The sequence below is a fragment of the Eschrichtius robustus genome, chromosome 7, assembly GCF_028021215.1.
Source record: "Eschrichtius robustus isolate mEscRob2 chromosome 7, mEscRob2.pri, whole genome shotgun sequence".
NCBI classification, from domain to species: Eukaryota; Metazoa; Chordata; class Mammalia; order Artiodactyla; family Eschrichtiidae; genus Eschrichtius; species Eschrichtius robustus.
The window spans coordinates 93,610,994-93,725,263 of NC_090830.1; the positions used below are offsets into that span (position 1 = coordinate 93,610,994).

Sequence of the window (114,270 nt, forward strand, 5' to 3'; positions counted from 1 at the left end):
GGCCCAGGAGGCTGACGGAGGCACGGCGGTGGCCTCACCCGGATACGGTACTGGCTGGCCTGTGATGACGCGAAGGACTAGTACGTAACAGACAATTTTACCACAGTGTAGCTGTGCCGCCCACGCTTCTCTGAGGTCAGGTTGCTGGGTGCTACGCGCCCAGCAGAGTCCCTCAGTTCAAGCAGGAGCTGGAGCTCAGAGTCCAAAATTACTGCCGAGGAGGGGGGGGTGGGGCATGGTTGCAAACCTTAAAATGCAGATTCCCAGGCCTTACAGCAGAGCCAGATTCAGTATGTCTGTGTGGGTCCCAGGTTCCTCAAGGTTTAACAAGTTCTAATGCCAGTGGTAATGGGACCACATTAAAGCAATACCGATCCGGACCATCACCCCATCCACTGTGACTACCACTGACACAGTCTTCAAGCTTGACATCCAACCCCTGCTTAATTTGTGGGGAGGAGACTTTGGCTAGTTAGTTGCCCAGAGACTGGAGTTCTAGCCTCAGCATTAACGTCTTGATCCGGGAATGTCGCATCCCCTCTCTAAGATTTAATTCCCCCACTGCAGCTGAGGACGCTGGACTAGGTCAGCGTTTTCCCAACCAAAGCCCTGAGAACGTGTGACAAGTATGCCTTGAGATTTTTTTCTTTTTTTAATAAATTTATTTATTTACTTTTGGCTGTGTTGGGTCTTCGTTGCTGCACGTGGGCTTTCTCTAGTGGTGAGCGGGGGTTACTCTTCGTTGCGGTGCGCGTGCTGCTCATTGCGGTGGCTTTTCTTGTTGCGAAGCACAGGCCCTAGAGCGCGTGGGCTTCAGTACTTGTGGCACGCCGGCTCAGTGGTTGTGGCTCACGGCTTCTGGAGAGCAGGCTCAGTGGTTGTGACGCACGGGCTTAGTTGCTCTGCGGCATGTGGGATCTTCCCGGACCAGGGCTCGAACCCTTGTCCCCTGCATTGGCAGGCAGATTCTTAACCACTGTGCCACCAGGGAAGTCCTGTCTTGAGATATTGATAGATGTGCTATACAACCATTTTCCATGTGGACAATGGCATGAAGAAGTTGGAAAGACCTAAACTAAAGCTATGGAAGGGTCCTTCTAGCTCTCACATTCCATTTATTTCAAAGATAGCCACCTCCTGAAACAGCCTTTCCTCTGTTGGATAGCTTTGTTAGAAAATTCTTACCAGTGTAATATTGAGCTGAGAGTCTGTAGCTTTGAAACATTGGTCCTTCGGTGCCATAAAAGATTAAGCCCACTTCTTCTTTTAAGTGGTAAGCAACTATCACCACTTCCTTTTCACAGGCTCTCAGGATTGAAAGGGACCTTCCAGGTCATCTGTTCAAACCTCTCACCCTGTCATGGAAGAAACAGGACTGGGTTTTATTGTTTGTTTTTTTCTGAGTACATACTATGTACAAGGCCCCAAACAAAGATAGACACAGCATTCTCCCCACCTGCAGTGAAAACTAGTGGCAGAGGCAAAGAAAAGAAGAGTTGCAGTACAGTGTCAAGACAGAGGTAAGTATAGGCTAGAATTCCTTATAATTACATTTTAGCTAATTTCTGAAATAATTTTTCTTTATATTTTTCTAGAGTGTTTTTATTCTTTCAGATGTTTGATATAAAGTTAAACTTCTTTTGGATATTTAAAAAGCTTTTTGTTGTTTTAAAGTGTCATTTTCATAAATCTTGCTATAAAAAGTTCTTATAAATCTGATCTATAACATTTCTGTTTTCATCAGATTCCAATATTCTATAAAACTCATATACATTGCAGTGATAATTTTATTCCAAACTCAGCATTTACACAGAAAATATAATTCTACCTACTTACTCACACTGTCTTTGAACAAAAAGGCATATGGCTTCATGTATATTTACTTTATAAAACTTGAAGACTTTTCCAGACTTTTCCAGGGTTCTATCCCTTTATTTTGTTTTAAAATTTCCTCTGCTCCCAGTGTTTCAGTCCCAACTGACTTCAACTATCAGTTACATCCTCATGGTTCCCTATTTCATATTGAATCCAGACCTCTCCTTTTACGCTCACATCTATTGGGTTGGCTAAAAAGTTCGTTCGAGTTTTTCCGTAGCTGTAAAATCTTACGGCAAACCCGGACGAACTTTTTGGCCAACCCCAATATATAGCCACTGGCATCTTTACCATCATGTTTCACAGATACCTCAGTTTTCCCTGAACAGAATTCACTATCTTTCCCCTATCTTGAACTCCTTCTCTTGGTAAGAGGCACCAGTATCCCGTTGGAATCATGGAAGCCAATAACTTGATAAACTATTATATAATCTCCCTCATTCACACTCCTCACCCATCAACCAACTAATGATAAGTATTGCTGATTCTATTTCATTAGCCCCTCTAGTAAGTATTTCCTCCTCTTCCATCACATTGCTATAGCTTTTGATCAGGCCAGTAGTGTGTTGGTAAATCAGCTCTCCGAAAAGAGAGGCCTAATTTGTAGTGTTTGCTGAGATCTATGGTGTAAATAAATACTCGCATGGCTGATTTCAAACCACCAACTGAATGTCACTGAACCTGAAGTTGGGAAGAGATATACATAATTGGCTTTTCAAGCCAGTACCAGTCAGCTCCTGTATGCCACTGGTTCACAACGGCTCTGCTATCTTTTCCCAAAATCTTACAGTAGTTTTCCTACTTTCTTTCTTTTTTTTTTTTTTGGCTGCGTTATGCAGCATGTGGGATCTTAGTTCCCGGACCAGGGATTGAACCCATGGCCCCTGCAGTGGAAGCGCAGACTCTTAACCACTGGACTGCCAGGGAAGTCCCCAGTTTGCCTACTTTCAGTCTTACTTCCCTCCAAACTGTATTTCACACTGTCACCAGGTCAGTCCTTCTAAAAGGCAAATCCCATTCATTCATTTGTTCATGAAGTATGAATGGAGCAGCAACTCTGTGCCATGCAGGCAGTGATCACATTTCTGTACTTGAAACCTTCAATGGTTCATGATTACCCACAGAATCAAGTTTAAATTCTCATATATGGCATACAAGTCCTCCATGAACTGGCCTTTCTCCTCCCTCTAAAGCTTCATTCCTCACTTCACCTTTGCTTGAAATAGTTTATTATTTAAATATCCATTTCTTGTCCGTTAATAAATACATCAAAGGACTTCAATTTGGCTCTGAGTTTACCGTTGCATTTTGTGTGATATGCCAAAGTTATGGAAATTACTGGATAAGCATACAGACTTAGAAGTTAGACAGATCTAAGTTCAAATCCCGTGCTTGTTACTACCTGTGTGACCTTGCTAAATGACAATCTCTCTGTCCCAGAGTTTTCCCCTCTGTGAAATGGGAACAGTGATAGTTGATTCTTAGGATTGTTATGAAGATTAGAGAGTGTATAAAAAGTTCTTACTACAGTCCCTGGCACAGAGTAAAAGCTCAATAAATAATAGCTATCTTTTTTTTTTTGGCCGTGCCATGTGGCGTGTGGGATCTAGTTCCCTGACCAGGCATGGAACCTGTGCCTCCTGCGTTGGGAGCACAGAGTCTTAACCACTAGACTGCCAGGGAAGTCCCAACAGTGGTTATCATTATCCTTACATTATTCATAACAATTATTATTAGCTTCTAAATAATTATAGGTGTAGTATGGATTGTATCCAAACAAAAAAGTCATATTTGCATCACAGCCCTGTCTTTTATTTTGTCATTTCCTCTCCTGATTAAATAACATACGAAGTATATACCAGCATTGCTCCTCTCTTCCTATTGAACTTTTAACACTTCTTAATTATTAGTGATGTTTTGAGCATAAACACTATGGTAGGTGATGAAAAATTAAAACAACACACACTTAGGTTGGAATTGTTCTTTAATGTTTTCAGAACATCTTTATATAACTGTATTTGATTATATGATTCACGAATTGAAGAAGTAGACAGAGCAAGTATTATCATGATCATGGTTCCCAATTTACAAATGAGAGAAATTAAGTTCAGAAAGCCCACGTCACAATGTTACAACAGTTAATAAGATGTGGAAATGAACACCTGGTTCTTCCAATTAATTGTCTTGCACTTTTCCCATTATATCAGACTATCCCTCAGACTCAGTCAACACATCACATCATTCCAGCCCCAAATATCTTCCTTGGATCTTCTAGACTATGTGAACTCATATTATTTACTTGTGACATATCATATAGCACTCTGGTTGTTAATCTTTTTTTATGTGTACATATGTTTTTCCTCAATAGATGGTAAGCTATACTTGAGGACAAGACTAAGTCTTATGCTTCTTTCTGTCCCCTGTAATACTAGCATAGTACACTGAGCATGACGGATGGATGGAGGGAGGGAGGGAGAGAAAGAGAGAGAGGGAGATTAAAAAATGTAAAAAGATTAGTTTTGCACAAATTATTTGTATACAAATTTGGCACCACAGAAAACAGCAACTACTTGTTAGAAGTGTCATTTGCCAATAGAAAGGACAGTTATGTGTGTAGATGGGAACAATGTAAAATTTGGGAACATATATATGAAAGCAATGATCATGGTTTATTGATATTGCACACTAGTAAAGCTGAAAGTAGCACCAATAAATAGCAGCAGCAGCAGTCAGAGACCACAATAATTCCCTGGTGAATAAGAGTTAGATCCATAGTTATCACTTGAAGAAAACAATATTCCTAAGAGAAAGCAGTCTTGCTTTTGTAATTATAATGGACAAATAATCCAGCTACAATAGGAACAATCACCCAGTAGGTTTAGCATGAGGAATAGACTTAATTCTGAACTCATAAGTAAAATATATTTCTAGAAATAAGATTATACTGTAAACACCACATCTAAAGACAATGTACTCATCAGCAATTAAATAGCACTGTGATAGGCATTGGAAGTGGTACAAAAAGGATAAGACATCGTTCCTGTTTCAACAAGTTTACACTTTGGGGAAATAAAGTATAAACACACACAAATTATAAAAGTATAACAATTCTTTGCAGCAATATAAGAAAAAATATATAATCTGAATATCTCCTAGCTTATCTTTCCTGTAAATCAAGATTTTAATAAAGTATGTGAAGAAAACTACATGCATAATTTTTTCCTTCAAACCATTTTCATTCACTTAGGGTCTATTATCACCTCACAGCAGTTTGCCTTTTAAAACAGTACACATGCCGCGCAGTGCAGCCAAAACATAAAAAACAAAACAAAAACAAAAACAAAACAAAACAAAAAAACCCCAACAGTTTACAAAAGGATGGAAAGGAGAGAAAAATTCTAAAGAAAGATCTATTGCATGTTAATAGTTCACAGATATCTAAATTAGTTTATGAATTACTTCTCAATTAGAATAAGGTATGCAACCTTAATTACTAAGACGGTATCAGAGTTATTTTTAGCCATTGCTATAGCAGTATTATGCAAAATAAATATAGGTTTTCTATTTTAAAGCTGATTCTATGAGTCAGCAGGAGGAAGGACAAGTAAAAAGGATAACTATAATTTTATGCAAATTATAAAACCCAAATTCATATTGCTGGATATTCCTGAAAGCCAACTTAAAGAGTGGAAGAAATTCAGAATGAAATTCAATTATATTGAGGGAATAATGCTATTAATAAACAAGATAACCTACATTGTCTGCCCTCACACTGTAAAACACCGGATCAATACAAATGGTAATAATTATAATTTATCACTCAACTACATGGCAAGCATGTTAATATATTTTGCTTCTAATCCTTTCATAAATCCTACAAAGTAGAATTATTTGTATTGTACAGGTATGAAAACTAGTATTCAGAGAGAGATATATAGGAAGGATTATCTTCCTTGTTGCATCTTGTTAAAAATCTCCACCTATGAATCCACAGTTTGCAGCTTTGAAATTATATTTGACTCTATGTAAGCGTAATATAGGCAATTCAGTCATGAGGTTGCAATAGTTTTTGTTTGTTTTTTTTTTTCTGGCTGCACTGTTCGGCTTGCAGGATCTTAGTTCCCTGACCAGGGATCGAACCTGTGCAGCCCTGCAGTGTAAGCGTGGAGTCCTAACCACTGGACTGCCAGGGAATTCCCAGTTTGTTTTTTTTAATATTCCCTTACCTTTTATTGTTTCTTTTCTATCCTTGTAAAGACACCTTCTTGGGACTTCCCCCATGGTCCAGTGGTTAAGAAAGACTCCACGCTACCAATGCAGGGGGCCTGGGTTCGATCCCTGGTCGGGGAACTACATCCCACATGCCGCAACTTAAGAGTTCAAATGCCACAACTGAAAGATCCCACATGCCGCAATGAAGATCCCACATGCTGCAGCAAAGACCCGGCGCAGCCAAATAAATAAATAAATATTTTTTAAAAAACAGTTAAAAAAAAAAGACTTTCTTGACTTATTTAACTAATTTGTGGGTTGCTAAAAATAACATCTGACGTTCCTTTATTTCCTCATTCATTCAGTCATTCAGGGTTGAATTTTTTAAAACTATACACACACATATGCCTGTGTGTGCATGCATAAAAAGTGTGCAAAATTATACACACAAAATTGGGTTTAATGGTGATTATACCTTAGTATTGCAGGAATGAGTAGATGGTACTCAATTTTTACTTTATATAGATCTGTATTGTTTTACATTTTTTCCAAAATACAACGGTAATATTTATCATTTTAAATATATATATAAAAAAAAACTCCATTCCTAGTAGAAGCCAGTACTATGCTAGAAAATGCAATAAGTTCTAAAAATACAAAGGTGACTAAGGCATGATCCATCTGTTTAAATCTGCTGGGAGACTAGGGAATGGCTTCACAGAGTAGGTGACATTTGAACTGTTTTTTTCAAGTGAGGAAGGGTGGAGGTGCTTTCCAGAAAAGGGAAACAGTATGTGCAAGTCGCAGATATGCATGAGGGCATAGTGTCCTTAAGAAGACAAAATATATATGAAAAGGCGTAGTATGAGACAAGTCTAAAGAGGTTGGTGGCATTAGGTTGTGAAGGGCTGTGTGTAATATGCTGAGGAGCTTGTTAGCAAAAGATGGACAAATAACTTTTTAGGCAGCTTAAACTCATTTTTAGAAAAACCTCTTTGGTAGGAGCACTGAGAGTGATGGAAGTGAGGAGACTGTAATGAAGGAGGTAAATTAGGTTATTGCTATGATCCAAGAAAGAGGTTGAGATTCTGAACTAAGATTCTGCCATGGCTCATATGCCAAAGGCATTTCTAAGTACAATCAGCAGGATTTCATTCACAGGTGGAAGCCAAGAATGATTCCGAGGATTCTAGTATGACAAATTATTCCAATTCCAATTCTACACTCTGCTAAATAAATAGCCCCAAACGCATGCTTTTATTACATCATTTTGTTGATTAAAAACTTACACTGATCTGGAACCTAGAAAAATGGTACAGATGAACCGGTTTGCAGGACAGAAATGGAGACACAGATGTAGAGAACAAACGTATGGACACCAAGGGGGGAAAGTGGCAGGGGGGTGGGGTGGTGGTGTGATGAATTGGGAGATTGGGATTGACATACATATACTAATATTTATAAAATAGGTAACTAACAAGAACCTGCTGTATAAAAAAAAATAGAATTCAAAAAAAAAAAAAAAACTTACACTGATTTCTTACAGGCCATCAAATCAAGGTTTCACATCTAATTAATCTGCCTTCTCCACCTAATCTTTTCTCTCATTAACTGCACACAGACCAAGGCCATTTTCACTTATTTTTACTTTATTATCTTTGGTTTCTCTTACTTGAATGAATGCCTTCCCCACTTAAATATGCCATTTAAAATCCTAAGTATCATCTGAGGCCCAGTTCATTCATTTATTTATTCAATAAATATTTGAGCTCTTGTGGGCCAGATACTGTGCTAGGTCCCAGGGAGTCAAAAATGATAAACACTAAGGATCTCATGGTTAGTGATACTGATAATACAGCATGGTAAGGGCACTTATAAAGATACACACTGGGGGTAGAGTGATGTCAGCACTATGGCTGAATAAGTTGACCCTTGCTTGTGCCCTGCCCCCAAGAAAAATTTGGCATCTATCCATGGACAGAAGTGCCTTTGTGAGAGCTGTGAGCATCTCTGCCAAGGGATCTGGGAGGAATCTTGCCCACCTGTGTGTTGGGTAATAGACATACAGAACGTGGTCCTGGTTCTGGCTGTGGCCCCTGCAGTGGCCCATGAACTGGCTCCAGCCCCTCACAGCCACAGCCCAGGAACTCCTGCAAAACACTGTCTTAGACAATCACTTATGGATGAAAGAGCCATTGTGGAAGTCCAGGTTTCCAGCAGAGAACTTCCAGGACAATGTTGAAGCAAAAAAACAAAAAACAAATACAAGTTTGGACACATTGGAGAAGGTAAAAGAAATAGTTTGACTTTACTGCATCAGCCCTCCCCCAAGACAGCACAGCTTAGGGCCAAGAGAGATCATCTGAGCCTGTGATATCTCTAACAAGGGAAAGTGAGAGTGTGTGCGTGACCACCTGGCCTCCCCAACTGTGGGGAACACAGAAAGGAGCTCATTTCTCTCTCAGCACATCCAGAATACTGAATCATGAACTTCAGGACTGGGGAGTGGGAAGAGGCTGGGGTAGAATTCTTGGAGGGCATTAATGGGACACGGCTCACAGTATGTTGTGGACTCCGTCAAGAAACCATAGCTGCTGGGGACACATCACCCATGGTCCCCCCAACTGGTCCACGAGCACCCCCAGTTCCTGGCACAACTCGTGCACACGCACATGCCCCCCTCGCACCCCCTCCTCTGTGTCCAGCACCCTGCGTGCATTTCTGACAACAGTAGTGATGAAACCAAGTGGGGCCCTGTGGGGCTCCCGGGCCCTGAGGCCTCTTTTTGTCCCTCATTTCTTGTAGGCAAGACTCCAGCCTCCGTGACCTTCCCTGAGTTCCAAAGGGCAGATTTGAACAGTTGCTAATCAAGGGAGGAGCAGCCAAGAGACCACCTGAGGCCAGATTAAAGGGACCAGAGAAGCTCCTCAAGATGAGGAGACCACCTGAGACCCTGCACACGCCCTAATCTTGTCAGCAAACCCACTCTTGGGAAGTACTGTTATAAAACTCTTCATCAAATCCTCCTGGGTTGGGACACATAGTTTTTCAAGGCAGGAGTCTGCTATGTCCCCCTTTGCCTGGCAAAGTAATAAAGCTACTCTTTTCTACTCCTCCAGAGTTCTCTCTCTGCGTTTCTAATAAGAACCTATTCGGCACCGGTGAACAGAGGCTGAGTTTTTGGCAACAATGAGAGCCGGTTTTGGCATATGGCTAGTGAGCACACACAGAAAGCCAGCCAGAATCTGCAGGCCAGAGAAAAATGCCAAACTTGAGCTTTAGCACCACCTTTGGGAAAACAAAAGGGAAGATATCAGCACTGGGAGAGATAGTTAAAGGATTGAAGAGGGCATTTTAGGCACCATGAACAGTTTGACCAAAGTCTGAGATTGAGAAGCACCACTCTCTACTGGAAGTGGAAGAAGTTGGGAGCCAATGGGAACTGCAGGAATTTTGGTGGGAGGCAGAGAGTGGAAAATGAGTCTGGAGACGCAAGCCATATCTGATCACGAGAGTCTTAAGGACTTAGTACTTTATTCTTCTGGTTGATGATTTAAACCAAGGAAATGAACCTGTGAACCATAGGACACATATATAAATCCGATAAAAATGAGCATCACTGATTGAAGTAGAAATATATGATTCACTTCTACTTCATTTTCTTTCCCAGCATCTCCATTTTCTTTCCCAGACTCCTCTGCAAAACCACTATTGAGGCTGTGGGGAAATATTAAACCTTTTTTTTTGGCCATGCCATGCGGGATCTTATTTCCCCCACAGGGATCAAACCCGCGCCCCCTGCGGTGGAAGCGCGGAGTCTTAACCACTGGACCTCCAGGGAAGTTCCTAAACATTCTAAATATTTTTGAATGATAACCCACAAGATCAAATTTCAGTTAGATGGAATACTTTGACATTTCTGAGGATGATTAATTTGAGGGCAGTCTGAGGGTAGGGAAAAAGATAGGAGGTTGTAGTAGCACTGCATTCAAAGAATGAAGAGGTTAGGGATATCTGTTTCCAGATAGGTGGTCCTACTGAAAATCAGAACTGGATGAAATATATCAAAGATCAGCTCCCACTATTTGCAGTCATTCTTCTCCTGGAGTACAGGCTAGAGCTGAGAATTTGGGCTTAGCACAGGCAGCAGGCCACTGCTGGGTCAGACAAACTAACAGAGCTTTCTGTGGTTGCACAGTGCTAGAGTGACAAAACTGGAAACTTAAAGGACCTCAACATGCAACTTGTTTTCTCAAGATATGTACCAGAATCTTAAGCTATATTGGTAAAGAAGCTACAGAACTAAACTTTTGAAAACATGGTATAATTTTCTGCAGTCTTGTAGCATTGTTAAGACAAAGGCCTGCCAGAGGACAGGGTCCCCAAAGAACACAGTAAGACTGAAGTGGAGAACTGACACTAATGATCTACAGTCCCCCTTTTACCTGGGGCACTTGATTTGGATGGGGTGTAAGGCTGAGAATTCAGGCTTGATCTCTGACAGAGAGCGGCTATTCATGACAGAAAAAATAGTAGTACTTGTGGTGGTTGCACAGATCAGAAGTGACAAAATGGTGGATTTGAAAGACTTCAAACATATGGTTATTGCCCCCTCAGGATGTTTGCCAAATTCTGCAGCTCTAAGAAGAAAGAAGCTAAAACTGTGAATCAAAAATACCATTTAAAAGCAGAGTGGAATTTCCTGCAGTCTCTCTGGTCTGAGAAAACAAAGACAACCCTAGAGGGCTGTGTGCTATGAACAAGGGTAAACCAGACATAGATTGAAATCTGATGAAACTCCAACCAGCCTCAACTAAGCACAGACCCTGATTGCCTTAAGGTGATCATCTCTGCACACTATTTGTCTAGCAGAGGAGAGGGTGAGCCCTCTCTTGTGGAAGAGAACATCATCTAGAGACTACAGTTTTTTGTTTTTTTTCTTTTTTTTTTTTGGCTGCATTGGGTCTTTGTTGCTGCACGCGGGCTTTCTCTAGTTGTGGTGAGCGGGAGCTACTCATTGTGGCGGTGCATAGGCTTCTCATTGCGGGGGCTTCTCATCGCGGTGGCTTCTCTTGTTGCAGAGCACGGGCTCTAGGCGCACGGGCTTCAGTAGTTGCAGCACATGGGCTCAGTAGTTGTGGCTCACGGGCTGTAGAGCGCAGGCTCAGTAGTTGTGGCACATGGGCTTATTTGCTCCGTGGCATGTGGGATCTTCCTGGACCAGGGCTTGAACCCGTGTCCCCTGCATTGGCAGGCGGATTCTTAACCACTGCGCCACCGGGGAAGTCCAAGAGACTCTACACTTTTTATACACAATGTCCAGCTTTCAATAAAAGTGTAAAAGCACACACACAGGTGATTCAGTTCCTTGAAGTTAACAAAGGCTTTAAAATAACCGTGATGAAGTACTTCAAAAAATAGAAAAAAAACAGAGAAAATAAACAATTTTGGAACATAATAGAAAACTAAAATATGTAAAAAAACATCAAATGATAGTTCTAGAACTGAGAAAGACAATCTGAAATTAACTACAGTATCTGAAATTGAGGGGATGGGTTTAAGAGCAGATTGAACATGCAGAAGACAGGATTAGTGAACTGGAAAAAGATGAATACAAAATTTCCAAACAGAAGCACAGAGGAGAAAAGAAAAAGAAAAACACAGAAAATAGGTTAGGAAACAGGTCTAATACATTTTATACTGGAGTCCTAAAGGGGAAAAATAGAATGGGGCAGAGGCAATATTTGATGAAACAAGGGCTGAGATTTTCCAAAACTCATGAAAATGTATCAGCCTACAGATCAAGAAGCTCTGTGAACCTCAAGCAGGATATAGACAAAGAAAATTATACCTTGTAACATCATAGTAAAAGTATTAAAATTTAAAAATAAAAGTATATAATCTTAAAAGTAGAGAAAATAGACACTTTTTAAAGATGCAACAATAAAAAACAGGTGATTTCTCAACAGAATTGTGGAATCCAAAGACAATGGAATGATATCTTTAAAGTGCTGAAAGAAAATAAGCTAACTTCTATTCCCAGAGAAAATATCCTATACAGATGATAGCAAGATAAAAACATTTCAAGAAAAAAAAAAGTATTTGTCACCAGAAGACTTGCACTAAAAGAAATACTAAATGAAGTTCTTTAGTCAGAAGGCAAATGATCTCAGATAGAAACATGAAAATTCAAGAAGCAATGAAGACCACTGGAAAAGTATATATGGAGGTCAGTATACTAGCAATAACATACAAAATAAGAATATTAATGTCTTGTGGAATTCAACATACATGTAGAATCAAACTTCATAATGATAATGCAAAAAGTGGGAAAGGAGTAACAAGGCCCAAATAGTTTAAGGTTCTTACATTACTGGGAAAATGGTATAAGTAATAATTCATATTAAACTTAATAAGACAGATGGATCTTTTAATTCAGGGTAATCACACACCTAAAAAAATAAAAGGATGTGGAACTAACAAGTTATTTTTTAAAATAAATTTATTTGTTTATTTTTGGCTGCGTTGGATCTTTGTTGCTGTGCACGGGCTTTCTCCAGTTGTGGTGAGTGGGGGGCTACTCTTCGTTGCGGTGCGCGGGCTTCTCATTACGGTGCCTTCTCCTTGTTTCCGAGCACGGGCTCTAGGCTCACGAGCTTAGTTGCTCTCTCCCACGTGGGATCTTCCCGGACCAGGGCTCGAACCCATGTCCCCTGCATTGGCAGGCGGATTCTTAACCACTGCGCCACCAAGGAAGTTCCCTAACAAGTTATTAGAGGGAAAAAATGGGACTATTATAAAAATTGATTAATCCAAAAGAGGGCAAGAAAGGAGGAAAAAATAAAACATGGTTTAAAAAAAATCAGCACAGGAACTCCCTGGCAATCCAGTGGTTAGGACACGGCGCTTTCACTGTTGTGGCCCGGGTTCAATCCCTGGTCAGGGAACTAAGATATCTCAAGCCATGCAGCGTGGCCAAGTAAATAAATAAATAAATCAGGAACGTAGTAGGTAGAAACCCAACCAACATCAGTAATTCCATTAAATGCAAAGGACTAAATACTCCAATTAAAATACTAAAATTGTCATATTGGATAAAAACCAAATCAAATAAAACCAAATAATGGTTTTATTAAACTCACTATAATGAGTACAGGAGACATTTTTAAAAAGACACAGAAAGGTCCAAAGTTAAAGAACAGAGAGAGATATACACTGCAAATACTAGCCAAAAAGAAAGCTATATTAATATTAAAGTAGACTTTAAGCCAAAAGCATTATTAGAGATAAATAAAGACATTTCTTAATGAGAAAGGGATCATTCTGCCAGTAAAACATCACGATTTCATGAGTGTATTGTGCGTGTGTGTGTGTATTCAATAATATGACTTCAAAATCTTTACAGCAAATATAAACTAATAAATAGACAATTTCACAATCCTAAACGGGAAACTTGCACACATCACCCATTATGGCTGTGAGAAAAAGCAAATATTGTGAGCACAATTAACAAACTTGATCGAATTGGCACATATATAAACTCTGTACCTAGTAACAGGTTCGTATTATATTCAAACACAAATGGACCATTTATCAAAATTTACCACATTCTGGGTCTGAAAGCAAGGTTTAAAAAATAAGGTACCAAGGGATAACTCCAATGAAAAATGTACAAGACCTCTGCACAACCAACTACAAAACAGTCAGAAATTAAAGACAGCCTAAGTACACTGAGTGATCTATATATTCATGGAAGATTCAGTAAGATGTGATGGTGACCCCAAATTCCTTCTCATGCAGAAGTGGGAGTCTATGTTCCCTTCCCTTGAATTTGAGAGGGTTTGTTACTGCTTCACACAAGAAGTGACACTATGTGACTTCAAAAGCTAGATCATAAAAGGTCATAGGACTTTCTCCTCCTTCTCTTGATAGACCTGCTCTCCAGATGCTGCCTCTTGGCACTGAGCTGCTATGTTGTGAGAAGTTCAAGCCACACAGAAAGGCTTTTATTTATTTATTTATTTATTTATTTATTTATTTATTTATTATATATTTTTGGCTGCATTGGGTCTTCGTTGCTGTGCACGGGCTTTCTCTAGTTGCAGAGAGCGGGGGCTACTCTTCATTGCGGTGCACAGGCTTCTCGTTGCAGTGGCTTCTCTTGTTGCAGAGGACGGGCTCTAGGCACGCGGGCTTCAGTAGTCGTGGCACGCGGGCTCAGCAGTTGTGGCTTGTGGGCTCTAGAACGCAAGCTCAGTAGTTGTGGCGCAGGGGCTTAGTTGCTCCGTGGCATGCGGGATCTTCCCGGACCAGGGATCGAACCCGTGTCCCCTGCATTGGCAGGCAGACTCTTAACCACTGCGCCACCAGGGAAGTCCTAGGAAGGCTTTTAATAAGTGCTCTAGTAGACAGTGCTCATCCAGGTGCCAACATCTCAGAAGCCTCCCAATGATTTCCACCTCCAGCCATTTGAATCACCTGAGCTGAGGCCCTAAGTACATGGAATAGACAAGCCCTCCCTACTGTGCCCCATTCCAATTCCTGACCCAACAGAATTTATGAGCAAGAACTGTTCTTTTATACCACTTATTTGAGGGTGGTTTGTCATTCAGCAATAGATAACCAGGACAAAAATGCCAACTTTACCAAAACTGCCCTAGAGATCCAATAAAATCCCAATGAAAATCTCAGCAGAAGAAATGGAGAAGCTGATCCTAAAATGCATTTTGAATCACAAGGGATGTGAATAGTCAGAACAATATTGTAAAAGAACAAAGTTGGAAAATCCACACTTCTTGATTTCAAAAGTTACTATGCAGCTACAGTCATCAATGTAGTGTGGTGTTAGCATAAGACATATAGGTCATTAGAACAGAATTCAGAGTCCATAAAAAACCTCTAGGGTCAGTTGATTTTCGACAAGGGTACAGAGACCTTTTCAAGGGGAAAGAACAGGCTTTTCAATGAATAGTGCAGGTCTGATTTTTAGAAGGGCTTACCAGGTTGGCCTTCAGCTGGCATCAAGGAATATGGCTTTTAAAGCTTTCCCTATGTGATATAAGGTTCTATCTGCTATGCTAGCCTGACTAGACTTTTTAAATAAACAATGTGATTTCAGTGAACACCTGCTTACCTTCTGGGAGCCTGGAGTTTTGGTGGGCAAAGGGTGCCTACATGGTTTAGCCCCTATTAAAACCCCTGAACTTTGCATTTCAAACAGGCTTCCCTGGGCAGAAACACTGTGCCTGTGTTCCTGCATTTCACTGTTGGAGGGAGAGTGAGCTCTGTGTGGCCCCTTCAGAGAGAGCTTCATGATTTCCTTCATGATCTGTCTTTTCCCCCTACTGAGGGAGCTGTATATCTTTGCTGTGTCGCTATAATAAATCTTAGCTGTGAGTATGAACATATGCTTAGTCTGGTGAATTCTTCTATTGACACACTGAATGTGTGGGTGGTCACTGGACCACCTAAACCAGTGTATCAGGAGTGCTTACACAAGTGGTGTCACAACTGTTCCCCATAATATGTATATTAAGTTTACAATAAAATCTTACATGCAACTCATAGTGATCTTTTGCACTAAAAAGATTTTAAAAGCAAGCAAATGATATGAGGAAGCATAGCTCAGAACTTGTACATGTGCCATCATAATAAAAGCAACTTCCTCCTGGGGTAAGAAAGGCACATCCCTCCCTCTACAACAGTAGAACCTAAGAGAGCGCTAAGTTTTTTAAAAAATGTATCTTATTATACAAAAATGCCTCCAAATGCTAGAACTTTTAGGTGAATATTCCCTCTTCCTATTAGTTCAGTTCATTTACAATTTAAAACCACATTCTTACATATATAACAGGATAATGAGAGCAGAAATTTAAATGTAACATGATACAAATAAGTGGTAAAACACTATTAGGTTATCACCAATACACTATTGTGTTACAAATTATTTCTATTTCCCAAAACGTCAGCTGTCCACAAATTTTCAGTTATCACTACTACTGAAAAAACTCCTAGGAGTTTGCAGATGTAAGTACAAAAAAATTTTTTTTAGAAATGACTAGTTATCTATACAGATGAATTTTTACAAGTGAAATTAGATGAATCTCTACCTGCTGCCCTGTTTGTACAACACAACTGTCGGAATAGTCAAAGAGAAGCACTGTAAAAAATCAGAACTTTCACAAATAATCTGAATTACATTTTAGGGCTATTAAACTGCAATTAAACTTCTGCTTTAAAGAAAATTTTCGGCAGTCATAGTTTACATTGATAGAGTGCTAGAAGTATACTTTTAAAATTCATGTTTGTTATTTTATTAATAATCACAAAAGATTTAAACTAAAAAGATAAGTGCTGTATCTTAACAGACCAAAGTCAACTAAAAAGATAAGTGCTGTATCTTAACAGACCAAAGTCAACAATTTGAATACACTGAAGCTATATGGCCGTGGCTAGAGTATTAATCACATTTTCCATGGCTAGTCCTAATAAAAATGAGTAACAGGACCAATGATTCTACTGCAGAACTCAAATTTTAAAACATTGGACTGGACTGGACTCTGAATCCAGTTCAAATTGACTACCAACAAATAGACAGGATATAAATAGCTTCACCAAGAATCTCTCTTAATCCGAGAGGAAAATTCATTTCCCCAATCTTTCCACCTTAAAAATACATAACTCTTAGAGAGCAGGATTCTGTGAAACATCAATGACCGGAATCATGTACAAAGAAGATAAACATATCATTGTGATAAAATAATGAGAAATGAAAAACTACATGTGGTATTGTTTTTATCATTAAGTTTAAAAAAAGGTTACTCTTATTTATTTTGTGCTGCATTTGGTCTTCGTTGCTGCGCACGGACTTTCTCTAGTTGCGGCGAGCAGGGGCTACTCTTCATTGCGGTGCACGGGCTTCTCATTGTGGTGGCTTCTCTTGTTGCGGAGCACGGGCTCTAGGCGCACAGGCTTCAGTAGTTGTAGCACGTGGGCTCAGTAGTTGTGGCTCGTGGGCTCTAGAGCGCAGGCTCAGTACTTGTGGTGCACGGGCTTAGCTGCTCCGCGGCATGTGGGATCTTCCCGGACCAGGGCTTGAACCCGTGTCCCCAGCAATGGCAGGCGGATTCTTAACCACTGCACCACCAGGGAAGCCCCAAAAGTTACTCTTATGAATATTAACTCTTAGGGTTGCCCTGGTGCTCTGTGTTTGTGTTTCTCACCTAATACCCTTTGATCCTTTGAAATTGCTTAATTGACAAAGTAAATTTAAAATTTTCCCTAACAGAGTTTCATGGAGGGGTGGGGGTATAACGTAAAGCAAAAATGAATAATTGTATATGATTTACATATGCATGTGTAAAGCTTGTTCAGGAATTAGAGATAGTTGGGGGGATGAGGGTGAGGTTACCCCTTACAGCCTGTATCATGGATTTATTGTATGTGGCAGTTACGAGTGTTCAGAATCCAAGACTTCAAGAGGTAGGACCGTAAAACTCCAAAAGACTATCCATTTTCCTCACTCCCAGGAGGTCCTTAAATTAATGGTTGATCTACGGAGGAAGGTCCTTGGCTTTGGATTTACAGTTAGGTAACTGATGTAACCTTTGTTAGAATTAAACAAAACAACAAACCCAAAATACTGATCTGGCTGATCATTATGCCATTGCTGAACTTCTAAGATTTTTTAATTAATTATGAGAACTTGTGCTCACTCAAGAGAGTGGTTGTACAATTCAGATGTAAGCAAAGGCAAACAGAGTTAGAGTGTTAGGTAAGTTTCAAAACTTTAATATAGAAAAAAAAAAGACATTTCCAAAAATAAATGCCACACAAAAGTTTTTAAAAAAGTGAAAGATATTCAAGAAACAAAACCCTTTATTATCAAAATATACTAAATATTTAAATCTAATGATGTTGAGTGTTCAAATTCTGGGCCAATGTAGCTTATAATAACATAGTAGTATTCTTCATGATATGGCTGTTTCAAGACATCACTTAATATAGTTACTTTTTAAACCTATATTTTCTTAAACATCCATCTCACAATTCATTTAATTATTTTACATTCATTTATAAAAACACATTTTTTAACAATGGGTTATTTTGTGCTTTAATAATAATGAACCATGGTAAAATACTTAAGTGATTTACATTCTTTGCTAATGACTACACCCATAACAGATTTTTGCACACTTAAACAGCTACTGAAATAATCAGAAGAGCTACAACTCTTCTTTAAAATGACACTCAAGTTTGGTAAGCATGCTAATAATTAGAGACATTTTTTTTCCAAGTTAAAACATTAGAACTTTCTAGCTTTCTTTAAAATCTGCAAAGATAACCTGCTCATTTAAATCATTTTAACTGACAATTTATAAAACAGAGGGAAAGTGTCATTTTAGAATTTTCTGTATAACTTCTACGGTAAAAAATGGATGTCCTCTTTCAAACTGTGATGGCACTAAAATTCTGTTTTAGAAATTCTAGATTTTAAAATGTTAAGAAATACAACGTCAGTTATATCTAGAGGGGCATTTTAATGAATTAACCTAATTATTCTTCAGGTCTATAAAGACTTTTCTTCAATGTAGGTGACACTGTCTTACATTCATCTCAGTACCTCAGAAAATAATTCATTTTAGATGTGATCCAAGACAAATGCCAACATATCCTAAATTCTCTTCAATAACAAGGGACCAGTGTATATCATCCTCTAGATTGACAATTTAGTAAACAGATATCAATAGAAACCTAAAGCAATAAAATTTATATAATTAATGGTGATTAGTGCCAAATACAACAGACTTCATCCTTACAATTTGGAATTAATTTCCATGTAAAATTTTATATAGAGTATTGATCCTTACTTATAAAGTAATTTTTTATCTTTTTAAGTAATCAAGACAAATATTAGAAAAAGCATTTTATTTAAATGGAAAAAGCTACATTAAGATCTGTAAAAGGTGTCAATATAATATTGCCTATACAGAAAAAAATTCAGATGTGAATAGCAACAAATAAAAGTTACACGTCTTCCTATTTAGCAGTGCAATTAATTCACATTGTAATAAAGTTAAGTCAAGTATAACAAAATCAAAACAAGTGTTTCTCCATAATCAGTATACTGAGAATTACAGTGTAAAGATCATTTCAGGTTTAAGAAATCTGCAATCAATCTACAGAATACCCTAAGACAAGGGAGACGGACAGTTAATTCATTTCATTATCAGCTGTTGGGTTTTTTCAATACTGTTCACAGGAAAAAAGTAACGAGTTGACATACATGTAAATAGAATATATTTAGTCTATACAGTAAAAAAATACAAATTATAAAGTGAGCTAACAAAGAATGAAATCTGAATACAGATTTATATAACTGACGACATCTTAGACAACACATACAGTATTTTTCATGTAAAAACATCTAGTTTCAGCAAAAAATAATTTGGTTGCTTTTCAGATGCATTGTAGATCTTGTAAGCTGAAGATGCAGATGTCCAAGTATCTTAAAAACCATAATAAATGTCTTTCTCAATGCATACAAAATGATAAATGCTCTCATCACAGTCTCAAGAATATTTTTGGAAGTTTGTTTTGTCTTGCTTCAGAAATACATTTAAAATGGGTAAAAATCAAAGGATTTCATGGTACAATGAAACAGTAAACAGTGCTCGATTTACTGCTAATGTTGAAAAAAACCTAGATTTTACAGTACTCTGGTATATATGAAATTTTTTTTGATTTTACATTGCATATTTCTGAGTCCATTCTCTTGCGTGTCTGTTGTATCTGTAGACATACAAAAGGGATATAGTAAAACATACAAATTAAATCTTTTAGAAGATCTGTCTATGTAAAACTGTATACCTTTTTTATGCTTAACTGCAATAATCATACATATACCAATTATCGGGTCAATGTGACTTAGGTTCATGCATAAATAAAACAGAAAACATGAGCGATTTTTTAAACTAATGGATCTCTTTACAACCTATATGAAAACATACCTAAGTTATACACAACGAAATAAAGAAATCAATTTCTAATACAAATCTGTAAATGCCAACCCTGAATGGTCATTATCTGTAAAATGCAAATGAATCAATGGTGCCAGCAAGATGTAGCACCTTGAAAATCAGGTCAGTTTAGGGGTAGTTAAGGATAACTTTTCCTGGGAGAAGGTAAGGAATATGATATTCAGTAATTTCCAATTATCAACTTTTTAAATTTTAAATTTACTACTTAGAATTACAGATAGTTTGATAGTTACTATCAAAAAACATGCATACTATGTAAATGCAGAACAAGTACTATTAAATAGTAAAGGATGAAACAACAAGTGGGAAGGGATGAGATTTTTTGTAAAAGGAGTAACAGAATTTAAAAAGAAAGGTTTACTCCACTGGAAAGATAAACAAACTTAACATAAACACAATAAGCATAACTAAATGTACTTCAATACATTGATAATACTTATGTTTTGGCAGACTACATAGAAATGCACCCAAATAGAAACTAATATAAGCAAACACTTACTTTTCTTTGTCTGATTTATAGATTTGTGCAATATCTGGTACTAAGGGGTCATCTGGATTAGGGTCACAAAGCAGAGAACATATGGACAATAAAACTAGATTTAAAAGAGAACATCATATTAAGTAATGAGCTTTCTACTCTATATGAATTACACATGTGAAAATAATTTTACTGAATAGACAATAAACTTATAAAGAAAAAACAAAATGAACACATTAAATTACATTTGAGATTAATTTTGGTTGGCAGCAAATATCTTTAATTTTTTAAATTACAAAATTACCATACAGTGTATATAATACAAAATTATTATCACTTTTGCAATTTTAAATTCTATTTGAATTTCTATTTATTTTAAAAATGTGAATCTCCAAAGTAGCTATTAACTTTTAAACTCAAGAGTTCTCTACAAAAATATTTTTTAGGTAACACACATATACCCCAGATGGTACATAGTTGGAAAAATATTAGAATAGCATCCTAACTTTAGATGTTTCTTAGAGATACTTTTTTACTTTAATAAGAAAACTGTCCACTTTTTTTTTTTTTTTTTGTCCACTTTTTATTCTACTTTAATGCAGAAAATCTGTGTCCTAAACAGTTCAAGGTAAAGCAATCAAATTACAGTTAACAGTTCAAACTGCTTTGGGAGATGGAGCTCATGGACTGTTTTACTTGGGCTTAGAGCTAAAGAAGGAAGATTTGTAAGATTATTTTCAATGAATTTTTTTTATTCCATGTACATTATTTGTAGCAAATGCATTTAAAAATAATAGGCACAGCTATCATTACATAACTTGTATATTTTTAAATATAAACGAAAATTGATAAATTATAGTAGTTGTTTCTTGCATGTTGTATCAAAATACTAATGCAAATAGCTACACTTAAAAAAACAAACAACTAAGTATCTGAAAAAGAAGGGAACAAGGACACTGGTTCCTCATTTGTCTGCTTCCATGCCACCACTTCTGAGGGGATACGTGGAATCTTTGGAACAACATTCCATCTTCACCTTCCTCTACTATGTTCCTTTATCTTTTCCTACTCTTACAAATCCAAAGGTGAATTTATAAGGAAGGCAGAGTTGATTCTTAAATGACTTGGAAAGGGGGTGCTACGGGCTAACAAAAACTAATATTTAATTCATCTTTTTAATCTTTCATCTGCCCAATGGAATTTCAAGCCTGTATATTAAACCAACTGGGGAAGTTATCTGGGCTCACACCTCCAGAAAGTTTCCAAACTAAACTCATGATAAAAAGCAAAATAAGACATTTAAAATATTAAAAAGTGAAAAATGTACAAATAAAGAAAATATAAGCTACTTTATAAAATAGGCAAGAGGGAAGTTCCTCATCTCCCCACTCCTGCTGCCAAGAGCCCTGTGTCCTGATTTCACTATTATGCACACAAATCAAATGTTTTCAGATAAGGAAAAAGATAACAATATATAACATTCATTTGAATGCTTACTATGTGCTAGTTGCATAGTAACCATATGTGGTAATACTATTATAATCCCCATTTGACATATGAGGAAACTGAGGCTGTTTGAAACTGTTCTTAAAGGACAGTTTCTAGAAGCTAACAAAACTATTTTTTATAAAAAGCTACCAATGGCAGAAGGTAAGTGTTCAACATCTGGCAGTCTGCGCTCTCTAAGTATTTAGCTGCATGTGCTAAATGAATTTCATTTTGTGATCCTATTCCAGGAAAGAGAATATTAATTTGAAAAACCCTATGACACAGTATCTTTCCTATATCTAGTGTGTAACAGTTATATTATGTGAAAGATTTTTAAAAGGACACTAGAATCTACGTGAACATTTTATAGGGATATGTTAGATCAGAAAATTTGCCATTCATGAATAACTAACTGATCTGAAGGGCTGTTACTTATCTAATACTTGAAATAATCATGGCTATGGACACTGCTTCCTCTAAACCTTATCAATTTTTAAAACAAGTTATATATTCAGGTAGCATTTATTTAAAAAAAATTTTTTTAATAATCATGGATTCCTCCCCCAAATCCTTCAAGAGAAACAGTTTTCTTAAATTTTATAAAAAGGGGAAACTACCAAGTTACTTTCAGGGGTAGATGGCTCTAACTCAAAACAATAACTCAGGCTCTCTTCTGTTAGAGAAACAAGACAAAATTAAGAGGCTGGCAAAGCAAATAACATTAGCTAGTGAAACAAACGGCTTCAGATGCCCTATATACACATCTCATAATTTAGCAAAGAATAATGCTATGCAACTGTGAAAGTTGAGAATCTGCATGGATTATGTATCAGTCCTTACAATGATGCTACTGATTATCTGAAGTTTAGACTAACATGCTATATATATACTACATTATTCTAAAGTGTGAAATATGTCTTTCATTTTTTTTGGCCACACCATGCAGCTTGTGGGATCTTAGTTCCCCGACAAGGGATTGAAGCTGGGCCCTCGGCAGTGAAAGCATGGAGTCCTAACTACTGGACTGCCAGGGAATTCCTGTCTTTCATTTTAAATCATTTACTTTATCTGCCAATCTGACATTTCCTCTGAGATGAAGTAAAGGAGATGTAAAGCTTTACTCATCATGTCAATAAATAATTCCATTTAATGAATGGGACATCTGGTCCTAAAATCTTATTTTTACTTCTGTGTGTCTCTCTCTCTGTCCCTGTCTCTTTTTAAAGATAAAGCCCAAACTAAAGGGGTGAAATGTCAACAGTCTTATCCCCAAATTCCTAGTTCTAACATTTTAAATTTCTCTCATTTCATCATTTAGATCTGCCCATCAACCCCCCAAGCAAGAGTAATATAAAAGCTATGAAAGGAAAGCAAAAGCAAAGCAGAAGAAAACACAGTAGATTGGTTTTTTTAAACTTTGGTCCCTAAGATATTTCTGCTGTATTTTTCCTGTCTCACTGTTATCAACTGTTACAAATCTGATAAATGAAATTACCTTTTGATACAGTCAGAGCTGGTGACCATTGTGACCTCAGGATATCAAGACAAATACTTCCATTACTGTTTATGTTTGGATGGTAAATTTTTGTTGTGAAAGCAATCTAAACATAAAACAAAACAAAACAAAACAAAACTGTGACAATCCATGAACTATGAAAGCAAACAGAACCAATTTGCTCTAGGGTAAAATGTCCTCAATTTTATGTGATCTTAGAGGAGAAATGTATTCAACACAAACTGGATGAGCATCTACTTTATGTGCACGTAGCTTTAGCTACTGATAATGTGAAAGCAAAGTCAGTTTCCTGCTCTCCCCAACCCCAAGGAATTGAGGAGTATTTTGGAAAGTGTGATAAGTCTGTAATAGGTGGTATGACTGGTTGAGTAGCACCTGAAGTAATTAACCATGGCTTTCATCAACCCTCAAAGCAATCCTTTTCTTAATTTGATTATCAACTGACACCTGGATCTAGAAATAGGCTGCTGACCTTATTCCAGAGGAAAGCTGAGGGGCCCCAGCTTATTACCTGCCCTAACAAATCCACCAAGAATTCTAATCTTCCATGAGAGTTGTTACATCGTTTCATATGTAATGTTAATTAGGTGTTTTTAAAAATCTAAAGTAATTATTTCCTCAGTGACAGAATTTGTTAATGATTTTCTCCCTCATTGACACCCCCATCATTTGTTGGCTTCCTCTTTAGATCTAAGCTAAATTTAATAAGAATGTGTTTTAATCTTTCCTACACTAAATAAAAGGACTATGTCATATTTACTTTTGTATTCCCCAATGCAACAGAACATGGTAGGTGCTCAATAAATGTTTGTTGAACACTTAAAAACTGAGAAAGAAGGGTCAACCTAGGAAAGATAATCCCCTGAATGGAAGAGTCTAACTCTTGATCATAAAAACTTCCCAAACTACACATATCTAATGCAGAGGGAAAGACAGGTAGGAAAGCTAATTTCTAGCCTAACAGATACTGCCTTCTGTTTACAGACATAATATTTGAGTAAGAAAGCATATTTTAGATTCATTGGTTTTACAGAACAGTTTGAACATGCCAACCTACCCACGGTCTTTTCATGAAAATATCTCTGGATAGAGAGTAAAACCCCTGACACAGGAGTCACGTCAATCATAAAAATAAAAATACCTTTGGTGGTTTAAAAGGATAGTCTGTCGGAAAATGTACAGTGAGAAAGAAGACTCCACCTTGATATGCGCTATCAGGCTGAAATTACAAAATAATCTCATCAGTGTTTGATTACTATATTTATTATTAGTAACCCAAGATGATTCCCTCCAAATATACCAGTTTGAAAAAAATGCCATCATTTTGTCATAAGTTCAAATCATTTACCTTAAAAACAGGTTTCTCTTTGCAGGCATGAAGGCGGACTTTCCAACAATCATGCCAACATCATAGTTTAAAACAAACAAAAATAGGACATACACAGTGGAGTGGTGTGACTTGCCCAAACAAATCTGTTTATGAGTATAGACTGTTAAAGATCAGTAAACACACAAGACTGCTGTGAGAAAAGAATAATTTTCTGTAGCAGTAATCAGTATAAAAGAAAAGGGTTGGGGCTAGTGTTTTTCTTCTTAATTATAAAACTTAAGTTCTCATGGTCCTTTAAGGGGCAAGAATAGAGATGAACTGAAAGGACCAACTTATGAAAAGAAAAGGCTAAGTGACACTGTTACATAATTTAGAGCTCAAATCTTCACTTAGTAACAGTTTACAAAACAACGTGGGAAATGCAAAAAAGCCCCAAACAAAACTAGATAAATTCAGTTTCATAGAATTATCGAATTAGGAATCAAATTTACAAGAGGAATTTAAGCTTGGCCATATCTCTTTATAGCAATTAGGAAATACTTATAATGTTACAAGCAAGAAAAAAAAAGGATGATTAAAAAAAGGGAAAAGGGGGAAAAAGTAGCAAAAATATCTTAAATTCTATTTTCATTCATTTATATTTAATTAAAAGTATCATGTATATTAACATTTTGGTAATAATAGCAAGACTATCATTACTTCCTCCTTAAGTTTCTACATATACATTAGAGGACTGTACCGTATAATTATTCTTACTATACACGTAGTTTAATTCTAGTTCATCAAAAATTATAAGGAATGTAGAAAATGTAAGTTAATTACAATCAACAGATATGGTCTTCTTAGATGTTCAAATTATATTATTGAGCGGCATATTTACATTACTACAATAAAGAGGGTATGAGTAACATAACTGTAACCATTTGCTACATGTGATTCACCTGAGAAATATTTGTGATGGGCTATAATTCAAATGGTAAGGGTGAGACTTGATATTATTTTGAAGGTTCTTGGTAAGCAATGAAAATCAAATAACTAGATTCTCATTAAAAGTTGTTAAATAAATATGTTGCACTTCACCCTTTAAAAAACTAACTTAATAAAACAATTTAGTAATTTAAGACACTTGCTCAGGACTCCTGCTCTGAAAATTCAATAACTGTTGTATTTTTTAAAAGTTAAGCATGAGGCAACATGATTAAAAACTTTATGGCTTACTAGATAAAGATCTTTCAAGTGAGGGAGGAGAGAATGATGTTAACGGAAACATGTTACTAATGCAGTCTTTACCCAGAAAGTAGATTTGAGCTGTCAGTGCCCATTCTTATGCAATCAGATTTTTGCCCACAGAAAGAAAAGTCATAACTGCTTCTCACGTGTAGAAAGAAATATCTTAACAAAGGTAATAAGTATTAAGAGAAGCCAGTCATAGAATAGCAGGTAATTCTGAGTTCAGGACAATGCAACAAAAGAGGCAAATTCATGATGTGGCAACAATAGAGCCATTGCAATATTTTATCCGTTCCTCTCACACACAGGAACAGTGATGAAACTTATTGCAAATTGGTACTTGTTACTTGTAGGAATTCCATTACTGGGTTAATTAGACTTATTTCTAACCTACTAAAATGTTGATGTGAGAGTAATTACGCTTAGTTCTGAACAACTGACTTCCTGTGTTTAAAAAAAGATAAACATGCAGCCTGGTTGCAAATTGTGGGTGATTCATTATTATGCATAATGATCAAGGATTTGGCCAAGTATTGTAAATGTGTTCCCAGCAAGTATTTGCCATCAGGGCTCTAGAAAATCATCATAAATCCTTTACTCATATTTTGCTTTCTGAGTGATTCAGAGTACAAGAAAATTCAACCCTAGCCACAAACATCTGATCAAAGGTGAAATGCCAAGAATGAAGGATGGCTGAGGGGATTAATTTCACACAAATGAATCATACTTACGGGCCCCATAATAGTTGCTTGCCAGTGGAACACTGAAACAAACAAAGGAGTTTTGGAGTCATTAACAAGTGTTCAAACCTGTATTATTAATGGTAGCAAAATCCTAGCAAGAGAGCAAAGCTTACAGTCATCTCCCACAGGTCCAGCCGAACAGTGAGCAGGTGGGTCGCGCTGTAGATCACTCAATTCCTGAAGCAAGGCAAAAATACTTAAGGTTAATTATTTTCCAGTGAAACAAGCATAATAATCCATGAAGACACAAACTACTCATTTAAAAATCATTTTAGGCAGTTCTATTCACAATATGGACACATAAACTATACTCTGTCACTGATGGGTAGAAGAATATGGAATGAGGTATTAAATTCCTTCATGAGACAGCTCCAAACCCTGAAAAAATTAAATGGATTAAAAATTTTTTTTTCTTTAGCATCCCTAAGACAAACTATTTTTGAGTATCTATTATATGCAGGGTAACTTATGTAAATGCTAGGTGTATAATATATAAAAAACAGATCCTACTTCAACCAGTTTATAATCTAATTTGGGAGAGTGAAGGCTCACAGAGAGATGGATATTTAAGGAACAATATGAAGGTTAAATGGAAAGAAAGGAGAGCAGTTGGGCCATATTTTAAAGGCTAGCACATTGATTCATATGCTCTTTTCTGCTCTCAAGGAAGCAAAGGAAGGATCATGGAAATGGCACAGCTTTAGTTGGCCAGTCCTAGGCTGGCATTCCAATCCTACCATAACTAGCTCTATGACTTTGGGGAAATAATTTACCTTCAGTTGGGAAGGAAAAGATCACCACCAACTATGAAAGGTGTAAATTCAATATAAAAGACTATATATTAGAACTGAAGAACCTAATTTAGTTACAAAGATAAGGGAATGTCTTTGAGAAAGTGACATTTCAGCTGAAATCAAAAGGATGCGTGGGAGTCAGTTTTGGGAGAAATGAGTAACGTGAGGCAGAGTGGCATAAGATGAGGATGAAAGAGTAGGCAGAGTCCAGGCAGAAAACTGAGAACAATATACACCATATTAAGGATTGGGGGTTTTATACCAAGTGCATTGGGAGGGGTTTTAAGAAGTAGCATAATCTGATTTAAAAGATGGCTCTGACTGGTCTATGTATTGAATGGATCACAGATGGGAAAGAGGAGAAGCTACCAGATTAGTTATTACAGGCTATAACAGGGGCTTGGACTGGAGAAGCGGCAGATAAAAAAGAGGATGGATCTGGGATATTGTGAAAGGCCTACTTATAACAGGACTGACGATGAATTACATGTACAGAGGAAGGAGAAAGGTCACAAATATATATGTCGAAGACTAGCAGCAGCTAATATTTACTCGATGTTTTACCATCTTAATAATCCTGAGAGGTAGGTGTTATTATGCTTCCCATTTTACAAGTGAAGAATAAAGGTGACACGCTTCACTGTGTGCTCACAGAACTAGTATAGGGTGGAGCTGGTATTCAAACCCTGGCAGTGGGACTTCTAGCTTTTCAGCTTCTACAGGTGTAGATACCATTTACTGAGATGTGGGAATATACTAGAAGACATGTTGATTTGGAAAGCAGATACACTGAATCTGTGATCCTTGTGAAATCAAAGGAAAATTTATTCAACATACAGCCCTAGAGCTTAAAAGAGAATTAGACTAGAAATCAGAAAAATCACTGTATATACCTGTTATTTAAAAACTGTGGGAATGCTGTAAACATTTTCATGGAACACATGTAAACAAATACTGCACTCATCAAATCTAAGATGCCATCAATGGTAAATCACATCCTTATTTTATGTACTAATAATTAAGGAGAAACACTGTCAATTAATTTTAAGACACCAACAATTATAAGATATGTCCAGATTTTAGAAATGCTAAAATGAAAAAGATGTACACCTTAGAATCACTGCAATCAGTTCAGTGTCCTAATAGAGACAAACAAGGAATAGGGAAAGGCTTTCCTAAGAAAGTGATATATGAGCTAAGTAACCAAGCCAAGTGCAAACTCAAGTCTCCTTCCAAGTCTTCGGGTCTTTTCCAGTATACCTCAGTACTTTTTGTTTTTGTTGTTTTTTTCCCCACAGTTCCTGCTGTCCTTCTCTTCCTGACAAGAATTAACTAAACAGAGTTAGCAGCTTCTTTGGTCCTGGTATAGTTAAACAATAAAGAGGAAGATTTCAGTGATAGTGCTTAAAAAGCAAGGCTTTGAAGCTCAAGTCCAGGTGCCATCACTCATCTGCCTCATGATCTTGGGCAAAACTTTTTTTTTCCTCCTCTATAAGCCTCAGTTTTCTTTAATGCAAAGTGATATTATGACTTGCATCCACAGTTTCTATGACAAACAAGTAAAATGATACATATGAAGCATACAGCAGTCTCTGGCACATAGTAGGCATTCAAATAAATGTAAAGTTAATACAGGATTCCTAACAACCATCCAATTCTCCAGTAGTTGAATACAATTATTGAACCAGTTTAAATGATTGGGGGAGGAGCAGTTCCCAAGTCATAGCCCCATTTTATTTATTTATTTATTTTTGGCCTCACCAGGTGGCTTGTGGGGTCTTAGTTCCCCCACCAAGAATCGAACCTGGGCCCCCTGCAGTGGAAGCACAGAGTCCTAACCACTGGACCACCAGGGAATTCCCCATAGCCCCATTTTAGAATGACTGTGCTTTACTTAACTGTTTTCTAATTCGGTCTTTTAGGAAATTGCTTTTGAAAAGATTCATCATGTTGAGTTTTCTAAACATTAGTGTAAATGGGTAAATGGAACTTCTTGGGCCTTATTTTATTTTTATTTTTCTAAGAGATAATTTTTAAAAATTTTTATTTATTTATTTTGGCTGTGCTGGGTCTTCGTTGTGGCATATGGGCTTGTCTAGTTGTGGCGTGTGGACTTCTCTAGTTGCAGCATGCAGGCTTAGTCGTTGTATGTGGGATCTTAGTTCCCCGACCAGGAATCGAACCCGGGTCCCCTGCATTGGGAGCACGGAGTCTTAAGCACTGGACCACCAGGGAAGTCCCTCTTAGCCCTTACTTTAACTAGAAAGCTAGTTAATAAGAAAATGATAGTCTCCTATGAAACAGAAACAGAATCACAGACATAGAGAACAGATTGGTGGTTGCCAAGGGGGAGGGAGTTGGGGGAGGGGTGGAGTGAGAGGTTGGGGTTAGCAGATGTAAGCTTTTTTTTTAAAATTTATTTAATTAATTAATTTATTTTTGGCTGCATTGGGTCTTCGTTGCTGTGCGCAGGCTTTCTCTAGTTGCAGAGAGCGGGGGCTACTCTTCACTGCGGTGCGCGGGATTCTCATTGCAGTGGCTTCTCTTGTTGCGGAGCATGGGCTCTAGGCGCGCAGGCTTCGGTAGTTGTAGCGTGTGGGCTCAGTAGCTGTGGCTCACGGGCTCTAGAGCGCAGGCTCCGTAGTTGTGGCGCATGGGCTTAGTTGCTCCGCGGCACGTGGGATCTTCCCGGACCAGGGCTCAAACCCATGTCCCCTGCATTGGCAGGTGGATTCTTAACCACTGTGCCACCAGGGAAGCCCCAGATATAAGCTTTTATATATAGAATGGATAAACAACAAGGTCCTACTGTATAGCACAGAGAACTATATTCAGGATCCTATGATAAACCATAATGGAAAAGAATATATATATATAAGAATGTGTGTGTAGAGACTTCCCTGGTGGCACAGTGGTTGGGAATCCACCTGCCAGTGCAGGGCACATGGGTTCGATCCTTTGTCGGGGAGGATCCCACATGCCACGGAGAAACTAAGCCCGTGCACCACAACTACTGAGCCTGCGCTCTAGAGCCCATGAGCTACAACTACTGAGCCCACGTGCCGCAGCTACTGAAGCCCACGCGCCTAGAGCCCGTGCTCCGCCACAGGAGAGGCCACCGCAGTGAGAAGCCCACGCACAGCAATGAAGAGTAGCCCCCACTCGCCACAACTAGAGAAAGCCCGCGCGCAGCAATGAAGACCCAACACAGCCATAAATAAATAAATAAATAAATAAATTTATTTTTAAAAAATGTGTGTATATATCTATACGTATATATATGTATAACTGAATCACTTTGTTGTATAGCAGTAATTAACACAACATTGTAAATCAACTACACTTCAATTAAATATAATTTAAGAAAAAGAAAATAATCTCTAATTGTGGTTAAAAAACTGTAATGATTTGCATGTATATATTTTACGGAGTAACGTATATGTGAGTAAATCATACATAAATACATACAAATTTATTTTGTTTACTAATAAAAAAACCCAAAACCATGTTTTCCATGAAATAGCCCTGAATTGTGTTCAAATTTCAAATGTCAGACTGTTCTTTCAAATCCCTTCAAAATACTATAGAAAAATACTCATTATCATGTTCTTATATTTCTGTGCCCTGATTTTACCTCTTGATAGAAGTTAGACCTAAGGATGAGAAAGATAAAATCTAACAACTGAACTCCTGCAAAGGCTAGGTTCTTTTTTAAAAAATAATTAATTAATTTTATTATTATTATTTTTTTGGCTGTGTAGGTCTTAGCTGCGGTATGCAGGATCTTCGTTGCGGTATGCGAGATCTTTCGTTGTGGCATGCGGGGCTTCTCTCTAGTTTTCGCGTGTGGGTTTTCTCTCTCTAGCTGTGGTGCATGGGCTCCAGAGCATGTGGGCTCTGTAGTTTTGTGGCACACAGGCTCTCAAGTTGAGGCACACGGGCTCAGTAGTTGTGGCGCATGGGCTTAGTTGCCCCACTGCATGTGGGATCTTAGTTCCCCGACCAGGGATCGAACCCATGTTCCCTGCATTGGAAGGGGGATTCATTTTTTTTTTAAATTAATTAATTAATTAATTAATTTTTAAATTTTTGGCTGCACTGGGTCTTCGTTGCTGCGCAAGGGCTTTCTCTAGTTGCGGCAAGAGGGGGCTATTCTTTGTTGCGGTGTGCAGGCTTCTCATTGTCGTGGCTTCTCTTGTTGCAGAGCACGGGCTCTAGGAGCAGGGGCTTCAGTAGTTGTGGCATGCGGGCTCAGTAGTTGTGGCTCGTGGGCTCTAGAGCGCAGGCTCAGTAGTTGTGGCGCACAGGCTTAGCTGCTCCGCGGCATACGGGATCTCCCCGGACCTGGGCTCGAACCCATGTCCCCTGTATTGGCAGGCGGATTCTCAACCACTGTGCCACCAGGGAAGCCCGGAAGGTGGATTCTTTACCACTGGACCACCAGGGAAGTCCCAAGGCCAGGTTCTTTTTTTTTTTTTTCCTGAGGATTACAGTTGCCTTTACTTTGTCATTTATCACTTTCAATACTTTATTACTTGTTTTAGAGTGAACATACATTATATCATATATTATACATTATACATATACATCATAATCAGAATTTAAAAGCTTTGTGTTCATTTTTAAAAGGAAGGCAGGTGGGTAGAAAAAGTGAAGAGCTGGGAGCACAGAGCTGGACCTGCTAGGCTCCGTGCCTGGGCTCTGGGCAGTGAACTCACACAGCCTTTCTCCTTTTCTCAGGACCATGTTCTCTCTGTGAAGCCAAGGCCAGGTTCTTAAGTTGTCTATTTAAAGCTCACTTATAGGAAAGAGGCAGCTGATGGTACATCAAACATTCTTAATAGTCACATCAATCATTAAATTACTACTAATACTGACACAAGTGCTTTGGTGAGGAAACTTATGCATCCTAGACTTTTTTAGGAGGGTCTAAATTTCTAATGTTCTTTTTATCAAAATATGTGTCTGCTGCTATATTTAAGATGGATAACCAACAAGGACCTACTGTACAGCACAGGGAACTCTGCTCAATGTTATGTGGCAGCCTGCATGGCAGTTTGGTGGAGAAATGGATACATGTGTATGTATAGCTGAGTCACTTTGCTGTGTACCTGAAACTATCACAACACTGATAATCGCCAAACCTCAATATAAAATAAAAAGTAAAAAAAAATATGTCTGGAAATATGCCCTATTACACTGTTTGGAAATATGCAACTGAAACTATGGCGTGTATGCACAGACAGAATGACCAACAGAAAACAAAAGACACGATACACACCCTCCCCTGCCTACAAAAATAGAGACCTTAAGTTTGAAAAATGAAAAATTCTGAGTTGTGCTAAGGAGGTGAAAATATAAAACAAACAAAAACTATAACCAAACAAATCAAAACCCCACCTTTTTGCTCTTAGTCTATTCAGAAGCTAGTATACTTTTAGACAAACACAAGAAATCAAGGACCACTTATACTTCTCCCTTCTGATTTAGTTTACTCAAAGTTTTTCAGAAATCACCCAATTACCTGATTTATGCTTTCTCTACCATAACTGGCATTCTTATTTATCTACTTCTAGCATCACAGCCACAAATGGAGTACTAAAAATAATTTAATGATTCTTATGTTATTTCAAAAGGAAATGCTAGGATCAGTAATCTCTCCTTTGCTCTTCTCTCCACTCTTTAAGAATTAACACTCAATTATACAAGTTGCTCAAGTCCATAGGATCCTCATAAGATCCAATTTATCCCATGCTGATTAACAGTTAAAGGTCTCAAAGACAAAGCATTTAAAACCATTCATTTTTTTTTCACATCTTTATTGGAGTATAATTGCTTTACAATGTTGTGTTAGTTTCTGTTGTACAACAAAGTGAATCAGCTATATGGATACATATATCCCCATATCCCCTTCCTCTTGAGCCTCCCTCCCACCCTCCCTATCCCACCCCTCTAAGTCATCACAAGGCATCAAACTGATCTCCCTGTGCTCTGCAGCAGCTTCCCGCTAGCATTCCATTCTACATTTGGTAGTGTATGTATGTCAATGCTACTCTCTCTCTTCGTCCCAGGCTTCCCCTTCCCCTTCTGTGTCCTCAAGTCCATTCTCTTTGTCTGCGTCTTTATTCCTGCGCTGCCACTAGGTTCATCAGTACCGATTTTTTAGATTCCATATATATGCGTTAGTATACGGTATTTGTTTTTCTCTTTCTAAAACCATTCATTTTTAATTAAGTATTGTGTGTGTGTGTTACAAAAGCAAAACAAAGCAAAACAGTGCTTTGTAGGGAAAAACAAGAGAGAGCAATGTATAAATAGTCAAACACCCATAAGGCCATTACCCAAACCAAACCACTCTCACCGTATTAGAATACCTCCATCCATGGCTTTGGCGGGAAATAAGCATGTCACTTGCTGTTGGAGGGAGTGTTAGTTGAGATAGAACCTTTTGGAAGGAAATTTGGCAATAATTGTGAAAGTGGAAAATGCATATGATCTCTGATGCAGGAATTTCACCTCCTAGTAATAATAATCCAAACAGACAAAGATATATATATAAGGATGTTTAGTGAGGCATTTTGTATAATTATGAAAGACTGAGGATAACCTAAAGGCCCATCAATAAGGGAATGGTTCTATGACATAACCATACTATGAGATACTACAGCCACTGAAAAGAATGAGATATGTATATACTGACATCAAAGAACGTTGTATAAAAATAATATGGTTTTTTTTTAAATTAATTTATTTATTTTTGGCTGTGTTGGGTCTTCGTTTCTGTGCAAGGGCTTTCTCTAGTTGTGGCAAGCCGGGGCCACTCTTCATCGCGATGCGCGGGCCTCTCACTATCGCAGCCTCTCTTGTTGCGGAGCACAGGCTCCAGACACGCAGGCTCAGTAGTTGTGGCTCACGGGCCTAGTTGCTCCGCGGCATGTGGGATCTTCCCAGACCAGGGCTCGAACCCGTGTCCCCTGCATTAGCAGGCAGATTCTCAACCACTGCGCCACGAGGGAAGCCCAATAATACAGTTTTTGAGTGAAAAATGTATGTGGCAGAAGTATGCTCAATAGATCCCGTAATACTATACATGCATAGAAAATAAAAGAATACTCACCAAACTATTAACAGTAGTTATATCTGGCAATGGGCTGTCACTTTTTATTTATGTCTTTTACATTGTTTCAATTTTTTACAATAATTTTTTTCGACTTTTTAAATTAAAAATAATGGTTTTACTCAGGTTCTTATGCATTTTAAGAGAGATGAAATGACACTGTTTTTTCCCCACTACATATATTATAAGCATCTTCTCTCTTTTTTATTAAAAATTTTTGCAAGACAAGGGAAGACTGAGGAACTGTCACAGATTAGAGGACACATATATATACTAAGGAGACACAACAACTAAATCCAATGTGGGATCCCAGATTGGATCCTTGGACAGCAAAACAACAGTGGAAAAACTAGTAAAATCTAAATTAGGTCTGTAGTTTAGCTTATAGTACTGTATCACTGTTACTTTCCTCATTTTGATAACTGTACAATGGTTATATACATTGTAAAAATTAGGGGAAATTAGGTGAAAGATATATGAGACCTTTCTGTATTATTTTTGCAAATTTTCTGTAAGACTAAAATTATTTCAGAATAAAAAATAATGTAAAACTTTTTTTTACATATTCCAAAACTTAATTCACTATTTTCCTTCCCAAGCTTGCTTCTTTTTCTGTGTTCCCTATATTTATTAATGGGATTATTAGTCTCCTAGTCACCAGGCTTATTTTGACTCCCCTTTCTCTAGTTCATCTTGTCAGAGGAAGAGTATAATATATTCTACCTTAATACCTATTACATTACCTCAAAAATCTATTACAGTTCAACTATAATTGCTTCCCAATACTCTATGAATTACTTGCATAACAATCTTCTAAAAGCACAGCTCGGTTTATTTCATTTTTCTGCTTAGAAAATGTCAGTGGCTCCCCATTGCTTCTTTAAGACCAAACTCAGCCAACTCTTTTCATTATCTAGTCCTAACCCTACACTTTCAATTGGGTTCCCCCTTCACAAACATGCCCAGTAATTCTCCAAAGAATGCCCCTGGGTTTTCTAAAACACTTTCAGGAGGTCTGTGAGGTCAAAATTAATTTCATAATAAAACTAAGATATTTGCCTTTTTCACTCTCAATTATCTCATGGGTATACAGTGGAGTTTTCCAGTTTAAGAATATTTGATACTGTAACAGACTGAATGCATGAGCAGAATATTTGATACTGTAACAGACTGAATGCATGAGCAGATACTGTAACAGACTGAATGCATGAGCAGACTGAATGCATGAGAATTCAACTGTCATTTATAAGCCTGACTATAATGAGATCTGAACACGTATAAAACAATAACACTCTACTTTTTTTTGTTTTGGAATATACAGTTATCTTTAATAAAAATGTTATGTTAATATGCAATGGGTTTATTGTTATTTTTAAATTACTAAATATTTTTAAATTTCTGTTTTAATTTCTCATATAGTAAATATTAATACATATAGCCTATACAAACAAAAGCTCTTTGAGGCACTCAATACTTTTAATATAAGGGGGTCCCGAGACCAAAAAGTTTGAGAACCATCTAGTCAGGTCTAGCCTGCTTACTTGGATGTTCCCTATACATGGCTAAAGTTTTCTGACCTTCATCATTTTCCTTCTCTGAAAATAACCTTCCTTCTAACTCCCTGTGCCCAAATTTTATCCATTCTCCTCAACAGTGGCTGTCTTCTCAATGACCACTTTAAAAATATGAGTTTTGGAGTCAGACCTGGCCTTGCTACTGACCCTTACTAGCTATGTGACCTTGGGCAACTCACTTAACCTCTTGCTCAAGTGCCTCATATGGGAACATCACTGGAAGAACTATACTGAGAATTAAATGAAAACACATAAGTGAAGTAACTAGCTTAATACCTGGCATGTATAATAGATGCTCAAAAAATACTAATTTCTTCCTTCCCTTTCCTCTTCTACCAGAATATTATTTTAAAACTAAGATTTTTTGCATTTTATTCATGAATTCCTCCACAATACTTAGAACAATGCCTTTCATATAAGGTGCTTGATATTGTTTGAGTTAAACAATACAATTTAAGGAATAGCTTGATACAACCCCTATGGAGAACAGTACGGAGATTCCTTAAAAAACTAAAAATAGAACTACCATATGATCCAGCAATCCCATTCCTGGGCATATATCCAGAGAAAACCATAATTCAAAAAGAGTCATGTACCACAATGTTCACTGCAGCTCTATTTACAATAGCCAGGACATGGAAGCAACCTAAATGTCCATCAACAGACAAATGGATAAAGAAGATGTGGTATATACATACAATGGAATATTACTCAGCCATAAAAAGGGATGAAATTGTGCCATTTGCAGAGATGTGGATGGACCTAGAGACTGTCATACAGAGTGAAGTAAGTCAGAAAGAGAAAAACAAATATCGTATATTAATGCACATATGTGGAATCTAGAAAAATGGTACAGGTGAACTTACTTGCAAAACAGAAATAGAGACACAGGTGTAGAGAACAAACATATGAATACCAAGGGGAGAAGGCAGGGTGGGATGGATTGGGAGATTGGGATTGACATATATACACTACTATGTATGAAATAAATAACTAATGAGAACCGACTATATAGCACAGGGAACTCTACTCAGTGCTCTATGGTGACATAAATGGGAAGGAAATCCAACAAAGAGGGGATATATGTATACATATAGCTGATTCACTTTGCTGTACAGCAGAAACTAACACAGCATTGTAAAGCAACTGTACTCCAATTAAAAAAAAAAAAAAAAGGAATAGCGTGATCAGCGAGCATAGATATCTCAAATTTCTATTTTTTAGAAATGCAGGGGCTTCCGTGGTAGCGCAGTGGTTGAGAATCTGCCTGCCAATGCGGGGGACACGGGTTCAAACCCTGGTCCGGGAAAATCCCACATGCCGCGGAGCAACTAAGCCCGTGCGCCACAACTACTGAGTCTGTGCTCTAGAGCTTGCGAGCCATAACTACTGAGCCCGTGTGCCACAACTACTGAGCCTGTGCGCCATACCTAATGAAGCCCATGCACCACAACAAACAGTAGCCCTTGCTCACCGCAACTAAAGAAAGCTCACGCGCAGCAACGAAGACCAATGCAGCCAAAAATAAATATATAAAATAAATTTATTTTAAAAAATGCAAATGATTAGATTTGGAATAGAATCAGAATTAATTACTCCCCTATGTAGATATGCGGACTGCATATAATAAAAAAAAATCTTAATAACAGGTGTTAAGAGAGAATAGTGCAGGTCACTTAAAAAAGACTGGGGTGGCCTTTTAAATAACATATAATAACATCTAGAAATGAACCTCAAAAGAATATTAATCATCAAGGTATCAAAAACACATGCCAGGGCTTCCTTGGTGGCGCAGTGGTTAAGAATCCGCCTGCCAATGCAGGGGACACGTGTTCGAGCCCTGGTACGGGAAGATCCCACATGCCACGGAGCAACTAAGCCCGTGCGCCACAACTACTGAGCCTGCGCTCTAGAGCCCGTGGGCCACAACTACTGAAGCCCGCGTGCCTAGAGCCCGTGCTCCGCAACAAGAGAAGCCACCGCAATGAGAAGCCCGTGCACCGCAAAGGAGAGTAGCCCCCGCTCGCCGCAACTAGAGAAAGCCCGCGCCCAGCAACGAAGACCCAACACAGCCAAAAATAAATAAATAAAATAAATAAATTTATAAAAAAAACAAAAAACACATGCCACCGCCACAACTATTTTCAATTTACAGAATGTATGATATTCTAGCAAAGTGTCCAAAGCCACACAAAATTCTTGGGAGTCTTTTTTGTTGTGGTTCTTCTGATTTAGAAGACCTCAAAACTCTAAATATGCCATCCTTATTGTTTATTTAAGATGCTGCTGACCTACTTTCAGGACATAGCTTTGGGCTGCTTTTCCAAGAGGAGTTAGGGGTTTGTGCTGAGCTGACCTAGTCTCAAAGTTAAGCTGTCTTCCAAACACTGGCAATCCTTGGTGACAGAGCTACGCATACTCAGAGCTGCAGTCTGTGGCATGGACTGAGTTTTTTTTTTCTTACTTGTTCCAAGCTCAATTTAACCAGCTGAACTAATTATAGCAGGAGTTTATTAAGCACTTCCACATCCTTTCTAATAGGGATCATGACTGATTTTATACTCTCGTCCCAACTCCAATGTTTTAAACATTTATTTTAATGGTATAAGATTATGATAGTAATAAAAATCCTCACAAGTCACTGGTCAGGCACATTTGTTGATGACTTGAACTGGGCATGAAGTCAAGGAGAACTTGTTTGTGGAAAAAAGTAACTTTATAAGATATATTGGGTTGGCCAAAAAGTTCATTTGGTTAGTGAATACCTTGTTCAATAAAGTTCTTCATGAAAACGAAAAACGTGCCTTTTATTTTTACTTAAAACTGAATGAACTTTTTGGCCAAACCAATAGTTTAAAAGATATAGGAAAGAGGTCCTCTGGATCCTTAGAAACTTACAAGTTGTTGTGCCTCCAAGAAAATACATATAAGAGTAGCTACGAGCCTCAAGGGTCACCTTCTGAATGTGTTCATTAAAGTTTAGATCACTCAAGGGAGTCCTAGAAAGAAAGTTTCTCCTAGGACAGAAGTGTGATCTAGGAAGGAACTGGTATAAAATATCTTGACTGACACAAACTACTTTCTTTCTTTTTTGTTAAATTAATAAACTACTTTCTAAATAAAAAATAAACTCAAATATGAAACATTAAAAGGTTGTAAGAGCTGGGAAATTCTGAAAAGCCACATGGATTGCCTCAGAGTTTCTTTCTTACTCCACCCCTTTAAAATTGTGGCACACCACAGTATTCAAACACAAATAACCCTCGTTTGTTAAAACGTGGATTGCTGGAGCATAGAAAAAGATCATGCTTTATTTATTTATTTATTTTAATTAATTTATTTATTCATTTATTTTTGGCTGCACTGGGTCTTCATTGCTGGGCGCACGCGGGCTTTCTCGAGTTGCGGAGAACGGGGGCTACTCTTCGTTGGCGTGCACGGGCTTCTCATTGCAGTGGCTTCTCTTGTTGCGGAGCACGGGCTCTAGGCACACGGGCTTCAGTAGTTGTGGCACACAGGCTTATTAGTTGTGGCTCGCGGGCTCTAGAGCCCAGGCTCAGTAGTTGTGGCGCACGGACTTAGCTGCTCCATGGCATGTGGGATCCTCCCGGACCAGGGCTCGAACCCATGTCCCCTGCATTGGCAGGCGGATTCTTAACCACTGTGCCACCAGGCAAGTCCCAAGATCATGTTTTTGTTTTTGCTTTTTTATAATTTGCCAGTTATTACAAGCAGCACTCAGGGCTGCTGCATTTGCCCCACAGGCCATGTGCGCCAACTCCAAGGTGCGCGATTCACATAGATTTCAATGTGAGTGGTGATCCCTGGGGCTCTACAAAGCTCCATTACAGAAAGCTGCACATTTAAAAAATGGACAGCATATCCTTTAAACCCAATTTAGGATATTATCACTGTTTTGAATAAACAAATAGCACTTTTGATGTAGAAGCAAAAGTGATGGTGTTTGACATCTGAGTGGTACCATGAGCACTTATTTTAACTTCATCAATGTGCTGAAAATGGAAAGAAAATGGCAAACTTGGAATTCAAAATTTAAAAGTGAACACAGTGAGGGCTTCCCTGGTGGCGCAGTGGTTGAGAATCTGCCTGCCAATGCAGGGGAAACGGGTTCAAGCCCTGGTCTGGGAAGATCCCACATGCCACGGAGCAACTGGGCCCGTGAGCCACAATTACTGAGCCTGCGCGTCTGGAGCCTGTGCTCCGCAACAAGAGAGGCCGCGATGGTGAGAGGCCCGCGCACCGCGATGAAGAGTGGCCCCCGCTTGCCGCAACTAGAGAAAGCCCTCGCACAGAAACGAAGACTCAACGCAGTCATAAATAAATAAATAAATAAAAGAACGTGAATTTCTAAAAAAAAAAAAAAAGTGAACACAGTGACATTCTAGTGGAGGGAAAAGGAAAACTTTTTTCAATAGGTGGTGCTAGGTCAACTGGGTATCCATATTGAAAAAGAAAAAAAAGGGACTTCCCTGGCGGTGCAGTGGTTAAGAATTCGCCTGCCAATGTAGGGAACATGGGTCGAGCCCTGGTCTGGGAAGATCCCACATGCTGCGGAGCAGCTAAGCCCGTGCGCCATAACTACTGAGCCTGTGCTCTAGAGCCCACGAGCCACAACTACTGAGCCCATGTGCCACAACTACTGAAGCCCACATGCCTAGAGCCTGTGCTCCATAAGAGAAGCCACTGCAATGAGAAGCCCGTGCACGCCAACGAAGAGTATCCCCCACTCGCCGCAACTAGACAAAGACCCAACGCAGCCAAAAATAAATAAATAAATTTATTAAAAAAAAGAAAAAAGAAAAGAACCTTGACATCCCCCACCTCAAACTATACAAAAAAATGAACTCTTTTTTTTTTTTTTGGCTCACATCCAGAATATGTTAAAAAAAAATTCCTATAGATCAGTTTTTCAAAGATAGACTTGAATAAGCACTTTACAAAAGAAGGTATCCAAATGGCCAACAAGCATATGGGAAGGGGCTCAGCTTCATTAGTCATCAAGGAAATGCAAGTTAAAACCAAAATACTATGTCATTACAACCCCCAAAGGATGGTGAAAATAAAAAAAGGAGAAAAGTACAAATGTTGACAAAGATGTGAAGCTACTGTAACTCTCATATGTCACTGGTGGAAGAGGAAAACTCTGACAGTAATCATTAAAGGTGAACATGACCCAGCAATTCTACTGCCAGTTACATAGAGGGAAATCATATAATGTAAAAGATGGCTATCAAATAATGAGACTAGCTATAACTCCATATATGAAAAGAACTCATTATAGTAAACACGCTGTGTGTATACATGTATTTTGTGTATCTTTCAATTTCATTTCCGGTGGCTTTTTAAATTGAAAATTGAAATACATAGTTTTAACTTCTGTCTTCTCCTTTTAGACAAAATAAGCTTAAAACAAACCAATCTTATACTTAAACATAGACCATGCAATAAATATCATCAATATGGTGAAAGTATGCCCCCAGATAGTCTGTATCAATGAAGCAGTTTTCTATTCCAATCTGACACTCATAAAAAAACTAATTAAATTTCAAAATAAAAATACAAGATACAATAATGAAAAGCAGATTACAAGATATTGTCCCTATCTAGATAGTGTCCCTAGACTGGCACTATGAGTCCACAAAAACATGTACTTAAGGAATTTATATAGCCTTACATGGCTAAGCACCTCTAGTCTAGTTCAGATTTCTATATCGAACTAGACACAAAGAAAAGTACTGAGAGGCCTGAAACTGAATTTTAAATTGGCACAGATGGCATGTTTATAACATCCCCACAATATGCTGAGTGTTCTCCATAAAACCAACCTAGACACAGTCCCTGCCTCTAGGGGACTTAAAGTCTAAAAGTAGATGAGGCAGCCTAATTCAAAGAAAGTAAACAAGTAAAAGGAAACAAAGAAGGGAATGTAAGAGAAGAGAGGCCTGCATTAATCTCTCAGCTCCCCGAAGGGTAACAGGCCAATCTGAACAGTGGAGAAGAAAAGCTAACAAGTCAGAGTTTCCTTATTTACCATCATACTTAATATGACACTATGCAGTAAATAGTCTCTAAAAAATTGTGCTGACCAGACTGAAAATGCTTTGTTGTTCTCTAGTTTCAACATTCAGAAAGTCTAAATCTCCATAATAGATGTAATATATACCCCACTGGGTGTGTGTAAAGGACATTAAACAACCCATGCATAGTGACTGATTTACAGTCCAAAATCTAAATTACTGAATCCAAAGCACATGAAAGCATTATTTCAAAAAGCCTGGCTCAACAGGCAATTAATTAACGTGACACAACCATCTTTATATCAAAACTTCTAAAACAAGACAGTGATTCTTACTGGATTGCATTTTTGATGTTGTCTCTAAAGGGATATATGAGCTATAATTGGTTTGTCTGTAAATAAACACTTCATGGGCTTATAATTCAGACTCTGATCTCCTTATCCAATTGACTAGAGCTATTTCAATAGGGAGATGTCAAACAATTCTCAGAAATGTCTCTGAATACAGAACCTCTCTAAACCCTTGAATTAAAAAATCTTTATTTTAAACTGTGAAGATTCTTTCCGGAAGACTTCAAAATGCTGATGACATCCAATTAATTAAGTTATAGGAACCAAATTCACTTCAATAAACTGGTCCTGGCTGCTTCGCTGTCTCTTTGGATCAGGTATCTCTGGCAAAGGCTGTTTATTAAAAATAATGATGATAATGCAGCCAAATTCCACACAAAAGGAAGATGATGAAGAAAGCAATGACACTATTGACTTTGCCACATCAAAGTAAAATTTATTGAATCTGAACTATAAAGAGCACAATTTAGAATAAATGTTTGAGGTCAGGTTAGGGACATTATCTACCCAATGTCTCAGATCTGAAACCACTTTCCCCCAATGCTCTCTAGAGCAGCCATAATATGACTTTCAATTTCCCAAAATGCTATCTTGCCTGTAATTTAAAACATGGCTTCCTTTTAAAGGGAAGACTCAATAACCTCCCTTTATATGTAATGTTTCCATCATAGGAATTACATAAATAAAAATATATTTTAGACAAATCCAAGGTATCCCAGTAAAAAATTGTATTTGAATCTACTTTATGAAGTATTATGGTAAAAATGCACTTATTCCAGGAACCCAAACTCTAAACCTTGAGATCACCATGATTCCTTCTTCCCTTCATGCCCCATCGTCTATACGAATCAGTACCAAGTTGTTTAGATTCTCCTTTAGTCCAGATCCTCCCACTGAAAGGGTCCCAGAAGGAGGCCCAGCCTATAGAAAAACTGAGGTCCAAAGGGCAGAAGAGTTGGAGAAAAGCCAGAGGAGAGACATTTCAGGATAAGAAGCCAAAGGTTTGAACCGGGAAGACACTATTAAAGAACTGGTCAGTAGATGGAGGAGTCTGGTCAGTAGACGGAGGAGTCTGAAGAGACTGCCCAGATTACTGAGCCTTAGAGATTTGACTTGAAAGGCCAAGCAGGTGGAGGTACGGTGGGTCAGACCAATTCAAAAAGGCCAGGTGGTACAAACACCCACAATTTTCCTCACATACCCGCTTTTCCAAATGCCCTCTCCCACCAGGCTGGCTCAGACCCTCCTGGACCTCACTTGAACAAGTGTAATGCTGTCTTAACTGACCTGTTGTCCTCCTACTTCTCTACCAACACACTGTGGTCAAAATCATCTTCTTGAAGTACCATGTCAAACCCTTTCAATGTTTTGTCATTAGCCTTAATAGAAGATTTATAAATCCTTAAAATGGTTTCCAGGATCTGACTGCTCTCTAGCCCCACACTTTCCCCCAACATTCTCTGCACCAGTCATAGTGACTTTCAATTCCCCAAAATGCTGTCTTGCCTCTAGTTTCAAACAAGATTTCTTTTAGATAGAAGACTCCTAATCACCCCCCAACTTTCACTTTCATGTCTCATCTTAAACATCATTTCCCTAGGGCGGCTTTCCTTGAACCCTCCAAAGGGTCCCTGCTATATTCCCATGGCACTCTTGTACTTCCCTTTTCGTGATGTACTACAAATCTATAATTACAAACAGTAGAGAATCTTGTGTTCTATGAGGGCAAGAATGTATACCTAGCAATAGGATTAAGAATGTTTCTTCCTTACCCAAAAATCTTCAATGGCATCCCCCAACTCCTGCATTAAGTACACATTTGTCAGCATGGGTCTTCAACGCCCTCCACAGTATGAACTTTTATGGTCTACTATTTTCTGAATGCTTCCCAAAAGCACGATTATCTGTTCCTTTCCAAATAAGCCATGTACTTTCCAGTGCCTTCATTTCTGTAGCTTCCTCTATGAACCTAGCTTCCCTGTCTTAAAAAATGCTACCCATTCTTCCAAACCTATATCCAATTCCACCTTTTCCGTAGAATTTTTCCTAATTTCCCCCAAATAAATTTGGCCTCTCCCACCTTTGACTCTCCTCCTGCTCAAATGTTGTATTTTCCTTATGGTACTTTCCTAAGTCTACCTAGTTGTTATGGTACATCTCATATCCTTACTAGTTTAAAATTTCTTAGATAATGTTGGTTATACCTTACTTTTCCATATATCTCCTTATCACATTTTGTATATGCCTTATATACATAAGGTGCTCCATAAGTGCATTAACTTGAATCTAAAAAATCTACTACATGTAAAGCAGTTGTGTAAGGCAGTTGTCTAAATATGTGGATAAAATAGTCTTTTAAGGACAAAAGATACCTTTGAAACAGATGGATGCTAAATGGAATTAGAAAAGCACATTATGTTACCCATACAGAAACAGAAATACATCTTATTTGCATCTCAAATAAATGCTCTTTAATCAAAAAGTAATATACCTTTAGAGACTCATTCATCTTATATTACACATTAAGATGCCCACATTTATTTCAATTCTGACAATTTAAAATAAATATAATTTTAACTCAAGTTTCATGCAGCAGTACAGCACAGTGTCACTGCTCAGTATTTATTTCTGTGACCATTTTTGCTGTTTGCTGGACAAAAGGAAAACGGCAAATAACATTATTTAGGTGTGCTTAAAATTGTAAGTCAGAAAAGACCACAGAAGTTATCCAGTTCAACTCATTGTATTTCTAGATAAAGAAAATAAAGACTATGAGTTTCTTGGCCAAGGTCACAAAGCCAAAGCCAGGGCACAGGCTCAGACCATCTGACTTCCACTCCAGCACTCCTCCCACTCCAAAACAATACTCACCTCAAGGCTGTAATAACTAGAGCACATTATTTTCAATCGACATTGGAGCCAACAATACTCCAGTACTGAATGAAGGCCATTTGCACATTTTCAGTCATGCTCAAGAGAAACAAAAGTGTGACAAATGAAGAAATGAAAAGGAATTCTTATTATCTTTTCCCAGGAGCCTTCTTTCTTATAAATGGTTAGAAATGAACACTACTTCATAAGCTTTGAGAGGGTCTGTGTTCAAAGACACTCTGAAAGGCGAGAAAAACATGATAGGAAATTACATACATAATAGAATTTTGACACACGATGGAACATGCAACACAGAACATTTTAAATGCTACATTACCAAAAGTTACTATTTATTTCATAGTAACCAAGAAAGACGGTGCTTTAGGGAAAAAGAAAAAAGGTAGCAGCCTATTTCTCAAAACCCACTTAAAACACAAACCTATCTACCAATATGTACCAAATATTTACCTTCTTACATTTCTATCCCTAATAACTGGCACATAGTAGGTACTTAAAAAGTATTTTCATAATAAAGTAATTAATCTCTCTTCGTATCACCCAGCACTATTCTTGAATACTGCAGTTGTACATCAGTGACTATAAAATGCTGCTACTTGTAGTAGAAAACAATGAGCATTGACAGTTTGTATCAAACAGAAACGTTCCAAGACCAGAACATTTTACAATGTGTGTGAATCTATATCTGTGTATGTGTGCTTGTATGTATGTATATAGGTTCATTTGTTTTCTCTCTATATACATATGTACACATATATGTATATGACATGTATTTTTGACAATAGTGATTTTACCTAAAGATCTTATGCTATGGGACAGCGATTTTCAAACTTTCCTTACAGCAAGTCATAATAAGAAAAACATTATATACCACAACCTAGTACACATAACACATACATGCACAGGAATACATATACATAACTAAAACAAAGATTTCATGAAACAACACCATTACTATACCCAAAGCACTAATGTTTTCTATTCCATTTTTTAAAATGCAGTTTGTGTCCCCCCAAACTGATTTTGTCACCCCTGCTCTGAAAGCTCATAAAAGTGTGAGAAGACACTAAGACATTGGCAAGGTGTAAATGTCTTAGTTTGGCATTCATTCCTTAAACATAGCCTAGGCTCTACAGACACCAAACAGACACTGGCAAAATGAAGACTAGAAATTATTGAACATTGTTCATTGAAAAGCTCTGCTGAACACCGGAAGGACTTTATCATTGTGTAAGTAAAAAATAGAGACCACATTCTGGGCCATAAAACAAGCCTCAAAAATTCTAAAGGAGTCAAATAATAACAGATATTCTGATCACAATGGAATTAAATTAGAAATCAATAACAGAAAGCTCTGTAAAATCCCAATTATTTAGGAAATAAATATTTTTAAATAACTCAAGAATCGAAAAAGAAAACAAAAGGGGAATTAGAAAATATTTTTAACTAAATGAAAATGAAAATACAACACATCAAAACTTGGGGGAAGCAAAAACACCAGCAAGAGTTTTACTAGTTTATGGGACTTCCCTGGTGGCGCAGTGGTTAAGAATCCGCCTGCCAATGCAGGGGACACAGGTTCAAGCCCTGGTCCGGGAAGATACCACATGCCACGGAGCAATGAAGCCCGTGTGCCACAACTACTGAGCCTGTGCTCTAGAGCCCGTGAGCCACAACTACTGAGCCCATGTGCTGCAACTACTGAAGCCTGCATGCTCTAGGGCCCGTGTGCTCTAGGGTCCGTGTGCCGCAAAAGGAGAAGCCACCGCAATAAGAAGCCTGTGCACCGCAATGAAGAGTAACCCCAGCTCGCCGCAACTAGAGAAAGCCGACACACAGCAATGAAGACCCGACTCAGCCAAAAATTAATTAATTAATTAATTTAAAAAAATAGTGTAATCAACATATATTTTTAAAAATATATAGTTTAGAGAAGAACAATGAGCCCAGGCCACCAAGTCTGCTGGGTTACCTCTAGAGCAATCCAAACTGCTCACAAAAGGAGGGTGGTCACCTGGAGTGAGAACCATCAGGTTAATTTTACTGCTAATGAAGTTTAAGGTGAAGGAACAAACCCCCCACCTCACCCCAGTTAGAAAGACTTTCCTAAATCTAAAAGAAGACTAGGAATCTAATAAGCAATCTGCTGTCAGTGAAGGAGAAGAGCCACGCAAACAGGATAATATGAATAGAGAACAGTGGGGGAAACATGCAGAAAGAGGAAAGACAGGAAGCTGCAGAGCATGGTGTGATCCAACAGGCAGTGCTAGATGGAGTTTTTCAGGATGGTTTCCTCCCCATACTACGGACAACTCCTGGAACATAGGAGCCTCTTACTACTGTCTGATGTATGTAACTGAACCTTCACAGGTTCATCCCAAGACCAAATTAAATGCAGAAAAAAACCCTCAGCTTCTCAGAGGCCATCTAGACCAAAACAGGCCAGTATCAGAAACTGTTTGGCCTTCATTTGTTCTGAGGTGATCTGCGGACCCCTCCAATCCTGAAACCCTGCAAATCTGGGTTATATTATATATTCCAGTATTTTTAAATCCAGCATACAGGGTTAAGAACAGAGAGGACAAGTATCTCAATACTTAATTTTTTAATTACACATAGCATCAGTTTACCCACTTTTTAAAAAAGGGGTGGGGGGAGCTAATACATTACAGACAACCATTAACTCAGTTTGATGGAAAGTATTAGGCTGATCATTTTGATTAGCGGTGCTCATTAAATATGTTTCCTACATGTATTTCAGGGAACTAAAATGAATAAAGATGCTATTCTGCTTTGCTGGAAGCGATCCCACATCCTGCTAGGTTTGGTTTTTATAACATGTGCCTGGCTTCCTAAAACAGGCATAAACAGACTTATTAGATCTATGCTATTTATTTCCACAGAGAAAGAACCTCAGAACTTTTAAACTAGGATAGGTTATCTAATCTTTTTACACCTTTGTTGTGATAAAGGAAGAAAAATATATGATCCTGGCGGCAAAAGGAAGCTTGAACTTAATTACAAAGATTTAAAAGCAGAAAAATGCATACAGTGGCTTTTTAGAAAAAGAACACTTTCTTCCTTTCATCTCAAGGCAAACCATTTATCTACCAAGAAGCATGAATAGTGTGTTCTTTCTTTTTAAAATTTTTTTAGAAGTCATATCCTTTTTTACTGAAGGAACCTGGAGTCTTAGACTTAATCTTGTAATCTGAAAGTCTTTCTAATATATCTGTGTAATCTGAATTGCTGACTACTATTCAAAGCCATTATAGGAACTAAATAGCTAGATCAATTCGTAAACCATTTTCTTAAATGAAAACCTCACAATGAAATGATACTTTTGACAGAACATTTATGAATTACACCAATTTTTCTAAATCCTTTTGGAGGAGAAACATTTTAAGTGATGGAATAAAGATGAACAAAGTTATACTATTCTTTTACCATGTTAACCGGTCTAGTGCACATTACCTCAGAGCAAAAACTTACAATGCATAATCAACAAGCTGAGTGATGCATCAGTGAAAATGATTAAATATGCCAAGGTCTTAATTATAATACCACATTACATTTGTACAGAATATTCCAGTTTGCAAAACATTTACATCCATAAGCTCATTTGACTCTACGTCCTTCAGTTTAAGTACAATAGATAGAAGATGTGAGTCCACCTGCATATACTGAAAGAGTTAAAAGCAGGGACTCTGGAGCCAACTGTCTGGTTTGGACTCTTAGTGCTGCCACTTACAATTACAGAATGTGATTCTGAGTACATTACTCAACATCTTTATGCCTTAGTTTTATCATCTGTAAAATGGGGATAATAATCGTTTCTACCTCTTGGGCCCACTAATGATTAAATCAATTAATATATGTCAAGCACTTAATACAGTATCTAGCACAGAGGGACCATTATATACTATACATGCTGGTTGTACTTAGCAGCAGCATCATTGTATGGATAGGGAAACAAGCTGGTAAGTCACAGAGCCAGGAACAGAAACCAGAGCTTCTTCTCCCATTTGATGCTCCATCCACAAAGGGCTGGGGGTTTTTTTCTGTTTGTTTTTTTGAAGTATCCTAAGGTTTTCTAGACTGACATAAAACAGTTTAATGCGGAAGTGTACAAATCAAAAAATTCAACAGTTCAGAATACTTATAAAGTATTTTAATTTATATTTATATATACATTTTAAGTTAAATTGACTATTAAAAATACAACTATTCCATTTTGGCGGCAGAACTATACACCGAGGAATAGTCATCTGTGTTGCTATATTTGCAAAACAAAAATCTAGAGGGAAATATACTAAGATGATAACTGTGTTAGAATTTCCTTTTTTTTTTTTTTTCCCTTTCTGGTTTTCAAGACATTCAGTATTGTGATATAACATTTATAATTTAAAAAAATTATTTCCAGGGACTTCCCTGATGGCGCAGTGGTTAAGAATCTGCCTGCCAACGCAGGGGACATGGGTTTGAGCCCTGGTCCGGGAAGATCCCACATGCCACGGAGCAACTAAGCCCGTGTGCCACGACTACTGAGCCTGCACTCTAGAGCCTGCGAGCCACGACTACTTAAGCCCATGAGCCTAGAGCCCATGCTCCACAACAAGAGAAGCCACTACAATGAGAAGGCCGCGCACCCAACAAAGAGTAGCCCCCGCTCCCCGCAACTAGAGAAAGCCCGCGCGCAGCAATGAAGAGCCAATGCAGCCAAAAATAAATAAATTAATTAAAAAAAAAATGATTTCCAAAAAAAGTTTACCAAGGTATGAAAATAGTATTCATAGAATAAACACTTCAAAATTAATTCTAGAAAATAATAAATGTCCAGCTGAAAAACTGCCCTCTTTTTTCAGACATGTTTTAGGGATCTTTCCTCAGACTTTGTTCAAATTTTTTCCCTTTAGTGATTCAGGTGACTGTGACAACATCTTCCATTGTGTCTAAAAATAGGGCATGGGTGTGTAAATTTATGAGCCGAAATGCAAAACTGGCATTGTATGTCTAAATCAGAGTATTAAATCATTTAGCATACTCTAGCATAAAAATATATTTTGAGCACTCATATCCACATGCTTTGTATATTCATACAATTTTAATTCAACTATCTTTAATCTTTTCAGATGAAGTGAAGTTATGAACTTTTAAAAACATGTCAAATCACTTCCTAAGAGATTAACCTGGACAAAGCACTCCACTCCAAACCTCAAGCTCCTTCTCTAATAAGGAGAGTAGACTAGAATGTCAGTCAGTGGTTCACAACCTTCTTTCTACCCCAGCGCATCTGAGGGATTCAACATCTCTCCATTTACAGCAGTGGGGACAGTCTGAAAATGTCCCACAGGTGATTCTGATACACTACCTTATAACAGGAGTCCCCAGCCCCCAGGCGCGGACCGGATACTGGTCTGTGGCCTGTTAAGAACCGGGCTGCACAGCAGGAGGTGAGCAGTGGGCCAGCGAGCGAAGCTTCATCTGCCACTCCCCATCGCTCACATTACAGCCTGAACCATCCCCCCCATCGCTCGCATTACCACCCCCCCATGGAAAAATTGTCTTCCACGAAACCGGTCCCTGGTGCCAAAAAGGTTGGGTACCACTGCCTATAAGCTATTCCCCTGCCCTCTACCCCACTCCACTCCTGCAGAGTTCTTTAAGGTTCTGCACAGTTCTAAAGCTTGCCACTGTAGGTATAGGAAAATCACAACCCAATGACCTGGAAGGTACCTGACAGTGTTACTTTAATACATTTTACAAGAAAGGCCAAAAGTTAATAACGCGTATTCTTTTGTTGAAGCATGCAAGATTCAAAAAGAATCTGTAAACTGATGATATCAAAGACAGCTTTGTAACTTAACTGTTCATATGGCAAACAGCACAGCTCCCCTGGAATTTGCTTCTAGTCAAGGAGGTAGGTAAAGAAAGAGGAAAAGTGGGGAATCAAATAAAATACCTCCTGAAGTTGAAAGAATGGCTGGAAAAGAGATTTTTACAAGTCAACTTTTCTGATAACAGAGAAGGAAACCCAAAGATTGATATACAGAGATGAGATATTATGTGATCCCAAATTTCTTTCTTTTTTTTTTTTTTACAGATAACTCTGTTATAAACTAATAATAACTAATAGGTACTAAAAATATGATTTGCATATATGCCATATTATAAATATAAGCCAAATATATTGGCTTAGCATGGTGATTGATAATTGCCCAGTATATTTACAAATAGTGTCAATTTTCTTTGAATGCCTACTTACTGTGGACAAATTCTATGCTATTTAAAAGCTACTGGATGTGCAGTCTTGTGAAAAATTCTCACAACTAGTGAAGAAGGAAATGGAATCTTAAGACTTCCTTGGAAAAATGTGTGTTTACCTCAAATGTGAGCCAACATTACATCATCATTAATAAGTACACAAGGCATGGCAAAGATGCTGAGTGTGGCTTCAAAATTAGAATTATCTACATGAAAAAAATGTGTAATTGCATTATCTTCAAATCAGAAAACACATTAATCAATAAACGCTGATGATTAACTATGTGTACTGTAGTGAGAGGAACCTTAAAAGGCACAAAAAAATAACAGTATTTCACAGATTTAGTATTTGACCTCTCCCCCACCCCCGACAAACTGGCTGGGTCTGAAAGTTGCTGTCCTCTGTACCAGAAGATGACACCAAGGGTAACTGAGAATACAATGTATACACCTCTATCACTGCTCTATCGATTCATGCCTGAAAAAGTTGACACAAATTTTTGGTAGGATTTCTTTTGAAATTCTTTGCAAAACATGCTGTCCATTGTTGGCTTAACTTGCCGAACGCACTACCCATTAAAAAAAACAAATTCTCAGTGTTCTCCACATGAACCATAACAGTAAAAACCTAAAACTTGTGTCAGTGAACAGACGAGATAACCCAAAAAGAAATAAAAGTGAAGAGAAAGAAAATGCCCCAACCTCAGTTTTTTAAGATGTTCACATTAGAGACGGTAGCAATAAACATTATGCAAGAGAAGATAATTCCTAACACTGAGTTGGGATGGACAAATATTTGTTTAATGAACATACACATTTCTTCCTCATTCTATAGCCATGTGTCAAAGCATCAAACAATTTAATTTGCGGCAGTTTCTGTTGTGTCTCAAACTTTACATATAAGTTTATCACGAGGGTAAAAAAAACCTGCTTGGCTTGACTCACGATGAATCACAGCCAGGAGGTCATCTTGTTGTGTATCAGCAACTATGTTTTCACTACAGCTATGTGACCTAAAGTGGCAGCAGGAGAGGCACCAAAATAGAAGGGGCAGGAGGTTTCTCGGCCCCAAAAGAGCTTTTCCACCCCATTCGGGCATCTGAGCAACAGCCAACCGCAGAGGAGAGAAAGAACAAACCCAACAGCTCCGCGGAGTAAGGCTGCAGGCCCAGGCCCTCCCGGGAGCCCGGGGAGGCAAGCACATAAAGAGGATGGGCTTAAGAAACAGCGTGGAGAAAGCAGCATGACAAGGGCCAAAACTAGCCGGGTGTAGGGCAAAATCCAGCAGTGACCGAGCAGCACAGACTGCGGGAAGGTCTGGAGACCAAGGAGGCTCTCCAGCCCGGGCTCCGGGCTCAGCTCCGGCGCGAGCGCACAGCGGGCCCCCTGCCTCCACGCACCTCCAGCACACGGGACCTGCCGCTGCTCCCACCTCACCTGTCGAGTGCCCGCTGGCCCCGCCGGCGTCTCTGGCCCCCGGTCCCCGCCCCGGCCCATCCTCCCTTCACGTTCCCTCCCGGCGCGTCTCTCGGGGCCACCGCCGGGGTCAGCGTGGGCAGGGGGCCGAAGCCCGCCCCACCGCCCCACCGCCCCAGGCCTGGCCCCGGCACTCACTTTCTGAATCCGCTTCAGCGCCATGGGTCAGGGAGGGCGGCGGGGATACCGGCTGGCTGGGGGCGGCTGCGGGGCTTGGGGGCGTCGGGTCGTCGCGGGCTCGGCTCGCCGGCTCCTCGGCTGGCTCAGCCGGGTGGATCCCCGGCTCGCCGCTCTCTGGCTCGCTCCGGCGCCGGTGCCTGTTCCTAGGGAGCCCGAGCGCGAGTGTGCGCGAGTGTGCGGGCAGGGACGCCGGCGAGACTCTTTTGTTTCCGCTTTTGCTTCTGGGAAGGAGCCTGCGCCCGCCCCGCCCCGCCGGGCACATTGGGAAGTGTAGTTTCTGCTCCCTGCTCGGCCGCCGCCCCGGGCCGGGCTGGTTACTCACCGCTGACCTCGATCCACAGCCTGGGCTCAGAGCTACCGGCTCTGGAGTTGGTCCCTGCAATTGGATTTTGATCGAGGTACTGAACCTGGAGTTCCCAATCTGTAAAATGAGGATAACAAATTAGCTCGAAAAACATGTGCCGGATTCGAATATGTGCTACAGCTCGTCTTGTTATTTTTACCTTTACAGATTTCACTGTTCTCAAATATATGAATTGCCTAAATTTCTCACACATGCACAGACTCATTCCAGTTATGACGCCTTACTTACCTCCTTAGTTCCTGTTTCGAAAGGCGCCTCTTCTGTCCGATGCTAATCTCGCATGTCTGCTCCTCCTTGGAACTCCGAATTCTGAGTTTCGTCCTCACTCTTGGCTCCTTCTTTTCCGTTGGCAGTACAATACCTGCTCAATCCACATAGTCTACGCGCACTCCTCACTCCCCCAATTCTTATGAACTTGTGTGCTCATTAAAACTTGCCTTCTGCTTTCAGCAGCAGAATTCGGTTTTCACCAAAGTTGAGCTTGAGCTTGTAATTCCCGAATCCAATTCACTCCTTTTCCTCTGTGATGTTTCTGACCCACTTGACTGCTGGCTACCCTTTCGCTTTTCAAAACGCTCACCGCCTCCCACTTCCGGAGCACCAGGGTGGTTGGCTCTTCTACTTCTCCGACTTACCCTTTTCTGTTACCAGCTCCTCTTCTCAAGAGTTAGAGTGCCCTGGAGTTCCAATCCCTGATCTCTCACCATCACTATCTTCCTAGAAAGTAGACTTCGTGTCCTCCCATGTCCTGGGAGGCCACCCAGCATGGCTGGAGGAGCTTGGGCTTTGTAGATTGACCCCCTATCCTGGAATGGAATCCCAACTCTGACCCCTACCACTGTGTGACCCTGTAGCTACTTAAACTCTCTAAGCCTCAGTTTCCTCATGTCCAAAGCGATAATAGTCTCTAGATATGTTATTGTAAGAATTAACTGATATTAATGTAATGTGCCAAACACAGTACCTAATATGCTGAAAGTCCTGTATAACAATTATTTCCTTATTTGTTTTTATCTATATGATGATGCCTTTAAAATCTGTCTTTCCAACCAAACTGTCACCCCAGTTTCAGCCTTTTATGTCCAAAAGTCTACTGGACATGTGCACCCTCCTCCCCTGTGGCCAGGAATCAGAATGTGTTACCAGGTGAGGGTTGGAGGAAAGCTTTTCAGGAAGTCCAGAACAATAGCTACCATAGCATTCTAAAGGCTTACAAAGAGCAAGGAGCAAAAATCCATTCATGTAACTTAAAAGAAAATGTCTAGGGAAATAGGATCGTGAAAGAATGATAGAAATAATTAATGGAATCTGAAACTTAACTTAGAAGCCTGTCATTCCCCCTCCCCGCCCTCCCACCCAAAATAAACATAAAAACTAAAACTGGTCTGGAGCCTGGCTACTCTCTTACTTTCCTTGTCCTAAGGTCTTGCTTCTCTCTGCATGCTGGCCTGCCCTCCTTTTTCCAGCTCCCCCTTAACTTCTCTTGTACAAGGCATGAGCTCCCACCACCCTTAGCCCACTTTTTGACACTCTTCAAGCAACTGCTCTGCTGCTAAATGGCCAAGCCTTTTGGTACTCCCTATTTATCTCCCTAAAAGGAAGAATTCCATTGACACAACTCGTCTTTTTACTCCAGGCTATACATTTTCAGCTAGTGAGCAAAGTATATATAGATAGACTTGGGTTAGTTTGGCCACCCATGGTCAAATCAGCTGTGGGAATTTTGAAGTACTTTGGGGCAAAGAGGTTTCTGGAACACACCAGCAAGGTCATATCATCCTGTAGAGAGGTGTATTGGGGCTAGCTTGATGCACCATCTTTGTGCTCCAGAAAGTGGGGCCCTACCCCAAACATTGCTCTTCCTTTTTATAAGGCAAGCATGAGAGTGTCCTTGTAAATAGGGGAGAAATAGTCTGAGCTTGGGCATCAGCTGCTTTGGGGAGTTGCACTCCCAAGCTGATAGCATTTGGATAGTATCACGTAGGAAGTGAGGCCATGCTAAGCTGCTCCCACTACGGGGAAGCACTAGCTGCAGGTAGCTCATTACCAGGAAGCCCAGAAAAAACCTCCAGGGTCATTAAGTGGACAGTCCTGATAGGACAGTCCATCATCACTCCGTAGATAACAAAAACACACAACTTACGCAGAGGCTACAATCAGGGCAATTTCATTCAAAAGGCCAGGACACTGGCATTAATTTCTCCCTCTTCCAGGTTATCCTACATACTGCTAAAAGACGCAGTAGTCAAATCACTCCATTGCTTAAAAACCTCTATTGGTTTGTATCATGGAAGTCCAATGCCTCAGCTTACTGCAAAATACCCATCCCAATTTGTCCCTAAATGCCTCCTTTCCGTCTTTAGCTCACACATTATAGTTAATTAATGTCACGTGTCTTTGCACAATGCATTCTCTCTGCATAGAACGACCTCCCACCCTGCACCTGACAAACCCAACTCAAATGATACAGACTTTATGAGAGGGATTGCGCTTCTTTCAGAAACTCATATTTAAGGATATGGAGCAGCCATTCTCAGCACTTGGAATACAGAGTGGTTGCTGGATGATGTTAATCGGGAAAAAGAATGGTCCAGGGGAAGAAGTTGAATTAAGGAATTAAGACATTTGGAGAAGTCTCTGGAGAGGTCCGCTGACCAAGTAAAAGAGGTGACTGAAGAGCTTCTTGGGACCAGGTGGAGTGTGCTGAGTCTTTGACAGACGCAAAGCAACCACCTGGGCAGTTTATGAAGACCCTGGAGAAACTGACACACTGATCTGGCCAGAAATTTTCAGAGTAGAGTGAAAAGGAAGGGTTCGGTGAAAAGATTCGGGCATTCCTAGTGAGTGTGGCATGATGGAGCAGGGCATGTGTCAGAACTCCGGAGTCTGTAGTGGCTGAACTTGGCCCTGGCTGAGTGAGGAGAGCAGAGTGGCCGCCCTGCTAGGAATACCACCACCAGCTCTGCTCTCTCTGGAACAGAAGTTACCTGTTTCTCAGGTACTGCTGGGAACAGTCACTGATAACCAGTTTTGCTTCTCTTCCACCTGTTCTCTATGCACACGTTTGTCTTTGCAAATACAAGAGCTCCTTTTGGTTTTCTCTTTGTGCCTCTTTGTGGCTGTGCTGTCAAAAGCCTTCGTAGAGGGCCTCCCCACTCAAATGCTCCCAGTTCTTTTGACCTGTGGGTGCTTTTTGGGGCTGATGAGAGCTCTCATTTGTCCTGGGATAGTTCTGGGCATATAGGCCACCATGGTCTTCAGATACAGGAGGGCCTTTTCCCCTTTGATTCTATTGTCCCATAACTGTAAAACCAGAATCACCAGGAGGCGAAACCCAGTCAGGAGAGTTGGGACGGCTCAGAACAGGTGTTTGGCACACATGTAGTTCAAGCATTCTTCCTTTTAAAGTATTTCCAGAATAGCTGTCTGGCTTGTTGGCTCACAGATTCTAACCTTACCCCCTCCCCCCCTAACTCTGTCCAGCTACAGGCCAGAATATTCAAGGGGACCATTCCCAGGCTGGGGCCTGTGTTTGAAGCATGAATTTCCTTGTCCCCAAGTAAATCTCCATAGGGTTAGAACCCAGTGTTGAGGTAGCTTCTGCTTGAAACTAGGCCAGAACCATGGTTTAAGAAGGGCACAGAGCAGACAGCCTCAAATGTTGTGAAGCCAACCATAAACTTTTCAGGAGGTACTTCCTTTAAGGGTGTTTTCTGTTACGTGTACCCTTCTAGGACCTACATTTCCTTCAAAAGTGTTTCTGTCTATTTTGTAGCCTATTTTTTAAATGGTTAATTAAAACCAATTTCGAGCACTGAACAGCAAGCAGAATGTTTGAACATTTTTTGGTTTCTGTTTGTTTGATGAGGTATGAGAAGGAAACGCCTTCTGTGGTTCCAGTCATAATCTATTTTAATAAAGTTTTGAGCAGCCCTGGTGTATTAGGTAGGACTCTCCAGAGAAACAGAACCAATAGGGTATACAGTACATAGATATGTAGGAGGGGATTATTATGAGGATTGGCTTACCTGATTACGGAGGCTGAAATATGCCATGATATGATGCCTGCAAGCTGGAGAACCAGGAAAGCCAGTGGTGACATTCAGTCCAAGTCCGAAGGTCTGAAAACTAGGGAAGCCTATGATGTAACTTCCAGTCTGAGGCCAAAGGCCTGAGAAAGAGGAGGGAAAGAGGGGGATGCTGGTATAAGTCCTGGAGTCTCAAGGCCCCCAAACCCGGGGCTCCTGTGTCCTCCTCTGTCCAAGGGCAGGAGAAAATGGACATCCAAGCTCAAGAAGAGAGGGAGAGAATTTGCCCTTCCTCAGCCTTTTCGTTCTATTTGGGCCCTCAACGGATTGGATGACACCCGCCCACACTGGGGAGGGCGGATCTTCTTTACTCAGTCTAGTGGTCACTGCCACACACACACCCAGCTATCTGGGCCTCCATTAGCCCAGTCAAGTGGACACATAAAATTAACCACATCTGGGTAGCTAGAACTTCTTAAACAGAGCAACTGAGTCACCTCATTCTTTAGCACAGTGCCCAGCAGACAAGCCCCTGACAGTCCAGTCTGAGGCGGAGTGGTGTTTCACTGAAGTCCCAGAAGTTTGGACTGGGATTGTGGAAGGTAGGACAAGAAGGGGGTGAGGGCAGATGAGTGGTTGAGGCTCCAGGCCTGGCGCCTCTCACGCCCAAAAGTAATTGGAGCAGTTCAGTATGTATCTGTTTTTCTAAACTGTCTTGAGTGGACTTGGGTAAGTTTCCTCATATAAAAGTTGGTTTAATAACACCTACCTCATACAATGAAATGAGGTAATGCACGGATGTGCTTAGCACAGTGAGGGGATCATGGCGCTTTTCAGAAAAATGTTAGCTGCTATTGTTTGGATTCTGCTTTAGAGTTTGTTAGAAGAATGGTTTCTAGTACTTGAAAATCACTGACTTGGCCCTCATTTAGAAAATGTTGTGATAAATTATATAAATATACATGAATTCGTTTGTATAAAATTTTTTTAAAGAAGCAACAATGACAATACAGCAGTCTCCCCTCATGTTTTCTTCTCTAAAATGAAAAAAATATCTCTATAAGAAAATGTCACTCACTATCAAACTCTTAGAGGAAAACATAGGCAGAACACTCTATGACATACATCACAGCAAGATTCTTTTTGACCCAGCTCCCAGAGAAATGGAAATAAGAGCACAAATAAACAAATGGGACCTAATGAAACTTAAAAGCTTTTGCACAGCAAAGGAAACCATAAACAAGACCAAAAGACAACCCTCAGAATGGGAGAAAATATTTGCAAATGAAGCAACTGTCAAAGGATTAATCTCCAAGATTTACAAGCAGCTCATGCAGCTCAATAACAAAAAAACGAACAACCCAATCCAAAAATGGGCAGAAGACCTAAATAGACATTTCTCCAAAGAAGATATACAGATTGCCAACAGACACATGAAAGAATGCTCATCATCATTAATCATTAGAGAAATGCAAATCAAAACTACAATGAGATATCATCTCACACCGATCAGAATGGCCATCATCAAAAAATCTAGAAACAATAAATGCTGGAGAGGGTGTGGAGGAAAGGGAACACTCTTGCACTGTTGGTGGGAATGTAAATTGATACAGCCACTATGGAGAACAGTATGGAGGTTCCTTAAAAAACTACAAATAGAACTACCATACGACCCAGCAATCCCACTACTGGGCATATACCCTGAGAAAACCATAGGTCAAAAAGAGTCATGTACCAAAATGTTCATTGCAGCTCTATTTACAATAGCCAGGACATGGAAGCAACCTAAATGTCCATCGACAGATGAATGGATAAAGAAGATGTGGCACATATATACAATGGAATATTACTCAGGCATAAAAAGAAATGAAATGGAGGTATTTGTAATGAGGTGGATGGAGTTAGAGTCTGTCATACAGAGTGAAGTAAGTCAGAAAGAGAAAAACAAATACATTATGCTAACACATATATACGGAATCTAAGGAAAAAAAAAAAAAGGCCATGAAGAACCTAGTGGCAAGATGGGAATAAAGACACAGACCTACTAGAGAATGGACTTGAGGATATGGGGAGGGGGTGGGGTGAGATGTGACAGGGTAAGAGAGTGTCATGGACATATATACACTACCAAATGTAAAATAGATAGCTAGTGGGAAGCAGCCGCATAGCACAGGGAGATCAGCTCGGTGCTTTGTGACCACCTAGAGGGGTGGGATGGGGAGGGTGGGAGGGAGGGAGATGCAAGAGGGAAGAGATATGGGAACATATTGTATATGTATAACTGATTCACTTTGTTATAAAGCAGAAGCTAACACACCATTGTAAGGCAATTATACTTCAATAAACATGTTTAAAAAAAAAAAAAAGAAAATGTCACTAATCAACTCGGTTCAAACTTTTAATGTAAAAAAGATTACATCAGGGACTTCCCTGGTGGTCCAGCGGCTAAGACTCCGTGCTCCCAATGCAGGGGGCCCCGGTTCGATCCCTGGTCAGGGAACTAGATCCCACATGCTGCAACTAAAAAGATCCCGGGTGCCGCAACTAAGAGCTGGTGCAGCCAAGTAAGTAAATAAATAAATAAATATTAAAAAAAAAAAAAAAGATTAAGGCAGTGATAGTCCTAGAGCAGAAAGCTATATGTAGAGAGAATTTTATTCCCTGATTAGATGTGTTCTATTCTTTTGCAGAGTTCTTCCTTCTCAGATCTCTCTTTTTTTTTTTCTCAATTCCATTTAACCATTTTCTCCTATGCCAGGAAATCTCTTGCTTCTCCACAAGTATTTTCAGAAACTTAGTTCCTTCATTCTTTGATATGACTTGTCATATTAGGCTATGATATAAATATTCTGGATGGAGCCTTTCAACTCCACCCCCATGCTTCATTGCTCTGAGAATTTTTGCTCTATTTTACAACAGTTGCACATTTTCCATTTGATATTACCATGTAATAGTAAAGACTATTCTTTAGAGGCAATAAATGACTACCCCGCTCTGTAAATTCTCTAAGTAATCCAGGACAGTATATGACAATTTACTGAGAAAGAGGGATGTTAGTAATTTTGCTCCCCAGTTTAAACAATATTAAGCATGTTAATGCTTTAAAAGTTGTTGAACGAGTCTACATGATACAGCCTTTCAACAAACAAACTCATTCCCAAGTGCCATGAATCATGGCTGGATGTGCTTTTCTGCAAAGCCTAGCAGGATCTAATTATGGGCAGTGAATGCAGAGCCAACTGCATAATCAATTTAAAGCTGCAGGGACTCCAAAAATCAGTCTGTCCAAGAAGACCATATATATACATATATATATGTGTATGTATATATGTATGTGTGTGTGTGTGTATATATATATATATATATATATATATGTATGTATATATGCTTCTGCCTTGTGAAAGGCAGAAAGGCTATTACTTCTGACTGCCCAGGGGAGTTTGGTGGTTGGGCTCACCCTGGGCAAAACGGGATAAAGTGTGTATTCCTAATTCCTTTCTGTGCTTCTTTCTCCTTTTCAGAAACCTTCCTCCACAGTATACTTCTCCTATCTTCCTTCCTCTTCCTTCTCTTTTTCCTTCCCTCCCCTGCACCTAGGACTGCAAGAGAGACTTTGCTTAACCCTAAGGTTGATAAATGTAGCACTCCTTAGCCTTTAAAAATCCATGCCTTCTGGGGGGCTTCCCTGGTGGCGCAGTTGTTGAGAATCTGCCTGCCAATGCAGGGGACACGGGTTCGAGCCCTGGTCTGGGAAGATCCCACATGCCACGGAGCAACCAGGCCCCTGAGCCACAATTACTGAGCCTGCGTGTCTGGAGCCTGTGCTCCGCAACAAGAGAGGCCGCGATGCTGAGAGGCCCGCGCACCGCGATGAAGAGTGGCCCCCGCTTGCCGCAGCTAGAGAAAGCCCTCGCACAGAAACGAAGACCCAACACAGCCAAAAATAAATAAATAAAATAATTAAAATAACTTAAAAAAAAAGTTTTAAAAAAAAAATCCATGCCTTCTGGACATATATAGACTGCCAAATGTAAAATAGATAGCTAGTGTGAAGCAGCCGCATAGCACAGGGAGATCAGCTCGGTGCTTTGTGTCCACCTAGAGGGGTGGGATAGGGAGGGTGGGAGGGAGACGTGAGAGGGAGGAGATATGGGAATATAGGTATATGTATAGCTGATTCAGTTTGTTATAAAGCAGAAACTAACACACCATTGTAAAGCAATTATACTCCAATAAAGATGTTAAAAAAAAAAAATCCATGCCTTCAACCTTAAAAAAGAAGGAAATCCTGACACATGGAAGAATCTTGAGGACATTATGCTAAGTGAAATAAGCCAGTCACAAAAAGACAAATACTAGTGATTCCACTTATATGAGGTATCAATTTCATTGAAACAGAAAGTAGAATAGTGGTTTCCTGGGGATACGGCGCCTAGGAGGCGGGGGGAATGGGGAGTTGTTGTTTAACGCAGCGGTCCCCAACCTTTTTGGCACCAGGGACTGGTTTTGTGGAAGACAATTTTTCCACAGACGGTGGCAGGGGACGGGGGATGGTTCAGGCTGTAATGCGAGCGATGGGGAGCCGCAGATGAAGCTTTGCTCCCTTGCCCGCCACTCACCTCCTGCTGTTCGCCCAGTTCCTAACAGGCCGTGGACCAGGTTGGGGACACCTGGTTTAATGAGTATAGAGCACAATGATGTGAATATACTTAACACTACTGAACTGTACTCTTAGAAATAGTTAAGATGATAAGTTTTATGTGTTTTTTTAACCACAATTTTTTTAAAAGTCTTATTAAAAAAGACAGGTGTTAGAGATGGTGGGGACAAACTGGAACTCTTATACAGTGCTGGTGGGAACATAAAATGGTACAGCCACTTTGGAAAAATATATTGGCAGTTTCTTAACAAAAGCATAAACTTTACCATATGACCCAGCAATTTCACACTTAGGAATCTACCCAGGAGAAAGAAAACGTATGTCCAAAAAGACGTGTACATAAAAGCATTATTCATAATGGCCAAAAAAATGGACACAGTTCAAATGTCCATCAGCTAGTGAATAGATAAATTAAGTGTGGTAGATTCATACAATGGAATATTATTAGGCAATAAAAAGGAACAAACTACTGACACATGCTACAAAATGGCTAAACGTCAAGAACATTATGTGAAGTGAAAAAAGCCATATGCAAAAGACCTACATATTGCATGATTCCATTCATATGAAATGTCCAACAAAGGTAAATTTATAAAGACCAAATAAAGCAGATCAGTGGTTGCCTAGGCTGTGGAGTGCAAGTGGAGATGAACTGTCAATAAGCATAAAGGAACTTTTGTGGGTGAAAGAAATGTTCTAAAACTGGGTGGTGATGATGGTTGTAGTCAGTAAATTCACTAAAAATCACTGAGATGTACATTTTATTTTATTTTATTTTTAAATTTTTAAAAATATTTATATATTTATTTGGCTGCACCGGGTCTTAGTTGCGGCAGGCGGGCTCCTTAGCTGCAGCTCGAGAGCTCCTTGGTTGTGGCATGTGAACTCTTAGTTGCGGCATGCATGTGGGATCTAGTTCCCTGACCAGGGATTGAACCAGGCCCCCTGCATTGGGAGCAAGGAGTCTTATCCACTGCACCACCAGGGAAGTCCCTGAAATGTACATTTTAAATTGGTGAATTATATAGTATATAAAGTATACCTCAATAAGATAAATATTAAAGATAAAAATTAAAAACAACAGCATGGGGCTTCCCTGGTGGCGCAGTGGTTGAGAATCTGCCTGCCAATGCAGGGGGACACGGGTGCGAGCCCTGGTCTGGGAAGATCCCGCATGCCGCGGAGCAACTGGGCCCGTGAGCCAAAACTACTGAGCCTGCGCGTCTGGAGCCTGTGCTCCGCAACAGGAGAGGCCGCGATAGTGAGTGGCCCCCGCTCGCCGCAACTAGAGAAAGCCCTCGCACAGAAACGAAGACTCAACACAGTCATAAATAAATAAATAAATAAATAAAAGAACGTGAATTTCTAAAAAAAAAAACAACAGCATGCCCTGCATCTGGGGAGCCATCTTGGATGTAGATCCTGCAGCCCCATTCAAGCTGCAGGGCAAGTGTTTCCTGGAGCAAAGATGACCTGTCTCAGTGAGCTCTGCCCAACATGAAGGTCTGTGAGCAAGATAAAGCCCCACACATACACAAACCCATGTCCTAACAATAAAAATAATACTTCATCTTCCCACAGATTCTAACCTGCCTACTTTCTTGAAGGAAAGAAGTCTAGGTGCTCGATCCACTGTGGCAGGAAGCCTCCACGTTTTTCTTTCCCTCTTCTGTCACTAATGTCGGGCTTTCTAATCAGATCCCCACTCAGGAGTGAGGTTAGCTCATCCTAGCAGTCCTGCTGTGCCTGAATCCTTATCAGCAAGCTTCTGAGTGCTCGTGGAGGGTCTCCAGTGTGCAGGGGCAATCGGCTTGGCCCAGCGTGGATGAAGCCTGCCAGCCCAACTTTTAGGTTTCGAAACCTACAGCTATTCTCTGTTTACCACTGGAAGTATGTGAATATTTTTAGAAGTAGGGAAATCATTCAATTTGAAGAATTTAGAATTGGACGAAGGCCCTATTGAGCTGGAAAATGCCGTGAATGGAGAGCACCTGTGGCTGGAGACCAATGTCTCGGGAGACCTGTGCTACCTGGGGGAGGAGAACTGCCAAGTCAGATTTGCAAAATCAGCTCTCAGGAGGAAGTGTGCGGTCTGTAAGATCGTCGTCCACACCGCCTGCGTCGAACAGCTAGAAAAGATTAATTTCAGATGTAAACCAACATTTCGGGAAGGGGGCTCAAGATCACCGAGAGAAAATTTTGTGCGTCATCACTGGGTACACAGGCGTCGGCAGGAGGGAAAATGTAAGCAGTGTGGTAAGGGCTTCCAGCAAAAATTCTCCTTCCACAGTAAAGAGATTGTGGCTATCAGCTGTTCCTGGTGCAAGCAGGCGGATCTGTGGAGGAAGAAAGACAGATCAAAACTATAGAACTATAGCATAAATGAGCTGGAAGAAACTATAAATTAACCCCTTTATACATTGAAGCCTGGGATCACAGATTGGAAAATCGTCTCCTGGTTCTATCCCTGGGTTTAGAATCGAGGGCTTTTCACTCCTACGCCACGTTTTCCCCACTACACTAGATTGTCGATGACTCCTATAGTGGGAGATTGCAACCTTAGATAATCCCTCTGACACAGGAATTCAGGCATCTTGGCTCTTCTGTTTTGGATGTGGGCAACTTTTTTTTTTAAATGGGGCTATGTTAGGATAAGAGTGGTCTTGTATCCTTCTTTAGGTTTGGATGTTGTTATAGTTGGCAGTATGCTCATTGAAATGTAAGTCTTTCTTACATTTGAACATATATACTGATCAGGATCCAATGGTAATTTCCCTATTTACTTTTCCTCTCTTATCTTATTTTCATTCTTTAACAGCTCTGTCCCAACTAGATGGTTCATTTTTTTGTTTGCCTATTGACCTGTTTTTTCTTTAACTAGACAATGTATACTCTAACTCATAAGTTGGCAAACTATGGCCTGTAGACCAAATCTGACTGCTGCCTGTTTTTATGAATAAAGTTTTATTAGAAGTCTATCATGGGGACTTCCCTGATGGTCCAGTAGCTAAGACTCTGCGCTCCCAATGCAGGGGATCTGGGTTCGATCCCTGGTCAGGGAAATAGAACCCACGTGCCACAACTAAGACCTGGCACAGGCAAATAAATAAACATTAAAAAAAAAAAAGTCTATCATGGAAGAATTCCCATATATATGAACTGCACTTTACACACAATCACCTTTCAGCCTCCTAACAACCCTAGGAGATAGACTAGCATACACAGAATATAAAACAGCACAGATTGTCAGATATCCCAATCATAAACATTAAAATACAAAAAAGTCTGCCTCTCAGTTAAGGAAATACTTATTAGCCCCATTTTACATATATAGAAACTGAGAAAAAATTATTTTAAAGAGAAAAGATTATTTCATGATGTCGCATAACCTGTAAGTAATAGAGCAAATAGCCATGCTGTTAGCCGTGGCACTTTACTGCCTTCCACTGCACTATAATATGCTTTTTCTAAATGTATATGTTCCCCCAACAAATAACTCCCCTCTCTTGAGAACAGTTGATCTCTCAGAGGATGGGATTTGGCATTCAATCTGCCAACCCTTCTATTACAGACAGAGCAGGTGGGTGACTCAACTCTGGGAGCCAGTCCCTTTTGCACACTTGTCTCTCTGGCTTTTATTTGTGAGAGAACTCCATCCACTGTTGTCCTGAAGAAAAGGGACACACTCTATCATTAGATGATCAGGAAATGCAAGAAATGCGGAGAGATTGAAAATGAGGGAGCAATCCACCTTGTAAGACTTAAAAGCAAAAAGAGTTCAGCTGCCTGGGAAATAGTGAAGACAAAACACATTTGACCAGGAGAAAAAGTGTGAGACTTTGGGCAGAGGCCCTTTGTTTGCTAGGAGATAACTGTGCTGTTTTGATGCTTGCCTGTTGGGAAATGGGAGGGCAATTGTGTAGAAATGGGATAGAGAGCCACGGTGTCTGGGTTTTGACAAAAACATCCCATAAAGGTGCACTTACCTAAGTGTCTGCTATTTGGTTAATTTCTTAAGTCTCCCCAGCCCACCACTCTAGTGCGGGATAGGAAAAAACTGAGTCACATCTTAACATTAACATCCCACCCACCTCAAAACAAAACAAACGTTTGGTGTCTGGATTGAAGTTTCTTTTGCCTTTGAAAGAAAAGGAGGTGGAATTAGTGTGAATGTAGGTGTTGTAGCTATACAGATGCTGCAGCCTTCATACCTTAAAAAAGAAAATCACCTTATTCTGCTGGTGTTAAAAAGTCTCAGAAAACTGACAGGTTTAAGAACATTAAGCCTCTTGGAATAATTTTCAGATATTTCTTAACACGGAATGCTGGGGAGGGCAAAAGGAGGGAGAGAGAGTGTGGGAGAGAGAGACAGAGGAACCACAAGACAGAAAATTCATTATCAGAGGCAGAGAAACTGCAAAGTCATCCCTGAATGTCATTTGATGCTAGATTCCACAATCCCCTGGATTACTGTGTGGTTTAGCATTTGGGCAGCCATAATACAGCTGCCCCTAGTTTAGAGCCTAAAGGAGTAAAATTTATTGACAATTACATTACATAGAATTATAAACACATGAATTAATTGATCCAGTGGCGTGCCAAGGGAGCTGTTCACCCTGGGTACAGACTATATGGGGCTCATTGTAGAGAATTTAAGAATAATACAAAACTGCCAGCAATTCTAAACCATGTCATCGATAAAATTCTCCTACCCTCAAAAATCATTCATTGATGTAAGTTCGAAACTATCGCTGCAGTTCCTCTTGAGTTTTTAAAAACATCTTTATGGTGACATAATCCACCTACCATAAAATTCACCTATTTATATAATTCAATAATTTTTAGTATATTCACAGAGTTGTGCAGCCATCACCACAATCTGAGTTTAGAACATTTTCATCACTTGTTGGGTTTTAGTAATGCATATGTAAGATTCTGATTAGCACATTTTTATTACTAATTCTTTAATAGCTTTGCATACTACATGGAAGTTAATTCGGAGAATTTCCAATTATACTGTTGGCTTCTGACCCAGTGGAATTTAGCTACATGGATTCATTTTGAAAATAAGTTCATAATGATCAAGAATTGTTTTAGGTCATTGGGCAGTTTTTGCCTCCAACGCTTGTAATTTACATATTCTTACATTTAAACTGTAGATTCAAAATAAACAATGATGGATGTAAGTATGTTTCTTGTTATCTTTTTTCTGGTATGAAATTCTTAGATGAAGTTAATCAGATATGAAAATATTTGTAAACAGCAAGAATCAGACTTGAATATCTGATGAAAAAACACTAAGCTTTGAAATTGCTCCCTGAAGATCTGTGCATAGAAATTGAGGAGAAGGCTATACAACAACAAAATGTAAAGAAATGGGACATTTACATTAAAAAAAGAATAGAAGTTCAAAGAATGCCAAGAGAAACAATGAAAGATTCTGTTCTTACATTGCTAGAAAAAAATCAAAAGTCAATGTTTCAATTACAAGCACCGGACACCCACTTTAAAGTAATGGATCAAAAAAATGCCAATATTTACTATTATTCTGTCATTTCCTCAGATTTTTTTTTTATAAGATGCAAAACTTTGGAAGTTTTTACTAAATTACAGAAAAAGAAATCTCTGGTAAAGATAACATTTTAATAGAAAATTTTTGATTGTGGAGACATTTGAAAGCCTCTAGGATCATTCCTGAAGACAAAGACTTGAAGCATATTGCAATTTCTGGAATTTCTTGTTAAATCTGATTTTTATGACTCTTCCAAATTTATCCTCATGTTTAAGACTTTCCCTAACTCTTTGTGTGTCTGTTTCTTTGTGTGAAAGAAACTTTTCCAAGTTAAAATTATTAAAACATGTTGTTTGCTCTGAAGATAGATCCACAGATCTATTGAATGTGAAGATACGAAGGAGGTCCAATTTGATGAAGTCATTGACAAATTTTTCTAAGCCAGCACCTCAAAACAGAAGATGTAACGTTACTCATTTCTGTCACAGACAAATATGTAGGTATGTTTCCTTTCTTTCAAGAAATACATTAAAGTAATTGAAAAGCTTGATGCTTTTTTTCTTTATTTTATTGAAATATTTAAATTTTAATTTTTACCAGCATGCTTATACATATGAAGTTAAATAAAGGAAAATTTTCTCCATCTGCATTCTTTTCTGGCCATTATTATTATTTATTCCCTTTTACAATATTACTGAAGCTAATTTTGTCATGTAACATAGGTGTTTGATAGCAACAACAATAAAATGATTTGCTCTGGATGTTAGATAAGCAAGGTATTTGATCACTACATTGATCATCTTTGAAAATTACTTTTTTTTAAAGATTTATTTATTTTATTTATTTATTTTTGGCTGCGTTGGGTCTTTGTTGCTGCGCGCAGGCTTTCTCTAGTTGCGGTGAGCGGGGGCTACTCTTTGTTGCGGTGCGCAGGCTTCTTATTGCAGTGGCTTCTCTTGTTGCGGAGCACGGGCTCTAGGTGCACGGGCTTCAGTAGCTGCAGCATGCAGGCTCAGTAGTTGTGGCTCGCGGGCTTAGTTGCTCCATGGCATGTGGGATCTGCCCAGACCAGGGCTCGATCCTGTGTCCCCTGCATTGGCAGGCGGATTCTTAACCACTGCGCCACCAGGGAAGTCCCTGAAAATTACTTTTATGTTTGGTTTCTTTTTTTAATTTTTAAAAAATTTTATTTATTTTTAAAAATTTATTTGTTTTATTTTATTTATTTTTGGCTGCGTTGGGTCTTCGTTGCTGCTCACGGGCTTTCTCTAGTTGCGGTGAGCGGGGGCTACTCTTCATTGCGATGTGCAGGCTTCTCATTGCGGTGGCTTCTCTTGTTGTGGGAGCACAGGCTCTAGGTGTACGGGTTTCAGTAGTTGCAGCACGCAGGCTCAGTAATTGTGGCTCGCAGGCTGTAGAGCACAGGCTCAGTAGTTGTGGCGCAAGGGCTTAGTTGCTCCGCGGCATGTGGGATCTTCCTGGCCCAGGGCTTGAACCCGTGTCCCCTGCATTGGCAGGTGGATTCTTAACCACTGCGCCACCAGGGAAGCCCCAACAATTATTTATTATTATCTGTTTATATGTCTCTTATATATGTCTTATATATGTCTCATCTAGATTCGTCCTAGTCATTGAAATAATACCAGAATGTAGGCAAGTGCCTGTTACACTGTAGAGTGGCAGTTGGTGTTTACTGATTAATTGCTATATTAAATATCTTAAATTATAATAAGTCCTAGAGAAACGACATAGACAATAAGTACCATAAACATTCAGAGGAGTGAGAAGTTAAATTTATTTCGTATAACTATGGATATTACAGTTGGATCAGTGGGTGAATAGTACAAGGAAAACAAGTTTAAGCTCACTATAAAGAGAAGTGTTGGACGTCCCTGGTGGCGCAGTGGTTAAGAATTCGCCTGCCAATGCAGGAGACATGGGTTCAACCCCTGGTCCGGGAAGATCCCATATGCCGTGGAGCAATTAAGCCCATGCGCCACAACTACTGAGCCTGCACTCTGTAGCCCACGAGCCACAACTCCTGAAGCCAGCGCCCCTAGAACCTGTGCTCCGCAACAAGAGAAGCCACCGCAATGAGAAGCCCAGGCACCACAACGAAGAGTAGCCCCCGCTCACAGCAACTAGAGGAAGCCGACGTGCAGCAGCAAAGACCCAACGCAGCCAAAAATAAATAAATAAATAAATTTATATATATATAAAAAAAGACATCACATAGTTTAAAAAAAAAAGAGAGAAGTGTTACTGATAAAACTACCCCAGGAGCTGATCTTTTTCTAAACTTACTAGAGTTTCTTGTCATTACAGATCATTGGTCTGGGAATTCCTGTAGTTGTTGAAGTATGGGACCAAGTGACCCTTTAACATCTTTTCCAAACTTCCAGTCTATAACTTTATAAAGTTATTGGGCTTTTGCTTCCAACTAGCATGTCATCTGTATTTTCTTCTTGGGTTTGATATGTAAAGCGATCTTTTCTTGGAGGACATGATGAAGGAGCTGGAAGTAGAAAGAGCTCAGAGTTTTTTCAGCAAAGCAAACTCTAGCCTTCATTCAGATGATAGATTCATAAATCAACTATACTCCAATAAAAAATTTTTTTTTAAATGATCGATTCCCGCTACATTATGTATTCTGTCTGTTGGGGAGGGTCATGGGTTCAGGGATAAGAATTCCCATTTATAAATGAGGTAACTATCTGGCTGGGTTTGCACTAACCATTTGGTGCAGAGAAGGAAAGAGGCAAGAAGAGGAAGACGAGACACCAGATGCTTTGACCTGTGTCTCACTGGAAGGAAAACAGAGAGGTCTTGAGTCTAGGTTGGTAGGGACCCACTGAAGTGGTTTTCAACAGACAAAACTTGAGAGAGAATGATGGGAAAGAGATTATAATGAACCTTTTTCAACAAACCCCATCCCCCTACCTTTTCCTGTATAAACTGCTTCCCCTTTCCTGGCCCCTAAACTGCCCTTCTCCCCATGAGCTTTCCTCTCTGCCCCCCAAGAAGCCCTTCTTCCTCACTGGTTCTCCTCCAAAATCCTCTCTCTCCTCTCTGTTGCCAGCCACCAAACTTTTTCTGAGCTGATCACCTTGATTGTGTTCATTTTCTCAGTGTACTTACCCAAGCTTGACCTCTGTTGCTGGAGTCACCTGCCTGTCTGAAGACTGGGACAGCCAAGACCGCAACCTTGCCTGTCCCAGATTTCTCACGGCTTTGAGAGGGGCCTTGGAAAAAACACAAAAGGCCTCTTCTTTCAAGATTTCTCTGTACTTTCCACCTGTGTGAAAGCGGGTGTTTTGGTGCAGGAGCATTTTTTTTCTTCTCTAGTATTTGCAATATGTCCCCATTTCTCCCCCTCAGTCCTTTCTCTTGCTCATTGTTTTAAGTTATGCATTGCACACAGCACAGGCTCCAGCAATATGGGCTGAAATGAATTGAATGCACTTTCATGGTAGGCTGCTTTGGTGGACCCAGCAGACAGTACAAAGCATTAATGGATCAATCTTTTGTTTCTACAAGAAAATAATTTGGTTGCAGATAAGTTAAAAACTATTAATGCCAACCTCTATGAAGGAGACTTTGTCACTATTTTTAAAAATTAAAAATTCGTATACAATTTGATCCAGAAACTCTACTTCCAGGAATTTATCCTAGATTTACTTACACATAAGCAAAGGATATAGTTTTAAAGTTGTTATATGATGAACTGTTTGTAATGGCAAACCAAAAGAAACAACCTAAGGGTTAAAGACGATAGGATTCAGACAATGAAATAAAATGCTGCCATTAAAAGAAATAAGGCAGATCTTTATGTACTGATATGAAACTCTACAATATATGTTAAGTTAAACAAAAAAAGGGTGCAGAAGAGTATGTATATGCTTTATCCATAACTATCTTTTGTGTGAAAATGTATATTTGTGTGGGTGTATATCTGTGTGGATATGCATATACATATAACTAAAAATCATAAAGTTTCAAGAAAAATCAGTGCAAAGCTTTATCCACGGCTACTATGCTCGAAATATTTGTTACATTGAATATAGTGGCATGAGCTTCTGAAATCCAAGCCCAAACTTGAAGATGACTGGAAATGGTTGGTAGGATTTTGCCTCAGTTATACAGGTAAACTGAAAGGATGTGAACTTTCTTTCTTCTGTAAGCAGGTCCCTCTAAATCAATTAAATTCGGCACTTAGAATCCTGACAGGCAAGGAACAGACGCAGCTTTTCAGCTTTTCACATTTCCTCATGCAGATTCCTCTTTCTTTTATAGTTTTGTATATAAATACTCCCTTCCAGGCCCTGCTCAATCTTTTCCCCATAAAGTCTTCTCAACCGCGAGACCCCCTAATGATGGCTCCATTTTTTGACCCAATAAAGGTCTTGGTCAGGTCTTTACGGGCACTTGGCATAGATTATTTATATTATGTTATCTTTTTATCTTCATTATGGGTTCTGAATTCCCAGGTAGGCTGTAAACGTCTACAGCACAATGCCTCTCATTTGAGGTAGACCTGGATTCAAATCCACTAGTTAGAAACCAAATGTTACTATGTAACTTTGTTTATTTTGCTAAACCTCTCTAAACCTCACATGTAAAATGAAAATAATAAAACCTACCACAGGGAGTTGGGCTGATTGATTCAAGCAACACATGAGAAACTGCCTGTCCTAGCATCTGACACATCTGAGTACCAGATGTGAGTCATGCCCTGCCAGGTTCTAACCGAGTAATTTGCAGGGAGTCATTAGTATATCTTTATTTATGATAGCATAGGTTTAAAAAAAAAGAAACCAGGGGCTTCCCTGGTGGCGCAGTGGTTAAGAATCCACCTGCCAATGCAGGGGACACCGGTCCGAGCCCTGGGCTCAACACAGCCAAAAATAAAAATAAATAAAATAAATAAATTTATTTTTAAAAAATAATAATAATAATTGTTAAGTGCTATCTCTATTAAAGGTTTGAACAAAACACTATGGAACCACAAAGGAGGGAATAATAGAACATATGGATGGGGTACCATGAAAAAACAACCAAGTTCATCATTAAATAAATATTTGATCTAGGTTTTGAAGGATGATTATGCATTTGGCAGGTGAAGAAGTGGGGAAATAATTTTAGGAGGTGTTGGTTTCAGGGATTTCGTTTAGGCTTTTTTTTTTTTTTTTTGGCTGCACCGCCTGGCTTGCAAGATCTTAGTTCCCCGACCAGGGATTGCATGCCCTCGGAAGTGAAAGCGCAGAGTCCTAACCACTGGACCGCCAGGGAATTCCCTCTTTGGGGCTTATAGAGAGCAAATTAGAGTCTGGAGACCAAAAATTCCTTTCTCCCTGCAGTGGACAGACTTTAAGATGGTCTGCAATGATCCCTAACTCCTGGTATTGATGCATTTGTGTAATCCCTTCCCCTTTATTGCGGGTGGGGCCTGTTACTTGCTTCTAACCAATAGAATACTGCAAAGGTGACAGCATGTCACTCCTGCAGTTATATTATATGAGGTATAATGCCCATCTCAATAGCACGATGAAGCAAAGGCCGTGTTGGGGAGGCCTACGTAGCAAGGAACTGAGAGTGGCCTTTGGCCAGCAACCAGCCAGGAACTGAAGACAGCATCTGCTGACAGCAAGAAACTGAAGATCTCAGTCCAACAGGCCACAAGGAACTGATTTCTGCTAATGACCATCTGAGTTTGAAACAGATCCTTGCCCAGTCAAACCTTGAGATGAGACCAAAGCCAGGCCAATACCTTGATTTCGGCCTCATGGGACCCTGAAATAAAGAGTCCTGACCCACAGAAGCTGTGAGATAATAAATGTGTGTTGTTTTAAGCTGCTAAATTTCTGATAATACTGATATGCAGCAATAGATAAGAGATAATCTTATGCATTTTTCTCTTGCTGTTCCTTTTTTTCCTCTTCATTATCTTCTTTGTTTTAAAGTATCTCCTTTCTTCACTCTCTTCTCTATTTTTTAGAGAACTAAGCTGACTTTTCTGCCAGTCTTAGTCCAGAATGCTCTCTCTCTTCTTTAAATACAGCAAGTAATAACTTTAGCATGCATCTTTGTCTCGGATTGAGTGAAAAATGGAATTTTGTGGGAACACTTGGATTTGTGGAGTGACAGAGACTTGGGTTTGAATCCTGACCTCTCTACTTAACAGCTACGTGAATTGAGGCATATTATTTAACCTCTCTGAGCTTCACTTACAGTAAAATGGGTATAAAAATAATGAACCAGGGTGGAAGATTTTAATTTTAGGAATTTCCTTGTAGCCAAGCTGCTTCTTCTAAGGGCACCTCTAAATACTGTGTACTCAGCTGGGCAGCGGCAGCTTCAGTAGCTAATGGTTCTCTCTAGCAATGCCAGCTAGCGTTAACTAGTGTCAAATATGAAAGGAGTCCTGATTGTAAAGGAGTCCTTCACTCTCATGTCATCTGGGAAAAATACCATTAGATATTAAAGTCCTGGTTAGGTCTTATAAGAAAATCTACTTATTTATTTGGGGATGGGGAACACGTTACATATTTCATTTAATCTATTAAAATAAAGGGAGATTTCAATTTTGCTTTTATTTCACTTTTATAATCCTTTAAACAGAGACTTGACCCCGTTTTAGCAGGCTCTGATAGAACACACACCATTCATTTAAAGAGTATTCCTAGTGTCTATTTTGGGCAAAATGCATTTTATAAAATTCACCTGTCCTAGAAATAGAAAATATTTTATAGAGGAAAGTAGCTGAATAAATTAGGGAAAAAGAAACCATTCCTTATATTATTTAAAAAGAGAAGAGAAAACAGAAGTAGGCTACTCCCAACAGATACAGGAGATGTAAGGACACTTCATTTTTATTTTTTTGAATTTTTGAATTTTATTTTATTTATTTTTTTATACAGCAGGCTCTTATTAGTTATCCATTTTATACATATTAGTATATATATGTCAATCCCAATCTCCCAATACATCACACCACCACCCCCCACCACTTTCCCCCCTTGGTGTCCATACGTTTGTTCTCTACATCTGTGTCTCTATTTCTGCCCTGCAAACCAGTTCATCTGTACCATTTTTCTAGGTTCCACATATATGCGTTAATATACGATATTTGTTTTTCTCTTTCTGACTTACTTCACTCTGTATGACAGTCTCTAGATCTAATGGAATATTACTCAGCCATAAAAAGGAATGAAATTGGGTCATTTGAAAGGACACTTTAAAGGCCAGGTGTCCAGCATGTTCAAGTCTGCACCCCAGGGCTTGGCAGTCCTTGTATTTACAACTTCTGCCTAGTGGAGAGAAACTGAAGAATAAAAGGCCTGGTGAAGAGAATAAGGCAGAAATGACAGGACAGGAAGGAAAGGGATTGGGAGGAACACTTTTTTCGAGAAACTTCACCCTCCTTTTTTTACTCAACCCTTCTCAAGAGCTGCACAAGCTGATCCAAGGCCTCCAAGAAACAGGATGAAGCCTACATGCTGGGCATTTCTCAAATAAAAGATCCCAGGGCTGGTGTCAGCAGTTCCTAGGGTGTTAGTCTAATGAAGTTTATCTTGAGACGACAGGCTCGGTGGAGGTAAGTGTAGGGAAAAAGTAAGTAATAGCTACTTTTACATAGTAAGTACAAAAGGGAGGGGAAAAAAGAAGTTTATCCAATAGGAGAGGGTGTAACAAAGTTTAGGAAAGGATGCAAATGCGAAAGTAGAAATAGTAGAGACTTTTTTCTGGTCATTAATTCCTTTGGACTGTAATGTTGGAACAGGATTGTGGAGGCCCTTTCATTGCTGGGTTACAGGGAACTGGGTGGAAGAGGAGTTTGGGAGAACATATAGGAAAGCTGGGGCAGCACTTGGGGGTCTCCTCTGGGCAGTGGCCATTTGCCAACTGGTTCAGAGGAATTTCAATATTTTAACATCTGGAATGCCCATCCTGGTGCTTCCTGGCCTGAATATCAGCTCTGCCAGTTTCCCCGCCCAGGAGCCCCCTCAGGTTCTTACTATAGTTTCCTGGGATCAGTGGGGCCAGTAGCTCAGCCATTGGGCCAAATGCCCCTCTTCAGTTTTCTTCTCTAGTTTTGAGCTGCCTGAAAAGAAGTACTGAAATGCTATATTACTTTTCCTTCCAAAGAACAACAACAACAACACACACAGGTTTTAAAGGAAATCCACTGTATGATAAATCTTGATCCACAGTTTGACAGTTTGCTCATCCCATAAAAAAGTTTCACAAGGAAAAAATAAAAAATAAAGTGATTAAAAAAAAAAATTACACAAGGACCATCCCAAAGTTAGAAACTCCAGAAGCAAAGACATACCATGCATAAGAAAGGAAAACAACCAGTGCTCCTTTAGGAGCACAGACTCAGCATAGACAAGAGCACGGACGTCACCCAACTCCATGGAATAGAATCCCTCCACCACCTCCCAAAGTATCCTCCACAGTCCTCCATTTGAAACCCTCTATCACTATGTATAATTTGTGTATCCCCGACTCCAGTATTGTCACTGGGCTTGGTGCCAGCCTGCTGTTACCTTCAGTGCCCGCAGGAGAGTTGCTTCCACTGGGTACTTGTCATATGCAGTGAGCCCTGCTACCTCTGCTTTCACTAGACCTCCCAAAAGGAACCCCCGATATCTTGGATCCCTACAGCACTTAAGTGGCACTGTGTTCTCTGCAGCCCTCAGTGTCCTAATGCTGCACTGTGTGTTGTGCAGGAGAGTATGAAATATCCCTATCTGTCTTGTCCAAAGTGCTCAGACATGGTCTCAGTTCCCAGCTCTGGGAACATTCTGCATGACCAATCTCTCCATATTGTCCAAAAACCTCTCTCCCTTGGCCGACTCTGGGCTCTGGAAGACAGATGGAGTACCTAAAAGAAGGCTAGCCTTGGGAAGCCCCTGGCGGTCCAGTGGTTAGGACTCACTGCCAGGGCCCAGGGTTCAATCCCTGGTTGGGGAACCAAGATCCTGCAAGCCAAATTAAAAAAAAGCTAGCCTTTTGCGCTGTTAAAACTAGCCTCCTGCCAACATAGCTCCAATGTGCTGAAAGGATGTCTGTCTCCTTGGCCTTGAGTTGCATTACAAAGGCTCCTGTCTGTTTTCACAACCTTAGTACATACCAGGAATCATAAAAGAAATGTGAGAATAAAATTTGCCCATCCATTGGACTTCCCTGGTGGCACAGTGGTTAAGAATCTGCCTGCCAATGCAAAGGACACGGTTTGATCCCTGGTCCGGGAAGATCCCACATGCCTCGGAGCAACTAAGCCCGTGTGCCACAGCTACTGAGCCCCCATGCCACAACTACTGAAGCCCGTGTGCTGCAACTACTGAAGCCCACGTGCCTAGAGCCCGTGTTCCACAACAAAAAGAAGCCACCGCAATGAGAAGCCCATGCACTGCAATGATGAGTAGCTCTCGCTCACCGCAGTTAGAGAAAGCCCGCGTGCAGCAACAAAGACCCAGTGCAGCCAAAAAAAAAAAAAAAAAAATTAAAATTAAAAAATGAAAAATAAAATATTTAAAAGAGTATATTAAAAAAAAAATTAGCCCACCCATGCCCTGCACCACTATGTCTCCTAGAATTCTAAAGAAACTGTACTTTCTGCTTATATTTACAGAATTTCACTCTCTCTCTCTCTCCCTTTCTTCACCAGTTTTCCCCAGCAACCCATGGTCATGAGCCCATGCGGAGAGTGGAGACTTGGCTCAATGAAGAATGTGAGTAGAAATATCATGTGTTACTTAAAATCTTTCCTTCCTAGTGATGACTAAGGCTTTGGTACTAGATTAAGCTTGTCTGCTTCTCTCTTTAAATTATGACTTTTTTTTTCTTTTTGGCCGCACCACATGGCATGTGGGATCTTAGTTCCCCGACTAGGGATCGAACCCACTCCCCCTGCAGTGGAAATGCGAATTCTCAACCACTGGACCACCAGGGAAGTCCCAAATTATGACATATTTTAAGCATACAGAAAATACCAAAATTATATAAAAGATCCACAGTCCTATTCCCACCACCCAGATATAATGAATGTTTATATTTTGTGGTGTTTAAATTACAGGTAAAGTTAAAGACATTTCACTCCCCTACTTCTTTCTGAAGAGGTAGCTCCTCTGTTGAAGTTTTGTGTGACCCCAGTGCATGCTTTTATAACTTTATTAGACATTTATGAACACATAGCTATGTATAATATTGGTTATATAATATTAGATATACAATTCATGTGTCTATAGATATTAAAATGTTAGCTATATTGGTTTGGGTCTTCAAGTTGTACATTAATGGTATCACACTATGTTACTTCTTTTCTTTGCTCAACAAAAATATTTTTGAGTTTTATTCATTTTCTTGCATATAGAGCTTAAGTAATTTTAATTGCTGTATTTTAGAAATAAATATATCACAATTTATCCATTAGTTCATGTCAGTGGACATTTGGATTGTTTCAATTTTTTACTATTACTAATAATGTGTCACTGAGAGTTTTTGTTCTATGGATCTTACAATTGAGTAAAAGTTTTTCTGGGTTAAATTCCAAAAGTGAAATTGCTGGATAATGGTATATGCATCTTCAACTTGCCATCTTCAATATTGCCAAATTGACTGATCTCCAAGCTGGTGGTGCCAACATACACTCCTTCATGCTCTCCCAACATTTAGTATTATCAGTCGTTTCTGATAATCTGATAAATGTCAACTTATTTTAAAATCTGCACTACCCTAATTACTCAAGAGATTGAACATCTTTTACCTAATTATTGATCATATGGGTGTCCTTGTCTGTGAATTGACTTTTCACATCTTTTGCCAATTTTTCAATCTTTTCTTTCTTTATGAATTTGTAGAAATTCTTTATATATTCTGGATACTAGGTGGGTTGTCTTTTCTGAAATAGAAGTTTTAAAATATCTGTGTAATCAAATATCTGTGTGATCTATGTAATCAGATCTTCCCCTTCAGAGTTTGTGCTCTTGGGGTCTTGTTTAAGAAATCTCTCTCTCAACATCACTAAAATAGGCTGCTGTATTTTTTTCTAAACATTTTAAAGTTTGCGTTTTATATTTAGTTTTTAATTTACCTGGACTTTGTTTTTTGTTTTTGTACAGAATGATGCTGAAATCCAGTCTTATCTTTCTCCATGTGATTAGGCAATTGCTCTGTCACCTGCCCATCTATACGTGGCTCTGGTGTGGATTATCTATTCTTTTTCTGGTATTTTTGTCTCACACTAAACCATGCTGTTTTGATTACTCTAGCTTCATAATGAGTTTTGCTTTCCTGCCCCTTTCTTATTTGCCTTGAAAACTATGTTGCCTATTCTTTACTTTTTCATATGAAATTTTGGATCAGCCTATCAAAGTCCATGAAAAACCCCGTAGGGATTTCAACTGTAATTGCATTAAATGTAAAGATTAGTTTGAGGGAGAAATTGATACTGTTGAGATGGCAATTCTTACCATTCTTGATCATGCTGTAGTCCCAGTTTACTTAGGTCTTATGTGTTCTTCACTGAAATTGGTTTACTTTTTTCCCATAAAGATCTTTGCATCTTTTGTGAAATTTATTTCTTGGCATTTTTGTAATTATTTGTTGCTAGTTTATAGAATATAATCGATTTTGGTATCCAGATCTTTTATTCAGCAACATTACATGATCTTAAATGTGCTAACTGTAACAAGATTTTCATGTCCACAATCTTTAGGGCACCATGAGTACCCCAAAGTCAAGACTAATTATAAAGTCACAGTTGAGACTAAAAGTTACAAAGTGACATCTAGAATTGTGTTTGTCCTTTTCAGTCCTTTTGTCTCTTTTTTAAGTATCTTAGTCTCTTCCCTTTCTCCCCGCTCTCCTCTCACACTGACTTGGACTTCCAGTGACTTGTCTGAACATAGTTTTAATAGTCAAGTCGTACAACAAGGTTCTGAAGAGAAAACGGTTGACCTTTCCCACCAGTTTTGGTAAAATCAAAATTAATGGTTTAATCATTATAACCAGATAAATATTATTCACAGTAGAGCCACACGTAACTTTTTCTCTTCTTGTATCACATGTACTTGTCTTAGAGTTTATAATACATCTATTAACTCCCGAATGATTTCTCTGTTGTTGGTTTGGCCTGGTGATCATTGGCTATCGGTTCATATTTAAGAGGAGGTACTGAAAGGCTGGTTTCAGCCTCTAAGTGTATAAGCAGGGTTTATTGACCCATGGGTATTACTTTAAGATTATTTATTTAGTTACAATTGTCAGTATTTTCTCTCAACTATTCTACTGAGCTGGGGTGGTGCTATGAAACAGATGTTTGTGTCCACCCCTACCCCCCAATTCATATGTTGGAGCCCTAACGTGATGGCATTTGGAGATGGGGCCTTTGGGAGGTAATTCATTCATGAGGATGGAGACATAACGGGATGAGTGTCCTTATAAGAAGAGGAAGAGAGTTAGTCCTGTCTTTTGGCTCTCTACCATATGTAGATACAATAAGGAGATGTTTATCTGCAAACCAGGAAATGGGTTCTCACCAGATCTGCCGAGCACCTTGATCTTGATCTTAGCCTCCAGTACTGTGGGAAATAAATGATTGCTATTTAAGCCACCCAGTCTATGGTTATTCTTGTTATAGCACCCCAAACTGAATAAGGTGGGGAGGGGATATGTAAAGGAGTTATAAGCAACCCATCAGGAAAAGGGGCTGCAGGTCTCCCCATTAATATACAGATTTCAACTTAATTCTTCTGTTTTTAACCCAGCCCCTTGGCAAGTCTAGGATCCTGGAGTCCAGTGCCCACTCATGACAACCTCTCCTCAGAGTAAATCTCAAGTCATCTTTCAGAGAGTTGGGGGAGGGGAAGAGGAACAGTCACCTGACCATAAGAGCCTTGCAGGGAATTTAGTGAGGGGTGTCTATAGCTTCCTAGTCAGATGTTTAATATATCCTCTTGTTTTTAGTGTCATACCCCTTCCCCCCTGTTCACAGTTACCCCAATTCCTGAATCTCTGTAGAATTCTATTTTCTTCTCAATATTTTTACTGTGAGATTAAAAAGCATTTTTTTTTGTTAATACAAAAAGTTGACAAATAACATCATACATGTCTGTTCAAACATTACCCCTACCCCCAGTTTCTTGTTTGTCTTTTGATCTTATTTATTGGGTGTTTGTCATGCAAAGTTTTTTTGTTTTTTAAAATGAAGTAAAAAATGATGGCTCTGTTTTGCGTTACAAAAGTCTTTCCCACTTCATGAATGAAAAAATATTGTCATGTCTTTTATTCCAGAACTTTGTAGTCTCTCACCATCTTTACATTTTGGAGGAGGATTAGCAATTAATGTAAGATTTCAGATAGTGGCAAGTATCCAAAATGATTCTTTCTTCCCAGCAGGCTATTTAGTTGTTTCAGCATAATCCTTTGAATTACTTATCCTTTTGATGATGATTAGAAATAGAACTTCTACTTTAAATTCTTATTTGACTTAATGTCATTTCTAAGCTTCTATTCGTTTAATAGATTTTGTGTGTTTGTGTGTAAATTCATGCTCCATTATCACACCATTTCAGTTATTACTGTAGTTTAATAATAGGTTTAACTATCTGAGGTTGCTAATTTGGGGTTTAATAATAGGTTTTGCAATCCTCCTACAGCAATCTGGAGAATGTCTCAGTAAATGCTCAGGTCAAAAGCCTTGCAGTAATCCTTTCTCTTTTTCTTACATGCTATATTCAGTCCATCAGCAAATCTGATTTTTTCTATCTTCAAAATATATCCTGAATCTGACCAATTCACTACCATTCTGTCCAACATGAAGCCGCCATCATTTCTTTCATCTGGGTTCTTGCAGTAGCCTCCCAAATGGTTTCCATGTTTCTGTGCTTGGTGTCCCTATAGTTCGTCTCCATACAGAAGCCTGTGTTATATGTAAATCAGATGTCTGCCTCCTGCTCAAAAACCTCCAGTACCATCTGATCTTACTCAGAGTAAAGACAAATACTCACAAAGCTCTGACCTCATCACCTCCCACTCCCTCTCAGCTCCAGCCCCAGGGGCCTCCTTGCTATTCTCCAAACACATAAACAAAAACCACTTAGCATAATTTACTCCAGGTCTTTACAATGGCTGTTCCGCCACCCATAACTTACTTCCTTCAGATGTCCATTTATGTTGGCGGCAGAGAGGGAAGAAAGGGAGAAAGAAGTGCAAATATGTTCGTGTCATAATTCTTGAATAGGTAGTAGTTAGACACTATCTAAAGAAATAGAGGAGAAAGTCTATTTCATAATAAATGTAACAACTAAAATAAAAATATGAACTTCCCAAAATTGTCAGATGAAAAACACATACCAACGCAAAACAAGCGTAGAGCATGTAGCGACAATCTATTTAAAAAAAAAAACTAAAAATAAGAAAGAAACCATTTAAAAATGATAGAACTAAGACTCATCTAACTATTGTATCCATAGATGGAAATATGTTAAGACCTATCTATTATTGACATGTATACACTGATGTGTATAAAATTGATGACTAATAAGAACCTGCAGTATAAACAAACAAACAAACAAAAAACAACTAATACTAAACTTTCTTTGGGTTAGTTGTATGGAAATATGTTAATATAAATGTTTCAGACATTACATGAAATTTCTAAAAATCTTATATGTTCTGGTATAATGTTATAAGTCATAATTCTAGTTATTACTTTAAAATGTATATCTCAGAAATAACTAAATTTCCTTGTCAATTGCATTATTATGAACTTTCATCAAATCTTTAACCGTGGTCATTTTTAAGTCTTTTGTCATTTACAGACAGTTCTGGGTGTACTCTGATGCTTTTGCAAAAATGTTCCTATAAAAGGGTTTTATCTTCAAGGAATTCATGGAAAAGACTCTGACAAGTACAGGTTTCTGGTAACTGACTATACTGCTGAACTGAATGAATAAGCATTTTCAGAACTCTAATGGAAAACTGATGAATTTATAAAAGTGCTAACAAAAGATCAAGATGAAAAAAAAATTAATTATGTGGGACTGAGTGAATTGATGAGGATGATTATAATTTTTGTGATTTTATGTTTGAATAAAAAAAAAAATCCCAGAAGGACTCAGAGGCAAAAAATATACAAATCAATTTTCACTGCAAAGTAAAGGAGCTGTTACAGTGGAGGATTACTGGACTGAATGTCAGTATTATGACATAGCATGAGGGTGTTTCGTGTTTGGTAATTGCAATCATTGTTGCTTTTGTTGTGGTCATCCATTTACAATGCTTGGGGTCAGTTTATTTATCTCTTGTAAAAATAAAATACAGAAAAAAAAAAAAGACTCCAGTTGAATTATAAAACAAAGAACATTCTGTACTTCTCTATGTATATTCTGCACATAGAGAAAGTACTAAATTAAAATTACTCAGAAACTTTGTAAAGAAAAGGATGAACAAAGATATTCTAGGAAAATACAAATAAAAGAAAGTAGGGGTTCCGATATTAATATCAGATGAGATTAAATTCTGGAAAACAATTACAAAGATGACACTTTATAGGGTGTGCAATATACAATGAAGTTCTTACAGATAGTTATGCCCAACTTATATGTACAATTTGACCAAAATTGTTGGAAATTGCAGGTGAGGGTGGGGGGCGGTACCAGTGGCAGAGAATCCAGAGGCCCCTGTATTGCTCTCTATGGCCTTGAATCATTGTTTAAGTACCACCTTCACTTTTTAGGACATATCCAAATACTGCCTGTAGTTATTTACCTTATGTTTTTCTTTAAAGTGACACATTCCTTAACTGAAATAAGTTTATAATAGTAAACTTGTTTTATATTTTTAAAACATGTTTACAATATAAAAAATGGTAAATGTGAATGTCTTATAAAACAGGAAGCTATTCCTCAGCTCTGAGAATGTAGTTCTATTTTACCATATTATTTAAATGAAGCCAAAAAATCTACTTTATTACATAAAATCTGATTTTTCAATGTTAGCTTAAAGGGAAAAATGAAACATGCCTGTGACTCTTTCGGCTGTGGGTCTACCAGTTCTTTGTGTTAATAGGTGCTGGGGACACACAAAAGGAATCTTCCTCCCAGACTCCTCCCTCCAATATCAGCCAATGGCTCCTACAACTCAGTGCCCTCACCCTCTTCTCCCTTTATCCTCAGCCACTGATAACACCACTTATGACTTATCTGGACTATAAACTCCTTAAGAGCAAGGATTATGTCCTAGCATCCCTCTCTCCTTCCCCTCACCTACCAGAGTTTCTGGTACTTACCAGGGGTCCATGCATTCATTTGTTTGTTCACTCATTCAACAAATGTTAGGTAGCAGGGAAACAGAAAAGACTTCATGGCTTAAGTGAAAAGGCTTATAATAAGTGTAATAAGGACTCAGACAGAAAATATGCAGAGTTCTGTGGGCTGCAAAGAAGGGGCACCTAATCCTAACTGAGGGAGTAGGGACAGCTCCCAGAGGATGCAATGTATGTCTGAACTGATTCTTTGATTCTTGGAGAAGTTGTATTTATTAAAAAAAAAAAAAAAGTGTGGGGAGGCATTCCAAGAAGAGAAACCAGCTTGATATGGGATCTAAATTAGATTGGAATACCTGATTTCTAGAGCATGAGTTGGGAATGTTGAATGATGGCGCTGGAGGGTAGTCAGGCTTGGTCACGAAGAACTACACTGAATCCTTAACTTCCTAGGACACTGGCACACTACACAACCTAACACCTCTTCACTTTGTTTTCAGTGGGTTTCCCCCAACGGCAGTCTATAATTTCTTACTTCTTCTTCCTTTTTTTTTTTAAACAAACTCTTAAGCATTTTAGTATGACTCAGTTTATCTTTTTTTTTTTTTTAATTGAACTATAGTTGATTTACAATGTTGTGTTTAATTTCTTACTTCTCATTTCCTGACTGGCAACATCTCATTTATCCTTCATGTACCAGTTCAAATGCCAGTTTTTCTGGAAAGATGATCTCAACCTCTCTGTAACCCTTAAGAATGGAATTTGAATTGACTGAACTACTGTACTCTGCATATACTTTTATTTTAGTTGTAATTATTTTGTTTTATAGTTATTGTTATTAGTTTTCCAACTAGGCTGGAATCGTTTTAAAGTCAAGGGCCATTTTTAAGTACATGTTTGTATTCAAAGCATCTGTTAAGATATTTCATATTTGTTCCTTGAATGACTAAATATCTGCATATTAGTGTTTTGGGAGTGCAAAAAGAAAAGGAGATTGTCCTTGACTTCTCAGAGGAAATAGTATTTGTTGGACGTTGAGTATAAGTAATGTTATACACAAAAAAGAGTGAGGGAGGGCATATCATGCAAGTGGAATAGCAGTAGCGAAGATGTGATTTCTTATTAAATCATTTGGGTTAAAATGATTGCCCAAGTGATTAGTGGGGATAAAGAAAATTTGATGGCATTTGCATAGGAGGAAGGTTGTAATAAAATTCGATTTCACACTGAACTATTCTTCTATTGCTTTACCTGTGTCCAGACATTTTTGAGGTGGTGAGGCTATTTGTTTATTTGTGCTAGTGCTGTTGAACAGATGACTATGACAGGTCTTTTCTCCCTTAGTGTGTGTATTTTAAGACTCAGTTCATGTTTGGCTTTCTCACACAGTCTTTTCCAACTACTGAAACCCAAAGGGCTCCTTTATCCTTTCTGAATTCCTCTGGACTTTTTGCTAATACATCTTCCACAAAGGCATGATTATTTCTTTTGCAATTGTACACCTTATATTTTGATTTTTATCTGTAAAGTGACTTTTTGAGTTGCAGCTGATACATATAAAACATAAATATTTACCACATATATAAATACAGAGAGAGAGACCTGACTCTTTATTTTACCCTCCCAGAGAATGATGAGTATATTGAATCCTTCTTACCAAGAAAGAAAAAAAAAATCTCATTACTCTTTGGAACATTAGAAGATTAAGGCTAGAGAAATGTGCTTCACTTGAGAAGTGTATTATTTTAAATGTTTCCTATCATTTAAGATGTGTTTGAAGGCAATAAGAGATTAGAAAATTTTTTTGATATTACACATGGACTTTCATGAAATGAAAGTGTGCATTTTTCTGTGCCTACTGATAAAGAACTGTCTCAGATCCACTTGCTTTGATCTGCTTATTATTTGGAGTTTGATTCTGCCCTTAGGGTTTACATTCTCCTCTTTTTTTCTTAGGACACTAATAAAAACTTAGCTGGATGAAAAGGCTTCTTTGATATCCAGTGGTGCACTCCCATTAATCACCCGTACTCCAGATTTCCTAATCTTGATTAAATGTTAATGAGAAACTTTTGCAAAAGAGACTTTGCTCCACTATACCTAGTACCTTGCCATAGAAATGTGTGGCCAGGACGCCCCCAGGTGGTCACTGTAACAAGTACATGGGAATCTTCAGAACTTTGCATTTCTCCCTAGGCTTTTTCATCCTTCGGAGCAGATATTAATAGAAGAGGCTAAAGGACAAAAGGGGAAGGAGAAAAATGTAGGAATGTTTGGGTTACTTCTCTCAGCTTAAATTTCCAATCTCATTATCTTTGTGTGGTGTTTATTGCTTCTGTTTTTTTTCTAGTTTCTTGTTCTGGATGTTGATCAAAGTGTGTAACAATCCAAGCAGCCTTACACTCAAAACTAACTCTGCAACTTCCCTGGTGGTGCAGTGGTTAAGAATCTGCCACAACTACTGAGCCTGTGCTCTAGAGCCCGCAAGCCACAACTACTGAAGCCCGTGCTCCACAACTACTGAAGCCCGAGTGCCCTAGAGCCTGTGCATCGCAACTACTGAAGCCCGCATGCTCTAGGGCCCGTGCTCCACAACAAGAGAAGCCACCGCAATGAGAAGCCTGTGCACTGCAACGAAGACTAGCCCCCGCTTTGAGGCTAGTAGCCTCAACTATAAAAGCCTGTGTGCAGTAACGAAGACCCAACACAGCCAAAATAAATAAATAACATAAAAATAAAAAACAAGACAAAACAAATAAACTAACTATGGTTGGTTGACTATAGTTCTGACCAAACAATAGTTTTTGATCAAGAAAAAGTTTCTTTGAATTGAAATGGTCATGGTAGATGCAATAATAATGATTCCTACAGCATTCTGATACACTGTTAAACAGCTGGACAATAATGGACAATAATGAGTAATTGAGTACACCTACCAGCTGTTGAGCATGGTGTAAAGTGCTTCACATGCATTTCATCTTCACAAAGGCCCTGTGAGATAGTCCTATTATCCCTGTTTTGTAGAGGCTCAAATAGGTTAAGTGGTCTGATCAAGTTCACACAGTGGAAAAGGCAGAGGGCTTATGAAAGGAGCGAGGCCCTGTGGGGCAAGACTCCAGCCTCCATGACCTTCCCTGAGTTCCAAAGGGTGGATTTGGAAGAGTTGCTAATCAAGGGAGAGGCAACCAAGAGACCACATAAGGCAAGATTAAAGGGGTCAGAGAAACTCATCAAGATTAGGAGAATGGGGCTTCCCTGGTGGTACAGTGGTTGAGAGTCTGCCTGCCAATGCAGGGGACACGGGTGCGAGCCCTGGTCTGGGAAGATCCCGCATGCCGCGGAGCAACTGGGCCCGTGAGCCAAAACTACTGAGCCTGCGCGTCTGGAGCCTGTGCTCCGCAACAGGAGAGGCCGCGATAGTGAGTGGCCCCCGCTCGCCGCAACTAGAGAAAGCCCTCGCACAGAAACGAAGACCCAACACAGCCATAAATAAATAAAAAAATAAATTAATTAATTAAAAAAAAAAGATTAGGAGAATGACCATCCGAGAAGAGATTAAAGGAGTGAAGGCCCTGCTCACACCCTAATATTGTCAGAGACCCCACCCTTGAACTACTGTTATAAACCTTCATCAAACCCTCTGGGGTTTTCAGCACAGGAGTACAGAGAAGCTGAGCTTTTGGTAACACTTAGCTCTTTGCTTTGTTAGGGACCTTCCAGCATGCTCACTGATGGGCAGTGAATACTGAGAATGATTTTGGCATAAATGCCCACTTAACCTTCCTCTTCAAAATTACTTTGTGGTGTAGCTTAATTTAATACATCACTATTTCTACTGAGATCATGAAACATTTCTGTACAGATCAGGTGTTTCTTCATTAGGCAGTGACAATACATAACACCGTTGATTTGACTTCTTGGCTTTGCTGGTGAAGTGATTAAGGTTGAATACAAGATCTTTTAAATTTTGGCTCAAGCAATAAGGGCCGGCCTCTTTTACTAGGGTGTAATCCTGACTTTGTCCTTTCACCTGATGAGTCAGGGATGACAACTGGATTTCACCTTGCACATTAAAAGCCAGAAAAAAAAAATACTATTAATGAGATCGTGCCACAGGAAGGTACACTGCAGATATAACAAGCAGTAGAACCGGTCAAGTCCATCTCAGAGAAGAGGAAAAGGTGGATCACTCCCAGCCTTGAAACTTGCTGGCTCTTCTTCCCCTTCAAACATTTACTCATCCTTCAGCTCTTGTCCTGACCTCTGGTCCTGGATTTTTGCCCCTTGTGCTCTTACACTTATCTCCCTCATATCTCTAGTCATATTAATAATGGCCTGATTACTTGTCTGTAACACCAACCTTCCCCCTTACTAAGAGCTGGGGGGTCGATAAACTCCATAAGGGCAGGAATTGTTTCAGTTTGTTACTAACAGCCTGGCAAACAGTAGGTGCTTAATAATTATTTGTAGAAACTGCTGTAGAAAGACGTTGCAATTTTAAAACTGCTTTTTTTCACCACATGCAGAAAAATAGGAGACCTTTTTAGAAAATTGTCTTGGGGAGGTTAACAAAGTAAGTTTGCCAATGTTGAGTCATTTCTCTGTGTTATTTATGTAGAAGATAATTCTGAATACCTTCCTATACTACTTTTAGCAGGGGACATAATTTTAGGGTAAGGAAGTCATGTGTGAGATGATACCACAATAGATGCTTTTTTTCTTTTTTTTTTTTTTTTGCTGCGTTGGGTCTTCGTTGCTGCTTGTGCAGGCTTTCTCTAGTTGAGGTGAGTGGGGGGCTACTCTTCATTGCGGTGCATGGGCTTCTTTCTCACTGGGGTGGCTTCTCTGGTGGAGCACGGGCTCTAGGTGTTCAGGCTTCAGTAGTTGCAGCACGCGGGCTCAGTAGTTGTGGCTTGCAGGCTCTAGAGCGCAGGCTCAGTAGTTGTGGCGCACAGGCTTAGTTGCTCCATGGCATGTGGGATCTTCCCGGCCCAGGGCTCAAACCGTGTCCCCTGCATTGGCAGGCGGATTCTTAACCACTGCACCACCAGGGAAGTCCCACAATAGATGCTTAAATCTATTATCCCTAACCCTCTTCGGTAGGTATAACCCCCTTTTACATGTTTAAAAAAAAAAAATAAAAGGGGCTGTATTAGTCAGGGATTTCCAGGGTGATAGATCTATATCTATATATGTATATAGATGTACAGGGTGAGTCAGCAAGTTGGAGATGATCTAGGAGATGCGATGGTATAGCTCCAGTCCAAAGACTGGCAGGCTTGAGACCCAGGAAAAGCAGATGTTTCAGTTTAAAGGCGGTTAGGCAGAGAGAATTCTCTCTTCCTCTTGAAAGGGTCAGCCTTTTTATTCTACTTAGGCCTTCACCTGATTGGATGAAGCCTACCCACATTAGGAAAGACAATCTGTTTTACTTAGCTTATCAATATAAATGTTACCCTCATCCAAAAACACCCAGAATCATGTTTGACCAAAATCTGGGCACTCTGTGGACCAGTCAAGTTGACACATAAAATTAACCACCACAGAGATCCACAGAAAATTATTTCTTCAAGTGGCAAAGCAGGGATTTAAACCTAAGTCTGATTTACAAGCCCCTGATTCTTGCCCCAGTCCACACGTTGCCACCAAAGGGGTAATAAATGCAGTTAGAAGCACTTCCAGGTTGATAAACCTTTGGTCTTTTTCATTACAGCTTTCTCTTTTCCCAAAGCAATGTCCACAGACTTTAAATATCCCAAGTGCCACATTTCCCCCCAGTTATGAAGCATCACGTGCAGACCGGCTTCAAACAAACCGATCTGGACAGCAGTATTTGCTCTGTTGGTTTTTATACTAGAAGTTTAGGTACAGAAGTTGATTAAATAATAGCCAATCTGGTCAGGATAAGTAATTCAGTAAATTTTCCTAATAGGCATGATCAAAAGTCTGTAATACTGGATATAGAGGAGCAAATTTAAAAAAAGATCATCAGGATTTGGAAGCAGAACAAGACAGAAATATTGACTTTTTGACAATTACTTTTGTATCCTTTTAAAATGACATTAAAATCTCTTATTAATTAAAACAAGTATTTATTGAGCACCTGCTATGTACTTGTAACTGTTTGGGGTACTGGGCATATTGTAATGATCAAAATTTGAAACATTTTCTTTCTCAGAGCTAAAAAAAAAAAGAAAAGAAAAGCAAGTCATGTAGCATTACCAATGTCTTGGCAAACCAGATGCCCAAAACACAAGAGAGTCACAGAACTAAAAACGAAACTTGCCAGTGACCAGACTCCTGGGCTATAAATAAAGGTTCCTTAAGGTCAGGGACTTCAGTGCATACACTGGATGGCACTGTTAAATTAAGAAATGTAATTTATGATTTAATATTCTCATTACCAGAGAGTCTACACTAGGTGGCGTTCAGGGTCAGGATAGAAGCAGTAACCAGCAATGCAAAGTCAATATTGTTTCAGTGTCTGTGCTAGAAGCAGCTTCCTGGTGGGTCCTGAGAAACAGTATTAAATGAGAAAGGGATGAGGTTGCTTTAAGTGATGATCACAATGCTCTTCCCTGGAAGGGCCGCAGAGGTGAAGAGATAAAGAAAAGGTTCATGTGATGGCTATAGAGCAGACTGCAAGTTGGAAAGATAAAGGCTGACCAATTCTAAAAGTGTAAAATCGTGATATTAAGGGGAACACAGCCTTACTGTCTAGATCAAAGAGTGGTAGCCCATACCAAGAAAGTTTAGGATAAAGGATTGCTGTGCAGTGATGGAGTACATAAATGGAACTCTACCTTTCATAGTTGGGAGATTTTGAAATAAATTTAACAGATTTAGCTAAGTTTAATGGTGGATACAGCCATAAGAAACATCATCTCTCATGTCTATCTTGTATATGGTGTGAGATGAGCCACTGCCTAACCCAATAATGAAAATGTCGATAGGCAGTATTATCAGCAGAAAAACAATTTATCCTATAGTAATGAGCATGTGGGCAATGTTCAAAATTATTTTAAATGTAAAATAAAGCTGGAAATCTATAAAACTCTGATACTTACAAATGAAAACAACTTTTGAAATGGCACTTGAAGAAGCAGGTCTTGACAGAAATTGACTTCTGCTCATCTGTGACAGGTTGGAAGAACTAGAAAGAAATAGACTATCCTCAGAGACACAGGTATTACTGCAAGTGAAGAACATCCAGTTTACACAATGCCTAGCTGACAACATTCTCAGCTTGGCACTCTTCAGTGCCATGTTTGAGGTCGCACTGCCTTTTTTGTTGTTCAGAGACCTTAGGGCTAACGCCATATCGATACCCTTAATTTATAATCTGAATGATATCCACCCATTTACTGATTAAAATTTTATTTCTAGTCTTTCCCCTTGGGCATGATTCCTGTTAACTTCAGCTCATATATGCAATTTTTTTGTTTATGAAATACTTCTTAGGTCCATAAAAAATACTTTTCTCAGAAAACGCAAATGTGCAGTTAACAATCATCTCGTGCAAATCTCAAGTGTTGTGTATTTTATTTAATCCTTTAAAGTCATAAGTTGTGAAGGGATTGGGATGGACTGGCATTATTCTTAGTTTGGATCATGACGGTAAGTTGAATGAAAGTAAAACCACTCTTTTACATTAATAACTTTGCATGAAGCCTCAATGCATTGTGTTAATAGTCATATATGAAAAATTTCAAATATACAAACTAAATATCAAAATCCATAAAACTGTACTGTTTTAACACCTTTATAAAATAATTACTAAGTCCCAGAACTTTAGATTAAAACCTTGGCTTTAGATAAAAACGTGGTTCCAGATATTTAGATTTCATGGAGCAGTTAAAAAAAAAAAAAGTGGGGGCCAAGATAGGGCTGCCAACTTTTTATTTTGCCAAGAATATTGAAAGCAACTAATACTACTATCAATGCCATTTCATAAAAGGATATTTCAATACCACAAAAGTTGGTATAATCATGTAATAAAAATTAAATTCAAGTTGATGACCTTCTGTTAACTTTTTTTTTTTTCCTTTAGGGATGCTGAAATTTTAGTCTTGGCTTAGAATTGGGGAACAATGCCTAAAATGCCATTTTGTCCAACCATTTCAATTAAAAGGCTAAGAGGTGAGTGGCTTTGCCTGACATCAGTTAGCGTTAAAATCGGGGAGGAAAAGCAGAGCTTCTGACAACTAGTAGAATAAAACACTGTCACAGATAACCCACGTATTGAACATGTGGCTAATTAGGAACCTTAACCAACGTTTATCTTAAAACAAAATCATTCATAACTAATACAAAATCAAATAAACCCACCTACTCTGTAGAAAGACTTGGTATACATGACTGCACCTGTTACAATTTGTCAAGGAAAACAACCCCAAGTCATAAACTATCATAATATAACCCATGTCATAAATGATATAATCCAAACTGTGAGCTTTGAATTCTCCAAAATGTTGTGTTCTCAATTACATCGTCTATAATAAATGCTTAATAAATGTCTGCATGAACAGGAGTGTGTCACTCTAAACTTGTCACTGCAAAACAAGTTTCTTCATGACATTAGAAACTTCTCAACCTGGCACAAAATCTTACTGCAGAAATTACTGAAACATAAATGATACAGAGAAGAAAAGATGGTGATGGTCTTGGGGAGCCCCAGTTGCCTGATCTCTCTATCAAATGAAAAAGCAATTAGAAGATTTAGGGTATTTCAGTGAGAACAGTAATTGTACACAATGATTTTTGTGTAAAAACATCTCACATTAACTTAACCACACCTACTTTACTTTTTAGGTTAACTAATAACATGAAAAGGTTTTCATATCCTAAAGGAATTCTAGTTCAAAAACATGTAATAGAATTTTAACATGACCGTGGGACTACATTTATCTAATTATTCTGGACTATCAAAATGCTACAGTAGATCTGCATTTCACAGTAAGGTGACCATTTCCAATTTTACCATAATCATAGTCACCCACTTACACCATTGAAAGTAGTTTTGAGAATTGGCACTAGTTTCTTTTTTTTTTTCTCCCACTAGCTATAAAAATGCATGACTCATAATAATTTCAAATTCAAAATTAAGAATACAGCTTAGTGTGTTCAAAGGATGCCCCCCCCCCTTTTTTTTGGCTGCACCACGTGGCTCATGGGATCCTAGTTCCCCCACCAGGGATCGAACCTGGGACCCTGGCACTGAGTGCGAAGTCCCAACCAATGGACGACTGGGCAATTCCCTCAAAGGATGTCCTTTTACCTGTAACTTTGGGAGTTCATAGATGTATTCTTCTTTAATAAAACAATTAACCTTTAAAAGCATGATGCTCTCTATTGCTGACCCAATCATACTTATTTGAAAAAGGAGGAAGAGGCATGAAAAAATTCATCCTAAGAATCTTATAGGTAGAATCAGGGTTTGTAGTACTTGAGATTTTCTGCTTAAGATGTGCCTTAAAGACAAGTTCAACTAAGTCATGTGGACTACTTAAAAACTGGTACACACAATTTTGGGATCAACTTTACCTACTATAATACACAAAACCATACATTAAAAAAATATCAATGATCATACTTAATATAGGAACACTGATGTTTTAGTTGCACTGATTCCTGTTACTTCCAAGGTAATTGTGGATCCTACCAAGTAGAAACATGATTGACTACTACTGAGAATTCAAGTGTCTGCAAAGAAATGAGAATGTTTACCTGTTACCTTTGTCAATTTCAAATTATGTCTGCTATATTATTTTCCCTTCTAACCCATGAAATCCAAAAACCTAATTTCTCTTAAAAAATATAGTAACTACTCCTGTCTTAACTCTTTTATTGCTCCTAATTATTTTCAGCTTTCATATTTGTTTCTCAATCAGCAATGAAATGTTTCTGGTCTGAAGAAAGTCTCTTTGAAGAATATTACATAAACACTTGTCCTCAAATTTTTGCTTTTAAGATTATACAGTTTAAAAGAGGATGTAATTCTTATTTTTCTCCCCAAAACAGTTTCTTTACTAGAATTAATCATGTGCCTGATTATCGAGAATGAGGAAATAAAAATCTTCCCATGCCTCTTATCTACCCTCACGACTACTATTTCTGTCAAGGATGTGTGGCTCTGCATACAGGAGACTTGATAGTATGTGTTCCAATACCTTCAGTGTCCCCAGTTCAAGTGTTTGCCACTCCTTGGCTAGAATTCTGGAACATTATTACATTTTAAGACATCCTTCATGACAACTTTAAATCTCATATCACTTTGATCTAAATTTCCACTACTGGTTTCTTTAATGGATCAATTAAATATCCATGAAGATGAATACAAAGAAGCTACTGTCCCTTTATTATTGACCTGGCCCACTTATAATTATCAGAGTTCATTTTGATTGAAAACACAGAAGCCGTATTTTCTCAGTGTCATTACCACGATCAAGAAGAAAACCAAGGTCATAACAGATTTTTCCTAGATTGTTATTAAGAGATTAACGTAGCTTAATCACACCCAATTTACTTTCTAGGTTAACTAAGTAATATTGAATGGTGATAAGAAACTTACAAGTACAATCTGCACATACACGATTTTGAGAATAATTTAATATGTTAACTTCGCCATACAACTATATTGTAATGCCATTTTTAAATGTAAAGAAATGGATCCTTACAAGACCAAAATAACCCCCAGTCCATGAGATTGGATTTTCCTTTTTCCTTGTTTTTTTTGTTTCAACAAATGTGCACCACAATGGTTCAACAAGTAAGGCAAATGCCGAGAATATGAAAGCTGTAGTTTGCAATATACCACATCTAGAACCCAGGGGAGGTGAATTAGACACAAGTGGTACTCATTCTAATTAAACGATCAGGAAACATCATGACAGGTTGGTCTGCAGCATCAAAAGTGTCCATTTAAGTGTCTTTTTTCTTAATGATCAGAGGTCCCACGTTGTCTCCAGTTTCTTCATTGTGTTTTGTGTGAGAGCCATCACAGAGTGGGAACTAGGAAGAGAAAGAATGTGAAATGTCTAATTGCAAAATCAGTATTACGTTTTGGCAGAGTGGGGGTGATGCTTAATTCACATGACATGATAACTCAATAGATTTTTCTTGGCTACCTTTTACAGGTTTTCTTAATGAGCATATGTAAAGTGTACACACTAAGGAGGAGGAAGAAATTGACTTGTGGATAATACACAGATCATTAATTGAATTTCCATTTGTGACATTTGATTGTGGATGTGGAAAACCTTTTCCATGTTTATGTACTAGTTATATTTCCTTTCTAGTGAACTACGTCCATGGCCTATCTATTGGTAAGAGCCTAAGTTCATTTGTTTAAAATCAATCTGTTCATTATTCTTTTGCTGATCATCTTTGCAGCAATTTTTTACCCAACCCTTTTTATTTTGCTTATTCGTTCATATCTTTAATTTCTCTACTTTCATACAAATAAGTATTTCCCTTTTTATCATCCTTCATGGAGACTTCTTTCTCCTGTAGATGTGATAAATTTCCATTCCTTTCCAAGATTTCACATTTTAGAAAAAACAGACATTTTCATGTCCATTTGAAGGAAAAGGGACAAAACTAAATATTTAACACAGTGTTTCCCAGAGTGAGCTCTGCAAATTAAGAAGTCCTGCAAAATATTCTGATTTAACTTCATTCTGTGTTTAAAAAACATATACAGTTAAGTCACAACATATATTATTATTTTAAAGAGGTTCTGCTATAAAAAACACGATTTTAACCCCAAATTTCCCAAGCTGATTGGATTATGGACACTTTCACTTTGATACCCATTATCACGGTGTTCTACAGAGCATAATTTGCAAAATTCTGTTCTAAGATCCTGTTGCTTCAATATTATTAGAAGTGATTGCTTCCCAAATTGTTATACCTTTATTCATAAATTTATAAAACTTAATTATACATATAAAAATGCTTATTTATAGGTTCTACATTATCATATTCATCATCATATTCATAATGGGATAATGACTGTGTTTAAAATGGGCTTCAATATTTGGTAGGGCTGGTTTTCCTTCACATTACTCTTCTTTGTTAAACCTTTCCTATTTATTCTTTACCTAACTTTATTAAACTTTACCTATTTATTCCGCCAGATAAACTTGAGAATTTTTTGGCCACGTCCTATTTTATTCCTCTTGTGTTTTTCATCCTCAGGTCTCATGCATTTTCTAACAAGATCATTTCTGCCTTACATGTTTTATGGTTATTATAATTAGGTATATATTTTCATACCTGACTACTCTTGATATATATTATATATATAAATATATGTGTGCGTGTGTCTGTGTGTGTATATATATCACTGTTTTTTGAAAATGTCCTTCCTACTGTTAAATGATGAAAATAAGAATGCAACGTTTTAGGTGTCTCCTGGGGATTTTACGATTATCAGTACATTATTTTGTTTTTTCCTTCTATATTATACCTTTAATTTTTTATTTCATGTCAAATGATGATAGCTAGCATCTTTGTTTTATTCTTGATGTCTGGAATGTACCTGCACTCTAGAATCTAGCTTCACTGTTTAGTATAAGGTACACTGTTGCACTAAAGGAGTCTATTTAGAAGAGTAAAGTAACAGGAGTCCTGGCCTGAAGACTAAAACCACCCATTACTCCATTAAGGAAGTATAATTTTCAATACCTGAAACTAGACAATGATGGTATATAATCTTAAACTTTGATGAGACTTGTCTATTCTAAGATTAAAATAATATTTGGTTGATGTTAAAGAAATTCAATTTTAATTTTACTATCTGCATATAATTCTGGGAGGCGGTAAATTAGTTAAAAACTACAGAAAAACTCAAGGTATCGTCACATCTTATATTTCCAAGTATAAATTATATCTTGGGTGCCAATATAAATTCAATGTATATAAAAGTTACATTATTTCTGTCAATAAGATATGGTACAGTATATTCATATTAAAAACAAGTCCATGCAACAAAAACATGACCCCAAGCTTTCAGTGTTTTCTTGGCATGGATGAGGAAACAGTCCATAAAAAATCAAACTGAAATGTATCCCACAGCAAAGAACAGCATTTCAAAGTGACATATGTTTAATAAACAAACACAGATGATTTTACAGTGAGAATAAAAGTTTACATTGTAAAAAAACTCCATTTTTATAAATAGCACACACAAAACACGTCACTGTATGGTTTTATGCCCACAGGTTATAAAGTACATTTCTGAAAAATGAAATATTCATAAAGTAAAAAGTCTCGAATAATTTACTAAAATAGCATATTTAACTTTTTTTTTTTCAAGATTTTTTTTTCATGTGGACCATTTTTAAAGTCTTCATTGAATTTGTTACCATATTGCTTCTGTTTTTCGGGGTGTTTTTGGTTTTTTGGCCGCAAGGCACGTGGGATCTTAGCTCGCCGACCAGGGATCGAACCCGCGACCCCTGCATTGGAAGGCTTAACCACTGGACCACCAGGGAAGTCCCTAACTTTTATTTTTATTTTAATATCACATTGAAAATACTAGAAAACTAATATATTTTCTCAAATTATTTTTCTCCATATATAAAGAACAGGAGAGAAATCTATGGAGAAATATACAAAAGATAAGAAAGCCATACATCTAAAATGAGGATATAATTTTATAATAATCTGGTTCTGCCTAAAAATGGAAATTCACATGTTTCATCATGGTCTTAAAAGTAAACAAGTAAAAAATAAATATTTCTTTAGGGCTTCCCTGGTGGCGCAGTGGTTAAGAACCCACCTGCCATTACAGGGGACACGGGTTTGAGCCCGGTCTGGGAAGATCCCACGTGCCGTGGTGCAACTAACCCTGTGCACCACAACTACTGAGCCTGGGCTCTAGAGCCCGCAAGCCACAGCTACTGAGCCTGCGTGCCACAACTACTGAAGCTTGTGTGCCTAGAACCTGTGCTCCGCAACTAGAGAAGCCACCGCAAAGAGAAGCCAGTGCACCACAATGAAGAGTGGCTCCCGCTCGCCGCAACTAGAGAAAGCCCACGTGCAGCAACAAAGACCCAATGCAGCCAAAAATAAATAAATAAATTTTTTAAAAGATTAAAACAAAAAAACAATCTAAAAAATATTTCTTTAAAAAGTAGTGAGTGGGGGGAGGGATACTTTGGGATATTGGGATTGACATATACACACTACTGTATATAAAATAGATAACTAGTAAGGACCTACTAGTATAGCACAGGGAACTCTACTCAGTACTCTGTAATGACCTACACAGGAAAAGAATCTAAAAAAGAGTGGGTATATGTATAACTGATTCACTTGCTATACACCTGAAACTAACACAACATTGTAAATCAACTATACTCCAATAAAAGTTAAAAAAAAAATAGTGAATAAGGAGATCCTGGCTATTTGTTAATAAACTTTCATGCTTCTTTAAAGTACATAAAGCTTTGTATGCCTTTAAAATGTAAACTCAGTATTCAAAATCATTCTGCTCAGAGGCACAGATATCTTTTAATAGTACTTCCTATATCACTTAACACTAGTCAGAATAATCTCCCAAACTTCAACTGAAGATTAGGCATTCTCATATTTATCCATTAGAGATGTCTCATTTTAAGTTAATGAAAAGACTAAACATTTTTTTCAACCAAGAGCCAAAATGAGTTATCTCAAGATAGGATTAGCAATTTCTTAAGAATACATTGCATGTGTTAATGGAATATAGTTATTAAAATTAATTCATGATTCTGATATACAGTATAAATGAATGAATGGTAATTACTTGGCATTAAAATTCAAATGGCAAATTACATAACAATATTTGTGTTTTTCCAGAAGGTGCCTTGTTTCATTTTTGACTTTTCTATACAGGAGAAAAAAAACATGTGGTGGATATCTACTTTCAAACGTAATCTAGGAAGTATAGCAGTTTTTGTATTAAATAATAATATAATGAAAATGTGAATTTTATTAACTCATTAAAAATTTTAAATGTGTTAAAAATGTCAAGCAAAGAGCTGAAATTACAACAAACACAAAGGGTATATTTAATTCAGCTCATGTATCAATACTTAAAAATAAAAGAATCAGAAAATTGATGAGAAAAAAGTTTAGCTCACAGATGATTCTAACATTTGTTCTAAGATGTTAACCTTTGTTTATTAACAAATCCTGGAGAAAAGTTTGTGAATTAAATTGGTTGAATTTCCTGTATGTCCAGAAAATATCCTATCATATTCGTTAACCCAATTAGAAAACTACGAATCCCAAATACCTTTAAAACTAGAGAAGAGAGGTGTGGAGAAGAGGTGGAAATAAATGTTTAGGGGTAAAAAACACTAGAGATCCTTGCTCTCTACTTGGAAAGCTAGCAACCTTGTCAGGGTCTTCATAAAAAACACAACACTTGTTTCTTTTTAATGGTCCCACATCTCAAGTTACGATGTTTCTGTTTTTAGGGTGATTCAAGATGGATATAAATAACTGTTCATCCTTGACTTATCTCTTCTACTTGCAAAAATTAAAAAAAACTTTTTTGAATCTTCCTTCTCCAAACTTCGTATTTTTAATTAGAGTTTGGATTATATTTTCCAAGGAAGTTGCCTGGGGCCATTTGGCTCATTACTATAAACTGCTCTGAGAAACAAGCTTGCTCCCGTTGAGAAAGAAAAGCAATGAGATCTTTGAGACTAAACAAGAGAATATGACATTTTATTTTTATTTTTTTTTTATTTATTTATTATTTTTATGGGTGTGTTGGGTTTTCGTTTCTGTGCAAGGGCTTTCTCTAGTTGCGGCAAGCGGGGGCCACTCTTCATCGCGGTGCGCAGGCCTCTCATTGTCGCGGCCTCTCTTGTTGCGGAGCACAGGCTCCAGACGCGCAGGCTCAGTAATTGTGGCTCACGGGCCTAGTTGCTCCGCGGCATATGGGATCTTCCCAGACCGGGGCTCGAACCCGTGTCCCCTGCATTGGCAGGCAGATTCTCAACCACTGCGCCACCAGGGAAGCCCCAGAATATGACATTTTATACCATTCTTATGTACTTACTTTAGTAAGACGTATGATAGCAGATATAGTAGGAAAATATGTAAGAAAAATTAAGATTTTACAAGACTGTCTTTTTTTTTTTTAATTTAAATTTTATTTTTTTGGCTGCGTTGGGTCTTCGTTGTTGCGCGTGGGCTTTCTCTAGTCACGGCGAGCCCGTGCTGCCCTTCTTTGCAGTGCACAGGCTTCTCATTGCAGTGGCTTCTCTTGTTGTGGAGCACGGGCTCTAGGCACACGGGCTTCAGTAGTTGTGGCACACAGGCTCAGTAGTTGTGGCTCACGGGCTCTAGAGCGCAGACTCAGTAGTTGTGGCGCACGGGCTCAGTGGCTCCGCGGCATGTGGGATCTTCCTGGCCCAGGGCTCGAACCTGTGTCCCCTGCATTGGCAGGCGGATTCTTAACCACTGTGCCACCAGGGAAGCCCTACAAAACTGTCTTTATGTGGATTGGGCAAGCAATGTAACCAATGATCAGAATATTGTTTCTATGAAGAAATGGAGTCAGTGCAACTCACTTTTTTTTTTTTTTTTTTTTGGCCCCGCTGCGCCGCTTGTGGGATCTTATTTCCCCAACCAGGGATCGAACCCACGCCCCCTGCATTGGAAGTGTGGAGTCTTTAACCACTGGACAGCCAGGGAAGTCCCATTTCTAACCATTAATAGGGTGGAGACTTTCCATAACTCATGCACACACACCCACACCCACACACAAACCCACCAAAAACAAACCCACCACGAATAAAAAAACCCAACTCAAATCCGGAAATTGTAAAGGAAAGAAAATGATTCTACACAGTTACATTTCATTTCAATTTCAGTTGAGCTCCTGGCATGAACTGGCTCACCTTTCCTCTCTTTCTTGATTATCTCTTAGTCTGCCTTCTCCTGCTGTCCTTGTTCAAATCTCTCCTGCCTCCCCAATGGCCACCATACAACTCAGCAAATGACATAATCTACCCCAGGTGAGTTGGGGGTGGGAATCTAGTAAGACTATGTTGCACACTCTTCCCTCTGACATCAATGTTCCCTCACCTTGTTTTGAAAGTAAGACTATCTCTTTCTTTCTAAGGCTGAGTCTGAAATCTGTGCTCCTACTCTCCTTTCCTTCCACCCCCTCAACATACCACTGTCTCAAATAGTATCTTTCCCTGTAGTTGCTTTAATCATTTCCTTTGTATTGGTTCCTTTTCTTCTCACTTCACTTAGGGACAGCCCTTTTGTGAAATACTATGAAACAGTCCAGTTTCTGAAACAGCAGAGGGCACACCAATCGGGGGGAAGAGAGGAGGAATGAAGTGTGTTAAAAACATGTAATTTCTGCACATGACTAAGAGATCTGATTCATTAGGTCTGAGAAAACTGCTCAAAATGATAGAAACACACAACAGGTTACTCGTGACTGTACCTTAAGAATGAATTAGAGGGGGGAGGGACAAAATTAAGAGTATGGGATTATCAGATACAAACAACTACGCATAAAATAGATAAACAACAGGATTTACTGTATAGCACAGAGTATTATATCCAATAGCTCGTAATAACCTATATTGGAATATAATCGGCAAAAAAAACCCTCCAAAACTGAATCACTATGCTGTACATCTGAAACTTACACAGTATTGTAAATCAATACTTCAATTAAAAAAAAGAATGAATTAAAACTGAATTAGTTTATATCACATATAACTTTTTTTTTAGATAGGAGTTTAAATTTCGTTGTATTAGAAACACAACTGGTGTATGAGGAAAAAACTACTGAACATAAACTCAATATAGCCATCTAATCAAAGGTATCAAGCCTTCTGTGGACAGGCATGTAAGTGTGTGACTTGGCACCTGCGTGACAACCTTAGGAACCTCAGGAATGTGGGAAGATTCCAAAGATGCCTGGAGAATAAGAACATACACTAACTTGAATAATATTCAAAGTGAACTTTGAATCGACTCATGTGGGAATAAAAAGTGCCCAAGATTCAGGGAAAATTCAGAACCGACAAACCAAAGATGCAAAGAGGATTAATAATGGTATAAAAGATAAGCTTAAAAAGAAAGAAGACATTGAGAAAATTGAAAATAAAATGACTGGTCTCGCATTCCTTTCCTTGAAGTCTACCTAAGGGAAACTCTAAATAGTATGATGAAAGAATAATCCTGGAACGTTCTGTTGACTTATAAAGTCTAATAAACATTTAAACCACTAGCTTGGCCTGTGTCCATTTGTGATTCTTCCTGAAATACTTGAGATCTTAGTCCATAAAAGTCCACATTTGCTTTATTGACCCTTTACCCTCTGGAAACACCCAACCAAAGCAAATGCCCTTTACTTGGCTTCAAAGCAAAGCTTCAGCGTTCACTCAAGCAGTCATCATATTTTTTTCTTTCCATTCACTGTCATATTTACCGAAATTTTGCCATATATTCAGACTTCTGGCATTTCTTTAGTAGTAATTCATACTGTAATCCATTTGGACACAGCTTCTATTCTAATTATTCTGTGAAAATGACACTAAAAGGTCAGTAGCCTAATTGTTTAACCCCACAGTCTTAGTATAATAGTCTATTCACCTCCTGGTCTTTTGCACAAGCCGATGTTCACAATCAAACCTTCTTTGAAACTTTTCCCTTTTCCACTGTGAAGCCACGATATTCTTAGTTTTCTTCTAACTCTGGGGCCCATTTCATCTCCTTTTTTGGCTCTTCTCTTTACAAAATGCAGAAAATTCTCCAAGATTTCATACTTAGCCCTTGATTTTTATCTGTACCAAGGATCTGCTGCATTCCTACCCTTGACTCATCAGTTTTGCTGATCGCTATCTCCAACCCTCATGTCTCAGCTTTAGTCCCACATTTCAGACTGTCTGCTGTACATTTCCATTCAAATGTCACCTCAATGTCACTCTTTGAAATTGAACTCCTCATTGGTGTCCTGGAAAATGAGCCATTCACCCCGAATTCCTTATTTCCGTTGATGGCACCACCTCTTCTAACCCTACAATCCTATCTTAAGATACTTCAATGAGCTTTAGTCTTCCTCCCCCAATCTTTCACACAAATCAGTCATTGCATTTGGCTGATCCTTGCCTCAAAATGGTTCATGTATCTGTTCATGCTTCTCCATTGCCACGGCCAGCACTCTGGTGCAAGTATAACTTTATGTCTGAAATCCCTGACAAGAAGCTCCCCCATGTTGGGAGGCACAAATTCCTCACGCTGGTACTCAAGACTCTCCTCAATTTGGACTTATTCCTGCGAGGAGGGAGGTGCAAGGACCAGACTAGATTCCTCATCCATCCCACTTTCACTCATGAGTCCTTTCCCACAGATTCTGAGAAAGAGTCCCCAATACTTGCTAGTGTATTCCAATGCCACCAACCTTTCCAGGGGCAATTTAACTCCCATGTATATATTACTATGCCTTCCCAGAAAATTCTAGCCCACAGTGCAACAAGCTCTTCCTTTTATTTAAAGCACTCGTACTGCATCTACCTCACACATCTATGATACCTGCTGTTTTACTATTTACCTGTTCTCAAGCATGTATATAGTAATAGAAACTAAATGAACTACTTAAGATCACTGACTAAAGAACTATTACAACTCCGGACTTAGAAATTCCTTAATTTCTAAAGGTATTACTTTTTATATTTTGGAGAGCAACAAGAGAATGAAACCTATTATAGGTGTTAATTTTTAAAAAACAAACCAGATCTAGTCTACAGAATATTATTGAGGATTATTTTCTAGCAACTCCACTAGTACTTATAAACAATCCCACACTCCAAATGAACAGTGCTCTTCTTAAGGAACAATTTTTGTAATGGGACTATTAATTTTTGGTTCATATTCCATATGTTCATCAAGCAGTTTTCAGACACAATGACATAATCTAAACACTCTATCACCACTGGATTATACAGTATCAATTGTATCCAGAGAAGGGGGTTAGTGGAATATGCTTTCCAGTACCTAGTAATGTGACTTCTTCCTTATCTGTGATACGTGATTTGTGATAATGGCTTTCCACTGTGGGAAGAGGTCCCTGACATAACATGCTTTCAGAAATAGATACATCATTTTTATTGTCTATTTTCTTAGGCCTTATAGTGTCATCTTTAGTAAAATCCATTTTATTTAAATGCTAATAGTGGCAGTACACACAGTATTTCACCATATTTCTCTAAATATACCAGAAATTCTGAAGTCATTCAATGTATGAAGCTTTTCAAGATGACCTTAGGAGAGCATTTTACCATCTTCAGATCACCAGCTGTCATCGCTATCTAAAAGCTGCAGGTATCACAGAGATAATTCCAGACCGAACTTGATAAAATGCAATTCTCACAAAAGAAAATAAAGATACAAAAAAATCCTGTGTTAGATAAGATATTTAAATATAGGAGCTGCAGCTTAAAAAAAGCTTAGGATACAGAGTCAATACATATGTACCAGGTAAGAAATTTTCAGGGGTAATTTTCCAAAAGTTTCTCTTGCTATTTCTAAAACTTGTGCTAGAATCTAGAAGCTTGAAATCTCAAGGGAAAATAAATGACCTCTTCTGTTTCTCTTTGTATTTAGGCTGCATACTCCTTTTCCTGGGATAGTGAATGCTAACACCCACTTGGGGAGGAAATTCTAAGTGTAAATAAAGGGATTTTTCTCTCTTCTTTGGCCAAGAATGTGGTTATATTTGCCTAACTCGACAAGGGTACGATGCAATTTCACTGCATGGTGGTTATACATTTTAGTAAATATATTCCTGAAGAGTACACAGAAAACAGAGAAAAGCAGAATCCATTAAAAAAAAAGGATGCAAAGGAGAAGGGATATCTTGATATTTGATGGTACCAGTGTGACAGAATAGTTTAAACGAAATGTTGCATTAAAGACGGCACTGGCATAAAGGACTTGCTTCTCTTACCTTCTTGGACCTCCAACAACGGCAGTACACAGCTTTATCTCCCAAATCCTCCATGTCAAAAGCGTGTACTACCTTGGGGTTGTCTTTCTGGATGTGAGGGTTTACCATAGATTTGTTGCGATGATCTTTGACATAAAATCTTTTGTAAGCTAGATAACCAACTGCAGCTGTCCCAGCAGCAATGGTAACCGCTGCAATCCATTCAACTAGAGCAGGAAAGGAAAACAGGAATGATTATCAAAACCAAAATCTATACTAATAATCTAACACGAACGTTCAGGAAATCCAGTTTTTGAGTACTAAGCATCCCAACAGTCAAAGGTGTTTAACATTAAAAAAATGATCGGAACACACTGGTGAAGTAGTCCCTTGTTAAAACCTTCCCCAGCCCTTACAGAGGCAATTGTGTATTCTCTATTCAGTATTGTTAGCTAAGTTAAGATAGAAGAGGGAAACTTAAAAATTATTTTATAATTGGAGAAGAAACAAAGTTTAGAAATCTTTTTAAAGTGTTCATAAATAGATTTAAAATAACCTGTGAGCCTGCAGATACCTATTGCTTTAAAAAAAAAAAGATACATATAAAAATTCAGATTACTAATAAGGCCATAAAAATTCAGATTACAAACAAGACCCTCCTCATCCCTCTAAAGATCAGGAGGTGATTATGTTAACAAAATGACTCATCAGAGTTCTTTTTTTTTTTCTTTTTGGCCACACCTGAAGCATGCAGGATCTTAGTTCCCTGACGAGGTACTGAACCTGTGGCCCCTGCAGTGGAAGAGTGGGGTCTTAACCACTGGACCGCCAGGGAAGTCCCCGAGTTCATTTCAATAGTAGGTCCCTTAGTCATTTAAAAATGCATAACCACAAACAGAATTGGTATCCAAAGAAAAAGAAAGGACAAATAAAACAAAACCAACTCTTAATATTAAACATTCAGAGGAATATATCCAGCAGCATTCTGGGCTTCAAGTCATTCAAAAGCTTTGTTTTTGTTTTTGTTTTTTTAATTTCAAAGTGTCTCATTAAAATAAAACTCAGAAGGTACTAATTTTATAGAAAACATAATATAATTAGTTAGATTCTCCTTTAATAAATTCTAAATTTCCATTATCCACCAGTGGATGATCTGAATTCCCTATAAACTTCATTTTAAATTTAATGACATTTTTCTGCGCAATTATTTGCTTGACTAATAGGCCATCTATTTATTCTGTTCACGTAGCTTTTCAAGGATCCCTTAGAAATCCAAGCACTTAACAACTACCCCAGTTCCAGAGAATTTTGGAGAGGAGAGAGTTCTGCATAGTCTGGTTAGCCTCAGCTTCAGAGGAGAGCTGTCTATTCCCAGCATGGAGTGGACTGCAGGAAGAAGTTGAACAGGGGTCAGGATAAACACACTGGACTGCGTCCCAGCATTTCCTAAGTCAGATCTTCACAGTGTTTGAAATAAGTTCCCAGACTATCAAATAAAGCCCTAGAGAGATAAGTACAAAAAACACATTCCAAGACCAAATAAAAACATATAATGAATAATTAACTGTATGGCTTACTTGCACTACTGAGTCAAATTTCTTATTGTACTAATGTGATTAATCACTGAACCTAATGGTTCCTTACGTAAAATTGGAGTTCATTCTTACAAAACTCTAATGGAAAGGAACAACCACTCTCACACTTAGTTCCTTTTATCTTGGTCTTCTCTTCTAGCTTATTTAATAATTTAGTTTTCATCAAGTGTTCCTAATTAGCATGTTCCTTGGATTCTATTTTCAACCACAGTTATTTTTCTCTATGAAAAAACTTAGTTTGTTTTCCTGCCCACACAACAGTTCTATTCCTCCCTGCTATAATCCCCTAAAATAAACATTAACTTTATGCCCTTCCCAGACGTTGTGTGACTGAGAAAAGTTAATAAGTCATTTGATAGCTTCAAACCTTTGGCTTCATTGAAAGATACTTTAAACTACACACCTTGTGTAGATTTGCCCTGAATTTTTTAATTTATTATTTTTAAAAATTTGTTTTATTATGAATGTCATCATTTTTTCTCATTGGTAAAGGATACTTTCTTTTTTTTTTTTTTTGGCTGCGCTGCACAGCTTGTGGGATCTTATTCTCCCAACTAGGGATTGAACAGGAGCCCACGGCAGTGAAAGCTCCAGTCCTGGAGCTGGAGTCCTAACCACTGGACCGCCAGGGAATTCCCTGCCTTGAATTTTAGTGCTGCTTCATGGTATCATTCTGTGGCAACTCCAAGCAGGGCTTAAACTTTACTGATTTCTAGCTTGATTCATGATCTTCCTTTCTGATGCATTTTTTACCATGGAAGTCCCTTGAGAAAATGTCAGGAGTTATAGTAATCTACTTCTTAGCTAATGGAAAGCCACTCTGAATAGTTAATGTACCTATCACAAAATGGGCTAAAATACTGCTTTGCCCATATATATTCAATTATGTTTGCTGAATGTTAAATCCTTAGTATAAACTTAAAAGAGTGAAATATCCCAAAAGACTGAAATAATACAATTCCCTAAATGCTGTTGATCTTAGTTAATACCTTACTTTTGAGGTGAAGTTTCAAGTAATCTCTATCAAATTTGTTTTAATGATGCCTACATATTACATAAAGGTCTGAGGTCCAAAGAACAACTACAATTGGTTAGGATTAATTGGTCTCATGATATAAAAAAAGAATCCTATAGGAATTTCTACCTGAAACTTATGATAGGCCAGAAGAATCTTTCTCAGCCATCAAAACATCCTTCTATTCTCTTTTCTCATTATTACCAACTGAATCCATATGGTGACTTTTTAAAAACCTTTACTTCCCTTGGATTTTTTTGATGGTGGAAGAAATGACAGAATAACTGACACAGAGGGAACTAACTCTAGATACTACCCAAGAGTGGCTGCCCTGTGGGGAATCAAAACATGCACTCTGTGACCCTACCCCCTAAGGAGGGTCACTGATGAACCTTTATAAATGTCATAGCACCATATGTGTGTTATGAAATGGCTTTGCATTTGCTCCAATGAATTTTTTAGACTCACAGAGCCAGATAAGGTCTTAAGAAAACAATTTCCATCCCTCCCCCCTTCCCAGATTCTAATTCTCTAACCTCATTAGAGACAAATGTAAAAGTTCCCAGAATAAGAAAAATGTTGCTGTTTTATCATTTCATTACTGTAGCCTGAATCAGTCTTTTCTGGCAAAAAGCTATGGATGCCACTGGCAACTCTAGGGAAAAGAAAGAAAAGGAAACTATATGGAGATAGACAAGAGTGATGATGGATTCAAAAGTCAACAATTACAATAGAGAAAGAATTGAAAACCCAAGACAGTAAACAAATAAACAATAAAACCCAAGTAACATTTAGTTCTTGATAGTGTACATGCCTATTAAGTACAGACACCACCTCAGGTTGAACAAGGGACTATATCAAGATCCAATTTCTAAAGATATTTCAGTTGGCACCTTTCAGACATTCTTTCAAAACTGGTGTCCAGAAATATCCTAAGCCTTATTTTTGCCTCTTCTACTTTATCCTTACTTCCCTTTTCTGTACACCTCTCTCAAGGTATAGTGTTCCTATAGTTAGATAAAACCCTTACCTTGCTTAACAATGCTCTCTATCTATACAAATACCATGAATACATCAATATAAAGAAAATACAAAAAATACATTTCTAAATAATCCCTCCCTTTCTTACTCTTCCCCTGGCAATCTTTGTATAATCTTTGGTTTTCTCTCTTAGGATTATTCAGAGATAGAGAAAACATCAACTTGTTCCCAAATCCCACACCCATATTTATAACTCATTTCTTTACTGTGGGAAATCATTTTGCTTTAACCTAAGACAGAAATCTCACCCTGCTTCTTTTCCTTTAGCCCCTTTGGTAGCTCCAAACTGTCCTCTCCTACCCAATGTCAACTGCCATAGAATCAGAATGTTCCTTCCACCTCAGGAGCGGGGGAGGGGAGCTGTGTTTAAATCTTTGCCTCCCTTAGGTCCCCCTCAGATTGGTAGGCTGTGCCTGGTAACATTTTTCTCTCAAGGCCTGGTGTACAGGCAGTGTTCAATGTTAGTTAAGTAAAAAGAAATAATAGATTCCTAATTTGAATTTGCAACTCCATCTGTCCATCCTACTATCACATTGCTCTTACACCAAATGACTTCTCTTTGGCCTCATCTTAACCTACTGTATCAAACTGTGGAATTTCAATACTTCCTGAGATTAAAAATAAAACTTCATTATGGAACCCTTCAGACATATACAGAAAATACTGTAATGACCTCCCATTTACCCTCACCCAGCTCCAACAAGTATCAACTCACTGCCAATCTTGTTTCATCTACAGCCCCCAAATCCCCTATTATTTATTGTTCATAACCCATAGGAGCTAACTCCTGTATTCACAGTATGATCTGCACATTCCTTCTCAGATTAAAAGCAAACCCTTGAATAGTTACTTTAAATGACTCAATAAATTTATTGAACCCAAACAGTATTTTTATATGTTGAAGTTAAATGGATTGGAAAATTATGAGTTAGTTTCAACAAAAGAGACAACGATATAACAGTCAGAGAATAAGAACTTATGAAATTTAGTTTTGGTTACAAGCATTGTAGTGCTCAGGGTTTGGGAAGTACAATAAAGCACAGGCAGATAGACTAATGCCTATTTTGTAACTGGACGGTAAAGCAAAATATGAAGAAAAAAGTGACTTGAGGGGACAGCAGGAAGAAGCAAGGCCTTTAAAAATATTTGGTTTAGTTGGCTTTTTTTTTTTTTTTTTAATGAGGGTGAATTATGAGTGACTTTGGGCTGAAGAGAAGAAAATCCCTGTGAGTGAGAGGCCAGAAGAATTAAGAGCCATTGGTATCATTACTGAGGCAAGAGCTTAAGGAAGCAGGAGAAAATGGCATCTGGATGATATAGAGAGAACGGCCTCAGATAATCTCTTCCTTGCAAATAGAAGGGAAGGGATTAAGAATGAGAGCAGATTCAATGAGTCTTGGAGATATTAAGGAGCAAGAAGTTTAGTAAACTTCCTAGAGGTCATCTATTGGGTATGAGGAGGAGTCACTAGAGAATGGGGACGCTGTAGCAGTGAAAGGCACTTAATGTTTCTTAATGTTTCTTACAGTTTCTGAAACTGTAATAAATATTTGGTATCACATAAAAAATAAGTTTGGTATAAGTATGTCAATTATACCTCAATAAGGAAAAAAGAAGTTTGGTAATATCGACCAAATGGGCATCAAAAGCCATCTCACTGACTGGGATCTTCGGATTACCATTCCAATCACTCATCCTCACTGCCTTTCCCAGATTCATGTCCTGACCTCATCTCCATTCATTTTATTTCTAACCCACCCATTATTTTTTTCCTGAATATAAACAAGAATTCTGCATGCACATACACACCCTTTTATTTATTTAACATATACTTATATAGTGCTTACCACTGCCAAATACCATTCTAAGCCCTTTATAATTATATAGTATATACACAAATTATAAAAAATATATATAATTCACTTACTTAACTGAGAAAAGACATGGTCATCTTCCCCCAAATCAAAAGATCTAAATTGATTTTCAATCTATAGGAATGAACAGGTTTGGTTTAAACACTGAGATTAGAACAATTTGAGATCTAAACATTACAAAACAGATATTCTGTCCCTACCTTGCCACACCACTATATTTGAGGAAGAAAGCACGGGTAGAAGTGATTTACAAAGGCTTTGGGGTCCCTCCCCATAGTCCTCACAGCAGTCCTTACGCTTTTAGGTGAAATAAAAAGCAGTTACTTCTTGGGCTTCCCTGGTGGCGCAGTGGTTAAGAATCCGCCTGACAATGCAGGGGACACGGGTTTGAGCCCTGGTCTGGGAAGATCCCACATGCTGCGGAGAAACTAAGCCCGTGCGCCACAACTACCGAGCCTGCGATCTAGAGCCCGCGAGCCACAACTACTGAGCCCGCGTGCTACAATTACTGAAGCCCGCGCACCAAGAGCCCGTGCTCTGCAACAAAAGAAGCCACCGCAATGAGAAGCCCACGCACCGCAACGAAGAATAGCCCCTGCTCGCTGCAACTAGAAGAAAGCCCGCGTGCAGCAACGAAGACCCAACACAGTCAAAAAAAAAAAAAAAAAAAAGTAGTTCTCATAACAAAGTTGAGTACCTAAAGTTTAAGCTAATAACCCAATTGACGAAGCAATTTCCTATCCCTTAGAAAATGGCAAAATAATGGGAAAGTCACTTTTGGATTCCCATATAGTTAGATCAAAAAAATAACAAACTTGTCTTGATTACAAGAAAGATTAGCTTATAGTCTTAAGAAGTCTTAGGGTTCACCTATTTCACATTTCAATAGTATGCTACCTAAATGGAGTTTAGTGCCCAATTATACAAAATGACTCCACATTAAAAAAAACCACTTTGGAATCTTTTGTCCCAAATCACACAAGTGCAAACTGTCTTCCTATAAGATTATCAGTGGCTCAAGTCACATGAATATCTTATTTTACACAATTGTCCAATTCCTGGGAAAATTTTTTCTTTTTACAGTAAAAATCACTCCCTGTTTTAAATGTACGAAGGTGCCTCTGTTTAAAGGAGCCTAAAGATGAGTATCCTTTGAAATACGTTTTGCAAATAATCACCTCCTATATACCACATTAGTAACTTAAAAATGTCATGGGTTATCACCCTCTGACAGATAACTTTGGCAACAAGTGGAATTCTCCAATTTATAGAATCTATTACAAAATTAGGGCCAAGTTAGTAGGGACCTTTTACAGAACCTGGCACTCCAGATACTCAATATTTACTAAATGAATCAAGTAGACTATTTTAAATTAATTTCTGGACAATCTACCTTTACCTAACTACTGTTACAGGTAACCAAACCTTGAGGGTGGTATTTTATACCTGGGCAAAGATCACATGTATCTCGTAGCGGTACAAACTATTATATTAACAATTATCCTACCACCAAGAATTGTTACAAAGTGAAGCTCTAGAAAGTCTCTTAATTTTAATCGGACCTTCTGTGAAGTAACATTTCCAAACGCTAGGTACTAGCACAAGGGAAGCAAGGCTGAGAAAGGTGAAGGCTCAATGAGCTCAGTTTTCAATTCTCTCTCCTGGACTACTGCCACCGAGGTCCAGATGCCAGAGGCATTAAAAACAAACAACAACAACAACAACAAACCCTGGGAAAACTGAAGACCTCGGATTGGGTGCCTTCCCTTTAAAAAATGTGCAAAACTAAGCTGTGATTAGTCATGCATCACTTGAGGGTTGCAGGAAATCTACGTTCTCACTCCACGGTAATTTAAACGTTGAGAAGGGGGAAGAGGGGTTTTGTCTTTTGTTTTCACCTTTCCTTTTTTTCCAGGCCCTGTGACACAACAGAAAGGAGTCTCAGGGGAGAACAAGAAAAGCTAGCAGCGCCGCGGGACAGTTAGGGGACTACCCAGACCTGGGTAGATGCCTGCATGGCCCCCACGCCACTTTTGCCCCGGGATCATACCCTGACCTGACCCCCGTGCCCCGTGTGGCCCGGGGAGCCCGCAGGTCCGCGGAGCGCTTGCCCTTCTCCATCTCAAGGTTACAAGACTGGCGGGAACGCAGGGCAGCCGTAACAGCCCTAAGAGGTGCTGACGAAGCTGCAACCGGTGCGCAGGCCGCCAGCCTCACCCGCTCCCATGCCCCACTTCACCTCGTACGCTGGAAGTCATACTCATGGCGCCGTCGCTTGCAAGGATGTGCACAAGACACTGAGCACAGACCGGCTCGAGCGGACAGCGGGAGTCAAGGTGCGACAGGCGTCTGTCCTAAGGGCGAACTGCAGGCTGCGACCGCGCAGGCGCCGCGATAGGCCATAAGCACGTGTGTATTAAGCAGCCGGGCTGATGCTGAGCATGCGCGAAGCTCCGTTCCGGGCCTTTAGTAAGTCCTAAGTCCGGATTTTGACAGCCGTAAGAGGTGGGAGGAGGAAAAGACCAAGAGAGGTAGCAACTGAGTTTGCGCAATCCTGAGGGGCTTGGTCCTGGAGCCCAGCGGACGGGCCTTCGGAATAAGGAATCCGGATCAGGTTTTACGTCTCTCCCAGGTGTGCGGATTTATGGGGGCAGAGGGTGTGTGCTGCTATAACACTTTCCATAATCAGTTATCAAAGGTTTTACCCAAAATTTTCTTGCTTAGTCTGGTACCTGCAAGGCCAGGTTCAGTCTTCACTTGAAATGCCGGACACAGGAACCAACTGTGGTGTCCCATCCCAGAATCTTACCCTCGCTCGCAGCGTGCATCCCCTTTCTCTGCCTTCCACCCAATTCTTCTTGATCACCTTGGAACTTGCGATAAGGGTCGAGTGGGAGAGAGAAAAAAACGGCTCATTTCTTTAAAAAAAATGTGCTCACTTTAAAAAAAATTAAGATTATTCCCTATCTTCTACAGTCTGAAATCAGTGTCGGTTTCAAATTTTTTTAATTAGCTGTTTAGGGGCAGCAATTTGGGGAGGGGGGATAGGATTACTTGAAGGATGTTTTGGAGGTGCGTCTTCTAAGAAGCTGCCTGTTTTTACTCCTGTTGTATCTGTGCAGGGTGGGAGTTGGAGGAGGGAGGTGATTGCAGTTAAAGGGTGGTCTTCCAAGCCTCCCTGGGCACCGCTACTGCCTCCCAACTCTCCTAACGCGTGACTGACTGCCCCTCACAACTGAGAGCCCCTGATGTCTTTTTGAGCTTAACCCCGAGAAGCGCTGAAGCGCGCACTGAATGAATGAAGGCACACCAGCCCTGGCGGCACGGTAAGGCCAACCGGGTGGGAATGAGAAGAGTCGTGAGCG

At 38.8% G+C, this 114,270-nt stretch overlaps 2 protein-coding genes across 4 annotated transcripts; both read right to left on the reverse strand.

The window, feature by feature from the left end:
- Positions 1–19,035: 19,035 nt before the first annotated feature.
- Positions 19,036–53,667, reverse strand: UBE2D1 (ubiquitin conjugating enzyme E2 D1). 3 transcript variants are annotated; one of them, XM_068548104.1, is made up of 7 exons: positions 53,552–53,667; positions 27,025–27,088; positions 26,900–26,931; positions 24,750–24,827; positions 23,588–23,693; positions 20,626–20,719; positions 19,040–19,878 (listed from the first exon to the last, which is right to left on the reverse strand). In XM_068548104.1, the coding sequence occupies exons 1-7, from the start codon at positions 53,573–53,575 to the stop codon at positions 19,833–19,835; spliced, it is 444 nt and encodes a 147-aa protein (XP_068404205.1). In that variant the 5' UTR covers positions 53,576–53,667; the 3' UTR covers positions 19,040–19,832. The 3 variants fall into 3 exon arrangements, with proteins under 3 accessions (XP_068404206.1, XP_068404207.1, XP_068404205.1); XM_068548105.1 differs by lacking the exon at positions 24,750–24,827 and having other exon boundaries at positions 19,036–19,878; XM_068548106.1 differs by lacking the exons at positions 26,900–26,931; positions 53,552–53,667 and having other exon boundaries at positions 19,037–19,878.
- A 41,352-nt stretch (positions 53,668–95,019) lies between these two features.
- CISD1 (CDGSH iron sulfur domain 1) lies at positions 95,020–113,303 on the reverse strand. The gene is made up of 3 exons (XM_068548110.1): positions 113,145–113,303; positions 105,402–105,607; positions 95,020–95,440 (listed from the first exon to the last, which is right to left on the reverse strand). The coding sequence occupies exons 1-3, from the start codon at positions 113,167–113,169 to the stop codon at positions 95,351–95,353; spliced, it is 321 nt and encodes a 106-aa protein (XP_068404211.1). The 5' UTR covers positions 113,170–113,303; the 3' UTR covers positions 95,020–95,350.
- Between the last annotated feature and the right edge of the window lie 967 nt (positions 113,304–114,270).

Excerpts from the sequence above, each read along its gene's own strand:
- CISD1 (XM_068548110.1), bottom strand. The coding sequence starts at position 113,169 with ATGAGTATGACTTCCAGCGTACGAG. Across the intron at positions 105,608-113,144 it reads TATGACTTCCAGCGTACGAG|TTGAATGGATTGCAGCGGTT; the intron begins GTGAAGTGGGGC and ends TTCCTGCTCTAG. Across the intron at positions 95,441-105,401 it reads GTTGTTGGAGGTCCAAGAAG|TTCCCACTCTGTGATGGCTC; the intron begins GTAAGAGAAGCA and ends TTCTCTTCCTAG.
- UBE2D1 (XM_068548104.1), bottom strand. The coding sequence starts at position 53,575 with ATGGCGCTGAAGCGGATTCAGAAA. Across the intron at positions 24,828-26,899 it reads AAGCAACTATTATGGGGCCC|CCTGATAGCGCATATCAAGG; the intron begins GTAAGTATGATT and ends TTGTAATTTCAG. Across the intron at positions 20,720-23,587 it reads AGCTCTGACTGTATCAAAAG|TTTTATTGTCCATATGTTCT; the intron begins GTAATTTCATTT and ends TTTTAAATCTAG.